Below are 122,625 nucleotides of genomic sequence, written 5' to 3'. Positions count from 1 at the left end.
TTTTACCTCTGAAATTAATACATGATACAACCCATGAAACAATTTTCTACTATAAAGTCAGTGCCACAGAATTAGCAACAGAAAAATGACTAGGTATTTCTATAGTTGAGAATATAAATTTAACTGAAGTTTGATGGCCTATACTCCCTGTATCAATTATTAATGAAAGTCTGGAAAACCATTCCTTTGCTTGGAGGATAGTGTGGAGTTCTGATGCCTGTAATGTTTGTGTTTGCATGATTACTGGCCTTTGAACATTAACAAAAGACAAAGCACTAAAATGCTGGGACTCTTAAGAGTTGATGTTAACTGTTATACTTAACACCGAGCCCAGGGATGTATCCCTCAGACTAGATGACCTGTCCTGTCATTCAGTATCAAGCATTCTCATGAAGAGTATTAAAATAAAACACACAGGCAGCATAGGGCAGAGAATCTGTTTTGCAATTATGTTAACTACAAAAATCCTATGCAAATGAGTGCAAATTTTAGTTGGTTACTAAGAATGAACTTCTTAAAGAGATGGGATTAATCTGGCTGATGTCAACAAAGACAAAGTAGACTCAGTACGTTGCTTGTGCATTTTTGAGTTATTTTGTAGAGTTTAATACTTCAAAGACAACTGAAGAAAAAATGTATACTTAGTGAAGCAAAAATAATGTTACTAGATCTCTGAGGATAGAAAAATAATTAACAAGGTATTTGTAAAGCTGTTGAGAACGCATGTAGTCATTTTTCACCCTCAAAAAAGGTATGCTTGTTGACGGTCAGCTTGAATTTTTCCAGCGTGGTATATTAAGCCAACAGAGATGCCTTTTTCAACTGGATTTAACACGTACTTACGCTGAGTATTCTTCCTTGGGTAAGCATTTATGCAGTCATGCTTAAATTTTTACTTTGGTTAGGTAAGACTATTTTGAAATTCCTTATCTGAATTATGTCATCCAGACTCACAGTTACCTAACTACTTTTTATAACTTGTCTAGTTTTCTGTACAGTGTTCCTCTTCTCTATTTGATTCCTTCTATCAATCAGTATTACCTTAGGCTATTATGAAAGAAAATAAAGGTTAAAAAAAATAACATGTACATACACACATTAAGGTTTGGGGTATTTTTGGCCTTCATTACTGAAGGGAGGAATTCTGAAATGAAGTAAAAGCAGGCCATTTAAACAGACCTACTCATGAAAACTTCACCTTGGATTCCATCTGCCACAGGATTCCTTTGAATCTATTTTTAAAACAGCTTCCTTAGAGTTCAAGAATTTCTGCCTTAGAGTACAAGAATTACTTGTAAAGGGAAAAATATAAAGGCTTGTGCAACTTCTTGCTGCTTTCTGGTGTATTAAGAATCTGGTAATGTGTACTTTTATAGAATTATAAAGAACACACAATAAGATTAACTTGAAATTCTTTTACTACAGGCACAAGTAGTCTTTAATGGAAGCTTGTGGGTTTTTTTTTTTTTTTTGGGGTGGGGGCAAGTTATTAGGTTGAACAGAATCATAGAATCATTAAGGTTGGAAAAGGCCTTCAAGATCATCTGGTCCATCGCCCTACTAGCAATGTTACGCACTAAACCATGTCCCTAAGCACCAAGTCCAACCTTTCCTTAAACACCCCCAGGGATGGTGATGCCACTACCTCTCTGGGCAACCCATTCCAATGACTTCTCTCTGAGAAGAAATGTCTCCTGATTTCCAACCTAAACTGCACCCCTGGTGCAACTTGAGGCCGTTCCCTCTAGTCCTATCACTAGTTATCTGTGAGAAGAGGCTGACCCCCAGCTCACCACACCTTCCTTTCACGTAGTTGTAGAGGGCAATAAGGTCTCCCCTGAGCCTCCTCTTCCCCAGACTAAACAACCCCAAGTTCCTTCAGCCGCTCGCTCCTCACAGGACTTGTGTCCCAGGCCCTTCACCAGCTTCAGAGCCCTTCTCTGAACACGTTCCAGGGCCTCGATGTCCTTGTAGTGAGCCCAAAACTGAACACAGCACTCAAGGTGCAGCCTCACCAGAGCAGAGTACAGGGGGATGATCACCTCCCTGCCGGCTGCACTATTCCTGATACAGGCCAGGATGCCGTTGGTCTTCTTGGCCACCTGGGCACACTGCTGGCTCGTGTTCAGGCGAGCATCAGTCTGCACCCCCAGATCCTTTTCCTCTGCACACCTTTCAAGCCACTCTGCCCAAGACTGTAATGCTACAGGGGGTTATTGCAGCCAAAGTGCAGGACCTGGCACTGAGCGATGTTGAATAGGTATGTATTTCATGAGTTATCTCAGAAATTCCTACGGGCAGATAAAGCTTCCAAAAAAAAGTCTTCTCAGGTTCTCTAGATTTAATAATGTGTCTTGGAACCTGACCCGTATTTTATCTGCATCCCACATGATGACTAAAATAATAAATAATAAAAAGTACAGATAATGGGATGAAATGTAAAAATAGACTTCTGAGGACAGGCACATAATATAAACTTGAACTCAGCATCTTACCCATGTCCCAGTAAACCGTATCTCTGTAACCAGAAACTAACAAAGATAAAAGTCATCTTCTGAAAACAACCTGATGCAGTTATTTGGAATACATGTAGGTAAAAGCAAACAACTTGCCTTTCCTGATGATTCGGTGTCAAGTTAACTGTGACTCTCCCAGAGTGAGGAAACAGTAAGGACAAAAAAAAATGTCCTCAAGATCATTGTTCTGATACTGACCAAAGCGCCTACTCCTCACTGCAGTCTGAGTGCTGTTGGGTGCACGAGCAGAAAGCCGTGAAGTGCCCATCTCTCTAGGTGTAGGACTCTACGTCTGTTGTGGTTGAGGATGTTGGAAAGGAGAGGGGCTGGGGCTCCGCACCATTCTACGTGCGGACTGTTCAAGCGTATCGGCTAATCCTGGCAGCAGCATCCCCGTAACGCAATGATGTGAAACGGTACTCGCCGCCTGCCAAGCGCCGTTTGAAATCTGCCACATCCCGCGGCGAAGGGCCCGGGCTAGCGCCGCCGCCATTCCTTCGCGGCCAGCTCACGCCCACCTGGCGCGTTCCAAACTGCCGCTAGGACCCCGCAGCCACGGCTGTCATCACGCTGCTTTTTAAACGCGCGTTTACCTCCAACTTTAGGTAACGGCTCCTGAGCTGCCGCCGCCCCGGACCGCGATTCCCGGCCCTCCCCGGGCCTCCCGGCAGCGGCGCCGGAGCCAGGCGGGGCGGCGCGGGGCACTGTGGGGCAGAGGCAGGAGGGGGAGGACGGCTTGCGCCGGGTGCATGCCGGGAGCGGGGCGGGCGGTGCTCGGAGGCCCAGCGCGGGGCGGTCGCTCGCTCGGTGTCTCGGGGCGGCGGCGACCGGTGGGCTTGGGCCGGCGGCGGCGGCTCCTGCCCGGCGGGGATGGCGGACGTGGCGGCCTCCCCCGTGGGGAAGCGGCTCCTGCTGCTGCTGGCGGCGGGGCCGGGCGAGGGCGAGGCGGCGGGGCCGGAGCCCGGGCCTGCGCTGCCCTCCCGGGCCTGGCGGAGCGGCACGGTGCGAGCCATGAGCGGGGCCGTGCCCCAGGACCTGGCGGTGAGGCCCCGGCGGCGGGCGCGGGGGTGGCGAGGAGCCGCGGGCGGGGGGCGCTGGCGGGCCGGGCCGGCCGCGCGCGGGCCGCGGCCTCCCGCCGCGGGTGCGGGCCGCTGCCGGGCAGGGCTGCGGGGCGGGCGAGGCGCCGGGGCTGCGGGGCGCGGCCTACCCGGGGGGTCGCGGCGGCGCCGCGCCGGCGACCCGCGCGCGCTGCCCCGGAGGGCGCCGCCCTGGGGGGCGCCGCTCCCCGCAGGGCCGCACGGGCTGGGGAGCGGCGGGCCCGGCCTGCGGCGAGCGCGCCGCCGGGACGGCCCCGCGAGCCGCCGGGGCGCGGGGCGGGGGGCGGGGGGCTGCCGCAGCCGGGGGGTGCGAGCTGCTGCGGCGTGCCGCTGCCGCGTGTGCGCGCGACTTCTGGATGCGGTGTTCTGGGAGGCCCTTACGGGTTCTCGAGCAGCGTCGGTGATGCTCCGTGTCTAGAGACGCCGCTCCGAGCTGGGCTTAGCGGCTTTATTGTCTTCGTTTCTGTTTTCAGCGGTAGCGATTTGTGCTGCGTGTAACGTGTTTAAACGCTTTTCTTGGTTTCATTTGGCTTATTTGTAGTAAGCACAGTGAAACTCAAGTGAAGACTTGCGGAAGAGTTCTCAAAAGACATCCATGCTGTTTCTCTTTGTGTGTGCCAGTTCTCCAAGTGTTCATTGGGAGTGAAGATGTGCTCTGGAGGTGTCTGAGAACTTTGGCTTTTAAAATGACCCGTGGTACAGGAATGCAGCTGTGTTTGTGAAGAGTTTTGTCGGCTGTCTTTATGATTAGTTTAGTTTTGTTGTCGTCGCAACAAGTTCTTTGGGTTTCTTTGCGGAGTTACAACGCTGAGAAGTTTTCTTGCCTTCTTAAAATGACGTTGCTTTCCTAGCCCTGGTTTTAGGAAAAGCGTCTCTTTCTCTCTTTTACCTAAAGGTGCCTTAGTTCATATAAGAATGAAACTGGGGAAGACTGTGTTTTTTAGCAGAGAGCAGATTAGAACAGACAACTAAAGCTTTGAGTAAGAAGTAGCATGCTGGTTTTAGCTTTGAAATTCCTGGTGGCCTGGCCTGGCACCCCCCAGCTGTGGCTGAGAATTGTGGTGATGCACTCTAGTTGATGCCTTATTTGTCTAAGGAGGAAAAAAAAAGTTTAGAAGAGGGGATCTTCAAAAGTAAATTAGGAGAGGTGTGGGAGACTCCACCTGAAGTGTGGAAACATACTGGGGCTAAGACCTGATCTGAAGAGCTACTCTTGTAGAAGACTGCATTTGACATGTATCGGTACCTTTGCATTATGGTCCCATCTGACTCAAATAGGACTATGATGTAATGAATTTTTGCTATTCCTGATCTTACAATCTTACTACTGTTTTGGTGGAAGGACCGGTGGACTGTGTGGGGTTTTGTTGGTTGGTTGGTTGTTTTTTTTTTTTTTATGGATCTCTGCCCAACAAAAAGTATTCACTTGTTTCCTGGTTAGTTGTTGCTGTTCAACCATGTGACATCTGTTAGACTGTTTTGACAAAGGAAAAATCAACTTCTGTGCTTGATAGCGTAGGAAGTAGTTTGCTTTCTTTTTGTGTGTGTGTATGTGTAAATTCATAACTTTCATGTTCCTAACCTAGTTCCTTTCATCAGTAATTTTTCAGTCAGCACTGTTTCAGTGATGCAGCTATCTCTAAACACTGTATTCTCCAAGGCTGTGAAAGAACTCTTAAATGTGAACTGAGTAAAATACTTCAGGTGGATTTTTCATAGTTCTGTAATGTGGAATATTTAGTGTTGTCGTGGAACCTTCCATACAAAATGAACACCACTTTGACAATAATTGGTACAAGGGCTGGGAGGCATGTCCTGCGAGGAGAGGCTGGGGATACCTGGGTTGTCCAGTCTGGAGAAGAGGAGGCCAAGAAGCAACCTCACTGTTCTCTACAACTTCCTGGGGAGGGCAAGTGCAGAGGGAGGTGCCGGTCTCTTCTCCCTTGTCACCAGTGACAGAACATGCATTGGAATGGCACAGAGCTGCACCAGAGGAGGCTCAGACTGGACATTAGAAAGAATTTCTTTACTGTAAGGGTGGTCAAACACTGGAACAGGCTTCCTAGAGAGGTACCTGATGCCTCTTGCCTGTCAGCGTTCAGGAGGCATTTGGATAATGCCCTCAGTAACATGCTTTAACTTTTGGTTAGCTCTGAAGGGGTCAAGCCGTTGGATTAAATCATCTATGAAGGTCCCTTCCAACTGAACTATTCTATTAAGATGTATTATCAGAAACGTTGTCTTTTTTTATAATTCATTCAGCCAGAAGTGAGGATTTGGCACCAGGCAGTCAACCACGCTTCAAGGAATTACTGTTCTAAGATAAAGTAATAATGTGGATGGGGTCTGAAGAAAGCTAGAATAAAATGTGTTCTGCTCTGAGTGACTGAAGTCTGTGTTTTCTTGCGGTGTCCTGTAAAGGTAGTTTCACTTAGTAGCCCATAGTCTCTTGTTGGCTTTTAAGAAATATAGAACAGTTTTATATCTGTGCCTTTCCAAGGCAGGAAACCAGAGAATAGGCAAAAAGTATAACATTTAAAGTGTTTCAGAAAGCTGCTAAAATAATCTTTTAATATTGGAAAAGCAGTACTACTTTAGATTACTACATGTTTTTTGTGGTGTCTTCTTCATAAGCAATTTCATGGAATAAAGCTGATATTTAAGAATTACCTGAATTGCGGAATAAGCTCAATTTACTTTGCAAGTATCAGAAATATTTGAGTTAACCACAGATATCAGGGTGACCTTATCGCTCTCTACAGGTACCTTAAAGGAGGCTGTAGCGAGGTGGGGGTTGGTCTATTCTCCCACGTGCCTGGTGACAGGACCAGGGGGAATGGGCTAAAGTTGTGCCAGGGGAGGTTTAGGTTGGATATTAGGAAGAACTTCTTTACTGAAAGGGTTGTTAGGCATTGGAATGGGCTGCCCAGGGAAGTGGTTGAGTCACCATCCCTGGAGGTCTTTAAGAGACGTTTAGATGCAGAGCTTAGTGATATGGTTTAGTGGAGGACTTGTTAGTATTAGGTAAGAGGTTGGACTGGGTGATCTTGGAGGTCTCTCCCAACCTAGACGATTCTGTGATTCTGTATTTCAACTAATTTCTCTAGGTCACTTTATGCATCCTCCAGACTGTAGATGAAAAATGCTGCAACTCTATAGGACTGGATTTAGATCTGTGTGCCTTCAAGCAGTTTTGGGATGCTACTTGAAAGTCATCTTGGCAGTAGGGAAGAATGTTGCGAAAAAGTACATATACTGCCCATATGGGGTAGGGTGTCTGTGGGTACACGTCTGCTGCAGAATTTTCATGTTACCTGATTGAGACTGAATAGGGAGCTTGTAAAGGCATTCAGATTGCAATAGATCTGGAAAGAAGAGTTTGCATGTGGGGAGTTGAAGCTGGGACACCATGCAAGTGCCAGGAAGGTTCACAACAAGCTGGGATTATATGGTATCAGTTGCTTTCTATGCCACTCTAGTCAGTGTCACTTTCTTCTGTCCTGCAGTGATCATTCTGTCAGCAAGTTACTTGCGTGAGTTTGTATGTCAGAAGGATATCTAAGGGTAATAGACTGTGGAAGGTGTTCCCGTCTTTGTCTCATTAACTGTCTCATATTGCCGCAGTTGAAAGCAGAATACTGGGATGGATGGACGTTGTTCAGGCCAGTAGGTAGGGCATATCTTTAATGCTTCTTGATTGAAGAGAGTTGTAGATAGACCAACAGGACATTGGTTTTTATTTTTTTAAATAAATTTTTACTTGCTTTGCAAGTAAAATACTGTTCTTTGAAGGAGAGCTGACAGCAAAGCAGCGGATGTACGTTTTTTCCACTCACTCTTTGATACTTTCTTGGTGGCCTAAGTACAAAGTATTATGAATGCTTTTTATGCCACGTTTTCTTCTGATGGCTGTTCTGTCTTCCAAGATGTGAAAGATAGACATCAGCACGGGAAAATCTGCATTCATCTGGTGAACAGCGTCTTTTTTGTCTCCACTGACTGCTTTTCTCAAGAATCAAGTGTCATGAGGGATTCTGTAACTACTCATTTACAGTGAAATGCAAGGAGCAGGGGTGTGACGAGGGGGGTGGAATGCCTCTGCAGTTGTAAGTTGTGCAAGTCCCTTATTCCCCACCAGCTGGATAGGGAAGAGAATAGGAAAGGTAAAATTGCAAGAACTTGTGGGTTGAAATAAAGATGGTGTAATTGGTAGAGCAAAGCTGCGTGTACGAGTAAAGCAAAGTAAGGAATTAATTCACCACTTCCCAGTGGCAGGCCAGTGTTTAGCCACCACTTCCGGGAAGGCATGACTTCATCATGCGTACTGGTTGCTTGAGAAGACAAATGCCGTAACGCTAAATATCCTCCCTTCTCCTATGTTTTCCACCCAGCTTTCATTGCTGTGCACAATGCCACGTGGTATGGGATATCCCTTTGGTCAGCCTGGGTCTCAGGTGTCCTGGCTGTCTCTCTTCCCAGCTTCTTGTGCACCCCCAGCCTCCTCACTGTCAGGGCAGCACAAGAAGCTGAAAAGTCCTTGGCTCTGTCTAAGCACTGCTCTGCAACAACTAACACATTAGTGTTTTTGTCAATGCTCTTTTCATCACAAATCCAAAACGCAGCACCATACCAGCTACTGTGAATAAAGTTAACTACCCCAGCCCAGTGCATATGTGCAGCCATGTCACGTTCTTACGGAAACATTGGGAGAAATCTTTTTCCAATAAGACTTAGCAAGTGCAGTGTAAGTTTGTGTATCCTTTTCTGTTTGGTCCTTGAATAGTCTTTTAAAATGGTCATAAAATGTGCTTGGTTATACAGTAACTTCTCTTGATAGTGTTAGAGTACTCTCTACACTTGATGCTTAACGCTTCCAGTTTTGACTGCTGATTAAAGAATCCAAACAAAATTCTGTTTTTCCTCTGCATAGTTATTGTTTCAAGGTCATTGTGCTTGTGACTTCAGTTGCACGATGCTTCATGCTTTCGCTTTCAAACCATCGTTGTCTATATCTACTAGTTTGTGCTACTTCCTTTTGATTAGATGCCCTGTCTAATCAAGGCATTGGACTTTTCTATCAGTGGCAGGATTACTTTCTTCTGTAGTTTGTACGTATGTTTTCTTTTGAAACTGTTTTTATTGTACTTACTTTTAGTTGGAAAAAGTCTTACTACTTACCTCTTGTTATCATTGATTAACTAACTGATGATGCTTTTGTGAGGTAGTGCTGCTTGGTAGCGACTGCCATGTGTTGTCAATACTTGCTGCCAGGAGTCCCTTTTTTGTGTCTCGCCTATACTAGATTATGATGCTCCTTTTGCAAAACAGAAAGATGGGAAAGTTCCCTTGTATAGTTTTCTTTTCCTTCAGTTTTTGAATGTATGTGGGTTAGGATTAAAGGGAGGACAGGGTTAGGTGAGGACAATACATTGGGGGTCTGCTCCAGGCCACCTGACCAGGTAGAACAAGCAGACGAGGCCCTTTAGAGGCAGATGGAAGCTGCCTCCCGTTTGCAGGCCCTGGTTCTCATGGGGAACTTAAACCACCCTGAGACCTGTTGGAGGGACAACACAGCAGGACATAAGCAATTCAGAAGGTTCCTGGAATGCGTTGCTGCCAACTTCCTTCTCCAAGCAGTAGAGAAACCAATGAGGAGAGGTGCTCTGCTGAGCCTTGTTCTCGCCAGTAATGCAGGGCTCGTTGGGAATATGCAGGTCAGTGGCAGCCTTGGCTGCAGTGACCATGAAATGCTGGAGTTCAAGATCTGTAGGGCAGTGAAAAGGGTGAATAGCTAGCTCACAGCCCTGGACTTTGGGAGAGCAGACTTTGGCCTCTTCCGGGGTCTGCTTGGTACAGTACCATGGGATAATACTCATCAGCCTGGAGAAGAGAAGGCATGGGGGAATCTTACAAATGTACATAAATACCTGAAGGGAGGATACAGTAAGGACAGAGTCAGGCTCTTTTCAGTGGTGCCCAGTGCCAGGACAAGAGGCCATGAGCACAAACTGGAACACAGGAGGCTCTGTCTGCACATCAGGAAGCAGTTTTCCACTGTGATGGTGATCAGACTTTGGCAGAGGTTGCCCAGAGAGGTGGTTGAGTCTTACTCTTTGGAGATACTCAGAAGTTTTGTGGACATAGACCTGGAAATTGGCTCTGGATATCTCTGCCTGAGCAGGGGGCTGGACCAGATGACCTCCAGAGGTCCCTTCTAACCTCAACTATTTTGTGATAATTATTAATCAGTATCAGCCTTTAAGCATAGTTGTTCCCTGTAGTAATTGTGGAGTTTTTGGCCATATGTTCAAATCCATTTGTTATCTGGCTCAATATAAATTATTTCAAAGGTGGATTTTTCTCCTTGATTTTTTCCGTAATTTTCCTAGTTTTGGGAATCAGCCATTCTAAAACACATAGCAAATATATATTTCAGGTAGATTTTTTTCTTCTTTGCTTGTAAGAAAAATTCAGTAATCATGCTTCAAAGTTTTTTTTTGTGCATAGGTGTAAACTTCATTGTCTGCCATAATGGATTCCAAAATAACACTTTGGATGCATTAGCTATTGGAATACTGCTGTAGTTTAATTTTTTAGATCTAATTAATGGTGGTACTAGCTGCATGAGATCTCAGATGTCTCGCAAGTTGAAATCTCAGTATCTATATCTACCTTCTTATTTCTTCTCCTACTTGTTGACAACGGAGTTCTTTTCTTTCTGCATCTTAATGAGTAAGAGGTCATGGACAAACCTGTTACCCAGTTTCACTTGGTAGTCTGCAATAGATTCCTACCAGTGCCTCCTTTCTGGGCATAAGTACTATTATTCCAATTTACAGATGGGGAAACTCAGCCAGTGAGAATAAATGGCTTGTCCAAGGTCATGCAGGAAGCCTCTGATGGAGCAGGGAATTGAACCTGGGTCTCTGGCTACTCTCTAGCAACTGATGGACCACCCTTCCTTTCAAAACTAGGTAAAATTTAAGACCATTTTAAGGGATATTTTTGAACTTGGATTTTTTTACCTCCTTTTTTTCCTAAGTATATAAAACCCTAAAATGTAAAGTTTTTCATATGTTTTTCGTAGATAGCATCTACATTAGTTCTTTGTGCAAATTATAATGCAATAACCTCCAGTAGTTCTATCAGAAATCATGTTTGGAGCCTGTGTCATGTGATGAAAAAGACCAATATCTGTGTCCTATGTATACTACATCTTTTGTTACTACTTTTGTAGTGGAACTGGTGTTAGAAAATTTGGAGAAATTCTATTTGAACCAGGCTATAGTTCTCTAGAGTGTATTAAGACCTGAGTGTTAGTGTGACAGCTACACAAAACTGTGCCTTCTAGACAAACACTTCAGGCTGTCTTTGTATATCAAATAAAGCAGAGCAACAGCTCTGCTTTCTAGCGTCACTTTTCTTGGGACAGACAGGCAAATTAATAAAAGGGGGGGAAGCTAGGAGAATAACAGGTGTTCGTGTACCCTCTGTTTTCTTGAGTTGCAATAACACTTTTTGTAGATTAAAAAAAATTACTAAAATTGTTATTCTTCATAATTAGATATTGCTTAAGGAAGGCATTTTTTGGTGTAGGAGAACTTGGGAAATCTTGCAGTCGCATGTTGTCTAAGCATCATCATTTTTTTCTTTTATGCAATACAGACATACCGGCACTAATTGCATATCTTGTTGATATCATCAATAACACTGTTCAAAAGTTTTGGTATTAGAAAAGCACAGTTGCTGTCGTTATCAGTGGGTTGTCTGAACGAGTTGTGAGCAAACGTGGAAGGGTCAGCAGATGGTAGTATATGTGACCCCACAAATTGCAGGGCCATTGATATATTGGAGAGGTAATTTATTCCAGGGTTTCCAGGGCTTTAGCATGCAGACATTTCCCTTTTGACTCAAAACTAGTGTTTTCAAATTAAACTGAGAACTTCCTTTTTTTTTTTTTTAATCTATAATGCAACAGCTTTGCTTAAAGCTTCTGAGTTTTACAACAGAGGTAGAGTATTGCTGTTTACCACTTTACATATCAAAAGTGAATATTTGTTATTCACTCTCCAGTCTGTCTAATCTGTCCTTGCTTTAGGCTTATCTTTCAGGATTCCCTTAGTAGTTTTCTCATACCCACTAAGTGTATGAGGCATCAGTTGAAGAATATGCTGTAGTTATATTCTGTAGTCATACGAAGTAATGTATATGCAGTGTGCTCTGCAAGTCAGCTTCTGCTTCTTGCATGCCCTGTACACAGAAAGCAGTTTCTATTGTAGATTCTGGAAACAGGAAGTGAAAATGTAGCTGTTTGTCTTGAGGCTTGCAGTCCTTTGGTGTGATCTTTGGGAAACTACTGGCATAATTTTTCCTAATGCGATGTGTGGTGTTGCATTGGATTGGAACAGCTGCTCTCCATATCTGTGCTGAGGAAAATACTCTACCTGGTATTGGTTTAGAATTAATAATGCCTTCCTTTGGTGGTTGTAAATCAAAGTTTGTCAGGCTGTGTGTGTGTGTATAAATAATATATATAATATGTATTTATTGCTTCTTGTATACCAAAGTGGAAGAAAACCGAGTATTGGACATAAAGTGTGTAAAACAAACTTGCCATGACTTCTCTGTTTTGCAAGGAAGAGAGATGAGCTTAATATGATAATGTTGTAAGACTTTGCTCTCTTTTTGACCCAGATTCTGGATCTGAGGTTTCAAAAAACAAAACAACAAAAAATGCAAAGTCTGTTTTCTGAGTTAAGTAACAGAACCATTGCTACTGCTGACAGTCACGGTATTTCTCACAATTTTTAGTAAGCATCTTAAAGAAATGTGGAACACCCATCTTGAAGTTCATCAAATACTATTTTTTCTAGGGCTGTGGTGAAGTTGTTCTGTGTTTTGTGTTTTAAACCAAGGAGTAACTTGTTACATTTGGAGCTAAAAGTAGAGCTTTTCCAATTTATCAATTTATAATGATTCATAGAAATGTGAGGTGTCTCATACGTTAAGACTGGAAGAAATTTTACATATAGTCTGATTTCACGTGTGTCACAAGATAAGTTGACTCAAGTCTTGTATAAAGTAGTAAATTAATAGGTATCATTATTTCTTTGGGACAGAGCAGTAAGCTTTGCTTTACTGCTTGTTTGAATTTGGCTGCCTTTATTAATCCTTGCCAACTACTTTAAGGGGTTTTGCTACCAAGAAGTGTTTTTTCTGTGTAGTTGTTTATAAAATCTCTATTCCTTTTATTCAAATTCTTAAGTATCGTAAGAAAAGACGTGTATTTCTAGCATCTAGCTAGCATCATTCCAGAAGTTCATTTTGGCCACCTTTTTCATATAACATAAGAGAATCATAAGATGATTACCTGACTAATATCATACATACAAACAAGCAATTCCGCTTTCTACTCTTAACATGATAGTCCTTCCTTAAAGTCATATTTTACTGTCATAATAGCACAGATATATTATTAAGAAAGGTACAGGCCCAGAAACAGAAAAGGTGTTTAGTCAAACTTTCTTTATTGATGTAACTTGTTGAATTTGAGGAAGGATATCTGGAAAAATACAGTTGTCTTTCTCTGCAGGGCAGCTTAGGAAGTAATGGAGATCAAGAATTCATCAGGAAAGCTGCTTCATGTTTTTTCCCTCTCTTGCTGGACAGATTTTGAGTCTGGAGGAAGGGGTGGGGAAGAGGAGAATGAGTGGTCTCCAATACCTCTATTAATGAGGATTACTGTTAAAGCAGAGAGCGGTCTGTTACCCTCAGTGATCTTGCAATTATTACAAAACTCTGTTTTGACTATCCAGATTAAGGTCTTTCTTAACTGATTAGGAATTTCTTTCTGTTCACCTGACTTATTTTTGGTTATATGCGTGTAGTATGTAAGTTCTGTATCTAAAAGATTGGAATGCAACTTCATTTTAACATTTAATAGCGCTAATTGTTAGGGCATGGAATGAGACTTGTAACTTGTTCCTGTTCTTAGCATTCTTGCAGTATAATTGCATATGGATTTGATGTTTGCCATTTGTGACAGGGAAAAATGAGGATGGTATCTGAGAACAGTGATTTAGAATTGTAGTGCAATTTATGTTGTACTTATAATGTCATTAAAAATCTAGTAAGTATTTCTAGATGCCGTCAGAAATACTTGCATTTGATTCAGGAAGTTTAATGTTCAAGGTGACACAAAACTTCTGATAGAGAGTGGTTTTCATAAACATAGGCTTTCCTGTCTGAAGGATTTGATTTGGTAAATGTCACTTACAAAGTTATCTGTACTGATACACGCCATCTGTTGAAATGCCAAGTAGGAGTCTGTAAATTCTCTAGCAATCCCAATGTACAAGAGGCTTGCTTTGGGTCACCAGTTGTATTTTGGGATAAATAAGTTTCAGATCTTTAGTTTTGCGCGGAGAAATGCAGCATTTGGAACCAGTAGTGTGTGTTTGGGGAATAAATAAATGTTCATAGTTTAGTAATTGCTGTGAATTCTAGTCCTGTTTCTTTTGAAATATGATAGTTATGCAGATGTGATGGTTCTCAGTGTTATCATTAAAATACTAATCCCAATTTTTCTGATTAAAGTTGCTGTATTCTCATCAATAGGGATTGTAAAAATTGATTTTTTTCTACTCTGTCTGAAAAGGGCTAAATTAATTTTTTTAATCAGATCTTTGTGGAATTTGATGGCTGTAACTGGAAGCAACATGCCTGGGTGAAAGTCCATGCTGAAGAAGTTATAGTGTTGTTGCTGGAAGGATCACTGGTTTGGGCACCTCGAAATGATCCAGTTATGCTTCAGGGGACTCGAGTCTCACCTACACAATGGCCTGCACTGGTGAGTATTTGACCAAAAAGTTCTTGTATCCTCAGAGATTTGCGTGGGCAGTACCATGAAACACAAGGCTTGAATAGTACACCGCTCTGCAGGTACCAAAAATTGCTTGGAGACAGGCTTTTTTGAATGGTAAATAGGAGAGAAGGTAACTGGGAGTTTTAGTGCCCTTGGAAAAGCATCTGAGAGGCACTTGCTTCTAGTTCATGCCCCAGAAATTGAATGCTGTTACCTCACAGAAATGAAGTATCTCTTACCAGCGTGTCTGAAGAAATGTGGTAGATACGTCAAAGATTATTTTTCCCTATTTTAGAACTTTGAGTGTGATAGGATTTTTTAAATTGTGAGAATAAGACTTTAGATCTCTGCTTGAGATCCTACTCTCTGCTTTTTAATAGGGTGTGGGCCCATTGAAATGTGTTTGCCAATCAAGGACCTTGTGCCTTGGTGGAATCTGAACTTGTTTTTTTAAATGGACACTTGAGCTCAAAGCAACAAGTTCAGCACTGCATCTCGCTCTGAGGGTGTTTTTACTGCAGTTGTCTTAAGTCAGAAGAAAACCAGACCGTTACAGTAGAGGTTCTGTAGGCAGTGTTTTTCCTATAGGTGAGTTTTTTCCTTTCAATGGGAGAATAAACGTGCACTGCATTTGATATTCATGCTGTCATGTACAGGAGAGTAGAGTGTGAACAAATTTGATGATCTGTTAAGGCAAAAATGTCATACGTGATTTTAACACATGATTATTTAAGTGTGAGCATGAGACAGATTACACATTTCAAAGACTCCAGTGGTTGGCATATTCATCTTCCATCAGCAAGTTATATTGTAATGTTATCATTCTGATTCTGCTAGATATTCTTCCATTAGTAATTTGTTCTACGGTTTGTACTATCAATAGCGCACCTGGTATGAACTTCATCTTTGCTCAGAACAGTAGCAAGAAATGCTCCCATTCATTAACATGCCTATGAAGTACTTGCACTTAACTTCTGTGCAGAAATGAAAACACTCCTTTCAGAAGGCTATACCTGAAATATGTAGCATAGTTTGAACTGTTAACCCAAGTTTTTTTTTAACCCGAGCATCAGAAGGTGCTTACCTATGAAAAATCAAATATCACAAAACACGTTTTCAGTTCTGCTTTAAGTTCCAATGAAGATGTGGAGCCAATTTTCTGCAATTTCTTGTATTGTATTTTATATGACACACTTGCAAGAATTATTTGCTTAGACATAATGAGTAATAGTTTGCATTAAAACTCAGGTACTAGGAAGTGCAGGTTGAGAAATGAAACTTTATTTTTTGATATTTAAATAGCATATGAAAACAACTGCTCTTGGTCTATATGTGTGCTCGGTCATTTTTCTGTTCTTTACCACAGACCTTCACTCCTCTAGTGGATAAGCTAGGTTTAGGCTCTGTGGTCCCAGTGGAGTTTCTTCTGGACAGACACTTACGTTTCCTGTCTGATGCCAGTGGATTACGTTTGTTTCAGGTATTTGAACTGTGTTCAGATTAGTGCAAATTTAACTTCATGCTCTGTGTGACAATCTTTTTCTTTTTAAACTTCTGTGCTGTTCCACTTCCATATTCTTGTCTTCCTCCACTCGCTGCCCTGTCATGTCTTTGGATTTCCTTTTCTGCTTTTCCAGGTACTTATATTAACCTCATCTGCATTCTAAAAATCCTGGTTCCTGCCTATCTTGGTCAGTTGGAGAGCTGTCTGTTAAGTGTTGTGTAGATGATAATTGCAATGGAAGTTTCACAACAGCTTTTCCATAGCTAGTCCTTTTTTTTTTTTTTCCTGGCATGTTCAGCAATGTTTCTTCTGAATTTTATTCTTGTTTTTGTTTTATTTAATGTCTGAAAGCAGTCCAAGAAGAGCTCTCCCTCAAACTCATCCCTCTTTCACCTTAAAGCACTTTACTTTTATATTAAAACTGTTTGTTGTTGGCAGATGGGAACGGAGAGTCAGAATCAGATTCTGCAGGAACAGCCTTCACTAAGAGAATCTGTTAATGCATTGTTCAGTGACCAGAAACTTCAGGAGATATTTAGTAGAGGTAATACTGTGTTTTTCTTTCTCAGAACCACTTTGACTGTTGGGGAACACTTACGTTATTCTGGGATTTGTGAAGGGGAATAGTAATAGTATCTGTTACTGTTGGTTTGGAAGATTGGTTTTCTGTGTTCTTTTGCAAGCTCTTTACAAGGAATCATTATTTTGAGATGAATGCCAGTAAGTATGCTGCTGAGATACAACTGGAAATACCTGCTGTGTATGATCACTGAAGATCTGTTTAAAGGAGGACATCATACTATTGATAATGTCCGTGTATTTACAACTTTCTTGATTTTTAATCTTCCTTGTTTTGAGTTTTTAAAGTTTTGATGCTGTTCTATGATTCTGTTCTATAATTCTGGAATTTTAGAAATGAAGTTGCTCTGTAATTGTTGATTTTTTGGACCGGAGAAATTTTCCCTTTGTTATATCAAATTCCTTCATTTTTATAATTAATGTATGAATCATTTAAGTTGCAAATACTGTGTGACCAAGGCTGTTCAGCACAGTGTAAATACCCTAGTTGTTATCTGGATTGCATATTAGGATTTAAGCCTGATTGTAGCTTTTGGTTATCCATTGGGATCTTCTAATTCAAGTGCTAAAATAATTTTTCCATCCAGAATTTGGGTTCACAGGTTAGGTGTCCACATTAGAGGTAGGCCACTGTGTTATGTTTGAAGGGGAACATAATGGGGATTTGGTGTCTGTTGGTTTAATAAAATATGTAAACTGAGTGAATTTTGCCTTTACAGTAACTTGGGCTTATTGACATCTTACAGTAGAATGAGTTGCATATGCAAAATGTATAGCAGAAGCCCTAGCATTTTAATTTTGTTCCACTTGAAAGCTGGCACTTCTGTGCACATATGATCCTTGTATGATGCTAAGCTTGTCTGGAAGATGTACTCAAAGTGCTTCTTTTCCAGTTCCTTACAGCATCCAAGGCCAAAGAGTTAAGGTTTACCAACCAGAGGATGAGAATAGCTGGCTCTGTGGTGTTGTGAGCCATCAAGACCCAATAACTCGTCTTATGGAAGTGTCTGTGACTGAGGTAAAAATATTAAGCACTGCTTTGAGAGTTCTAAAATACCATTTCTCAGTGTTTCATGGAGAATGACAGCTTCACCAAAACTTGAACTTCTGGTTCTTGGCTATTTGGTTGTTTTTATTGCGTGTGTGTGTGTTTTATTGTGTGGGCTTTATGGATTTTTTTTTTCTGTTGTGATGACTTCTCCCAATAAATGATGATACACAGCCCACTTGTATAAAAGAATCTGTAAGAACTCCTTTGGAAATGAGCTCTATGTGAAAAAATACTGACTATTGAAAAAATTTGAGCTTGTTGTTGTAGAGAAAGCTCCTTTCTGGGTCTGTAATGCTGTGGTTTTTCTATTCCATGTCTCAACTTGTATCTGACAGGTTGCAGAAGTAGTTTGAAGCAAGTGCATCATAGAAGATGAAGCCTTAGTCTAAACAGATTTGATTGGTGTAGTTTAGTTTTGGCTGTATGCCGTGTTACAATCAGCATTTGGTTTGCTTTATGTGATTCTGGAGTCTGACAGGTTGCTCAGCCTTACCAGCAGCGTGCTCCTAGCGGCTTCCTTTTTCAGGAGCAACTAGAACAGGTCTGTGGATCTGTGTGGAAATTACTATAGCAGCGTTCTTTTTTTTTTCCCCTGTAGCCTTTTCCATATGCAATAAAATACATGCAGAACAAATGCACTGAATCTGTATGCATGGGCAGTAATCTTGCACTCTGAGTACTAGATCTATTGCTAATACACAGGAAAAAATATACCATGTATGGTTAATAATTCTGGTACTTTGGAGAGACATTGAAATTCTGGAGTATATGCTTTCAACAGATACATGCCAGGAAAGAAGCCAATTTATTGTGTATGTACTGTCAGATAAAAAGGTAACCTTCATGCACAGCTACAAAGATTGGGTAGTTATTGCTCATTTTGGGGAGATACCGATGGGGATTGTTAGCATAAACTGAGGTGTTTCCTTCCAGTAGTCTTTTTTATATCTAGCAGAGTGAAGGTGCAGAGTACTAGAACAATACTAAAATGGATTTAGAGAGATGTGCTTAATGCAACGAGAGTTGCAAATAGAGTTGCTCAGTAGAACAAATACATAAGAAAACAATAGTAGGAATCAAATCTGAAAGTTTTATTGACTAGAGAAGGAGCAAAAGGACAGAAGGTAAACTGAAAGGTTGTAGTGTTGGTAAGAAAATGGACAAAAATAGGGCAGATGAGAGATGGGCTGCAGAGAGTTTAAGGTCTCTTACGTTGATATTATGTTGATGCTCTGAACTAAAAACTAACCTCTTCTCTTGTTCCTCCTACCTCCTCAATATCAATCTGCATAAAAATTAGAGTGGTGAAATAAAGTCAGTGGATCCTCGACTGATTCATGTGGTGATGGATAACACTTCTCCAAGTGAGGTACTGCAGCAGTTCAGATCTTGTGTATACAGTATGAAACTTGGTAACGATCTAGATATAAAACATCTAAACATCAGTATTCAGTTGTTCCTATGTTTATGTTCACTGCGGGCTTTTGGTAATGCAACTGAAGGAGGAAAACTTTCTTTACCCCTCTGAGAAATGGTCATACCTTCCTTTAAACAATCTTTTCTCTTAGTTTAGGCCTGTTTTACTAAGTTCAGCATGGGTATTGTAAGAGTTCAGTAATCAGAGTGGTTGTGTTCCATTTGAAGGGGTAGTTCTCTAATAAAGAATGTCCATGTGCTCAGTGCCTTCATTTAACAGGATCACCCTTTGCTTTTCCACAGACCATGTTAGGCATTTAAAAAAACAAAAAAAAGAGAAATATATCATCTGGCCTTTCTGAAGCAGACTTGTATGCTAGTGGCATTTCATTGCTTCAGTTGAGAGATTACATGATAACTTCTGGACCTGTTTTTATCCTGGTCAAAAGGGCATGTTATATCCTACAGTTAAAAATTATAGGCTTCAGGTAGTGAACAAGATGTTTGCCCCTGAAAAGAACCATCAGGATGAGACTTGTTGCACAAGTTAGTGCGCAAATATCTTTCGTGCATTAGCAAGAATTATGTTGGCCATGTTTTGTGTTCCCCAGAATCTGCTATGATACAGTATGTGCTGCAGCAAACTAGCTCAGCTAAAAAACTTACTATGTAGATCCTATCCTAGTTAAAAAAAACAATAGCAAACAAAAGCAAAAACAAACAAAAAAACAGAAGACTGTTCATGCTTGTGTTCTGTGTTCATGTCATATCTTCTAGATCTGTTTAAAAGAAATGTGTCTAAGCTTAGAGTAGCATAATTATTCCTCATTCTAACAGAGAAAATGATCTTTGAACATGTAGACTTGTTTGTTCTGTTTAGTGATTTTATGGTTTTGTCTATTGTAGGGAGGGGGCCTTAAAGCAGCTAAATCATCTAAAGGGAAAAAGAAGAAAGAAAGTTTGGAGGGAAAAGATGGACGGAGGAGAAAAAATGCTTCAGATTCTGGGTGTGATCCTGCAACAAAGAAGCTAAAGGAGAAGGGTGAGGTGGATAGCAATGGCAGTGATGGAGGTGAGGCAAGCAGAGGTCCTTGGAAAGGAGGCTCCAATAGTGAAACAGGACTGGATCCAAGGGCCAAGCAGTTGCCTTCATTCATTCCTCAAATTAATCGCAATATTCGCTTTGCCACTTACACCAAAGAGAATGGTCGAACACTAGTAGTCCAAGATGAACCAGTTGGTGGTGACACAGCATTACCCTTCACTCCATTTTCTGCTGTGGCTGGACAAGCGTTACTAGTTGGATCTGGATGTAAAGAGGCAGGAAAACCACTGGAACAGGTTAGCCAAGGCACAGTGACTTCTTCAACCACAGTTACTACAACTGCTTTGACACCAACAACTGTGAGAATCTCTGATACCAGTTTGCCAGCTGTTACTGGACAGGACAAATTGAAAACAAACCGATCACAAGCCCAGGGAGAGGTGAGTAGCTCATGATCCAGCACGTTCAAGAAAAATGCATATTTGCCAGCAAATCTTTTGAAACATGTTCCTGGTACAAAGTGTGTACGTGGAACTGTACTGAACTACTTTTTCTCTGATTAATCCCTCCTTTTCAAAGAAAATAACCTTTCTATCATCTGATCTAAGAGAGGATCCAAATGAAAATGATAATTGATAAAGAACTTGTAAGAGACAACTTTTTAGTGAACTTTTGAGCACTCTGGTTTTATTCAGCCTTAATCTGAGAAATAACTTACACAATACAACCTTAAAATGACTTGGAACGCTGTACTTAATGTAACTCATTTTGTCATGTCACATGGAAGATAACCTACTTAAAATATCTTGCCTTTATATCAACAAATGTGCATGAGAACATGAACATTTAAGTTATATGAGGCTACATTTTGAGAACCCTTTATGGATTGCCAGTTTGTCTCTTAGAACAAAGATGTGTCCATAGTAGAAAAATGAGCCAATAGCATCATATACTATCTGACACTGAAAGCAAAGAAGTAATTGAAACATCTGAGATGGGTATCTTTAGGTATTAGGAGCTCAGTAGGGAAGTGGCTCAAGGATTTTTCAGTTACATGCCCTTGTTTTCAATGGGAAAAGTAGAAGGGAAACTGCTAATTTTTAAGTAATCAAAGGAAAGCTTATAAAAACAAAAACAAAACCCCAACTCAGTAAGGAGTACAGGAAAAAAAAACAAAACAACTTTCTCTACTATATAAATAAGTGAATATAATAGAAGATGCGCTAGAGATTCCAATGAGATTTCCAGGAGTTTAAATGGGCTGCTTTCATCTGTCTTTTGTATTGGCTAATGGAACTGGGGGGAAAGCAAAATATTTACCTCAAGATAAGGATTCATAGATGGTAATGGATAAAGCAGAAATTAAGTTGCAGAAGACAGGAGGGTTGCATAATAACATTGTTAGATAACATTATGACCTTTGTTATTCATTTTCATCTCTTAATCCCTGTCCAGAGGAAAAAAAACAGTTGTGAGCAACTACAGATTGCATAAGTGAACAGTCAAAATTGTATCTGTCTTCATTGGTATTAAGGAAATACTTTAATTGTGCTGAGAAATTTTGGTACTGCTTCTCCTTTCCTTCCTTTCCCCAACCCCAAATCACTTTTAAATCATTATTAATACTCTGGCTTTATAATCTGCAGGTAGACTACTAGACCAGAAACTAAGCACCGTATCAGACAGTTGGGGAGGGAACCACACACAAAACCACCCAGAACTACTTTTTTTTTTTTTTTAACTGATGTGTTGATATTTTGTGTGTTATTCCTTTGGACTATCCACTTTATCACAGTGTGATATGGGACCTTGAGCTTAATAAGCTTGGCTTGCATTCATATTCATATGCGATTTAAAAACTGTTATGTTTAATGTGATAATTCTAAACATCAGTACAAATTATTTGTATTGAGACAGCTTCCACCCCTGCTTGCTTCTGCTTTGTGGGAGGTGGGGGGAAGGCTGGGAGGAGAAGGAAGATTCCTGTTTATGAAAACAACTTCGACTTCAAAAAGAAAAAACTGCAATTTTAATATCTGGAAGAATTGGAATGGAGGATACTAATATATTGTTAAAGTTACTAAAAAGAGGTTGATAAGGAGGAACAATCTAAACATGAGTTTGCGGCATAATAGGTGTGCAGTGACACTAATGGCCAATAATACATATTACACAGAGGCTGTAGTTTTAATTTAGCATGGCCTTGGAATAAAATAGTGTTAATCATGAGCGTTAAATGATGTAAAGAGCATACAAGACCTCTTCCTGCTGCCCAGCTCCTGGAGCACAGCGTGGTGCCCCAGGGCCAGGCCCAGGTTTTCTGCCCAGGCTGAGGGGTACAACTGCTGCTTTCTGGTTGGCACTCACACACATGCCACAGGCTCTCCATATTCTCAAATTCCACTGGTTGTACCAGAACAGAGTTGGTGTCTGAAAGATATCCTGGCACCAGCCTAAGCCCTCCTTTCTAATGGGCTGGTCCAGCTTGAAGTTTGCTGACGCTTGGGGAAGATACATGCCTGAACCAGTGTCTGGGAGTAAAAGACACCCACTCACTCCAGGAGCTGCCACCACAGGACAGGGTTATCCAGTCCCCTGATCCAGCTCTGGTAGCTGGCACCAGTTTTCACTCGCATGCATGCAGGTCTCACCAGTAGCTGTCACTTAGTCCTTACAGCACACATAGAGATAAATATTTAAGATTTAATAAGAAAACATAAGATAGGACAGACTGTAGTGATCAGGCACAGGGCTCAGCCAGACAAGTGCACTTAAAAGCTCCTCTTATACCCTTTTTCCACCTACCCCACCTCTTTGTGCCTCCTTGCTCCCCCTTTGCCTGCACACCCCTTTGTGGGTTTGTAGAGCACTACCGACTCCTACACCCTTCCCAGTTGGGGACCCCCTGGTTAACAGTCAGGTGCAAAGTGCTGCTTGATCTTCCTGCAGTTTCTAAATAGTCTGTCAGTTACTGTGAGTGGGAGGTTTGTTTCTTTTAATTGTCTATGTTTCTTTTGTTAGATCTGTGTCTTGGTGTATTTGTTTTCTGGCTTTTCCCTTTTTCCTTAATCTCCAAATTGAGGAGGCCCTTCATCAGATAACCTCACTGGAATAAGCATCTTCACACTGGCGCTCACATGCCCTTGTCAATTATTGTGACTGCCCAGGTTTTGTCATCACTGTATCACATATCATATGTTGGTCAGTCTTGTGTTCCCTTGCATTGTTGTTTATGGCTTCCTCCCTGTCTTATTATCCCTCGTTGCATTGGAAAAGGACCTTTACACTTAAAGGAGGAGACACTGTCCTTCCACATACTCTTACAATGAATATTCTCTATGACTGATGAGATTTCTAAGTTGAAATTCGACCAAAAGGAAGAGAACCAACAAGTTAGTCACAGAATGCAATCACAGTAGGATTGACTGTGAGAATTGAAAAATCTGAATAAATTGAGAACAAAAGAATATTCTGTTTCACAGTGATGGAAACTTGCAAGTAAGAAAATTTTTCAGTATTTAAAGATGATAAAAAAAATTAAGCCCTTTGTCCTTAACCTCTACTGAGCAAATCCCCTAGAGAGCACCTATTCTTAAGCATCTGTGTGCCAGTCAGCAGATGTGTGCCTGGCCTGTCATCAGGAACAGTCTATTCAGTAACTGCTAGAGGCGTTTATTTAATTAACTTTGCAAACTAAGTTAAGTATTTTAAGGGTGCTGGTTAAGTAGAAGCTTATCAGGATGGTCCTGGGGGAGGGTGAGTACTGAAACAGTGAATGATTGAAAGGACAAATTTGCTGTAGGAGAGTGAATGACTGAAAGGTACTTTCAATTATAACTCTCCAGTGATTTGAAACAAAACAGCATTTTAAATTGCTTGTTTTTCTGTGAATTAGGCAAACGTGTCTTGTGTCTCACTTTTGTTCTAAAGCACAAGTCATTTAGTGTTCATTTTTTCCATGTCTTCACTCCATAACAGACACTTAGCTCATTATTTTCAATAGCTTGTAAGTAGGAAAAATTATTCTAACAATCTTTAAAGAAGTCTGTTCATTGTAAATAGTACTTCTACTAGATTTTTTTTTTTTTTACTGTAGGTGGATAAGAAGAATGCTAGTTTTGTAATTAGACCAACCAAGGTACTGATGAATCAAATAAGAATCCTTTATTAGGCTAATGCTTTTTAATTTTGTTTCAGAATTCTCGAAATTCGCTTTTGGCTTCTTCTGGATTTGGAGTCTCTCTCCCAAGTGCTTCCCAGACCTTGGTATTTGGGGGTGGAAGAAGCCAATCAAATGGAGTGGTGACTCCAGAAAGCAAGCCTTCTGGGTTTACTTTTGGTTGTAGTACTGGACAAGAAGCTCAGAAAGATTCTGATCTTTCCAATAACTTGTTTTTTCAATGCATGTCCCAAAATCTACCTTCCAGTAACTACTTCACAGTCATTTCGGAGAGCTTGACTGAAGATGCCTCCAGTCGGGACTCATTCAAGCAGTGTACAGAGAATGTGGGTGCTGGGACCTGCAAAGGTAAAATTCTTTCGGCGGACACTAAACCAGGGGCCCAGTCTGGCAGTTCTGTGGAGCGGAAGCTGCCTGTGGAATCCATGCCCACCCTTACTCCAGCCTTTTCACGAAGCCTGTTGAATACTCGCCCCCCAGATAGTCATGAAAACTTATTTTTACAGCCCCCAAAGCTATCAAGAGAGGAACCCTCAAACCCTTTTCTGGCATTTGCTGAGAAAACAGAACTTAGTCCTTTCAGTGGCTTTGCATCTTCATCTCAGACAGGGGTTTCTACTCCATCTACACCCGTGGGTCATAAGGCTACTTCTGGCTGGCCAGAATCACTCACATCTACAGACTCTTGTCAAGCTAAGAAGAAAACCTTGTTTATAACAACTGATTCCTCAAAGATGATCTCCAGTACTCCTTGTTCAACAGTTGCTGTTGGTGTTCAGAGTCCTTCCACCGTAGGGAATGGCCGTTCCAGCTCACCAAGCAGTAACCTGACACAGCCCATTGAGATGCCCACGCTTTCCTCCAGCCCAACAGAAGAAAAACCGGCTGTTGGGCCTGGCCAGCAGGACAATCCTCTTCTGAAAACATTTTCTAATGTGTTTAGCAGACATCCACCTGGCTTTTTCTCTTCACAGTCTGAATTTCCACAGGAGAGCAAAGCCCCCTTTGAAGCTGTGAAAAGATTTTCTCTAGATGAGCGGAGCTTGACATCCAAACAGGACTCAGACTCCAGTACCAATAGTGACCTATCAGATTTGAGTGACTCTGAAGAGCAGTTGCAAGCCAAGGCTTGTATGAAGGGAATCCCAGACCACTTGATGGCAAAGCTAGGTCCCAATGCAGAACGCAATGCTGAATTGCTGCTGGGGAAAGGAAAAGGGAAACAAGCCCCAAAGGGCCGGCCTCGCACAGCTCCCCTAAAAGGTGATGGCTTGAATGTAGGTTGTCTTGGAAACAAAGGGGTGGGGTATTGTATTTCTCCTGTATGATGAACTATGTGAAATAGCCACAGGTGTAAACCTCATTTATGCTGGGTAGCTAACATACAAGATATTTGCAAGGTTAAAGCTTAATACTTCTTGTATGCAAATTAATGTGTTCACTTTGGGAATTGTTTAAGCATATATATGTCTGGACAAAACTGTTATGCTGCAGACTTGAAAACATTAGATTCTTTTTGTGTGGATTTGTTAATTTTACTGCTAACTTACATCCTAATTAAAAGTACCAACTGTTAGTCCTTGATTGATGAGAATGGGCTGTAGGTGCTGTCTAAAGCATCTGATTGTTGTGTTGGGATTGGGAGCAAAAGCTGGAATGTCTGTAAATAAATGCTGTTTGGTACTTTGTGTAGCCCAATTTAACCAGATGACCCTTCCTTTTACAAAGGCTTTTTACTTTTAAAATAACTGTGGTTCTGGTGCATGGAAGATTAATAGAAGCTTGTCTGTTGAAATGAGCAGTCTTGTTGGTTTGTCATGGGTATGAACATACAGATTTCTGAAAATACGTGTATTGGGGCCAGTATCCTTTTGCTGTTGCAGTTAACTAATGAATTTTTACTTCTACTTTGCCTCACCCAGTTGGCCAGTCGGTACTGAAAGACATGAGTAAGGTGAGGAAGCTGAAGCAGTCAGGTGAGCCTTTTCTCCAGGATGGCTCTTGCATCAATGTAGCCCCACATCTGCACAAGTGTCGGGAGTGCCGTCTGGAGCGGTACCGCAAATTTAAGGAGCAAGAGCAGGATGACTCAACTGTGGCATGTCGCTTCTTCCATTTCCGGAGGTGCTCAAATCCTTCCTTCCTTCATATGTAGTTTATGCGCAGAGTTTGGACCATGTCCAAGCACAAAGTATTTGTGTTTTACTTACTTAACTTGCTTGGGTAGAATAATGAAGATTTTGAGTATCTTGCGTTTCCCTGCATCACCTGACTGGCATTTCCTTGCTTAGGCGGAGAGGTGAGGGAAGAGCTGTTGCTGGAATGTACAGCTGTATGACAGTAGGAGAGGTGCTAAATCCAGCCTTGGGAGATTGAATTTGCTTTATTGGGTAGCAGTTTTTGTATGCAGTAGCTGTTCTCTTGCCCTGTCATAAGGAGTTCGGAACAGAGAGAAAATTTTAATTTAGTTAAGTGATGCGATATTGCCAGCATGAGACTGATGTTTGACTCAGTTTTGTAAGTTGAGTACAAAACTGATTTCTAGGAGCAGGCCGCTGCCTGTATTTTCTCTGTGTAGTGCATATGCTCCTTTGCAGTTCGTGTTTCTCTTCATCTTCCTTATCTGCCTATTGTAGCAAGCGCAAGACATCATTTGAAAAAAGATGTGTACTCACTTTTGGACATTTAAAGGACGAAGAAAATTTTTAGTATGTGCCACCCCTAAGGATTATAGCTGCTGCTCTTCCTGAACTTGTTAAAAATTAAACTAGCTTTGAGATTAAAGTCAAAATTATTTTTGCTGAAAAATAAAGTTACTTTTAATAATGGCAGGAGACATTCAGGCTTTCCTAAGTTACATTGTTATACCTTTTACTACATGAAGACTAGGAGCGTCAACTGCTACTGATAGAACAGTTGTCTCATAACAGTTGTCTCATCTCTGGGAAGAACAGTGTCAAGAAGAGTAGGTACAATAAGGATTTTTGTCTCTTCTAACGTGAACTGTTAGAGTAGTTGTTAAGTGCTAGCAGTACTAGCCAGAATTGAAATACTGGTTTCCCAAGAGTTGGGAAATAACTTTCTGCTCAGTTAAAATAGAGAACGAACCATGCACAATTTTACAAGCAGTATCATGCAGATAATTTTGTTGTTGCAGTATCATGCAGACTAATTTTAATGCCCAAATAATTTTAATTTTATCATCTCTTTCTATTAATAGTATAGAATTATACCAATCTGTAACAATCTCTCATGTGGAATTTCACACCAACACATACTGGGACCTGGGCATCCCTTTTGGTGGGTTTTGCAGCCATTGCTTTTGTGTACCTTATTCTCTGCTTTATTTGGATTTGTATAATAATTTTACTGGCTGTAAATTATTGTACTGTAATTCAAGCCTTTTTCCCCTTTCTGGATCTATATTTTGACATAGATTGCATTATAAATTAATTAAAGGTGGTTAACAAGCTTACTTTATCCTGTTTTCTGCAGGCTGATATTTACCCGGAAAGGTATTCTACGAGTAGAGGGTTTCTTGAACCCACAGCAGAGTGACCCTGATGCCATGAGTCTGTGGATTCCTTCCTCCTCCCCTGCAGAGGGGATTGATTTGGAGACTTCAAAATACATCCTGGCCAACGTTGGAGACCAGTTCTGCCAGCTTGTTATGTCAGAAAAGGAGGCAATGATGATGGTGGAGCCACATCGTAAGCTGGGTTTTTGACGTGTTTTTTATCCATCTTCTCTTTGTGACGTATACAATGCAATGGAAGAGTTAAATGAGTAACATAACTTTTTGTCAAAATGCTTCTCATTTTCTTCAAACAAGAAGGCTATATTCACTTCTTTTGGGTGTGTGTAATTGTGTAAATGTTATGTAATCCCACCAGAATTTGGGATTTTTCTTTTGGATCAGTGCAGCATTTCTACGAGGGAAGCTAACGGTAACTTTCTCAGACATCATTAGTTGATTGTTCAGTAAGCAAATGCAGAAATTAGCTGACCCATGGTCCTAAGAAAATAGAAATGAACGCTTTTCATGTTGATGAGCTTCACTTTAATGAGCATTTTTTTTTTTTTAATGCTTCAGTCCTATTATGCTCCAGGGGCATCACACAAAAGCACAGGGTTTTCTGTGTAAAGAGTAGCACGCACATTCAGTGTGCAAGTACTCAGCTAAGGAACTAGTTGACAGCATTGCCACTACAAGGGGGAGTGTGTTTGGAACAAACTTCTTCAAGGTATCCAGTTCAGCCTATCATAATGATAGTTCTGTCTGATTTTTCACTTTAGTTCCTGGAACTTATGAGGGCATCCATTTGGAGAGGACTACTACTTCAGCAGATTTCTTAGTTCAGAATCCAAAGAACTGATAGTCATCCAATTAATGAAATTAAATACTCCTTCCTTATAGTTTTATATGTTCACGTTATTTGTTCACAAAGCTAGCAGAAATTTTATAATTTTCTTGTAACTTCCATGAAATTCAGTCTCTATAGAGCTTTGTGATGTGCCCCATTTCCCTGTAGTGTGTGTGTTTTGGGTTTTAACCTTACAACCTCTTAGAAATGGGGATTTTAATAGTGTCAAAGGACTAGCAACTCAAAGAATGTCTCTGGATGTAAAAAGTATGTGTTTCTATGCTCTGCCCCCAAGTCATGTTTCTGTGAATTGCTTGTCGATGTTACTGTGGTATTCTCAAATTAGATGAGAGACATACAAAATGTCAAAGCAATGATTCCTAATGTTCCTTCTATTTTTAGAGAAAGTGGCATGGAAGCGAGCAGTACGTGGTGTGAGGGAAATGTGTGATGTGTGTGAGACAACACTCTTCAATATTCATTGGGTTTGTCGCAAGTGTGGGTTTGGGGTCTGTCTGGACTGCTACCGGCTGAGGAAGAATCGTCCACGTAGTGGTGAGTACTGTTTTTTTTTTCTTACTGTCGTCTACAAAATAGCTGGCTTTCAGTGGGGATAGTTTCTGGGAAGTTGCTTAAGCTTTTGTAGGGGAGTTGGTAAGTATCAACATGGGAGTCTGTAAGTTTGGAACTTTAGCACGGCTGCCTTATATGTTGCTGTTCCATTCTCCATTTCTTTAAATAACTGCATTTTATCTATTTGGTTAGAGTTTTTATGTTAAAATTGTAACATCAATAGGCATAGGTTGTGTACTGAGGAAGACTGCTGTCTAGTTCTATCTTTTCCTCAGATAGCAAAAGAAGAATTAAATAACACTATGCGTGGTCTGAACCATCACAAGAACCATCACAAGATGGACTAGTAAGCAGACACTACAGAGAACTACTTCCTGTACAAAGGAGGTTTTGGAATGTTTTCTTTTCTTGATTCCTTAATGCTTTTGTAATTCAGGAAAACTTCAGTAACTTCAATATCTAACAAATAGAGAATGTTTTTGCAGAAGTGTGAGTATCAGGTGCTTTTGTTTATATTTGTATTGAGACAGCTTTGGTAGTATGGATGCTGACAGTGGCCGATCTTAATAAATGTAAATCTACTAATGATAGTTACGTGACTATATGAAGCAGACATACAAAAATACTAAAGATAGTGAGTACTGCTATCTGCTCGTTACAATAAAAATTCCTGAGAGCACTGAATTATAAAAGCAATGGGTTTTAAAATTAACTAAAACTTCCCCTATTTTTGTGTAAGGGAGAAATTACTGCCAGAATACACCAGAAAACAGCATACCAGTCTATAAGATGTAGTTAACCAGGGTATAACGGAAATAATTGAAAGAAGGTAGAATAGGGTTTTTTGCATTTGGCACTGTACATGTTTGGAAAAGGCATTTGGAACTGAATATGCCACTGACAGAATGTGGTATAAAGACTTTCATGATTCAAGGGCAGTGGTCCTTTAACACCTTCTCCTCTCACATTATAAAATAATAAGCGCGTTATCCATGCTAGGTTAAAATAAAGATGTCTTGGGCACATGGGAAGTTTGTATTTGTTGGTGTATAGAGGAGGGTCAATACAGAGAAGATTGATATTTCACAGTGCCAAATAATTGTGGTGTGTGTATTGCTTATGAACAGCTTCCTGAAAACAGTATTCTAATTATGGTTTATTAGTAAGTCCGAAATTTTGGGATGGGCCAAAATGTACAACAAAGGCATTACCTTAAACACAATTACTTGCCTCAGGAGGCTTCAGAACATTGTGATGTAGAAACAACCTGTGCAGATACCAGGTCTAAAGGACCCTGAAATGAAGTTGTATATCATAGAATCATTCAGGTTGGAAAAGGCCTGTAAGATCATCCAGTCCAACGTTTAACCTAGTACTGACAAGTCCACCAGTAATATGATCCTTTTCATCTTCTACTCTCATTTTTACTGCATTTTTAAAGGAAGAGAATGGTGTGCAGTTTATGCAGTAATGTGTATGTAGGTGCAACTTGGTTTAGAATCTGAAGTAATATATATTTGTCAGGCTGCTTTTCAATCTATTTATTTGTTACTTTTTAGCTTTATTAAGCAAATATAGTTACAAGAAGGCTTAGTTTCTTCTTCCTGAAACTGATATGCAAATACTTGTGGAAAAGTTTGGGAGATGATGATGTGAAAAGTTAGAATTACTATACAACTTAGGAAAGTAATATGAGAACAACAGTGAACTTCAAAAATTAAGGCAAGAAGCAAACATTTTTGGGTGATAGAAAATAGTGAACTCCTAAAGATGAAGGGAAAATTAATGTGGTAGCTTTTTCTGGATGCAAAGAAGTTGCTGTATATCATGTTCTAATGATCTGTATTTATAGTTTATTTCTGAGATCCCCAGGTTAATCTCCTGCACTGTAAAGAATCTGAAGAAACAATATTGATGCATTGTAAAGTTCTAGTGACTTTTTTGAATAAATTTACTTTTTTGTGTGTCTTTATTCCAGAGACAGAGGAGATTGGTGATGAGGAAGTGTTCTCATGGCTGAAGTGTGCAAAGGGTCAGTCTCATGAACCAGAGAATCTCATGCCAACACAGATCATTCCTGGTACAGGTAATGCTTGAACCTGAAAATTTATAGTTAAGGCCTTGTTTTTAGATTTCTTTACATGTGATATTAAAAAACTAAACTTTATTCCAGCCCTTTATAATATTGGAGACATGGTTCATGCAGCACGAGGCAAATGGGGTATTAAAGCCAATTGTCCGTGTATTAATCGGCAGAACAAGTCAGTGTTGAGACCAGCCGTCACTAATGGAATATCACAGGTATGTAATCTTGGGCTGTAATCACTTCGTTTGACACTACATTTTAAAGACCTATTAAAATGTTAGATTGTTTAGGCTAATCTACTGTGAAACACAGACTTTATTTTCTCGGTGTGTGTTAGAAGTGTCTTGGCTAAGCAAAATTAATCCAGGATGCTTTTCAGGGGTGTATGCTGTAATTGTTATTTACCAAATGGATATCACAGAATCACAGGATAATCTAGGTTGGAAGAGACCTCCAAGATCATCTAGTCCAACATCTGACCTAACACTAACAAGTCCTTCACTAAACCATATCACTAAGCTCTGCGTCTAAACGTCTCTTAAAGACCTCCAGGGATGGTGACTCAACCACTTCCCTGGGCAGCCCATTCCAATGCCTAACAACCCTTTCAGTAAAGAAGTTCTTCCTAATATCCAACCTAAACCTCCCCTGGCACAACTTTAGCCCATTCCCCCTGGTCCTGTCACCAGGCACGTGGGAGAATAGACCAACCCCCACCTCGCTACAGCCTCCTTTAAGGTACCTGTAGAGTGTGATAAGGTCACCCCTGAGCCTTCTCTTTTCCAGGCTGAACAATCCCAGCTCCCTCGTAAGACTTGTTCTCCAGACCCCTCACCAGCTTCATTGCCCTTCTCTGGACTCGCTCAAGCACCTCGATGTCCTTTTCGTGGCGAGGGTTTGAGCTAATACTTCTTATGTATAAGTTTGAGCAGGAAGCCATTCATACTGATGCTCTATCTTAAAACACTCCAGTGTGAGTAGTTTGCAGTATGTGTACTTTGTTACAGTTCCTGAATGTTATGCTGAATCTAGAGGAGTTTTGTTACTGCTCACACAAAAATCGTCCTGTAAGAAGAAAATTTAAAAGTTTGGGCTTGCGTTAAAAAATTTGCTAAGTAGTACACGATAAAGTTCATGTCACAACGCAAGGTCTAATATACGGAGATAACAAGCTTCTGTACTCTGCTGCTACATAAGCACAAAGGAATTCTTCTGTTAGCTTGAAGCAAAGAAAGAAACAAAAACACAAAAAAAACAGTGCTTTAGATAAATAAAATGTTTTCAAGTTGAACTCTTCCCTTTGTTCAGCATTTAGCAGATGTTTGTATCTTTGTTTTAGCTTCCGACTGTAAATGCCAGTGCATCAGTCCCTGGAAGTGAGAGCACCTTTTCCACTGGAGCAGGGACAGCAGGAGCAGGGCAGCTAGAAGTGGACAGTGTACCAAAATCTGAAGCAAATGATAGTAGGACAGAAGAACCTGCAAAAACAGAGACATTATCAACCAATAACACTGCTGAAACAAAGACTAACAGACCACTTTGTCCAGAAACAACCCCATCATCAGCCTTACATTGGCTTGCAGACTTAGCAACACAAAAAGCGAAAGAAGAAACAAAAGGTGAGCAGAACACACGCATTCTGGGGTTGGAAATAAAAAATAAACATTAATGTGCTGCTTACTTGCTATTCCTTGTGAGAGTGTACATTCTTAAATAGAAAAGAATATTTTTTCTTCCTTTGCCTCTGGAAGCAGATTTTTTTTTTTAACAGGCCTTAGCAATATGGAAAACTAGGAAGATGATATTGCTAAAGATAAAAATACTGTGTTGTCACTCCTAGTTTATCTCAGTGCTGGTTCTTGTGTTTATTTTCTAAGTAATAAGCAGCTGGTATCCTGATGTAAAGTGATAGTAATTAATTTCAGATGCAGATTTGTCAGTTTATGAACTATTGAAGTAAACAAAGCTGTTCAGTGTGCAATCTGAAGAGTGCATTTCCTAAGAATATAGAGATTAGAGTCTACTTGAAGAGTCAAATGAAAGCTTAGAACTTCTTTAAATACTCGGTAGACTGAGAGTGTGATTCCCAATGTGAAAATAATTGTTTATAATATACACCTCAGAGTTGTCAAAGGTAGCATGACTAAAACAGAATTATTCCTGTCCACATGTCTAGTAGGAACTGCTTTATATGTCAGTCTTAAATGCTCTTGAATTTTTGCAGTGCCTAGCAACTGTAATATTTTGACTGTAGTTAAAATTCGAAGTATTTTATATTGAAACATTAATTCAGAATGTCAAGGAAATATTTCTGTAATTAAGCCTGTTACAAAGTTATGGCTTCTTGTACATCAAACACTGTCAGATCAGATAAACTACTGTGCTGCTCGAAACCTTAACTAACAGCATGCTAAGAGTAAAATCTGTCTGACCTGATGTCTTTGTCATTCTCTTCAAGGTGTCCATTCACTGTTGGGGTGATAATGTACCAAAAAATTATGTCAATACCATATCTAATGCAAGAAGAACTCATTTCAGAGGACTTTGTGGTCATTTGAAATTTGCCTTTTTTTTTTCCTCATTTTGATATTTTTCTTGCAGAATCAGGATCGCTGAGGTCAGTGCTTAATAAAGAATCCCACTCACCCTTTGGATTGGATTCCTTCAACTCCAGTACGAAGGTTTCCCCGCTAACCCCAAAGCTGTTTAATAGCCTGTTGTTGGGCCCAGTGACATCTAGCAACAAAGCAGAAGGCTCCAGCCTCAGAGATCTGCTACACACAGGGCCAGGAAAGCTTCCTCAGGTCCCATTAGACACAGGGATTCCCTTTCCTCCAGTCTTTTCTGCAGCTTCTACGGTAAGCAATTTTGTATTCCTTCAACAATGTCTGTTATAGGAAGGAATTTCATGACGATCTAACAATTTTAATCTAAATTTTTTTACAGTATCATATTCTCAAATGTTGAAACAAATGTATCTAGCCAGGTCCACCACCCTACAAAGTTGTAGAGAATTTTGATGTTCATTGTTAGTTTTTATTTTGGTTTGCTGATGTCATGGAGAAGCTATTCCTTCCCAGAGACCAAGAAAGTGAGTTATGTATAGCCTTTAAATTGTTTAACTGATGATCAGCATCCCTATAAAAGCTCACTTTAAATTCTGGATCTTTAAAAGCATTGCAAGAGCATACTCTCCAAAAAGGCAAAAACTTGTGAGCAAATCAGTTCCTTAAAAAGCTTAAATGCCTTTCAAGTATATGTAAGATTGTAAATGAATTTAAGATGTGTTTAGTATTTCTGGAGGCTTGTTTTGGAATAAAGATACTTTGTTTCTCTTTAATTTGTTTTGGAGGAAATAACCTTAAAAAAATAAAAACAACCAACAAATCAATGGTGCTTGAAATGCTTAAAAGCATTTAGTTCAAGAGAAGGGAAGGTCCCATGGGATTTATCAAGACTTAGGTCTTCCTAGAAGACTTACTCTAAAAGCCCAGGCAGATACAATGAGGGAAGATGATGAAATGGCTTGTCTCATAGCAGATTTTTTTTCCTACATGTCAGATTTGGGGAATGGAACCTTAAAAATTGTTGTTTGCTATTAGTAGAGGGAACTGTAACTCTAAGCGAAAATATGTCACTGCTACAGGAAAGTGAATCCAAAAATACTATTTTCTCCTCTCATCACTGAGTACAAGCTACAATGTTGTGATCACGTTTTAAAGCAAGTTATTCCTGCAAGGCATGAGCGGGCCTGTCTCAGTTTGTATCTCTGTCCTCACAACTGTATGCATTCTCTCATCACCTTTAATCAGATTTGTTGTGTGCTTTAATTTTTTTTCACTTTCTTGACCTCTGGTCTGCCAGTATAAGAGATGTAGTTAAGTTGTTGCCTGTATCAACAAGAGGCATTTAAGTTGTTTCTGTTATGACCCCCATCACTTTCTTATTACTCACATTCCTGTTCAGGAATCCTACAATCTGCTTGTAGCAGGTTATTTTAAATTTTACCATAGTAAAACAGGAGCATATCTGTTTCTGTTCTTACTGGATATATGCCTGTGTCTGTGATTTGTTTACTGCTGCGTATTTTTCTGATAGCAAAATGTTCATGACTGAAAGCTGAATGAGAGCAGATAATGTCTGCTGTTGCAAGATTAAACTTACCTCTGGGTTTACATCTTCTAGGGGGCCAAAGGTAAAGCCAGCCTGCCTAACTTTTTAGACCATATCATTGCTTCTGTGGTGGAAAATAAGAAGACATCTGATGCTGCAAAACGAGCTAGTAATTTAGCTGACACGCAAAGAGATGTGAAGGAAATGGTAATGGGCTTAAATGTTCTGGATCCACACACTTCCCACTCTTGGCTTTGTGATGGTAGGCTCCTTTGTCTTCATGATCCTAGCAACAAAAACAACTGGAAGATCTTCAGGGAGTGTTGGAAACAAGGCCAGGTGGGTGATGACAAATTGCCAACCCTTACGGCTTAAAAGTATCCTGACAGTTTAATCTGTACCTTTTTTAATGTGTCCATTCAAACTTTTGGCCAGTTGCTCCTGGGTGCATATGATGAACAAGGATTTCAACCGTAGCACTGTAAACAGGGGACACAGCAGCCCTGTCCACTGCATGCTGAACTGACTCAAGCATATGTGCTGTTCTCAGCTTGACAGCCTTTTAAGTTGTAGTGTGATTTGTGCTGAACCTGCTCTGCCACAGCCCATTAGTGAATCCATTATGATTCCTGCACGTATCTACCCCATACTTGATGCTTTATAGCCTCAGGAAAAGGTCCATTCTTTCCAGCTGCAGCATGTACAAGAATACAGGTGCTGCATGAAACAAGTTCTGCCAGAATTTTGGGGTATAGTGATGGCAGTGACTCATCCTGAGCCTGCAGCCTGTATGAACCCAAGTATTGCTTTGGATTCAGCATCTCATATGTTGAGCACTCTACTGGATTGTCTGAGTGGTCATTGACTAATGAGGTCTTCAGTCAAGAGAGAGGACTTAGACCTGCTGCCAGCATAGCCACTATTTCAGATTTTAGTCCGTAGTGCTGCAGTTCTTAGACTTCTCCAGAGAGTCATTAATATTGGCCTGGTCAGGCAAGCTAAAGCTTAAGAAATGGGTAAGTAACTGCTGCTACTCAGGAAGAATACCCGTAGCTCTGACGGATTTTGGTGTCCATCAGTGTTCAAACTGTGTTCTTAGCATTTGGTTCCACAGCTACCTTTGACACTGTTACCTTCACTGACTACTCGGAATTGAGACCATTGGTGCTAGATTGTTATGTCCCTCATCTTCTCTTCTGGGGAAGTTCTTGTTGTCAGCTGTTCTGTTGTTATTGTTCTAATATTCTTGGAACTAACATTCCTTACTTATTTTGGATTGCTCGCAAGACATACATGCTGCTGAGCTGTGACAGAGGAGCAGATCAGGCTTCACGTTCCTCTTTTGGAACTCAGAGTCCATTCCTGCCAGTGGAAGAGTACTTTCCAGTTAACTTTAGCATGTCCCATGGGACTACACATTCTTTGCATTCACTAGGCACATGTGTAACTAGCACGTACCCATGAGAACTGCAAAGAGGCTTGTGCCACCACCAACCAGTTCCTTTTGTTGATTACTCTAGTCAGCTACTAATAAGTGTTAGGGTCTACTGTACCTCCCTTGTCTGACTAGAAACGCAGCCTGCTGCTGGTATTGCCAGCTTTCCCTCTAATTGCAGTTGTCTTCTTGTCCTCCTGGATTCTTCCCAGAGTGCACAGGGACCTCATCTTTCTTGAACCTGTTGCATCTTTCTGAATTATGATTTCCGATCGGTTTTTTGCACTCCTGTGTTGTCAGTCATCTGCCTGTCTTGGCTAAGAGCTGTTAAATTTCTGGTCAGTATGCTCTGGCAATTTTCTCTATCTGTCAGCAAATAATATTCTCCCTCTGAAGAGAATCCTAAATAATTTGGCAGCTACTGACAAAACACTTGCTCATCAGTATCTGTGCAGATTAGACTGGCTTTATCACCAGGTTCAAGATGCTGCATGCTTCCATGAGGTCCTTAATTGTTAATGAATCTTGAGATTCTCCTGATGGAGTCTAGAGATGGGATTACTGATTTTCTGTCAGATGAATGTGTAACTTCCAGTGCGCATCACCTTCTAAGCTGGTGCAGACTCTGAGGCTTTGGCCACAATGGTCACGTTTATGTACTGTTTGTGAACCTCTGTTTTAGGCTTTTCCCCCAAATGTGCTAGGGATGCTTTTTGCATGATTTTATCATTCCGAGGCCCCTTTCATAGCAACAGTCCCATGCTTATTCAAGGATTCTCCAGTGATGTTGCACTCACACGAGTTTACTGCTGAAAGGCAGAAAGCAAGCTAAGAGGAACTCTCTTACTCCTGCACCAGACAGAGCAGGTGACCCAGGTGTTGCTGTTTTAGCAAGGTCATTTTAAACAGAATTTCTGAGAGCAGAGATGCTCTCAACAAAAACTATGTTTTGTCACAGTTCTCTTTCAGCTGAATCCACAGCCCAGGTGCCCCTTTGAAAGTGAAGTCAAAGAACATGAATTCCACCCCAAAAAAATCACCTTCCCTTTTCCTGTTCTGTGGGTTGAAAAAGGCTAATTGGAAAGTCTTAAATATCCCCTGGACCCATAAATGCACCCTAGGCACTAGATTTGAGCCATATGAAAATGTTAGCCATGGTAGCATCCCAAACTGGTAACAGAGAAAGTTATTTTTCCTTAATGTTTGGATAACAAATGGCACTCCTAGTGTCATTCAAGATGAGCAACATTTTTCAAATACTATGTCTTAGAAATTGTCAGAAGTAAGTTAAACTATGTCTTATCCCAGGTTTTACCGGAAGACCATAGGATTATTTCTTTTTGGAGCTGTTTTTCCAGAGTGTTTTGCTGTCCTGAATGCAGTTCTTGCTCAACTGGGGATACTGTCACATGATTCTTATCCTTATAGAAACATGTTCTTTTCTGAGTTTCTGTGCTAGGTGCTCTCTCTCCCTCCCGCCCCCTCTCTCTCTCTAAGGTGGTGTTGGAGGTTTTTGTTTTCCTCCCTGTTTTCTGAGAGCAGATCTAGCACAAAATGTCTGCCAAACAAGTCTACTGTCTTTATCTTGCAACCCTAGCAGTGTTCCTCACTAGAGAGAGAACGTTTTCTTTCTTTCATGGGAAATTCTCTGCTCAATAGCTGGAAGGGTTCTACTAGGTTAAGTAGATTTCTGTTCTTCCTGTTATTATGTTCAAGTGGTCAAGTGAATACAGCAGGGAACAAAATATGTCATTATTTGCCTGGGCTGAAGAAGACTAGCTTATCCATCAGCTTAAAGTCTACCTGGCAGGAGTTTCCACCCATCCTGTGAAAGGTACTGTGATTTCTTCCTCATCAATGATCCTTATTTTTTTTGTGGAATATGATTGAAGTCTATCCATTGCTTTAATGTTACAGTCCTTACTGTGATCAGGGAATATATTTAAATTTGGGATTAACATAATCTGCTCTGTCATTTTAGGGAAGCTTGCTACTTGTCAGGGACTTACATATTGGAAATGGTAGAACGACTGCCAAGTCTTATATGGCCCTCAGACATTTACCCCGTGCTGCTTTTCCACATAGGCACAAACAATACTTCTGGGAAGACCTGGGCAGTATCAAGAGTGAATATATGGCTCAGGGAGTATTGGTCAAAGGCATGTGGGCCAGGTGGTTCTCTCAGTCTTTCCAGTGAGAGAGAAGTACTTGAAGAAGGGTGGTGGACTGATCCTGCAAGCCAACTGTTGTTTGTGCGTCTGGTTTCAGCAACAGGGTTTTGGGGTTTTATTGTCATGGGAACCTTTTTGAGCATCAAGGACTTCTTGGAAGACCAGTGGGATAAAAGCATCTTTGCTAACAGGCTGGCCACCCTGATTAGGAGAGCTACAAACTAGGAATGACAAGTGAGGGAGAGGATAGCTTTGAGATACAAAAAGGAGTTAGCTGACTGGGTTGTCAAACAAGCTGTGTGGGGTGATGTGAACAGGAAGGCTTTCATACTCAACAAAACAGAAATGAAAGGGGGTCCACCTCGAACCTGTTCCAAATAAGGAAATGTCTATATCACAGCATTTTGAGGAAAGCTCTCGTACCATTTCTTGGAAATCAACAAGACCTTTCTGAAGTGCCTGCACACTAAATGCATGCATCGCGAGGAACAAAATAGGAAGAATTAGCATGGGGTTGCAGGGCCACAGTCTTGTTGGTATAACAGAAGTGGTGGAATAACGCAACAGAATATGGCAAGGGATAGGTACAGACTGTTCAGGAAGGACAGGAAAGAAAAGCAAGGAAGGAGTATTGCTGTTTGAGAGACCAGCTGGAATGTGTGAAACTGCATGAGAATGGATGATGAGCCAGTTGAGAGCTTATGGGTCAGGGTTAGCAGGTAGACTGGACTAACATGAGTAACATGATGATTAGTATGTGCTCTCCACCACCTGATCAAAAGGAAGTGATGAGGCCTTCTTCAGACAGTCATACCATCATCAAACAAACTGATGAAGTACAAACTAGATAGGTGGGCAGGGAGGTGGGTTTAAAACTGACTGAAGTGCCATGCTCAGAGATTCGAGATCACTAGCACAAAGTCCATCTGGAAGCCGGTCGCTAGTGGTGTACACTAAGAGGTCAGTATTGGGTTGAGTACTATTTCACGGAATCACAGAATGGGCGAGGTTGGAAGGGACCTCTGAAGATCATCTAGTCCAACCCCCCTACTGAGCAGGATCACCTAGAGCACCCTGCGCAGGATGGCATCCAGGCAGGTTTTGAATATCTCCAGAGAAGGAGACTCCACAACCTCTTTGGGCAACCTGTTCCAGTGCTCTGACACCGTCACAGTAAGGAAATGCCCCCTCATATTCAGCCGGAACTTTCTGTGCTTCAGTTTGTGCCCAATGCCTCTCGTCCTGTCACTGGACACAACTGAAAAGAGTCCGGCTCCATCCTCTCAACAGCTTCCCTTCAGAAATCTATATGCATTAATGAGGTCTCCCCTCAGTCTTCTCTTTTCCAGGCTAAACAGCCCCAGTTCTTTTAGCCTGTCCTTGTATGACAGGTGCTCCAGTCCTCTAATCGTCTTAGTAGCCCTCCTCTGAACTCACTTCAGTAGTTCTATGTCCCTTTTGTACTGGGGAGCCCAGAACTGGACAGAATACTCCAGTTGTGGCCTCACCAGGGCTGAGCAGAGGGGGAGGGTCACCTCCCTTGACCTGCTGGCAACACTGCCGAATGCAGCCCAGGATACCATTGGCCTTGGCCACAAGGGCACACTGCTGACTCATGCTCAGTGTGCTGGCCACCGGGACTCCCAGGTCTCTGTGCAGATCTGCTCTCCAGCAGGCCACCCCCTAGCCTGTACTGGTGCTTGGGGTTATCCCTCCTTAGGTGCAGGACCCTGCACTTGCCCTTGTTGAACTTCATGAGGTTCCTCTCAGCCCAACCCTCCAGCCTGTTGAGTTCCCTCTGAGGGTAGCAGCCACTCCTCTGAGTTTCACATCCTCATTAATGACCTAGACACAGGGATGGACTTCAGCAAGTTTACAGACAGTAAAAATTTGGGAGCAATGGCTGATACATGAGAAGGTTGTGCTGTTATTCAGGGAGACCTGAACGCCAGAGAACTGGACCAAGAGGAATCTCCTGACTTTCAACAAGGGGGAATACGAAGTCCTGCACCTCAGGAGGAGTAACCCCATGTAGCAGTACTTGCTGTGGGCTGACCAACTGGAAAGTAGCTTTATCTAGAGGGACTTTGTTATCCTGGTGGACGACAAGCAATGCATCCTCACAACAGAGAAGGCCAATAGCAATTTTGGGCTGCATTAGGAAGAGCTTTGTCAGTGTCAAGAGAGGTGGTCCTTCCCCTTTACTCAGCACTGGTTAGGCCACACCTGGAGCAGTGTGTCCAGTTCTGTGTTCCTAAGTGTGAAAGAGACATGGATTTACTGGAGCAAGTCCAGTGAAGGGTCACAAAGATGATTTAAGGGACTGAAGCATCTTTCAGGTGAGGAGAGGCTGACAAAGCTGGGAGTATTCAGGCTGGAGAAGAGAAGTTTTGTTGGAGTGTGTGGAAAATCTTATCAATGTGTATAAATACCTGATGGAAAGTAATGAAGAAGAGGGAACTAGACTCTTTTCAGTAGTGCACACTGACAGGACAAGATGCAATGGGCACAAATTAAAAAAAAAAGGGAAGCTCAACCTGAACACAATAAACAGTTCTTCAGTGAGTGTGCACAAATACTGGAACAGGTTGCCCAGAGTCTTCATTCTTGGAGATGTTCAAAACCCAACTGGAGATGGTCCTAGGCAACCTGCTGTGGCTGACACTGATTGAGCAGGGCAGCGGAGTTGGACTAGATAATCTCAAGAGGTCCTTTCCAGACTCTGTCGTTTTGTTGTTTGTTTGTTTGTTTGTTTTTTTCAGAAGTTGGCAGGACTGAAGTAACATGCCCTTCTTGTTTTCTTAACCTTCACTCTTCTGGAGTTGAGGTTTCATTGCCACCTTCTAGATCTTAAAGGCTACGTGACGATATATTTGAAAAACAAAGCCACTTGTGTTATTATTCCCCAAGGGTTTTTTTCTTTTTTTTTTTTTCTCCTTCATGGAGAATTTTGAATGAATAGTCATCGTCATTTAGGAAATAAAATGGATACTCATCCTGTTAGAACCCTTCACAGAACAATCCAGCTGAAGTAGTGTTTAGTTACTGGGGTGTTTTTAAACAGTGTATCTTTACAGGTGCTTGTCTCTAACTTTTTGGATATCTTTGCCTAGAACTCTGATACTACTAGAATGTCTAGGGTCATATGTGCTCCTCAGGATTGTACTTAGCTCTTTCTTCATGTAAATAAAACCAAGGTCCACCTTCAAATCATTGCTAATGTGTAAGGCACAGCTTGAAGTTGATTCAACCTTGCACAGACATGTGAACTGTCATTTGAACATAGGTAGCAGTAAACCTAAAGTTTTTCAGGTGGCATAGTCCATGTACAGTTTCATTTTTTCCCCCTCTTCTCTCTAAGTCTTGCAACTCTCTAGTGGTTGCAGTAAAGAGACTGAGACCCAAGTCGTCATAAACTTAAAAGTCTTTGGCCAGTGTTGGGAGGATTGTCTGGTATACCTTTTTCCTAGTATTGTTAGTTTAGGAAACGCCTTGAGCATTTATGGGGAGAGACTACTCAAATCTTGGTTTGGAATGTGTGTATGTGGTTAGTCTAAATATCTTAAAACTCATTTTGCAAGTAAACAGGTGCTTTTCTACCCCTTGATTTTGTACTAGAGAGTTAATGATGAACCGTCATTATACATAAAGAATGAGGGAACTAGTTTAAAAAAAAAATCATATCAGAATATGAAAATTTCATATCAGTTTGTTTTAATACAAATGCAGTTTCTAGTGGTAGTGGCATTTGTGCTTAAACAGCAGGGGTGGTGGGACTCAAGACAATTCCACAGGTAGATTGACCTAGGATTGCCGGACCTCCACCCAGCTGCTCTCTCTTCTACAACAGGACAAGAGAAAGTAAGATGTAGCAGCTTGTGGGTCAAGGATAAAGACAGGGAGATCAATTACCAGTTACAGTCACAGGCAAAACAGATGCAACTTGGGAAAAAATAATTTAATTTATTGCCAATTAGTAACAGAGTAAGGCGATGAGAAACAAAGACAAAACTAAAGCACCTTAACTGCACCCACCCCTCCTTCCTAGGCTCAACTTCACTCCTTCATTCCTGCCTTTTCTACCTCTTCCCCCCCACACTGAGTGGCACGGGGTGACAGTGAATGGAGGTGGCAGACAGTTCATAACACTTGATCTCTGATGCTCCTTTCTCCTCACCCTTTTCCTGTGCACCAGTGTGGGGTCCCTCCCCTGGGATGCAGTCCTTCATGAACTCCTCCAAAATGAGTTCTTCCCGTGGGCTGCAGTTCTTCAAGAACTTCTCCAGCATGGGTCTTTTCCACAGGGTACAGTCCTTAAGGAACAGACTGCTCCAGTGTGGGGGTTCCTTATAGCCGTAGTTCCTTGCAGGAAGTCTGTTCCTGCATGAGCTCCTCTCCATGGGGTTGCATTTCCTGCCAGGAGCTTTCCCCTGCCTGGACTCTCTATAGGCCACAGCTTCTTTCAGGCCAGATCTACTTGAATCACTGTGGGCTCCTTGACAAGCTGCATTGTGGAGATCTGCTCTACCATGGTACACTACAGGCTGCAGGGCGGCAGCCTGCTTCTACCATGGTCCCCTCCAAGGACTGCGGGGGAATTTCTGCTCCGGTGCCTGGAGCACCTCTCGTCTTCCTTCGCTGACCTTGGTGTCTTCAGGGTTGTTTCCCTAGCATTTTTTTTCTCGCTCCTTTCTCACCTCTGTATAGTGGTTTTTTTTTTTTTTTTTTTTTTACCCTTTCTTAAATACGTTATCACAGAGGTGCCACCAGCATTGCTGATGGGCTCTGTGGTGGGCCTGTCCTGGAGCTGGTCAGAACTGTCCATGTCTGGCACAGGGCAGCCCCTGGTCTCATCTCACAGAGACCACCCCTGCAGTCCCCCAGCTACCACAGTCTTGACTTGTAAACCCAAGACGCTTGCCTTAAGAAGTCTAACATAGCATTGCTTCTAAGGTAACTGCACATTGCCTGGAACTGAAGCTTGCTCTGATTTTGGCTGTATCTTTGATGAACAAAAAACAGACATGGGTGAAAATAGATTTGTGGTGTCTTTTATAAAATAGTAGTCAGGAGTCTCAGCTCCAAAGAACGTTTGGCTGCATGTGTAAGAAATTTGGTTACAGTGGAGTAAGCATGCATCTTTGTATTCTCAGCCCGTGCTGGTATCTGGTGTCCATAAGAAGTTGAAGTCAGAACTTTGGAAACCAGAAGCTTTCAGCCTGGAATTTGGAGATCAAGATGTAGATTTGGTGAACTGCAGGAACTGTGCCATAATTTCAGACGTGAAAGTGCGTGACTTCTGGGATGGCTTTGAAATAATATCTAGTAAGTAATATCTATGGCTGACGAGTTTAACTGAGCAGTCTGTCTTGCTACCTTCAACTGCCCCTTTTCCACATGTTTTCTCAAAAAAAAAAAGTTCTGGTAGTTATAAGTCTCATCCAAAGAAGCCATTGTTCCTTAGATGTTGCACACCCTAGAAATTATTTTATTGAAGATGAAGTCTGGGCTGCCAAAGAAAACTTTGACATGTTATTTTGATATGTCAAAAGGTGATCCATTTAATGGGAAACTACTTTTTTGAACTTTCCTCAGTGAAATTAATCATCACTTACCATTATGAAGACAGTAAGTGATTTGACAACCCTTGCTCTACTTCCAACTTCAACATTTATTTTAAAACTAAAGGGAACCTGCAAAGCTAAAACAAACTGAAGGTTTTGAAACTAAAACTTAGACTTGCTGGAACACACCAACTAAATAAAATACTGTAAGTTTATATAAATTATGAATAGCAACGCTGTATAAATATTTCATGTGATAACACATTACTAATGCTTGAGTTCTGCTTTGAGAAATCCTTCTGTCAAGTGTGCATGTGGAAGCTAACCAGTTAAAATTCCTGGGGATAAAACTGGTCTGTCTTCTGCTGGTCAGATTAAACAGCTTCTGAAAAGCAGGGAACACTGTTTTAGAGCATACACACCTATATCAGAGTGGTCTTATATTTGCACATCTTAGGGTTGTGACGGTTTGTTACAATGCTGTTGATTGTAGAACTGTTATCTATAAAATGATTTCCATATTTACTATGTGTACATTAGAAAAATTTTGAACTATTGGATAGCTCAATGGAATGCTTATTCAACAGCAAACAAGGTTATAGATTTTTAGAATCCCAATATTCCCTTCCCTAGTCACGTCTAGTCAAAGAATTGGCAATTTTGGGCTTTTTAAAATATGGTTCCAAGTACACAGTCTTGTATTCTGTATCGTTAAATTTCATGCTATTCCCATTATTACTCAGAAGTCAATGGCCTAGAGGGATATAATGGTATAGTCTTTCTCTGTATTAACTGTAATTGGCAAACTTCACCAACTTTTCACTTTTTTTTTTTTTTTTGCGCCAGGGTAAGTTGTGAAAGTCTATTTATCTTCAAGAAATGTTATTTCTAGTTTGTCTCTAGATAGGTTCCTTTTAGCAAAATCTACTGTTGAATTCCTTTTAGACAATGCCTTTACCACACTTTGTATGAGAAATGTTAGGGATCCAGGTTGGAAAACCTTATTATTTTTGCAAGTTTATTTTAAATACATTTTATTTATTGTTTTTCAGCCAAATGCAATCTCCAATTTAGAAGAGTATTATTTGCTGTTAGTCCAGAGTTTTCACATACTGACTTACAGAAAAATTGGGAATTATATAATGATTTTGACTTTTCTGCATTACATGAATTTTAGTTTTCTCAAATATGTAGATTTTTTTTTCATACTGTCATTCATCTATTGAAGAGATGCAGAACAGCCTCTTAATTTGGAGCTGGTACTGAGATGATCCCTTAATTATGCTATATGATAGTTTATTTTAGTTAATTTTAATCTTTTGCTTCTTACTTTTAATATCTGTGAGTTCTAAGTGGACTTCTGGCAGTTCTAACTTTGTTTGGACCATTCTTAGACCTGGCTTTCTTTGCTGATCAGATTTCTGGATTTTGTTCTGTTTCATATAATTTATCAGATCATTATATTCTCCAAGTAGCTGTTCATTCTGTCCTTTCCAGGTAGCCTTCCTACAAGTTTCTTATCCTTGCTTGGAACAAAGATCCTTGATGAATTCAAAATCTTGAATACGGGAAGTTCTGAAACATCTTTAAATTTAAGTCCTTGAGCTTTTCAGTTCACTTGCCTCTCTAAAATGCCTAGCTCGTCAAAATTTGTTTTGTTTACATCTGTCATTTTGTTTTACATATCTGCAGTTCTTCATTTTCATTTAAAACAGATCATTTTTTATATTGCAAACTAGGGCTGTTTTCTGCAGCCTGTTAATTTGTTATGCAGAAGTGATTCACAGGTCTCCAAGTCCTAATTTCTTTTTACATACTTTCTCTTCCGGTACTTCCAGTCAGCAGCTCTGCTAGCTTATGCAGTCTGATTTTTGTTTGTCTGACAATCCTTGCTATGGTAGGAAATGATAAAGAATGTTACTTTCTGGGGAACGGAGATGTGGAGGTAGCAGACTGCAGTCAGTCCTGTTTTCCATCTGATGATTTCTTGTAGAGTTGTGAAGAATCTGGTAAAGAGTGAACTCTGCTTCCTCTGTATGTTTTATGCCTAGTCTTCTAAGCTGCTACATGTATGCACTTCAGAATGCTTTCATAGCCATCCTAGCATCTGAGGCAAACAGCATTTGATGTTGAAACTAAAGTCTGTCTTCCTCAGTAACTGCCTGCTATTTAGCCTTTAAGCATGGTGTATTGTGGTTTCTTGTTTTATACTGAGGTTAGGATTGATTTCAGAGCATTAGACTTTGTTAAAGGCAGTAAGGTAAAATGCTTTGAAAAGCTTGTTTTCAGAGTTCAATAAAAACTTTTTTAAAACTTAGTAGCTGTGCAAGATCTGTTAGACTTCTGCTGTAGATAATGACACAACCACTGTCTAATTGTTAACACTGTTATTTGGTTGTATTATGATAATATTTGGGAGTGCTCCCCCAAAAATCAGGACTCATTTTGCTGTGCAATGTAAAAGGTCTTGCTACAAAAAACATATAGCTTAAACAAGGTCATGTGTTGTGTTTAAAAAATAAAAAAAATAAAAAAAATGACATGAATAAATCTTAATCTGTTTCTTACAGAGAGGCTCAGGTCAGATGATGGTCAGCCAATGGTACTAAAGTTAAAGGATTGGCCTCCAGGGGAGGACTTTAGAGATATGATGCCTACAAGGTAAGTAAACCTTAGCAGCAATGCACTAGAGATATATTGACAGTAGAGCAGAGGAAAGCATGTTTTTGTTCTCTTTGCTCTCTAGATTTGAGGACTTGATGGAAAATCTTCCTCTTCCTGAATATACCAAGAGGGATGGCAGATTGAATTTGGCTTCTAGGCTGCCAAGCTACTTTGTCCGTCCCGACTTGGGTCCCAAAATGTACAATGCCTATGGTATGTGAGAGTATTTCTGAAGATGTTGATTTTTGTGACTTTCTATTATTTTTGGGGCATATGCAAGACTGGCATTAATCAGAACTTTGAGAACTTATCCTATAGCACACTTCTGGTTTTTTTTGCATTCTTCCTGTGATCTATTCCTATGCTAGTCCTCTGATTCTTATATGTGCCTTTTTTTTGTGTTGTAGTTTCCAAACAATGTGATATAAGTTTGCAAACAATTATTATTCAATACATATAATAAGCATAATACTGAGACAGGATTCAATGAAAAGTTGATATCTTTTTGAGATCAAGTGCTACAGTTGAAAGAAAAATTAGCCAGTGGTTAAATGGGCTCAGCTTGGGCTTGAGGGAAGCCTGTCTTGGAGCTGGCTAGAACCACCGGTAGTACAGAGCAGCCCTTGGTCTCATCTGGTAGAGGCCAGCCCTGCATCACTTTGCTACCAAAACCTTGCAACGTAAACCCAGTACAGTAATTTCTTTAGTGCTCTTTCAGTATTTAAGATACAGGGATGCAGTGTTTTTTAAGATCTTGAATTCCAATTATATATATATGGCTAGAGTAACAAGTCACCTGAGGACAAGAAAGATTTATCGTTTCATATTTTTGGAATAAAATGTTTTAACTCAGTAATCAGATGTAGGTTAGACTTATGCTGCAAGCCAATGTTTTGTATTTCTGAGAATGTGTTTGTGGGGTTACTTTGCCTTTTTTTTTTTTTTAGCACAACTGTATGACCACAAATAAAGGATTTAAGAAGTGGGGGGGGGGGGGGAGATTACGAACTTAGGTAAATTGAGTGGTTTTTTACAATATTTAAAGGTGTCCAATGTTTTGGTTTATGTATTATTAGACACATAAGTTGAGTGATGAAGGCTCTACACCAAAGAGCCTACACCTAGTTAAGCAATATAAAACTAAGAGTGCAGCAAGAAGCAAAGTAATAAGTAAAGGTTAATTTTTCTTTGTATACTGCTAGTTGCTGACAGCAGCAGGAGTGGATTCATTTTGTTAAATTTATCTTGAATATCAAATTTTCTTTTCCACTGTATAAGAGTTCATGGAGGGAATGCTGATAGTATTTTTTTAGCATGGAATATAACCCTCTAGTATTTGATCCTCTTCAGATGTATAGATCTTAGTCCAAAGAGGGAAAGTATTATGCTTTATTTACTTTAAAACAGAAAGAAAATATCTAGCTAGGTCTGCCTTCAAAAAGGTTTTTGTACCTTTTTGACTTTATAGCTGCTAGGAATAGGATATATAATAATTCCTATAGGAACTAGGAATAGGAACAGTAAGTTTGCCCATGGTGAATGAGAATGTCCATGGTGAACTTTTCTAGTGTATTAAATGTATTTCAATTGTAAATATGACTTTGTTTTCTGAATGTGTGGTATAGGGAAGTTCTTAATGATGAGGTAAATTTTTTCCCGTGTTTAGCATTTTCAAGGACTATTCCAATTTTTTCCCATTAAGATGGGAAAATTGTGTTTGAAGCTTAGTTCTTAGTGATATTCAGTTACCTGAAAAAAAGATACATTTGTAGAAGTTGACCATGGAGAAATCCTAATCTATTCAACAAGTCTTGTGTGTATAGGACCCTTAAATATTGACCAATTTTTATATATAAATACCTAAACTCTTTAATGCAAAAATTGACATTGATGATGCTTTTCCCAGCATACTCTGCGTGACTTAGATCAGTAGCAAATAACTATGGGAAGAATGACCCTTCTTTCATTATAAACTATTACTTCTGGCAAAGCACAGTTTTGGGTCTGGAGGTTGTAAGAACCCTTAACTGAAGTCAGCAATTAATCTGTCTATTATGAATATGTCCAGTCTGTTTTTTGAACTTATATTATGTTTATCCATATTTGTATTTTAGTTGTGCTTTCCTAAATCCATGTTAAAACTGTCTAAATTAGTTGTTTGTGGTTGATTATGATGGGTACTGTACGGTGAGTTGAGCTACTGTTCCCAAAAACTTACATTTTAAATAAAAGAGAGATAATTGTGATGGTGATTCTGAAACACAATGGGTAGTCTCGTGGTCATAGTTCTGTTAGTGTTTGCTGATATGATGTTTTTGTAATCTGTTAAATTTCTTTCCCTTGATACTTGCTAGAGGAGATGGTAAAACAAAAAGTAGAGGGAGTGCCATTGAAGGATCAGAGGAAGAGAGAAGAATGTCTTATGTGAGAAAGTGAAAGAATTAAGCAGTAAACAGTTTTGAAGTCTCACTCTAGCCATTACTCATAGCCACTTTAGAGGAATGAGTGTAAAGGTATAAGCACTTGAGAGTCTACAGGTGTTTTCTTTACTCAATTGTAATCTGAATTGTTAACAATGATTTGGACAATAACTACTGTGAATTCAGTGGACCATGTGGATTTTACAGCTAAGTATGAAAAAATAATTAACTGCTGGAGGCGTATACTTGTGACAGTCCAATGATGTGCTATACAAAGGATGCTGCTAATACTAGTTATAGCAGATGAGGTTTCTCTTGTACCGCCAAGCAAAGGAAGTCAGTGCCAGAGAACGCATACTACCTACCTGTATTACAAAAGCAAAGTTCCTTACTGCAGATTATATAAATGACCCTCAGGGAGACAAAATTGTTGAGTACAAATTCAGTCTGTTTTTAAAATGCCTGTTTTCTCATGATGGGTTGAACTATACTTGCTGCTTCTATTTAAAAATAAAAATACTATTTTTCAGTAAACTTTTTACTTATGCCATATATGACATGAAAATTACTACAGCTGCTCCTTGACATTGGTTTCTGCTTTCATTGCTGCATAAAGGCAGCAGATTAGAGAGCTTTTTCAATAAGGTTAATTTTTTAGAAGCTTAAGTAGGATCTTATTTTATTTTACACTATTTTATAGGCTTAATCACTGCAGAAGACAGACGAGTTGGTACTACAAATCTGCATTTGGATGTGTCTGATGCTGTTAATGTCATGGTGTACGTTGGAATTCCCATTGGGGAAGGAACCCATGATGATGGTAATGTTTGAGGAAAGATGTTTTCAGTCCATTAAAAATCAACTGTATATGTGAAACTATACTTTTTATTGCTTAAGCTTACTGTAACTGAGAGACATAACCCAAATATTTTTGTTATATATTTAGTTCGCTACATCTGCAGCGTGTATTTAAAAGTGCAGTAATATTTCATTGGTTCCCGACTGTCAAAGAAGCAGAGCTTTCATAGAAATTAGACACATGTGCCTCAAGAAAGTAGGAGAAAGGTTACTTTTTCTTCTCCTTATATTTGAATAATTATAGCTAGTTCGGTTTGAATTCATGACCGAGTTTTCTTATTAGTTGTCAATTGTCACACTTCCTGAATTTTAAGGTGAAGCTTGAGGCACTTAGAAAGGGTACTCTAATGCAGCAGTTGCAGTGTGGCTGGATTTAGTGTCTCAAAAGGCTACTTCCTGTTCTGTATGTCAAAAATCAGAAGCTTCACAATCATATTGGTTTCATGTGGATTCCCCTTTCAGAAGTTTTGAAAACAATTGATGAGGGAGATGCTGATGATGTAACAAAGCAGCGAATCCATGAAGGAAGAGAAAAACCTGGAGCATTGTGGCATATCTATGCTGCCAAGGATGCTGAAAAGATAAGGGAACTTCTCCGGAAGGTATGTTTTTGACAAAGTCTAGAGCCTACATGGTATCTTGACAAGCTTAATTAGAGCGGCTGAATGCTACAAATTGCTATTGACATCAAGTGCATACATATTTTTACACTGTCTTTGAAGACATTATTTTTTTTTCCACAGGTCTTTAGCCTGGTATAGGATTTTCATGCTAATTACTAATGCATATCATGCTAGTTAAGACCTAAATGAACTTGATGAAGTAGCATCCCACTTTGAAATAGTTTAAAGATATGTTTGGTATGTGCTTTGGTACAGAGCTTTTTGTGAGACAGCAGTATCAAGGTACTGTGTCATGGTTCGTTTTCTTTTTTATCTGGTATCTTGGCCCTAGGTTGGAGAAGAGCAAGGCCAAGAAAATCCCCCAGATCATGACCCTATTCATGACCAAAGCTGGTACTTGGACCAGACCTTACGTAAGCGACTCTATGATGAGTATGGTGTACAAGGTTGGGCAATAGTGCAGTTCCTAGGAGATGCTGTGTTCATTCCTGCTGGTGCTCCCCATCAGGTAAGTATGCCAACTCTAGGCCATATTGACAAATAGAATTGAAGTAGAAGCACAGTAGAACTGTGACTTCCAAATAACTGTTAGTTATTGTTGCTGATTTAAGTTTGTTTTTCTGTGTATGCAGTTCTTACAGGATCTGTTTGAATTGAATCTTCATCATTATGTTAGTAAAAATGATAAAAATACCTGAATGAAGTGTACAATAGTGTGACAGAATTAAGAAAATAATATTTAGAATGAATGGTTGGAAAACATTTCTGCATGGTAAAACTTCAGCCTAGGGAACAGAATTCTGATGAAGTGTGGAGAACAGACAGGAAGTTATGTTTTGCAAGAGTAGCATGTGAGGGAGGACAAGGGGACATCTGAGATGTCATGTATTTTGCTCTAACATTAGAGACACAATTTTATTTGAAACCAAAATAGGTTTCAGTTCCTGTTTCTGGTAAGCAAATGCAGAAGAACCAAACATCCTGTTTTTATTTTTTGTATTGATTCTGTATGGTTTGTTCTAGGTCCATAATTTGTACAGCTGCATTAAAGTGGCAGAAGATTTTGTATCTCCAGAACATGTGAAGCACTGCTTCCGTCTGACCCAGGAGTTCAGGCATCTGTCTAATACACATACAAACCATGAGGATAAACTGCAGGTAACCATTTATGATGGTAGTCACTAAATATATCCTGTGTTTGGCCACGTTTTAGTATTAGAAACATGTAACTAATGATTTAAAAGAAACAACAACAACAAAACAACTTTACACAACATTGGAGGTTCTCATTTGATAAGTATTTCAAATAATAATTGTGTATCTATGTCTACAGTATCATATAAACAAAAATTAGTAATAAACTTCTGGCTTTCCAAAGAACTATCCCACTATTGGACTAGTGCATGTGTTAGTTTTAATTAGTGTATAAATGGCTGAATCCTGAATATCAGTGACATATAGCAGGAAAAAATCCTTACTAAAAAAGCAAAAGGCAATGCTTTGTTTTGAGGAGATATTTATTTCACTAACGACACCTATATTTGTTTCTGTATTACCTGAAAGAGAGTTGCTGTGGACTGAAAGGCTTGCTTATGTAAACTAATCCTGAAAAGGAAAATGAAGTGTGTTTTGGCTTCGAAGAAATGCAACTGCTTAAACCAGTAACTAAGCACAGAATACTATGTTCACTAAAAAGAAATAGAACATTGTATTTAAGGCAGTAAGTCATACATAGGGAAGACTGTAAGGAGGCCTTTCTTGATTTCACTGGTACATGCCTCTAAAGAGTTAATATTTGTGTAGTTTACAAATTTTGTTGTCAGCATTCTTTTTGTATTAGCAATCTCATGGGTATAAAATGAAGGTGGAGCAGAAATCTGCTGAATGGCTTTTTCTTGAAAAGATGACTACTCAATATGTAACCATTCTCCAGTATGTCACCCAAGAATGTCAGAACTTACCAAGTTGATTCTCTCAAAGAATTTGGTGAAAATTTGCCATGAGCTTCTATATGGTTTTGCATGAGATGTTAAAGTAAAGCAAAACTCTCACCTCTCACTGCACAGGATTTTAAAGTAAAGCAGAACTCTATACACACGTCGTCAGGATTCATCTTCAAACGCCGTAGCTCTTCAGCTGTAGTTATAAAGATGAGGAAGTGTGCCTATAAATGAATAGGTTGCAAAAAATGAATAATGCTCATTAGCCAAGTAAAAATTATAATAAAAAAGCTGGTTACTTACTGACAAAGTAGCCCAGTGAAAATGAATAGTGGTTACATTTAGGTTGGGTATTAGGAAACACCTCTACTCTGGGAGGGTTGTAAGGCATTGGACCAGGCTGTCCAGGGAAGTGGTTGAGTCACTATCCCTGGAGGCGTTTAAAAGATGTGCAGATGTGGTGCTTAGGGATGTGGTTTAGTGGTAGACTTGGCAGTGCTAGGTTAATGGTTGGACTTGATGATCTTGGAGGTCTTTTCCAACCTAAAGGATTCTGTGATTCTATGATTTGTGCCTCATAAGTGATCTTTGCAATGTTTACTTATTTTTCCTAATTTTCCTGTACTATAGTATTAATGTATTAAAATATTTTTATACGTATGTATGTTTCTGTGATAGATATATGTATATGGGGTAGAATAACTCAGGTCCTTTAACTGTCACACAAATGATAGAAAAGACTGAGATCATGTGTATATTGGGGAAAATATTGGCGCTTCACAGTTAGTTGAACTGGCACAGTTAAACTACTTGAAACTGAATTCATATAAATCTGAAACGAGATATAGCTTTGACTGTTAGACAGCTCAACACAGAACAGAATACTGTGGTTACTAGTGGATTTTTCACCTCTAATCTTGCTTGCCTTTCTGTAAGATGCACAAATTCCTTTTGGGCTTGATTCATATGTATTTGTAAGTGACTTGGATCAAAAGGACTTCTTCAAAGTCTTTGCATGACTTAAAAGTGTACTTCCTCATAGCTCTCATGAAGGAGAGGCTTTATCTTAAAATAACGTGAATAAATCGGTTGCTGTGTTACCAAGTTGCTGTGTGTAGGTCTCTGAAATATTTGTGTAGTCTAGCTGTGACAGTTTAAATGTGTGCTGATATACTAAAGCCGTAATAGTATATACTTTGTAAGTATATACTTACAAAGTATATATTTTATATATATATATATATATATATATATATATATATATATACACTTATATATATACAAGTATATAACTTACTAACTATCAGAAATTCAGCTGCCAGCATTGATTGCATAGGTATGTTAGACTCCTTGTTAGTCTGGAGAAGTTGACTTTTTTTTTCTTCTTTTACAGGTGAAGAACATTATCTACCACGCAGTGAAAGATGCTGTTGGCACACTGAAGGCTCATGAATCCAAACTAGCTAGATCGTAGGAACTGCTAATTCCAAATGCCCTGTGAAGTAAGCCTTTTGCTCACAGTATATACAGGGACTGCATGACTGCCTCTGCAGGAGCAGAGGCTTCTCACTAAGAGCTGGTGTGGTCAGTATTACACACACTCTTCAGCCACTGTTTTCTATGCTGCCTCAACGCTGAAGGTCTAATGGAAGGTTGCACTGTTACATGCAGAATTCCAGATTCTAATGAAAGGTGCCATGTCCCTTTCTTGTGGCCTTTTGCAAATTGGAAGAACATGGAAACCACTTGGTGTTCCTGCATATTATGAATAGAAATGGTGTAAAGAGTGTGGGTGTTTTTCCTCATGCCTAGTTAGTCTCCACAAAGTTAGAAGGAATTTGCTGGAAGTGGGTTGTCCTACTGCAGACTTAGTTGATAGCTGCTAAAGGAGTGTGACCAACAGTAGCCCAACTGCAGAAATTTAAGTAAACTTCCCATGTGAAATACAGGCCAAGGAAAAAGATAAAGCTATTCTCTGCACTCCCCTTCTTGTAGCCATTTCTCTATACACTGTAGAGTTGCAGAAATAAAGGGAGAACCCACTTTTTTTTTTTCCCCAGAAGGCTCCAGAAATAGGAGAATTGTGTATTTAGTGAAAAACTAGGTTTGTAGTGAAACAGTTAATATTTCATGAAAGTAGATATTTTTAGTATTTTTGAAGTACCACAACTGTTCTTGGATTTTCAAGGAAAGGCGCATTACATTTAGTCTTCCTTTCAATAAAATAAAGAAGTGATTTTTAGAAAGCAGTCCAAAATAGCACAAAAACAGCCAAAGGAGAGTGAATAGAAATTGACACCCCACCTCCCTTGCCCATATTCCTCACCCACCTTCTCCTCTATCCCCATGTCTCCGCTGCTTCCTCAGAAAGAGAAGTAAAAAGAACTATGAACTCTGTTCTCATGTAGAGATGTTGTACATCTCTCCCTGCACTGGTAACTGCAGGCAATAGTTCACCCCAAACCAGTGCTTGCTGAAAACATCTATCCTTTCCAAAAGTGAAGGAAATGTTAACTTTCAGAATCAATTTTGTCCAGAACTATTTTAAGTAAAACGTTTCTGCTTGATAGAACTGTATTCAGAATTTGCTAATGTCAGCATTGATGCAATGGATTTCATTGTCTGGGTACATGGGGAAATATATCTACCTTATATCCAGCTGTACTGTAGTGCCACCTGCAGGCCTGTTAATATGTTCACGGTTATTTCATTTTTTTAAAATAAAAGTCATTTACTGTAACAATCTGGGCAATTTCTTTCAGTTTTGGCCACTGATACTCCTGCTTTGAAGTTATTTCAGTTTCTGCTAGTGGTAGTGTAGGCTAGCTGATAATTTCTTGCCCTGGGCCTGGCTTGGGTATTTTAGGCCTGGGGTCCCAAATACATGCAGGCAGCATACCAAGCTGTCTCCAGACTCTTGATCAAAACTAACTCATGAGTTAATTTTGGCAGAGCATCTGTCTTGTCATAAACCACATCTCTTGTGCTGTGCTCCCTGCCTCTTGCTGTCTTTCTACCAGGCTGGGATTCAGAGCTGCCCTCTCTACTGAAGAAATAGATGGGCTTGTAAAGATTTCTTGGTTTCTGGCCTTGGAGATTGTGATGGCGGTAGCAGTTCTTTTCACTGACCCGTTGGCTGGCAGCATTTCAGGTTGATTGCTTGATCGAGTAGTTTACTCCTTGGCTTCATACCCTTGCAGCTGTCCTTCAAGTATGGGCTATGCCAGTCTTCTGCAGATTAAAAGGATTATCCCAGACCCATGAACCATTCAGCATCAGTATTATACCTGTTACACAGAGTTTCTTGTGCTCTCCTAATGGACTCTGTGCATACAAACCATTCTCAATGACTAGTTATAGTTGAGATGTTTCCCCCTTTTTGCATATGTATCAGCAATTATAAGAGTTAGATGAAGATCATAAGGACAAAGACTTAGCTGTGTGTAATACAATAGCTGGGTCATTCGCAGTGTGGTGATCTACAGAAAGAGTTCTGCATCTCATAATGAGCCTTTGTTTGGTTTGAGTCTATCAAACATTGTTTTTGACTCTTGAATTTCCTCTTTAATAATCGTAGAGTACAATTAATCTAAGGCAATATTCAAACAAAAACAGAGGAATGATTTGCACAAAAATTATAGATTAAAATTAAGAAATACATAGCAATCCAAATTTTAGATCATGTAAGACAGGAAAAAAAAATGTAAATTGATTGGTCAAATCAGCTCTGCTAACTTGTATTTGACCACTTTTATCCTTTATCTGGATTGTATAGATCAAGAGGTAGAGGCTACAGTTTCTTTTGGCAAGTTTTTCCAAGTAGGTTTTTTTTATAATAGGTACAAATTGGCATTTAGCTAGATTCAGAATCCACTTACCAGTTCTTGCTTGTTTTCTACCAAAGTAAGATTTTCAGTTGATTAAAAACTGTAATTGTCAGCTCCTAGAACTCTATTCAACTAATTAAAATATAACTGCCACTGTAGAATAATTTCAGAATTTTTGAAATAGAATTTTCATATACCATGTATCAGCAAACATACATTTTTGTATATTTAAAATATGTAGATCATAGATAAATACATATAACCATATAGAGACACATGTATATATTTTTATAAGTGTATATACGTACTTATATATGTGTCTGTTTATATATAAAATCCCAGACAACTGAGAAGTTGGTTGTTTTGGTTTTGTTTTCTTTCAAACATCCTTAGCGTTTACATGACACTTATTCTACTGAATGTGGTCTTGCTATTACTAAATGGAGCTGCATAAGACAGTGGGCAGGCAGCATTTTTTAATATTGGCTAAAACCTTGCTGTCTTGTAGTATCCTGTGGAACTATAGACAAATGAGAGAAGGGATTCAGGTTGTTACAGCTGTTTACCTGTCCAAGTGAATTTAGAGTGCATTTGCAATACAGAAGGTTGATGTGTGTTCAACCATGCAAAAGGGCATACTCAGCACTGTCATTTAGCAGTTTCACAGAGCCTTCAAAACATTACACAGGATACACTCATCTCTTTTTCTCAGTCTCAGATGAAGGGAAAGAAATGCCTTTTCAACCCAACAACTTCATCCCTTATTTGATGTTGATTAAAAATATAACAGTCCACAAAGGTTAATTTTGCAACATTTAATCATTTCTCTGTTTATAAACCGTACTGTGAGGAAACTGAACAAGGCAACATAAATGAGAAAGAAAGAAGTAATACATTGAAGGCTGTATAATTCATTTAATACCTGACAGATTCTGAGGTCACCTCTTGTAGAACCTGGGGATGTGGAATCAGGATTGTATTGGAGGGGAGTTAGGTGTTAAACAGTAAGTTGGATTTACTTGCAATACAAAGATGAAAAGTTCTCAGGCACAGATACTCTTTAAAATGTATTGCTCCTATGCATATAGGACTTTCCCTCTGTTTCCTCACTTCTTCGGTTGTGAGGTGTTGGTTGAAATTTATTATGTGCTAGTGAATTAGTCATGCATCTAGCATATCTTACAAGTATTGTTTAGGTAGAAAATGAGCATGGAACTAAACAGCATGGGAGTGAAGCATAGCATGAAAGCACCTGTGGACAACACATCTTACTGGTAAGTAAACCCTTCTGACTGTCACCTTCAGCATTTCCTTTAACTTAAGCCACGTCTGTTTGGGTTGCATAGACCTGCTTGTGGTCGCTATCTCCCATTGCATCTCAGAGTTTGAAATCAGCCCATAGCTTCCTTTCCTCTTAAGTGGCCGTGTCTCTAAGATCCCTAATCTCAACCATTGAAAAACAGCTGCATACTCCCACTAGGCTTTTGAAAAATAACCAGGTACAACTCATCTTACTTTTGTTTATATCCCTCTTCCCCCCGCCTTGGAAGAACTTTTTGTCTTTGTGCTTATATATAGACTCATACAAAAACGGTAAAGTGAGTTTCAAGATGTAGAATTAATAAAATAAAGCTGCTTCCAGTATGAAGGTCTCTTCTAAACTAAATGGCTTCCAATCACAAAGCAAAACAGGTGAAAAAAGGAAATGTTCTCAGAATAATCTTATCCAGTTCTAGGGCCTTACTTCTACAATGTCAGTTTACATTGTCAATTTACACTTTGTCTCTGTTTTCCGTAGTCCTTTCAAGGTTTGATACTCTTACATTACAAAATGCACCTTTAAATTTCAGAGACAGGGCTGCTATTGAGATCTTCCACTTCACCTTTCTTCCTAAGACCTTTATTTATTCTGCCATTTTTTTTCCAGAGCTACTGTGTTCTTCAGCACTGAGTAATTGTAGTTTCTATTCATTAGAGCAGCTTCTGCCTGAACCTCAGTTTTGGCAGGATCTCCGCATCTGACCTGGCATTGGTGTAAATGGAGCTTTGCTCAAGTTTCTCTAGTCAAGGAAGATATGATTCCCTTGCCTCATTGTTGAGGCCATAAAATGGATTGTTATTCAACTGTTTTAAACATTTGTAGAACATGCATTTGTCATCAGTTACTTCAGCAGTAGTGTATCTGGTGGTAGAAAATAGCCTTAATTCGAAAACAGTCGATGAATTGCTTTCCTGGATAAGTCTTACAATCTTAGTTATTCAACACTATGCAACATTACTAATAACTTAATAATAAATCATTCTATTTCAGTTTGACCTACAGTGGTCTTTTGTTACAAAAATAGCTTTTCAGTACCAGCAGCTTTTCCTTGTGAGAAGGTAATGAATTAATTTCTCATTCTTCTTCATGATATGGAAAGAAATTGAGCTCCTTGTTGCTAACTATAAATTGCTAGCTTAAAATACTTTTCCTGGACTTGTTCTAAAGCTTAATTTGCCACTTTATAATGGACTCTCGCTTAAGACATTCACAAGACCACCTGCTTTACTAATGTTGATGCTCATATTTTGTGGTTCTTATCACTATTTATACCTCTAATTGCAAATGTTCCTGCTATTCCTCGGCACATTAAACAGTTTAGAACACTAAGGCACATTTTCTTTGTGTGTCACATACCCATGCTGCAGTTACTCAGCACTCGCAGTCTTTTCATACATTGTACTCAACAAGTCTCTGAATTTTCTCTATTTGCATCTTTCACTCACCTGAACATGAGCACATTATTCAAGTACCAGAGCTGTTCTCTACCTGATTCCTGGCACAAAACTGGTGGGGATAGAAATGCAATTGTTCTGGTGAGGGAAGTGCAGGTTTGTGTTACTTGGATGTGTGAGGGCAGATTACGTTTATCCTATTTTGTAGGTCAATTGTGCAATCAGTGGTGTAAATTGTGCAGTCCCTTATGCAATCATTTTGTGGCCATTCATATCCAAAAGCAGACTGTGACAAAATGTTCTTTGTCACTGTCTGTAGTGACAGTTTTGTTTTCAGCTCTTGCATGTAATGGGAAGTTGCTGATGTTGTGTGTTTTTCATCATTGCTCATTACCACTGAGGCTCATGCATCCGTGAGAAAATTCTTCCCTAGCAAATCACTGTTTTTGCTCCCTTTCTTTGGTTTCTTTCATTTTCAGAAAGGCTATTTGGCAAGTAATGAGATTTTGTCATAGTACACTCCTTAGTGTTTTGATGTTTATGTTGGTGGGGGGTGGGGAGGGGGGTGTCTTTTTTTGTTAGCTAAAGAACTGCACGAGGCTTTCTAGCAAATCAATATATTTAATATTGAAATTCAGCTTCTGTAATGGTCATCTTAGTGTGATTCAAAGGTCTGTGTATTGAGCCTGATCAGTCCTTGTCTGTAGTTTCCTTAGGGGTGCAAAACATTCAACTAACTCTTGCAACGACTGGAGAGGGTGATTCTCTTAACAGTACTCTCTGCAATAACAATAACAATTTTTGCTGCTCGCTTTTCTGGCACACTGGTATGTTTAGACATACACATGAGTAATATTTACTTGCCTCCCCCTTCAGACTTGTTTGTATAGGTAAGCAATCCTCGGCCTCTCATCTGTGATTCCTAGGAGCGAGAGCACTAGGCAACACTGAGTTATCCCGGAAACTACAAAGAACAGCTTTCATCCCTTAGGTTTGATAACGACCTCTGCTGTACCTGTGAGTTAATTGTTTTACAGACAGTTTTCAGTGAAGCTGAGAGTTTTGGAAAGATTTTAAGTAGCCGATTTATTTGCGTCATTTTGACGGCTGTTGTGTTAGGCCTCCCAGAGCAGGTAACTTCTAATTTTGGAAGATGGCTTCTTCCGCCGTCTCTCTTACTGCCTCCTGAAGCGTCTGTCACCTTGACTGATCACGCTTCGGTAATTTTCTTACATTGCGCGTGTTACTCTCCTGCCGTCTCTCCAGCCGGTCCCCTTTCCTGCAGCACTACTCTCGGCCCCGTCCCCCGGGGAGCGCCGCTACCCCCGGCGCGGGAGCCGCCGCGGCTGCCCTGGCGCTGCCGCCTCCGGTCGCTTCCGGTGGGGCGGGGCGGGGCGGGGCGGCGGGGTCTCCGCGGTGGCACGGGGAGCGATGCGGCCCCTCGGCTCCGCCGCGGCGGCTCCGCCCCTGTAAGTACCGGGGCGGGGCTGCGCCTGCTGCAGGAACCTGCCCGTTAAGAGTCGCCTCCCGCCGCCGCGGAACCCGGCGCTGCCGCCATGGTCTCCTGGATCATCTCCCGCCTCGTGGTGTGAGTGCTGGGGCGGAGGGATGCGTAGGGCCCTCTCGGGGCTGGGGCGCTGCGGTGAGCCCCTGCGGGGCGCGGCCGCCGCCCCCAGTGGGGCCGCGGGTTTCGGCCCGCGGAGAAGCCCCGCGCCTCGGGGCGAGGAGGGGCCGCGGGGCGGGCGCTGCCTCGCGGTCGCCCGCGGCCGCGTCCCGGCGGGTCCGCGCTGGCTGCCGCGGCCCAAGAGCAGCGCCTTGGCAGGGGGCGGGGGAGCGGGAGCCGCCCAGGGCGGAGGCAGCCGGCGTGCGGGCCGCTGCGGTGCCGTGAGGCGCTGAGGGTTCTGCTCTTTTTGCAGGCTGATCTTCGGCACCCTCTACCCCGCGTATTCCTCCTACAAGGCCGTGAAGACGAAAAACGTGAAGGAATATGTGAGTATGGGTTCGCCGTGTCGGCGCAGTGTTCCCCCCGTCCTTCGCGGCTTCCTGCGGGCCCACGACCTGTCCCCGGCCCTGTGTCAGGGGCTGCCCGGCCCACAGCGGTGTCAGGTCGGACGGGCCGCCTGAAGAGCAGCCCCGACAGACTTTGGGGATGTTTTGAGGAAGGACACTTACCGAAACGGGAGGTTTCAAACCATAAATGTGTTTTGTTTTGTTTTGTTTTGTTTTCTTCCCCCTCCAGGAAATATTGGCTGAGGATGGGAAAATGGGAGGAAACACAGTGTGGTCTGGAAGCATATGGAAGTCCGGGGACAAGTTCTTTTCTCTAACTTTGTTCTTACTTTGTGCTTTTCTGCTTTTTCAGTACTGCTTTTGTTTTCTTCTAAAAGTCTAAATAATCTTGCATGGTTTGTATTTTCCTATCAACCTTGCTTGTGATCAGCAGTTCCTGTTGGTTAAGACTTCATTCTCATTCCATTCTGGAAACATTTCCTTCTCTCTCTTTCTGCCTACATCATTGTTGCAATTGCCATATTTAAAACACCAAATAGTTGTCAGTGATGTGGTGTGTCGGCTTCTTACAGAAGCGCTGTTCTAAGATGATTAGAGGAGATGAGCTATTTGTTTTATGGATGGGAAGAATTTCTGTCTGTTTAGAGCAGTGAATAATCAGGTAGAGAAGAGAGGTAACATGGCCGAATAGAATATAATTTGCCAATATTTCTTTGTGGTGCAGTCTGTGACTCTTCATCCAATTGGCTCTGTTTGCTGCTTACAAAATGACGTGTCAATAGTAAATGTTGCAGGATATGTCTCATGCTGCTTCAGTCCTCTAGAATTGCCTAGATGTTTCCTATGCGTCGGCTTAAAATTCAGCCCATTGGTTTTTGAAGGAGAGAGCAGCTGAGGTAGAGAGTCTATTCATAGTGGACAGCTTTAAAAACTGCATCATCTAGCTTGGCTGACTTTTTTTTTTTTTCTTCTTGCCTTCAGCAGAGAAGTCAAAATGTGAATGTTCAGTAGGCAATGATAATCAGTGCAGTGTTTTGAGTATTAGAGGTATAGTCAGGAATACTATGACTCGTAAAAAACTTAAGTTTATTAGTGATAACATTAAAAACCAAAAGGAAAGCATAAAAGAAACTGAGTAATTGCATGATCCCGTGACTTCATAATGATCTGGTAGTCTTATTACTGCTGTTTTCTCTCCTCGTTTTCTTTTAGACCAGTTGTCTGTGATCTTTGTTGCATCAAAGGCAGATTTTTACTTGGAATTTTTATTTGGCTCTTAAGTTTCTGTCATGGAACTATTGAGTTCCAGTTACAGAAGTTGTGTTAGCTTTAAGGCAGGCCCATTTTTCACAGTTTGAAAATGTGTTGAAATGTGTTGTTGAGAATTTGAGGGATTAAAAACAAAAACTCTCCTTTTTTAAAACAGCCACCACACATGGCTTGTTCTGGAGTTCAAAGGCCCAGTAAATACAGAGCCTTTGACTTTGTAGATGCTTTACTGTAAAAGCCTGCTTATTTTCTTTGGGTAGGTTGGCTATTGAGGTACAGAAATGCAACGTGTCTTGCATAATACAAACGTACTAATCTGAATTTCTGTTGGTAGATGTTACCTTAATTGCAGCAGGACTTTATTAATCTGATGATTAAAAAGAAGTGAGATCTGGTACTTGAGTATCATAAAGTTGTCGTAACATGAATGTCAGTTAGTCACCTGGTTGTAAGTCCTGCTGGGGCTGATATGGAAAAGAATGACATTTGTTTTTGGCTTTTGTTTAATACTTCATTGATACAGTTTTCTTGAAGTAAATAGTTCTGGACAGCTGCAACAGAAAATTTCCTTTTGTTTTTGTCTTCAGTGAAAATACTGGAGTTGGTTCAAGAAAATGTATTTGAATTGCTAAAACTGATCTTACATGTGAATTATTTTTCCTTAAGAGGACTACATCAGAATTAAACATGTAGATGCTGGATTCCAACTGCCCAAATCAGTAATCTTTAGACAGCTTTGTATTTCTCAACAGAAGCAGAAAGAAAGACAGGAAAAATGGCTTTGTTAAACTCAGGAAAGGGGGCCAACATCTATTCAAACTGCTTCCCATATGAAAAGTTAGTGGAACATTTGAAAGCTGTGGTGCATAGTTTCAAGCCAGCTGTGTCTGTGTACTACTACTTGTTTGTAGTGCTTAAGAGCAAACGTGAGTTGGGGAGAAAGATCTTGCAGGTGTACATATATGCTGGAGAGTGTGATGTATTGCACACTGCATTGATACGGACCACTATATTACAAGCAGTCCAGCAATGGCGTCAGAGTACAGTGCAAACACTTTTTTTGCCATGCTGTGGTATAGATTCATGTCTTTGAGCAGCCATGACAAATTGCTTCTAGCACCTTAGGCTGTTTTAAAAGTAACTGTTTTCCTTTCACATGTGGTCTGTAGCTTTGGTCAAATCTACATTTCAATAATATTTTTACGTTTACGGAGTTTATTTAGGTTCTTGGTGCAAGTTAGCTGAAATTGGTGATCAACTGCTGAGCAACAGAGACTTGACTCTTTTTTGATGGATTGAAAAACAAATACAGCATAGGATTAGTTCTGGAAGACATTAGTAATCTGTGGATAACAACAATTATAAACGGGGGAAAAAAGTGGTGCTTCCCTCTTCACCATCCCCCTTGTATTCTGCTTTTCTAGCATCTGGTAATCTGCACTTCAGGGACTTCTAGAGCTAAAAGTTGAGTCCCTCTCACTTATTTAACAACTATATTTCTTTTTTCTTTGGCTGTAGGGGGTAGGATGACGGATGGCAGAAGGAGACAGGGCAAGCCAGACCCATGCCCAGTGTTGAAGATGTGAACATATAGTACACTTAAATAGTAACATAGCAATGTTTTCTGTTCTTCTCTCTTCCTTTTCTAATACTCCTGAATATTGTGTTACTACTGAAAAACTCTGATGGGGCCGAACTTAGTTTCATCAGGCTGTCTACTGTGACCACTCAAGTGTTGTGAGCTAATTTATGTAACGAGAATATTTGTCACATTCTGACATTCTTTTCATTCTGAAAAGTGACCATTTATTTTTACACTTCATTTCCTCTCTTTGAACTAGTTCTTAATCCTCAAGTGCCTTTACCTTTTATCTTCAGCAATTTAGTTTCTTTGAATGCTTATGTAGGCTTGTTGGAAACTGTAAAAACTCCAGTACCATTTGCCAACCACTGTAGCAAGAGCTAATGGAAACAGTCAAAAACTTCTGCTACAGTTAGGAATTATTTTTTTCTCAGAAAAAAAATAATTCTTTTTTATGTTGTATATATCTATGTATTTATTGCTTGCTTTTGTTATGATTGCCTTAATTTCACATAATACGGAAGTAAGATGTATTGGTACAGAGCATCTCTGAAATCTCTCCCCCACTCGGATCCCCATTTGCCACCTTTGATTTGTCATTATTCACAATTGTTTTCATACAAGAGCTGATTTATGTTGCTGCATCAAAGAGTTAATCATTAATTTCATAGAGTTGCTTTAGAACTCAAGTCAATAACACCTGTCCTGTCTGAATTGATGATTATGGGGAGGAGGAGAGGGGAGCCATACAACACATGTTTTGCTACTTTCTGTTGTGAAAAGTTGCACAATAAAATGGAAAATATTTGAAACACTAATCACCTTTTTAAAAGCTGACTATTGTTTCAGGGTGTGAGGCAGCATTTCTTTTCCTTTTAAGACTTTTTGGAAAGTTCTGGAGAGTCTTTCAAGAGCAGATCATATTTTTTCCATCACGTACAAGTTGGGGAAACATCTGCTTTTACAACATTATTTGCTATAGTAAGACCCTCGCTTACCTGTTCATGTAACTTTAATATGAGTGTTAATGTGTGAGATTTCCCTGGTTCAAATTATTCCTTTTCTCATTCTTGATGACACTGAGAGTGTTAAGTTGCTTTTAGCAAAGGTGACCTCTTGTTTCCATTTATCTCCTACTTAATTTTATTTTTACTTCTTGATGGCACAGAAAACAGTCAATTTCATTTATGTTGACCCTATTATTATTGGAAATCTTGGGGTAGTGGTTTTTATAATTTGACCGATTCCTCTTAAATAATGATGTTGGTTGGTCTGTAGCTGGCAGACTTGCTACAGAAATGACAGAGATGGAGAGAGGGAAAGGTGGAATTACTCTTTTTCAAAGCAAACAAAACATCTACTGCTCCACAGAAGAGATGGGAGGAAGTTGGGAGACAGGGTTTAGGTATATATATGTGCCATAATAGCACAAAGTACAGTTTGTAAACTACATTCAAGAGCCTAAACAAGAAGATGAGTTTATACGATATGTTCTTTGCTTTCTTGCCTCTCTTACTGGGTTTTTCTTTAAAAAGAAAAGAGAAATGCTTAAGGAATTTCTGAGAACGATGATTAAGACTAAGAATAGCCAGGGAAGTAGTTGAGTCACCATCCCTGGAGGTCTTCAAAAAATGTGTGGATGTAGAGTTTAGTGACATGGTTTAATGGTGGACTTGGCTGTGTTAGGTTGAAGGTTGGGCTAGATGATCTTAGAGGTCTTTTCCAACCTAAATGATTCTATGATTCTAATGCACCTTAATAAGTTAGAGCAAAATACTACATCTGTAGTTCTTCTCCTGCCCCCAAGATAACATTTAAAATGAAGAAAAAGTAGGGCTACAGATGAAACTAATTAAGTGCACATGTATTTATTAACATACTCATTATATATTAAAGAACATAACTGTACGTAAAGTGAACTGCTTACTGGTTTTAGACAGTTAGTTTATTTGGGACTATAACGCTATTGTTGTGTCATGATTTTGTTACAGGACAGACATTCAGCAGTACATCTGTATCCATCCAACCCAAACCATTCTATGATTTTGAAAGGGACCTCGAAGTTCACCTAGTTCCAACCCCCTGCCATAGGCAGGGATGGCACCCACTAGATCAGGTTGCCCAGGGCCCCATCCAACCTGGCCTTGAATGCTTCCAGGGATGGGGGGCATCCACAGCTTCTCTGGGAAGCCTGTTCCCGTGCCTCACCACCCTCTAAGTGAAGACTTTCCTCCTAACACCTAATCTAAACCTACCCTCTTTTAGCTTAAAGTCGTTACCCCTTGTCCTTCCTATCACAGCACTCCCTGATAAAGAATCTTTCCTGTGGGTCCCCTTTAGGTACTGGAAGGCTGCTATAAGGTCTCCCTGTAGCCTTTTCTTCTCCAGACTGAACAACCCCAACTCCCTCAGCTTGTCTTTGTAGGAGAGGTGCTCCAGCCCCTTGATTGTTTTTGTGGCCCTTCTCTGGACCTGCTCTGACAGGTCTGTGTCCTTGTGCTGGGCGCCCCAGAGCTGAACGTGGTACTCTAGGTGGGGTCTCACAAGAGAGGGATAATTACCTCCCTCAACCTGCTGGTCATGCTTCTTTTGATGCAGCTCAGGTGGTTGGCTTTCTGGGCTGCAAGTGCACACTGCCGGCTAATACTCAGTTTTTCATCCACCAGTACCCTTAAATCCTTCTCCACAACACTGCTCTCAATTCACTCATTGTCTGGCCTGTATTCATGTTTGGGGTTGCCCTGACCCAGGTGCAGAACCTTTGCACTTGGCCTTCTTGAACTTTGTCATGTTTGCACAGGCCCACCTCTCAAGCCTGCCCAGGTCCCTCTGGATGGTGGCGCTTCCTTCCAGCATGTCGACTGCACCACTCACTGTGGTGTCATCCTTAAACTCACAGAAGGTGCACTCAATCGCACTGTTCGTGTTTGCTGACAAAGGTGTTAAATAGTACTGGTCCCAGTACAGACCCCTGAGGGATACCACTCATCACTGGTCTCCATCTGGGCATTGAGCTGATGATTGCTGTATTTATATATTTAGAGTATATTAATCTTATATATTTTCCTAAACTATAATGTAACATTTCATATGTGACCCTCTCCAATGCTGATTATCTATGCCTTCTTGCTGCCGACTTCATCTCAGTGTGTGAAAACGATGAGTCATTTTTACTGAGAAGACATTTTGCTATTTTTCTTGGTTCTGATGGATGTCTACTGAGTGACTGCTCTTTTGCAGGTGAAGTGGATGATGTACTGGATTGTGTTTGCCTTTTTCACCACTGCAGAAACACTCACAGACATTGTTCTTTCTTGGTGAGTACCGTGGTGGTGTGTGGGTTTTTTTGTTTGTTTGTTTTTTTTAATGTTTTTAAAGTAGTGTTAGGTTCCTAAGGATAAGCTCTCTCTCATTTAGGAGTTTTTATGCCCGTGAAGAGTCTACGGGTTTATAGACATTGCAGGTCTAAGCTGCTGTCTAAACTGATTCATATTCTGTGCTTTCAGACAGATACACAGGCTCTGTCAGAGGGTCTTCATCCATTCATAGCATAATATATTTTTGACAAGCTATTAGGTAAAGAGGTTTGAGAAATTATGATCTAAAAGACATTTTAAAAAGATGGTAGAAGGAAAGGACCAGAGGAGGTTCAGGCTGGATATCAGGAAAAGGTTCTTCACTGAGAGGGTGGCTGGGCACTGGAGCCAGGCTCCCCGTGGAAGTGGTCACAGCACCAAGCCTGTTGGAGATCAAGAAGTGTTTGGACAACACTCTCAGATGCATGATCTGATTCTTTATTTATTGTGTGGTCCTTTGGGGACCCAGGAGTTGGACTTTATGATTCTTGTGAGTCTCTTCCAACTCGAATATTCTATAATTCTATGACCTGTTTTGCTTTGCGAGCCTGTTGTACAATGGAGCAGATCAAATACATCTCTGCTCTGAGTGGTGTTTTGCATGATGAAAATGTCTTCAACTACTGGGCGTGAGTTGGGTTGGGGTGAAACAGGTTTTAATCCTCTCAGAACTGTGTCACACTTGGCAATAATCAAATGGAGGCCTTCAGCAATGACAAACTGTCATTGTGTCTTCAACTGTTCCATTAGAACAGGGTATCTTCAGTTTCTTCACTGCTTTAGTGTTTGTGATTTGCACACATCTCTGAAAGAATACAGTCTAGTCAGAGTTGCATCTTTTAAAGAAACATGAAATTGTTGCATGTACCTTACATAAGTGCTCAGCCATTTTGCCTCTTCCTGAAAAAAACTTTGAAGAGCCAGGATCTAAAAAGTACAAAAGCTTTGGCTCATTCACATACTTAAAAATGAACCACTGAAAACAGAAGTCTTTTAGTACTAACAGGCATCAGAAAGTTTGCATTTGCTTATTGGAGTCTCCACTGCTCTATCTTCCCAGAGACTTTACTGTGTAAGGGATAGCAATGAAAGACTTGTATGCTGCCTGCTCTTAGCCATCAGCCTTAGCAGCAACTTGAGAGCTCCCTTGAGATATTTAATTGAAAACTTTGGAAAAAGGGAGGGAAACGGCTGTAATGTTATCATCCAGTGGATAGTCTTTGAACAAACTTAAGAATGGTGAGAGTAGCTATCAGATTTTAATTTGGTGTGTTTGCAGGGCTGAGAGATGCCCTGTTTATGGAGTTTTCATGGCTATGGATGAAAGACTAAATGAGACTCAAAGAAGGTATGTTCTAGGATTCCAGAGAGGATTGTGCTATTCTCACCTGATATATTGATTCATTTATGTTTCTGAGACCTTACCTTCTCTTTACTCTTTTTGCCTGTGCTGCTCTCTAACGGTTATCTCTCTGTCTCTGTGCTGATCTTGATTCCAGTTCTCGTTCTCTTTCTCCCTCTCTCTTTCTCTCTCTCTCTCTCCCTCCTTCTCTCTTTCTCTCAGGTTTCCTTTTTATTTCGAGTTGAAAATCGCATTTGTGATTTGGCTGCTCTCCCCTTACACCAAGGGCTCCAGTGTCCTCTACAGGAAGTTTGTGCACCCAACGCTCTCCAATAAGGAGAAGGTACTCGCTAATTGTTGGAAGAGACTGATCTGTCTGGAAGTTGACTGAATTCTGATTCAGTTATGCTACAATGAAAATTAAAATGCATGAATCATGCTTGTGCTGACATTAGTGGGTATAGAATGATTATGTCTCTGACAACGAGGGCAGTGTACAGCCGACTAGAGACTGTAATGTAGCCAGTATCTTGCCTAATGCTTAGTATGTTTGCCTAACTCAGTATCTTTAGCCTTTATAGTCACTATCAGTAGTTAAGTTCTTTGAATCATGATAGTAGCAGCACGTTCTGTAGTCAGGCTGTGTTTTTCACATTCTCGATATAAGCAACTGCTTCGTTTCAGTTGTTAGAATTTGGAGAAAACATTCTTTAATTTAAGGTTGCATTTGCAAGCTTTCTCTAAGTAGCAGAGAAAACACAGCACAGCTTGTGCTGGCAGCCTGGAAAAAAGGTGTGCTGATGAGCTTTGGGTTTTAAAGGTGATAGTGGGGGAGATTTTGAGCATGTTTGTAACTAGGAGCTAAATGCTGTGTTCCACACTGCCTTTCTAGGAAATTGATGAATACATTACTCAGGCTCGTGACAAGAGCTATGAAACCATGATGCGAGTCGGCAAGAGAGGGTTAAACCTGGCTGCCAATGCAGCAGTTACTGCAGCTGCAAAGGTAATGCAACGCCTGTGCACTACAAACACAGTCTAACCTTCTGTAACATTCAGGAATTCCCCAATAGTTTAGTTCTGTGTACCAGCAATTAGTGGGTCTGTTAGGGATGCTGGTGCTTGTTCAGAATGATATACTTTTCCTTCAGTTTGTTTTGTAGTTAATCCTTTGATTTATGGAAAGTGAAGGGAGAATGGATTTTGCTCTAACCTCTTTCCTGTTGGTTTGAGAGCATGCTTTTATTTTTTCCCTTTTCTCTGTGGTGGTGTTGCTTTTTTTTTGTTTTTATTTTTTATAGAGTACCCTAGTGGGGAATGGGGCACCTTCCCTCTTCTGAATGATCCTGTGTGGGATGATCTTGGTGAGCATGAAGTGTCCTTCACCATAATTTTTATGTCCTCTTAGGGCCAAGGAGTTTTGTCTGAAAAGCTACGAAGTTTCAGCATGCAGGATCTCACTCTGATCCGGGATGAAGATACTGTGCATTTGCGAAGCCATGAGCCACAGCTGCACCCCCCTGGAGCGAGTCTCCTTGAAACCATTGAGGATTCAGGTACAGAACACCCCTGCCACTGTTTGAGGACTTGTATCGTTAACCAGCAGGCGAGGAAGGGTTCCCTGGGCTTCATGCAGGGGTCTCAAAGGACTACAAGATTGCAAATTATCTGGGAGAAGTTGTATTGTTTTCCCTAGTCCTTTCGCATTTACTAACATACGGATTTCTTGGATTATCCATAAATACTGTTGATGTCTCCCTTCTATGTGGTCCGTAAGGATGGGACATTTTAGATCTAGATGTCTTTTCAAAAGTATTTGAAAAAACTTTCTTATTCCTTAGCTTCTTGTTACTCCTCAGGAGAGGAGAGCAGTGTGGCACAGAGGTCTAATGGAACCCTGACAGAAACCAGAACAGACCCATCGGATGAAGATGCAGGAGACAAACTGCCAAAACGTACCCAGAGCCTCAAAGCTCCTAAGAAGATGACAAAAGCTGAGGTAAGCTGGTGTGTACATTATTTCCAGCACAGGTACTGATTTATGAATTTTGTCAGAAGGCTCTGGCTTCGTAGTCTGTGTTTAAAAGCTGTCTATATAAACGTTGTTGGACTGTTTACTGCTAGAGTCCTACATCAAAGGACTTGCTGTCTATACGCTATACTGGTCTCTTGCTTTTGTGTTTTTGTCTGTAAGCCTCTGTCATAAGCCATGTCCTAGCTTTGCTTTCATTTAGGTTTGTGTTGAGGCGTGGGGGCATTAGGTATTTTTAATGTCTTCTATTGACTCTACTCTCCAACCCTTTGGGTGGTTGGACCAGATGATCTTGGAGGTCCAACCTTAATGATTCTATGATTCTCCCTCTTGTCTGTTACAGCCTGAGTATATAATATTTATGTGACCTTTATCTCTGTAACAGCACTTTCCCCTCATCTAAAATTCAGCTGTTCTGTACCCTCTTAAGCCTTTCTAGTCTTTTGCATGTTAGATTTGAAGAAATTTATCTGCACGTTCTCCTTTCTTCTCCCCTGTAGGTTTTCATCATCTTGAGGTTTAGATCATAGAACCTTAGAATGGCTTGAATTGGAAGGGATCTCGAAGATCGCCCAGTTCCAAACCCCCTGCCATAGGCAGGGATGCCACCCACTAGAGCAGGTTGCCCAGGGCCTCATCCAACCTGGTCTTGAGCACCTCCAGGGATGGGGCATCCACAGCTTCTCTAGGCAACCTGTTGCAGTGCCTCACTGCCCTCTGAGTTAAGAATTTCCTCCTACCCTCTAATCTAAATCTTCCCTCTTTTAGTTTAAAACCATCCCCCCTCGTCCTGTCATTATCTGATTGAGCACAGAGTCACTCTCCATCTGTTTTATGTCCCCTTTAAGTACTGAAAGGTTGCAATGAGGTCACCCTGGAGCCTTCTCTTCTGTAGGCTGAACAGTCCCAGCTCTCTCTGCCTTTCTTGGTAGGAGAGGTGCTCCAGACATCTGATCAGCTTTGTGGCCCTCCTCTGGACCCACTCTAATAGATCAACATCATTCTTGTGCTGGGGGCTCCAGAGATAACTAGTCATTGTTGAGTTTATCCCCACCACATGACCATGTGCTGATCCAAGATATTTACAGCAATTCAGATGGTCATGAGGTGTCTGTATTCTCAATATTAAAACAAACCATACATGAAAATAAATGCCATAGTGTCCAAGAGCCATTGTAGATTAATGATCTTTTTTTCAGCTGTTGGTGTGTTTTGTAGAATATGCTTTTTGAGACAGTGCCTTCTAGTTTTTGACTCTTACTTCAACATTTCATCTGGATTGATTTATAAATGATAAAATGCTTCTCCATTTTGAGAAGTTGGGATCATCTTTTCTTGGTTCAACTTGGACTCCTGATTTTATTTACTTGTAATTTTTATTTAAAATCTTGGTGTATTAACAAATCACATTGTAGAGCTTTTCAGGCTAAACGTTAAATAATTTGGAGGAGAGTGCTTGCTCAGAGCATCATGTTAATTCATACTGTTAATCAGATTTTACAGCATCCAGGACACTTTTGTATGTGAATAGGTACTCCTTGTAACATGTATGTCTAAAGATGCATTCAAAATCAGCCTAGATCTTTTTTAAATCCCCTAAAGTTACTTCTGTATTGACCCTTCTTCTTCCTTTTCTAGCGTAGTAGACAGGGGCAGGGAGGCAAGAGGAATAAAATTTTATTCCAAGCTTCCTAGTGAGGAATTTTTTAAGTGACTCAAAAATTCTGAAAAGGCAGTAAAGACTATGCTGATTATTGTGAATACACAAATTCTGATAAAGCTGTTCGCAGGCATATTGTTTTTCATGCATGGCATGTTCTTTGATTCAAAGAACCAGTTTAAGATGTTTTTACAACTTTCAGAGAACAGGATTTGGAATGGCCATCAAGAAGCAGAAAACTTACAGCAGTGACGTTGCCACTTAGAAATGTTGCTATGTCCAATCTTTTATCAAGGTAGCTGACTTCAATTTTGCTATCACATTTCCTGGTTTTAAATGTCTTCCTCTCACGGTTGTGTGCTGGTTTAGCTCAGGTGTGCAGCTGAGCTCCACCACAGCCGCTCTCTCACTCCCCCTCCTCAAAGGGAAAGGGGGAGAAAATATGATGCAAAGGGCTTAAGGGTTGAGAGACTCAGAGTAGGGAGATAGTAAAATTTATTGCCTATTACTAGCAAGCTTGAGAAGTGAGAAACCAAGGAAAGAAACCAAAAACACCTTCCCTCCATCCACCCTCTTCCACCTCCTCTCCCTGAGCAGCACAGGGGAACGGGGGAAGGAGGATTGTGGTCAGTCTATAGCACTTTGTCTCCGCCACTCCTTCACGTTCACTCTCTTCCCCTGCTCCAACATGGGGTCTCCCACGGGATGCAGTCGTTCCTGAACTGATTCTGAATGGGCTTCCCTCAGGCAGCGGCTCTTCAAAAACTGCTCCAAATATGGGTCTGTACCACGGGGTCCATCCCTCAGGAGCAAACTGCTCCAACCTGGGTCCCCCATGGGTGGCAGCTCCTGCCAGGTCACCTGCTCCTGCGTGGGCTGCTCTCCACGGGCTACAGGTCCAGCCTAGAAACGGCTCCGGCAGGGGTCCTCTACAGGCCACAGCCTCCTTCAGGGCAGATCCACCTGCTCCACCGTGGTTTCCTCCATGGGCTTCAGCATGGAAATCTGCTCCACCATGGTACACCATGGGCTGCAGGGGGACAGCCTGCTCCACCATGGTCCTCTCCCCAGGCTGCAGGGGAACTTCTGCTCCGGCGCCTGGAGGACCTCCTGCCCTCTTTCTTCACTGACCTTGGTGTCTGTAAGGCTGTTTCTCATTCCTCTCTCTCCCAGCTGCTGTTGAACAGCAGTTTTTTTTTCCCCCTTTCTTAAATATGCTCTCAAAGAGGCACAAACAACATCGCTTATTGGCTTGGCTCTGGCCAGTGGCGGGGCTCTTATCTAACGTGGGGCAGCTTCTGGATTCCTCTCACAGAAGCCACCCCTATGGCCCCCCCACTACCAAAACCTTGCCACGTAAACCCACTACAGGTTGCTGTTTGAAGGATATGCTCAGTGTGATTTGTTTGTTAACTAAAAACAAATGGAATATTTAAATAGCCTCTTTGAAACAACGTGACACAAATAGGGTCATCATGTTGTAGTTGTTTTGTCCTATTTTCGCTTTGCATCCTTATCTCTTTCTGTTTGACGTTTAGGTGCTACAGTAAACTAATATGAAATACCTCTATTTCTTTCTCCTCAGCTTCCAGTAAAAAGTGTGAAAGCCCGCCCTAGGAAGAAAGCTGCAGGCTCTCTAGCTTCTGGCGAGTCATCCTAAGGAGACCTCCCCTCCCCAGCACCTATCTCTGTCCTAGGATTTGCCTGTCACTTTCGAGTGGAAACTCTTCCAAAGGAAGGGAGCTGAGATTGATGTACATAACACAGATGCTGTTTAGTAGAGCTCATTCCAAGGCAAGGGGGAGGCTGGGATTCAGAACATGGAACAGAGGATACAGATCCTCAGGAATTTTCTCCTTTTCATCCCTCTCTTGGAGGGAACACTAATATGTCTGTACATAACCTGTTGCTTTGGAATTCCCTCTGTATAATCCTAGTTGGGAAGAATCTTTACTGGGAGAACAGGCTAGGGTTAGAGACACCTGTTGAACAGAAGCTGGAAAAATAATCAGACACTGGAGTTCCACAGAGGTGGGTGGTTCCCTGGAATATCTTATCTTGCTCTGGGTATCCGTCTGCAGCTCTGTGTTGTTAGAAGTGCCCACAACAATTCACCCTCTTTAAAAATGGACCATAGCTGTTATGTCCTTCCCCTTTCAGAAGGTGACTGTTCAGTGCTTTTGAACGTAAAGGACTGGCTCATGGGAGGAGTGTGCCAGATTCTAGTTCCTAGTAATGGAAAATGAAGAGATTGGGTTTTATTTTTTTCTGGAAGGTTAAGTGAGGAAATTGAAAAGCTGAGTTATGAAGAAAATGTGCTGTTATATGCACATGTGAAAGAGTAGATACAGATATCCAGAGGAGGTAACTATTGAGAAGGAAAGTTGGTCATCCATAAGATTTTGGTTGCATCTGAAGCTGCTTTTTATTTCAGGTTCTGTTGTTTACTTTGATTCCTGTAAGAGCACAACAGTGAGAGGAGTCCCATGTAGTGGGTAAAGGCAGGGAGAGCATTACTTTGCTATTTAATTGTTTAACTCCATGTCATCATGGTGCTTTTTAATACAGACAAATTCTTTCATTCTAGAAGATTTCTGGGGAAAATCTGGCTCATTAGTCTGCAAGCATACTTGAGAATTTCAGAAGCCCTTGTCTCTTAGCTTTAGGAGATCCATTCCTCAGGGCACGAGAACTGACAAATAGCTGATGTATGAAGTTCTTCTCTAGTTCTAGGATTCCATTTATGGATTATAAATTGCAGGGACCAGTGAACGCTATTGTACTTTATCAATCTTCTTGCTTTGTCCTACTCCAGCCCTTGCACAAATTTTCTCTGTGTGACCATTAGCCTTGTTTATCAATGCCCTGAGACCTGAGCAGTATGCAACATTTGGGATAGAAGCACATTGTATGTGGAATATGTATTGTGGGAGTGAAACTGCAGAGGAAATTTGCATGCATGCCATAGATTCTAATCCATTGAGTACTGGTAAGGGGAGATCCCCTGTACACATACCCATGGGAAACAAGTAGAGTTCCTGTTGTTGAAACTTATAGTGCGGGAGTACCCTTATGGACATGACTGTCTGAATGAGTACTTGATGGTCTTAATCGTTACTGAAACTACAACTCTAGCTGCAGACACTCATGTTTTCTCATGTCTCTTGCTGTCACATTTCTGAAATTGCAGTGGGTTTTTCACAAAGCTGAATATTTTGTTGACAATGTATAGAAGCCCTACTTGCAAGTAAGATTTCACAAATATTTCTGTCCTAAAGAGTCGTCCTTCAAAAGTTTATAATGTTTAAGACTGGGACTGAATTTTTTGTTGTTTCCCATTGTCTTGGTGGCAAACTTATGAATTATTTCATTTTTGGGGGGAAACAAATTAAGTTGTTCTTACTTTCATTTGTAGCTTTTAAAATTTTAAATCTTGACCAACCACATCAGAAATACTTGTCCTGAAGCATCCACAAATCCTTACCCAGGATCCAGAAGAAAACCTTTGGTCTGACTTTGAGATATGTGTTTTAAAAAAAAAAAAAAAAGTTTTATTAGCAATCATTGTATACATGCCTCGCTAGTACATGCAAAGACATGTACCAAAGCAAGAATTATTTCTGTTTCCAATGGAAATTCCTCTCTCCACGAGGAACAAAAATCTTTGCTGAATATGTGAAAGATTCAGTTGTGAGAAATTGTTTACTAGGTTTACTGTGTTGAACAAGACGAAACCATTATTCTTTATACACTAAGTACTTCTGTGACCACATTTCTGGACTTTTGTTTGTATGCTTTTTAAACTAAAAATCTCTGTAGCAAATTCATTATATAAATCATTGTGAGGGACTTGATTTGGAGGCCAAGGATGGGTTAGTCTGTCCTTATACTGATCTTCCTGCCCTTTCCTTGTGCATGTACTGTGATAGTCTTGGATTACTCAGTTTTCATACAGTGACTTTCCAGAATGCTTTCTAGAATCAGTTCATTTGCAGGAACTCCTCCTGCTTTGAAGCATAAGAAGAATTTCTGAAGACTCAATTTTGGGATTTGGATTTGCCTTTGTTCTCCTGAACTAGACCCTGTACTAAGTATCTTTTACTCAGCATTGATGCTTGATGTCATTAGCCTGTGGGTAAGAATGGATCAGTCTTGCCCTGACTTCTTGTACAGGGAAATTAAATGACTCTTGTTATAAGAGAGTCTGGAGTAGTCATGGACTCCGTTGAGGGTGATATGAAGCTGATGACATCAGGCAGCAGAACTTACCTAGAGCAAGAAAATGTCTTAGTATGGACATTATTTTCTTCTAGTACAAATGTGACCATTACATTTTGCTCTGCTTGATCAAAGCCTCTGCAAATCTGCCACCACCCATGTGATCTTTCAGTGAGTTCCTAGATGTTCTGCTTTGGATGGCATGGTCTTGCATAGAAATTCTCTTGTTAATGAGAATGCTGAATGTGCTGTTTTGGTAAAATGCTTCTATCAGCTGTTCTGTGTTTTCAGCAGGAAATGCTGGAATGTAGTTTCCATCTAGTATTTTCTATGAGCTTGATTGTGCAGTGAAGCAAATGGTTAAATCCATATCTAGCAGTAGAACCCACTGTGTTCAGTAAGCATTTATACCCCTTTCCTAATATGCCCAGGCACAAATAGAAACACAGAAAGATTTCTACAGAACCCTGAATTTCCAGAAATCGATAGTTTTGAGTTTTATTTCTTCTTTGCCATCTTAATCAGCAGGAGATATGTGCCTTAGGAGGAAAGTGGGATGATTATAGAACACACTGCTGGTTCTCTGGCTGCACAGAGCATTGTATCAAGGAGACTTGTTTGTTACCTGTGAAGTGGCAAGGTATGCTTGAGAACAGCTGTTGAATTGAGCTGTTTTCCTATCTGTCTTCCAAACTTGCATGCAATGCTGGAAACTATGGGTTATTGTCTAAGACACAAATCCGGAAAAAGGGGGAAAAAAAATGCCCTTCTTTCTGATGGGGACATTGTATTGCAACATGACTCTGCAACTTCCTGGGGAGATGCTGAATCACATTGCTCTTTGTAACTGTTCGGTATTATAGGCTTTCTTGCTTGACCCATTACGAATTTGTAACTTGCCACGAGGCTGAATCATCTTGTGCTGCTCTCTGAGTTGCCCTGTGAAGTCAGATGTGTGGAAAAATATTCTGAAGCTATGTGATTTCATAGAATGTTTGAGGTTGGAAGAGGATCTCTGGAGCTCATCTGGTCCCACTGTTCTACTCAAGCAGGGCTACGTAGAGCTGGTTGCCCAGGGGTTCCTGTTATATGTGGTCTGGAGCCTATTGAATGTAATGTTTAAGACCTGATATATATATAAATACATACACTGTACTGTATGGGGCTGTGCTTTAGTGTTAACTGAGGAGAAAGGATTCCTGGTTACCTTTCATCTTGAATTTGGCACTATTAGAAGATGCTGTAAACATAACTCAGTTTTATGTTATTTCTAGGTTTTGTTTTGAAGCCTCTAGGCCTCAGAAGAGAAGAAATCTAAAGAGGCGTGCAGAGTAACTTTTGAGAACAATTGCTTTGAATGGTAAATGAAGACAGTAAATTTCCACAGGAGCTAAGAACCTGTCCTGTGAGACAGGGTAGGGTGGAAAACGGGCTATGTACAGTACAAAGATGTCCAGGAAATAATCCTGACTTTTTCTGAGCCTCAAGCTATACTTGAACTCTGCATCCTACAGATTGGAGCTTGGTTGTTCTCTTACGGAACTTCTGTCTCTGTCTTACCTTTCTAAACTGGGCTTGACCTACATGCACTTATTCTTGAACCTTTCATCACTTCAGAACAATAAAGTTTGAATTTTTCCTCAGTGGTCAGCTGATCTGTGTGGAGGATCTGATGAATTAAGCATCTCACAGCATTTTCTAGTAGATGTGTTATGCTGAGGAAGCACCAGCAGGGAGCTCCAGAGGACAGATAAAATCTGTGAAATTGAATGCACGCACAAAGCCTGCATTTTTGGATGAACTAAATGCTGGGCTTTGTTACACTCATATGCCAGCTATCTGTAGAATCCCAAAGCTCAATGCCAGAACTGCTAGTGCAAGGAATCAAAATAATATGAAATGAAGGGAAACAATGGCAAACACTCTTTTTTCTGCAATGTTGCAGGTAAATTTAGGTTTTAGGTGCTGCTTCTCCTAAAAATTTTTCTATAACCCCCTTGCAAGTAAACCATTACCTCCTTGCTCTGTTTCTCAACTCCTATCCTTTCATAATCTTGCTATATTTCTTATGTTTTCTTTTATTAAGCAGAGGACTACCTCCATTTTGCCTACTATGGAGACATAAAAAAAAAAAAAAAAAGCTTTATTTTTAAGAGCAACTATTAGCAGTAGCATAGTGTGGTGCATTTGCCTTCTCTTGCCGCACATTCTCACTTTAAATAGGCTTACTGCACTGCACACCCTTTGGACAAGAGCATTCTGCATTTAACCAAATAACATTAGAGGTAACATTAGTGGAGGGCTGCAAAAATGAATGTACTCCTAATGACCGAGCCTGAGTCTTCTATAATGTGCAACTGCCTGAGACTGTATCAAAAATATCTGCAGCAACAGTCAAAATGCATTGCTATACTGACTCATCAAAGATGGGAAATTTAGTCATTGTCTTTGCAGGAGGCCAGGGAAGAGAGCTGAGCTGAATGACAAGCATATAACCATAGGCAGTACTGTCAGAGTATGATTCATTGCAGTATTGTAGGAATAATTGCTTGGGTTCACATAAGTTAGTACCAGCATGAAGTAGTCAACCTGCAGCAAAATTCAACCTGCTGATTTACCTTGTTTCTTGTCCAAGAAGATTAGCCTGATGCTTCCATGCAAATAAGCCGTGTATAGGTATCTACACTATATGGGTTCAAACAAGATGGGCAATTTCAGTATCTCTAAAGAAATATTTTATTCCCCTCCACATATTCAGCCAACCAACCAAAAACCAACAACAGTCTTTCTACATATTTTTATTGCTTTGGGGACAGTAGGGGGGGAAGATGAGCTTTCTGCTTATTATCCAGAGTTTGGACAAAATATTGTACTGCCACACAGGAGATGGATCTAAAGCATGCCTATACTGTCAGGGGTGGGAGGTGAGTATTTCTCTTGGAGCTTTGTTGGAAATTCCCCTTTGGCACACAAATTGTGTGTGTGTATCTAAAATGCATTGAAAAATGTACCGAAATAGAGAGTAAAAAGAACTTTTGCTTGTGTAGTTTTTTTATCTTATTTGCTTGTAACTTGCACAACGTAATGAGGATTTTTGCCTCGCCATGTAGAAGAATTGACAAGTGTAACTGGTTTGTAGTATCTATATTCCTGTTAGTGGGTATCAGAAATGCATAAATGAGCATTTTTTGCTACCTAGGTGACACACTTCAGAAGAGGTAAGTTAGACTGAAGGATGCACATCTTAATTCTATGTTAAAACTTTCTAGAGAGAGCTGTCAGGACTGTAAGAACAGAATGATTACTCTCTATCAAATTACTGGCTTTCACGTGTGAATGAAAGCTAGTACAACCACCTCTTTCAAATAGATGTTGTTTAGTTATTTAACAATATCTTGCCAGCTGAAGTTACTATTTTACCGAATATCATCTTTTTGCATAGTGTCTTGCCTGTACATGCACTTGACTTCTAAGTGTGTGAATATTGTAGATCAGTTTTCATTAGAGTGCAAGTGCTTTTAACTCTAAATTTTCAAAAATTCCCAGTGCAAGCAGAGCAAAAATGTCAAAAACGGATCAAATTTTCTCGAACACCAGAGGAGTCTAGCCAAAAGGAGATCAGAGAGGACTTAGTTGAGAGAATAGTTTTAATTTCTTGCACTCACTAGTTGATTCCAAGTGATTCTTAGAGCTTTCAGGAGCAGGGTGTAGGCAACGCTGCAGAGTGCTGTAAGGCAAACTTCTGTTCACAGTGCAGGTCAGCACCCACGATGCTGTGCCGCTAAGCCTTACCGGGAATCTAGAGTTAATGCTGGTCACTACATCCAGTAGGAAAGCATAGGAATAGGGGATTCTATTGGAAGATTACGAAGTCAGAAAAGTGATTGTGTGAAGATAAAACTAAAGAGAACTGCAGCAGGTTACCTTGAAGAATGATGACAAAAATCTGCAAGGATTTTCAACAGGGAGTTAAACTAGTGGGTTTACAATCAGTAAAACAACAAAAAAAATAGCAGGATTCAGTTAATAAATGGAAAACTTGTCAGCGAGGTATGTATTGTCTTTCTTTGGTAGCCTATACTACAATTGCTTCACTTAGTTCCAGATTTTACAGGTTATGTAAAAGTTTTATATTTAAGGAAACTAAGTTTTTATCTTAAGTGATGCTTAGTGACTTACCAAAAAGAAAGCAAGTTGAAATTTTCTGATGACTTTCTAAAATTAGAACTAAAGTGTACAGATCCTCAAATCTAACTTTGTATTCATGCTGCTGTCTTTTGGGGAAAGCACTCAGCTGATGGACTCCTCACTTGTGATTCCTCTGTTTATATTATTTCTGAAATGTAGTGAATGTCACAGAGGTAAATTAAACTTCTGTTTTGAATTCACATCTAAATTCAAGCATGCTGAGCTATGTATGAGCTAATGTTGGTTGAATGGGAGAAAATGGAGAAGCTGAGTCAGATCTAGCCAGGCAAAGGTGGCTGAAAGACCTTCCTTGAAGTGCACAAACTAAAGACTACATAATAATGCTTGTTTCTGATTCAACATTTTCATGACGAAGTTCCAGTTAGCATAGTGCTGATCTAAAGGCACTTAATTCACAGTTGTGAATTGCTTTTTGTCCACCAGAGGGTATAATACAACATAAAAATCACTGAAAGTGAGAGAGCAGAGACTCGCCTGATAATAGCTGAATTGTGACTGGTTGAATGTTTATATTTCCTCTGAGAGTGAACATCCTACTTAGACAGAGAGAGAGGAGGGAAAACTTCAAAAACAAACACACACCAACAAATGGGGTTCTAGTGGAGAAATATGAAGTATTACTGCAGTTAGCCCCTATTCAAAAAGGCCATTTAAGCATACTGGTCTTTTCAATTTAAATATTTTCTAGTGTGGCTTATGGAGCCAATACCATTAGAGAATAACTGCCTTCAAATCTTCTCAAAGTCCATCCAAACAATTTTCTAGCTGCATGAAGCAGCCCTGTGAATGGTAGTGTTTGTGGCTAATTTTGCTGCTTTTGCAATTAAACAATTTTTGTGTGTGCGTGTATTTCAGTAGTGTTGCCTTAAATTGTACTTTGAAATCTGTAGTATTTCCTGTAGAACTTCCTGGTAAGAATGCATAGTTTCTATCAATTGGATCTACGTTCTGTGAAAATAGAACTAACTTTAATCTAAAAATACAGATGAATCTAATGGTTACTATGGTAACTTGTGACCATGGCAACAGAGAGAGGTAGTACTCTGAAGAATTGATAGATTTTCTTCTTTTAAGTAGAAAAGTACAAGTGCAAGTATTTTAGGGAAAATATTGATTTTTTTATTTGTTAACCATATAGGATCATATGAATACAAGGGATTTTGGCAGTGTCTCCCTTAAGATCCTCATAGAAAAGCTGATGTACAATGAGCTGGATCAGCAGATGGCGAGGTGGATTGAAAACTGGCTGAATGACCAAGCCCAGAAGGTGGCGATCAGTACAAAATCTAATTGGAGGCCAGTAACAAGTGGAGTATCCTGGGGACAATACTGAGTCCAGTTCTAATAATTTCCTCATTAATGATCTGGATGATGGGGCAGAGTGTACCCTCAGCAAGTGTTTGCAGATGCCACAAAACTGCTCCCAATGGCTGATACACCAGTGGGTTGTACAGGAAGCGGCAGGAGGTATATAGGATGTTTGATATTCCATCTCAAAATATATAGAAATCTTAGGTGCATAGCAAGACCGCCTGCAATTCCTTGTGATATTAAGAGGTCTCATCTGCTGAAGAAAGGTCAAAGACATCAGGAAGTTACTGTAGGAAAGAGGAAAAGGTTAGAACATGGTTAAAGACTTTTTGTTGTCAAACATGTAACATAGATTTGGTATGTTTCTGTTCCATTTTTCCACCATAGGATCAGAGTTAAATGATGTAGTGCCTTCAGGCCAGTGCTAAGTTTCAGCTATGTATTATGAATTGCCTTGAGGCAGTGCAGACCCCAAGAGCCTGTATAGCATTAGAGGAAGCTGTAACCATTTAAAGACTGTTTACAATAAATATTAATATATTATTGAAGGAAGTGGGAATGGGCTCTCATGACTAAATCTTGTATGTAGCGAGTGGCTTTCTATGCCAGCATAGAGATAATGTAAATACTCTATACTAGCAACATTCAGTGTAACTTTTATAGGAAAATGTGCTGGATATGAGTTTAGTCAAAGCCAAATCAGAGTTTTTCAAGCGTTCTCTTTTTCCTAGGTATTGTTGGGGAATCTGGAAACTGAATGGAAATTACAACATTGCAGTTACCACTTGCTAATTGTGAAGAACTTGAAATAAATAGAATCCAAGTTTAATTTAAAAGCCAACTTTTGTAAAAGTCAGCTGTTGTTACTTCTGTATTTGCCCCAGGAATACTGTAGCTAATCAGCAGAGTCACTATGGTGATCTAAGGCCATTACTCCGGAAAAGGGCGGGGGGGAGCGGAGATGCCAGGCCAGACTGAATTGGTTCTGCTAGTCCAGTCTTCTGCCTCTGGTATTGCTCATTCCATGTGATGGCCAGCGGGCAGTGTGGAAATGACACATGTTGGAAAAACCTGTTCCTGACACTGTCGTCTTTTTACCTGTGCTTTAAAGCATCGTGGTGTTTAATGACTGGGTTCTTGGTTTTGGGGAGAGGAGTTGTTGTTTGAATTCCATCATTAATTTTTTTGTAAAGTTGTAAAAAGTTTGCTTACATGTTGCAGTACAATGACTTAAATGTAGAAACTCGAAGGCATCACAATCTTGCGTTGTGCTTGCTCTGTCACCTGGACTCTTTCAAGTTTTTTTCTTTTTTAAGAAATTCTCTGTTGTTTAAAAAAAAATAAAGAAAAGCATCTATTATATTTTCGATATCTTGCTCTTTTGCTTTCACTTACTTTCTCCTATTTCACAGGACCTGTTGTTTTCTTTCCTTCTCACAGAGCATAGTACAAGTTTTTTCGTTGTAGATGTGCTTTCATTCCACGGGGTGGCAGCTAGTTGACGATTTGGTTATTCCAATAGAAGCAGCTTTCCCAGCCAAGTCCCCCCTCTCTGGCATAAGGGTCATGAATCTGTCAACTCAGCACTTCTGTTGGGGTTCAGAACAGCTGAACCCCTTCTGTTGAGCCTTCACAACAGCTCATTATATTGTATTTGTTCAGGCTGTATCAATTTACTGGGGACTGTTGTAGCTGACAATACAAAAAGGCATAATCAAAGGCTAAATTTTGAATCTTGCTTATTGATATTGGTGTTCCGAGCATAACTGAGTACAAGTATATGGTGTCGTTGCTAGACAAATGTTGTTTTAATAAATGTTTTGGGAAATATTAATTGAAATCTCTGCCTGTTATTAGAATAGGTTATAGATTTATAGATTTATGAATTGCAGGTATGACATTTTGTTCTTTGCTACTGCGCTTATGTAGTTTCTTTTTTCTCTACCCCTGGTTTCTTCTTCTTATGCTTGTGGATATTTTCTTTAAAAGGCTTATGTTTTTTTATGTTCTCAAACTGTTGCCCTAAATTGTTTTAATTTATCTCCGTGCCCTTCATATGTGTTTAGTTTTCTGCCTTCTCCATTGTTGAATGAAGATATGAAAATTGATACAAAGCCCTACTATTTCTGCCATCTAAAAATCAAGGCAATTCTTAACAATCTGGTTTGTCTTGGCTTTGTTTCCTCATTTATAAGTTGCCTGTGAATAATTAAGTTGTGTCCACTTTCCACCTGTTAACTGAGGACTTGGGTTCAAAACACAACTATATATGTTGAGTGGCCTTTTTGCTCACAGTAGAATCAAGTACTATTATTGATACAGGGCTAAGAGACCTACCTACGTTGCAACTGCAAATAACTTCAGGAGGGACTTGGGGGGGATTCTTATGTACGAAGTTAGAGGGTGGTGAATATTATGTGAAGAGCCTGTGCAGAAACATGAATTATTAGTCAAACACTACATAGCTTGAACACCTACATGTGAAATATTAGACTGGTGAGGAAGTTGCAGTCCTACGGTACAGGTGGCAAGAACTCAACCAACTTACTGAAATGCCTGTGGTGCTAAAAAAAACAGGCACAGAAGGTATGTGAAATGAATGGGTAGGGGGTGCAGAAGGATCATGGGAATAACTTCCTGTGGTTGTCATCAAAAGTTAGTCCTCTACCAGCTGTGCTAGTGTGTAAAGTGGGCAGACAGGGCTAGCAGTTATAGTGACTGGGATAAGAGAGGAATTCAGTTAGCAGGGTTCTACTGGCATCTTTCTACTTGATGCTTTGAGTAGTACTGAGGTTTTGAGCTGAGGGACTGTGGTCTGCAGCTGGAACTTAATAACAGCAGTAACCAAGTCTCATTTTCAGCTGAAATTCAGCCCGCCTGCTCCCCCACACCTCCAACACACACACACACGTTTTCTTTGGGACTGTGTGTAAGTGGATCCTTTCCCTTCTTGCTGTTATTTTTTCCTTAACTGTGTTATGAACGTCAGATCTACTAGCCTTCTGCTTGCATGGATATCTTCATGAAGGAGGCAAATTTGCTGCTTATTCTGTTTTAGTCAGCTCAGAGTTGACATTCCCAACCCTATCATCAAGAAGCTGAAATGTGTATGTAATAAGTAGGTAGTGTTTGCCTCTATTTCCAGGCATATGCAAAATTGTGTGTTTATTTTGCTCTTTGTGTCTGTGACATTTCTTATCCCGACTTTTCCCAGAGAACAAGTGGATTATTCATGTATTCATTGTACACTCAAATACGGTATAACACCATGACCTATACACAATGATTACAGATGCAGTTAATGAGCTGCACTGATTTGGATTCTGAATTGCATTCCTTCTACTGTATTTGTTAGAACACTGGTAGCTCTCGAATTTCAATGTTCTCTTCTGGGCTTGTGGGCTCAAATGTAAAGTACTACTGAACTTCGGAGTTGTAGGTAACAGTTTAGAGATGGTTGGAAGGCATCTTATTCTGCTAGGACAGAAATGGAAATAATCTTTGTGGATCCCAGAGATTATTATCTGGTCAGGAACATTCGTCCTGGTGAGAGTACTAATACCTGTCCTGAGCAGGCATACTCTTTTCTACTGGATGGAGAGGGGATAATCTGTCTTCTTACAAGTATCTAGAAACTATTAGAATTTTCTGAATCATTAATGTCACTTGGCTATGCAAGAGATCGATGTGAAAATAAAGACACAAATAAATGAAGGGAATTGAGTGTGATGTACTTGTGCTTCTGCCATTTGATTTGACATGTAAAACCAGACCTTTGTACTGGACCATGCTACAGGTGATGACAAATGAAACACTAAGTTTCATTTTAGAAGTTCTTAATCCACTGGTTGTAAGTGGTATTATCAGGGGTATAACAGTATATACGTGTTCTCTTTTCAGCCTTAAATGTATATATTCAATGTATTGTTATGTTTCATATAATTGTGTCCAGCCATTTGGCTGCTTTTTCTGATCTGTTTTGGTTTGGTTGTGTGTGCTTCATGAGAAGGTTTTCTTGGATGGCATTAAGTGGGTAAAGGCCCTTTTGAAATGGGTACATATAAAGAAAAGAATCAGAGATTCTGCAGAAGAGATGAAGAATTGTTTCAGGGAATACCTGTTTAAACCATCCAAGCAGTTCTTGTGCATGTTTGTGTGTTAGTGAAATGAAGGTGAAGGAGGTCAAAACTTCCAGTTACTTGGCATCAAAGAAATACTGTTCTAAGCTCCAATAAAGCTGGAACAGTGAAATCTGAAACAAACAGAGCTTTTTAGTTAAAACTTTCTCTTAATGAGAATAAATCCTTTGGTACATAAATAACTGTGATTATACATATTAAAATGCTTTTTTCTGATAGACAGTAGAGGAACAATATGATTCCTGTAGGAATGCAAACATGTTGTTGCTATGGAGCTTCTGCCATCATCATAGTTAACAACACTGCAAAAGCTGCCAGTACTCAGCTTGCAGGAGAGAAAAAAAAATAAATCATAACTTTAATTTATTTCTACAGAATTCATTAAAAATATGTTCTAGCAGTGAAGTAGGAGAAACTGTCCCATCGATGTCATTCAGTTCATTTTCAAAAAGTGAGCTAACTTGTATGCCAGGGTTTATGGTAAATTTCCATGCAGCAAAAGAGCAAAAGCCAGAAGCAGGGAAAGATGTTACCAATCAGCATGTAGGTGAAATCAAGTAAATGATTAAGAGGAACAAACATTAGTTGAGGAAAGTCATTGCACACACACATTCATGTCTGTGGTAGAAGAAAACACCCACCCTGAAGAAGCAACTCAAAGGAAGTTAAGCACAAACAGAAGCTATGAAAAACAAACAAGTAACAAAAACAAACAAACAATAACTGGCCTGTTTAGAACTACTCAAAGTAGAAGAAGAAAGAAATAATTGAATATATAGGTTAGATTAAATATTCATTTAATCCTAGATTGACGCTCTTATTCTTGTAGTGCTGGGGAGCCATGCATCTCAGATGGATTTGTGGATATAGAAGATGGTATTTTACTAAACTTTATATAACTAGTCCTTTAAATGTCTTCTCATAAAATCTCATTTGAATTTTGGGCATTCTGCCTGAATCCTTTTTTGTGCAGAACTGTTCAGTAACAAACACAGTCTCCTTAAAAGTAAATGCCCATTTCCTTGTGTGTGAGATTATGCGAAGGAAAACCACATACAGTGATCTTTTGTTGCTGCTGTGATGCATGTCAAATATGGATTTAACAGTTTTTTTTCTGTTCTTTCCATGTCATTAAAAACATGATTTCTTCTAGTAAGAACAGTACTTTCAACTTGTTTCTTTCTTTTTGCTTGTTATAATTCAATTCTTGCCTTGATTTTCCTTTAGCTCTCTGATGGTGTGATCCTGCATGCCTGAAATCAAAATGAATTTAGCTGTTAGATATAGTAGATTCCCTTGGTTTTTGTATCCATGTTCAACAGCTTTTACACTGCACCTCAACCCGCATTATTTGTGGATTTGATATATGGTTCACTAATGACTCAGGTTTTTAAGGTATTCTACTCGATAACTTTTCAACAACACTTCTCTTGTATTCGTCGGTCTTTCTCAACGTAAGTGCTATATCCAGATTTTTAATTTTCTGAGATACAATTAAATGTGATAAAAGTTCTCAATAAAAATAAGTATTGCTTTGTTACTTTCCTTTTGAAATTGACTGTGAGGGATCTTAAAGTATATAATTCCATGTCATATCAAGTATGCATAAAATGCATTTATCCCAGTATTTCCAGAAATTTTACTTTAATGTGGTAGGTGCTTGCTCTGTGACTATAAAATTTAAACAAAAGTACCATGTCTTCCACAGTCTCTTTGAGGATACTGCTGGTCTTTTCCCTGCAGTAGATGCTGTCGGTTTCTTCTCTGCATTCAACACAGGCAAATGACTTTAACTCCCCTCCACTCTAGTTACTTTAATAAATATGTTTATATCTGTTGTTTAAAAAAAAAAAAAACTCATTAGGGAAGTATGTTTTTATGGTCTTTGACTGCTGCTTACCGAGAGATCCCATTATTTCTTTTTTCTTTGTCCCTATTCTGTTTTGCTGTTAATTGGAAGATGACTTGTAGCAGAATCATATATGCACAGAACAGGTTAGTGGGGACAGTTTCTGGATTTTGAGAGGTATGATGAGACGTTTCTTGTTGGTCTTTTCCATTGAATACCACTTACTTTGTGGTGATTGACTCAGGCTAGTTTCCCAAATCCTGCAGTATTTTTGAAAAACTAAATTAATCTGTGTTCTTATAGTCCTAATGAGACTTCCAGTTCTTTCATATGTGTTTTACCTGTTACTAGCCCTGTTTTAAATACAGTCTTTCCTTGATCTCTGTTCTTTCATAGGATTATCAGAAGGAACAAATCTCATCAAACTGACCTTGCAGAGATCTTAATTACATGCTCCTTTAGCTTGGGTGTTACTCATCAGAATTTGTAAAGATTGCAACTACTTTAAAATTATTTTTTTATAACTGTAGGAAAAAAAAATACATTAACCACGGGTGATACATTTCATGCTGCCCTTTGAAAATGCAGTTTCCACTTTCTAGTGAGCTGCACAGCACATGCTGTGCTGCAAAATTTTCATCCTTCCCCTTATTATTGCACACAAAGTAATTATTTTTAGTTTAGCTTGACAGACTGGTGAAAGGAGACCATTTGAGAAGTGAGGCAGGCTGAAGTTTTGTAGAATTTCCCAGCAGCTCTGCACTGAATCATCAAGTCCCAAGAGCACAGAGGCATTCCATAGAAATGTCACGCAGGCCTTCTGGCATATTAATCAGGAAGCAGCAATGAGCTCCCGCTTTCAGACAGGTTGATTCTAGAGGTCTTGCTCAGCTTGGGATCAAAACTGTTAGCATCCAGTGGTAGGACTGTTGAAGCAAACCCAGGATTAAGATAAGAATACAATCCAGACTTAGGTTATTTCAGCCATGGGGAGGAGAGAAGCCTTGCCTCTGGTGATTTGTTTGTAGTGTGTTTTAGTTGTATTACAACCACACTTCTTTCTTCAGCTTTTACAAGCTGGACTCAGTAAAACATGTAAGTCTACCACTATTCTCACATCTGTAAGACCTGTTCTATACAGACGCTGATTTTTAACTTACTGTAGATTTAGGCATTGGTTTCGCTTTTAATATCCAAAGGTCATTTTTGCCTTCAGACTTTCTTTGAAACAAGACCTATGTTTTATTTTGAAATTTTCAGCATAGATCAATCTTGAGAAATAAAAGGAAAATAATATACATTCATGAGCAATAACCTGCTAAAAGGAAGAGATGGAGATCAGGTAGCTAAACTGTCTATAACATTAAATTTTCAAAGCACTTAAAATGTTATTGAAAGCAAAATAACAATAATAAAAATGCTGTTTATATGCTATTAAAAACAAAATAAGTTGAATAGCTAGAAATAAGTCTTGGGAAATACAAATGTGAAAATTAACAGAGTGAACGCTGTAGAGCCACATTACATTTCATCCTGTGCTATTACTTTAAAAGTACAAAGGGAGATGCTGTTAAACTCTTATATAATATGCAAATGAATTCCTCTTTACTCTGGGAATAAGAAAAAGCGAATTTAGCTCCTTTTGTTGCAACAACCAAAGGTTGTTCCTAAAACATTGCAGTTTTAAAATGTTATAATTGCTAACCTATGGAATTAATTACTGAAAAACATCTAAAATTGAAGGGGTTTTCAGATTTCAATTTAAATATTTGATTGGTTTTATGGCATACATGAATAATCATAAGTGAAAAAATATGGTTAATAATAAAGTAAAAAAAATCCCAGGAAAAGCAGTCACTCCTCTTCGCTCCCTTCCCTACTCACCTGCAAATTACAGGAGTTCAAGAAGCAATATTACCTAGTTGTTGCAGTCTGAGAAAAAGCAGGCCCAGTGAGCATTTAGGACTCCACAGAGGCATAACCAACATACACATACCTGCATAACCTTCATGCTCCACAAGTACATAATGCAGCATTTGTCCAAAGCACTTAAAGATTCAAGCAAGAGCAAGTACAAGAGAACTATGAGGTCACCACAAGTGACAGTAGTCTGGCTGTTTCCTGGAGATTATGGCAGAGAGCAGAATACTGTTTTCTGTCCCACACCCCATCAGGAACCAGAAATGGCAGAGTGTTAACTGAGGTGAGTGGGAAATTTCAGGACAAATATTCAATATAGTTTTTGATACAGTGTAGCTACAGTGTCCTATGCTATGAATTTTTCTTGCCTCAGACAATAACAACTTGTAAATCAAAAGCATCAGAAGGACATCTCTAGCAGTTTTTTCCGTAATGGCAAAGTGCCTTGAATCTTTCTTTCACCAGCTTTATAATTACAATGGACAATTACAATTGTCTGGGTTTCAAAAATTAAACTCTTTATTGCTTGCTTTCCAAACTGCACAGATACAGCTTCGCTATTGCTTCAGTGGCTGGAGCTCTGGATTGTCTGACTTCAACTTGGTCCTGATATAGTGGTAAACAATGCTACTCCTATTGCAGTTGGGAAAAGACAAAGTGGAAACTGTAAAGGTATGGGGCTAATCTACATATGCTAAAATAAGGAAAAATGTTATTTTGGTTGACTTCAACCTTTGGAAAGAGACCAAGGCAACAATGGCAAGAAAGAAAAGATAATGACCCTTTTCATGGGTCATTAATGACTCACAAGAGCAGAGGAGAGAGGGATAATCACCTCCCCCAATCGCTGGTCATGCTTCTTTTGATGCAGCTCAGGTGGTTGGCTTTCTGGGCTGCAAGTGCACACTGCCAGCTCATACTCAGTTTTTCATCCACCAGTACCCTTAAATCCTTCTCCACAGCGTTGCTTTGTCTTTAGTGAAGCTATGTTGGCTTCATGTCACCAATCATCTCTCTGTTCTCTGTGTGCTTTAGCACAGTTTCCAGGAAGATCTGTTCCATGATTTTGCCAGGCACAGTGATGAGAATGACTGGCCTGTAGTTCCCCTGATATTTTTATCCTTTTTTAAAAAAACTGGGGGGGGGAGTCAGGCAGGTCAATCAATCCTTTTGTCCATACTGTGCTCTGTATACGCAATATGAAATAAGGATTTATTTATTTATTTTTAACTGCAAGACTAATATTAATCTAAAACACTCTTACACTATTATAATAAATTCCCTATGCTGCTGAAAAATATAGATGTACTATTTCAGTACAGCTTAAATTTAGCACTAGGCAACACTAACCGTGTCATTATGTATTGTAGACGGATGTTTTATCCAGTATTCTCTGAAGGTTACCCAAAGCAGTTCACAGATGAAATTGAAAGTCTTGTGCTATCAAAGAGTAATATGTTGCTGTCTGAAGAGACAAAAACTTACATGAAACCATACTGAATGTAAAGGGAAGCATGTTTTATTAGCAGAAACAGCTTTGGGGAATATTTAGCAAATTATTTTTTATAAAGTAAAATATCTGGAGAATTTAGAATATGTTAAAATCAAGAGGTAATGATTGCCTCTGTTAACTAAGAATAGCATTTCAGACTGCTACAGGTTCAAATTTAACTCGAAGTAGCTGTGCTTGAAAGTAGTTAACCTGCTTTTTGGTTTTGAGACTAGATCTAGAGCTAACTGACCAAGTGTTTACATTGCCAAGTGCAAATATGCAAAGACAGGTATATTTTAAAGACTTGCAAGACAATGAGCTTGAAAATAAATGTCAGTTAAATGTCACATATAATTAAATGTATGATCACATACGAGTACAATATAAAAACCTGTGCTAGAGATATTTTTAAATCTTTCTAAAAGATAGGAAAACATTTATATTTCCCACAAATATGTGGCACAGTTTGTATTAATTGTGTTCCTGCACTATATTATTCTCTTTTTTTTTTTTTTTAATTTTCCTGAATCTTCACAAGACAAAACTTTGACAAATTTAAAAACAGCAGCCTAGAAAAAACAGAAATGGCAGGGCAGGGACCTGATTCCTTCCCTATAATAGGGGAGGAGAAATGTGCTGCATTTCCAGAGCTTAAGATGCCGACTATTGACACACTTCTATTTTCTGTAAACCCTTTCATTTAAATACTTTTCTCAACAAGAAAACTGAAATGGAAACTACTAATTTTCAGTTGATTGCTTTATGATCACAGTTCATTTTGTGAAATAATGGTTTGAGGGTAAACTTTTCAATCTGATGAAAGAAGGCACGTACTAGCATATATATTCTGAAACACTCATTGTATACTAACCTTCATTAGTAAGGAAATCCAAGGATTTATCCCAAAATTGACAACTTTCATTGGATTACTAGCTATATCCCTAACAAAAGTGTTATAAGAAACCAGACCTATTCTGTATTTCTCTTTTTTAAGGACTACAGAAGTCCTCCTCACCTTCCCTTTCTTCAATGCATTAAACTCTTGAAGTTGCCTTTCAAAAAAAAAAAAAAAAAAGACATAAAAGCAGAAACAAAGATTTTGTGCTTTGTAGACCGGAATATGTGATTTTTGTCACTTCAGTGGCTTTTGCTGGAGTTGTGTAGTGTGGAAAACATGTTTACAAGCAGAAGAAAATTGGCAGCATTCCTTTGTGCTTTAGGGGAATTTGGAATCAGCTTGAGCCCTTTCTATACCGAAGGTCCCAAAGAATTTTTTTTTAAACATGCAAAATACTGAAAATATAGATGTTTCCTCAGAAAAGGAGGATGAATACGAGACTAAGAAATGCCCACCAAAATAACACTTGATTTGGCAAAACACGGGGGAATGGGAGTGGAGGGGAAACAGAGACACAGTAACACTGAGATTTAGGTTAGATCAGTGCCCAAGGAATCATCGCTGCTCCTGTCCCTTTTCAGATGCTGTTCTCTTTGATATTACAACTGCTATTTTGCTTTACAGCACTGTAAATATATAGAGAAATAAGCTCGTGGGGTGGGGAGGGAAGGGAAGCTCTCCGCAATGATATAGAAAAAATCTTACGTAGCTTTGGTAGACCTGTGGCATTACACTTTGCTACACCAAAATATTTCCAAGCAAAAGCAAATTATTTACTGAGGTGTCTAGCTAGCGTTTTAGCAGTGCTAAAAGGTTGTAGAAAAGCAAAAAAATGGAAGCCTATAGAGGCAAAAAAGGAGGAGGCAGGTTGAAGCATGAAGATTGTTTATAAAACATCTGAGAGCCAGAAGGAACTTCAATGATAATGTTATCTGACCTACCTGATAAATACAGGTAAATAGAGCACCTGAACTGGAACTAGCTCATAGTTTTTAGAGAAACAATCTATTTGTTGCTCTTAAGAGCAACAGAGAAAGGCAAATGAACGTAGAAATAAGAAGGGGTTATGCCAATACCTGATTTACATACAAGAAGTGTAATTTCTTGTAGGAAACAAGTCAGAATGCTACTCGTAGCATGCAGTAGCAACAGAAATTTCTTATTGGCATTTCGGATTTGAAGATATTGGTTTGAAATTTCTGTTATAATGGAGAAAGATTGTCTTTTTGCTTCTTCTTAAAGCCCCCATATAAAAAATGGGGCTGGGAGATTGTAGCCGAATTGTCAATGACACAGAAGAGTGGTTAATCACAGATGGGATCCCCAGTCTTGGTGGTAATTAACAATACAACACAATGTGTAATTTTTAACTCTATCTTGAAGGGAAAACTATTTTCCCTTAAAACACTGGTCCTTGTGATCTAAGATAATGATTATAATCACAATGCCTGTGGAGCAAAGCTGCTTCTCTAATGCAAGCAATATTTCTTGTCTTTCGTTCACTGAGAGGAACAGGCATTGGCTGATTACAGTAGGTCTGTGGACTTTCACATCAAAGAGAACCCAGCAATGTTCACTGGTCATGATAGGTCAGAAGTTCTTAGTGAAAGCATCTGCATTTTTGTCCAGGTTTGTCACTTCCAAACCCCCACATGTTTGAGAGAATGATGTTCAGGTTGTTTGTGTATGCCTGCCTGTACACTTAACATATGTTCACCTCTTAGTTATGCCTTTTCTATCAGAGGAAACGAGGAAATAGGAAACTGTACAAGCGAAGTGTACTTTAAGCTATTTAGCATTTCTTTCTGAGCCTGCCATTCTGCCGTGAAAATTCTAGGCTTACCTTAAATTGCTGGAGAGGCTTCCATAAACTGTAAATTTGATTACAAGTTTTCTTTGATCTAAAGGATTTTTGGGAAAAAAAAAAAAAAAAAAAAAGCCTCTTGATTCTCAATTTCTGTATTCCATAACTCCATAATGAATTATTCAGGCTTTTTCCTTTTTCTGTCCCCCCAAACTAACCCTGGTTCCACCTTGCTGATAATGACCTTGCTCTACAGGACTACCAACTAAAGGAGCTCTACAGATGCAAGACTGATATCCTTCAGGTCCTAAATGTGGCTGTACAGTTTTCTTCAGAGAGGAGCTGTGAAGATGAGGTTTCTAGGCTCAGAAAATTCTTTTCTCAATGGCTTTGAGGAACTTTGAAGTTTCTATCCATGGTGGGGAAAAGGTCAAATGAATTGATTGCAACCAGCATTTATTTCAGCTATTAAAAAAAAGTTCATTAAATTAAGAAATGCAGAATTATGAATATTGTTAGTGAGGGGAATTGTACAGAATGTATACTGCTTTCAACTCCAATATGATATGTAGTTGAGCATAACATATTCAAAAAGTCTCTGAAAGTCATGTGCATGCAATTAGTATTAAAATTTACTCTTATCAAAAGAGTAAAGGGAATTACAGTCTTTTAATTTTTGTGGCAGATGACAGCGTTGACTTCAGCACCCATATTGAAGACATCATTATGGTGAATTGGTTCTATACAAATAAACAGCACTTGATACTAAATTTATTCTGTAAGTGCAATGTACCCACAGTCACTACAAGCAGGGAGTCTAGATCAAATGCACAAAAAAAAATCTTCCTTTAAAATTTCTTTCTTTTACCAGGTCTCTTTTTCTTTTTTATTGGATCACATGAGCATTGTCCTTTGCTGTCCTTTTCCAGCTCTGTAACATGCATCCTGTGTATTGGATGTACATCTTTGTGTAAGAGGGCAACACAGCATGGGTCTATCCTTGGATCTAACCAAGGACTGTATGGTCAGTCTATAATATCCCTGCCATATTTCTTGCAATGATGTTACTTGGGCAGTGCACATATGTGTGATGGACTATATCTCAGTAGCATGAACTAGAGGTGGAGAAGGGCTCTGTATACTGGCCAATGTAACAAATTGCCCTTTTCTAAGTTTTACCTGTGAGCCAATAGTCTCCAAACAAAACTCTTCCCCTGGGTACAGGGCAGTAAACATCAGCTCAAGCAGCTTAACTTGCATTTAATGAGATTCAGTTCCTCAGGTAGCAGTGAGATCCTTTGCTGACATCATGATAGGGTTGTCATGGTTACGAAAAGAGCAGCTGCTAAATACAAAGTATCAGAAAGATGAAAATGGGGAAAATCAATGTCTGAGAAGAAAAGTAGGGTAGAAAAGATGATTTGGAGGCTAGGGAGAAATAAAGGGAGTAGGGACAACGATTAGGGAAATAAGCAGGAAATAAAAGAAAAGAAAGTTCAAAGGTAGATGCCTAGGGATGAATGATCCAGGAACAAAGCAATTGGAAACATGACATACTCATGTTTGTAATTAATGAAAAAACCTCCAAATAAAAGTCTAGAAACAATACTCCCTAACATAAGTCCATCTTCGTCTTTTCTCTTGGTAGCTTTGCACATTATCATTCTAGGACAGAATCAACTGTTGTAGAGGTAGGTATGTCCTGATACTGAAGGGTGGCAACTTTTTCCCTGAGTTAGTACCAGCTGGTGGCATAGGTGAAAAACAGTGCTTAATGCACAAAATGGGAAGGAATTTTGCATAGAGCACTGCCAACTGTGACATCTCCTGTTGTCAACACTGTGGCCAAGGTCCTTTCAAAATCACTATTTTCCAAGATGAAAACACATAGCCTCTATGCAGTGTACCCCATTTTGAGAAGGTAAAAGAGTTAGATGGCCCTTTGTTGTTTAAGGTGGTGAAAGCAAATTCAACCTTTTGTTCTGATATAAAGTAATGAAAAGATTATTTGAGATAATAAAGGGATTGTGATGTGAATTAATATCATGGTGATTCCCTGAACAAGTGGTTGGGATCTTCAATTAATTCCTGCAGCAGGATGGGAGAGCAGGTTTCCATGGATACTAAGCCAGAAGCAGCTTTGACACTCATAGGAAATGTAAGCTTAGTTTTGCTACAGCTTGCTTCCTAAGGAGGGTTTTGTTATTATTTTGTTAGAGTTTGTTTGCTGTTGTTTGTTTGTTTGTTTGTTTTTGTCTTCACAGTGTTCTATTCTGTATTTTTTTAAAGGTGCAAACAGACATTTGAGGAATGGGTTGCAAATAAAGTATGATCCCCTTATCTAGAAAACTGAGTAAAATAAATGCAAGAGACTTGCGCATTTCTAAGTTACAATTAGGAATAAAACAAACTATATTGAAACTAGGGGAGAGAAGAGTCTGTAGCTTACTGAGTTTCTGACAGTTACTTACGATGACAGTAGGACCCCTAGAAGTACAGAGTTGTACTTAAGGATGTATCTATTCTAGTGCAGAGCTATAGGTAGTTTCAGTATAGCTATTAGTCACCCAGGTGACTGCAGCAATGCATACATTAGCACTTAACAAACTGGGTGGCAGCAGTGGAAATATATCTGCCAATTAAAGATATAATACAGAAAAGCCAAATTCTATTTCTTCCTTAAAAGTTAACATAGGGACAGGTGGTGAACTCTCATTAAAAGCATTTAAGATATATGAGAGAGAAAGATATTTTCTATACTGGAATATTTGGGTCAACCCACCTCTCCAGCCTGTTAAGATACGTCTAGATAATCAACTACTCCCCACTGTTTTGTGTCATTTGCAAATTAGCTAAGGGTACACAATGCCAAATAATCTACATCATTAATGAAGATGTTAAATGGCACCATCATTAAATAGCATCAAGTCTACTACTGATTGTTACAGAACCACTCCAGGAAGATCTAGATCATTATGACAGAATCACAGAATGGTGGAGGTCAGAAGGGCCTCTGGAGGTCTTCTGGTCCAATGCTGTCCTTGCTCAAGCAGGGCCACCCAAAGCAGTTTGTCCAGGACCATGTCCAGACAGATTCTCAGTCTCCCATGCTCCACGGAGGGAGATGCCACAACCACGCTGGGCAATGTGTGCCGTTGCTCTGTCACCTGCACTGTAAAGAAGTGCTTCCTGATGTTCAGGCAGAGCTTCCTGTGTTTCCTTTTTGTGCCCTTGGCATCTTGTCCTGTCACTGGGCACTACTGAAAAGAACCTGGCTCCATCCTTCTCTCAACCTCTGATCAGGTGTTTACGTACATTGATGAGATCCCCTGAGCCTTCTCTCCTCCAGGCTTAACAGTCCTGGCTCTCTCAGCCTGTATCATGATCAAGCAAAGATTATCAAGAGTGGCTTCACAATGACATCTACCAGTTCCCTCAGCACTCCCATCAGGGCCTATGGACTTATGTATGTACACGTTGCTTGCATTAATATCGTATTATTGTTAACTGTACTTTGAAGTCACATTAAAAAAATATAAAAATAAAAAAATTGTTTGTCAAAACTCAATTTCAGCTAAATCCTGCTGACTGGTATTCATTGTATTTCCAGCATTTCATTTTTTACTAAATGAAATGATCTTTTGCGTTACCTTGCTGAGGTTTTATGATGTACTAGCTGGGTCATCTTGCTCGTCCTTTGCTAATACTGAGTGACATTGTTGTATATCCTGGCTGGGATTTCTCTTATATTCTAAAATGTGTCAGCATTTAGACAGAAAAATGTGTCTAAAATGTATCAGCAGATGCGTTAGCCATTTGTTTTAAGAGTCTTGCATGTAAGGTGCCTGTGACAGTTTGCTTAAAAAAAAAAGTATTCATAATACCTGTTTCCTATCAACTTTCCTTCTTCCTAATAGCCTAGAAAGCACTGCATCATGCTTTGAGAAACAAGTACTTCAACACGCTTCTTTATAAATTCACAGCAAACATATTCATTGTATTAATAATTTATTAACTCCAGCTACTGTTGGAGCTATACCATGATCGGGATATCTTTTACACTGGTATATTTAAAATTGTCTTGCTATTTTGCTCCTCCAGCCATAGTGTTGGTAATAGAAGATGAAGTATACAATATTGCCGAATATGTGTTACATTTGCGATGTGCTGTTCCGGGGCTGCGCTTGGAAGATACAAAATATATGTGCAAGGATAGCATGAGAGAATGCACCGATCCATGATGAGGAGTAAGGAGGACTAAAAGAATGCTCAATTTGCAAGACATCTAGATAACTGGGGCCTCTCGGACCCCAGGAACTGGATCAAACCAACCTTGCAGTTTGGACTGAGACCAAGGGCTCAGAGAGCATGCGTAAGAAGAAAAGGTTAAAAAGTTCAACTCTGATGAAGACATCTTACTTCATCCGGACGACCACCAGAGAGTAATACACAAGCGCAGAAGGATTGATAAGGTAATTAGCATACAAAGCAGGGCTAGGCGGAGCTAGGAAATGAATATGCATAGATGAGTTGTGAAACCTAATGCATATGTAATATTTTAGGAGATAAAAGAGAACTAAGTGAACAAATCGGACGAAGTTAGATTTGGGCAGGCATGCCCCTAACTTCCGGCGCCTAATAAAGCACCTTCATATAATCGCTTTGTGGATTATGTGTCTTCATGAATGCTAACAATAGAATTTATTTACTTAGCTGCGTTTTTTTCTTCTGACAGAAATATGTCACTATGCTTTAACAAAAATCTATTTCTTTTCTCTTTTTATTATTATTCTTAACAGTGATTTCATTTCATTTCTTAAGTGGGATGAGCTTTTAGCCACAGTAGTCCTTTTGTATTATTGATTACTTTTTTCTATCTGGTAAACATTTTTGAAATAACTTTTCATTTTCATGCTTCTGTGTGTGTGTGTGTGTGTGTTTAAACTTTGCCTCCTCATAAATTTTACAAGCTAATTTATTTATTGCCAGGAAGTTATTCCTGCTTTTTGAAACTCCAGCTATATTGCCGAATATCTCTGATTTCTGCTTGCTCGTACCAACTAAAATCAGTCATAATCCCTAAGTAGCCATGGAAGTCCAGCTCCTACAGGTAAACTACTTGTTTCCCCTTGGCACAACAAGGCCCTTCATCTGCACAACAGGACTCTTCACCTATAGGGTACATTACCTTATGTCTTTAAAAATAATAATTAAATAAATAAATAAACCTTTATAGTTTGATAGTTTTAATACTGGCAATATGAACCATGAGCCAGTGGTTGTGATAGTACTGTGGCTCAGTGATTGATAGTACCTGATGTTGATTTAACAGAGGGACCAAACAAACTGTGACCTTCCTGTCTACAAGCACTACATGAAACAAAATGTCCATTGCAATATGATGCACAGCACCTGCATGACTGCACAGCCCCATGTTCATATCACAGCAGTACCTGTCCATGAACACAGTTTTCCACTCTGCAGATATGAGATCGGAAAATATTTTGTTCCTTTGATTGTTTGTTTGCTTGACAGAGTAGTTTTTTATCAGATGTTGCATACTCTTGCTACCTTGTTGTTATATAGTCTTTACTGTCTACTACACTAATCCACAGTCGTTCAAGTTCAGCAATAAGTAGTACTACTTCCTTTGATAGTCTGAACACTTTGGGATCTAGCTCTTTTATCTACATTGCCCTTTCTGAGTGGTAGATGTGAATTTAGCATTCTTAAGATATAGGAAGGATAAGTTAGGAACAAAATTACAATTCAGTAGTGTCCTGAACATGGTTTCTAGGACTCAGCACTTTAACAGGCATTTGCATATGGCTCATCCAACAGTCCATGCCTCCTGCCCCAATAGACAGACCATCTGCAATTCAGTTAATTTTTATATTGCAGCTCAAAATCACATATAAATTTTATTTCTTATGTAAACAGTGGATTAATATCTCTGGCCACTGGTAAACACAGGGTCTGATTATATAATCAGACCAGTCTGTCCAACCTGGCTTTGAAATTAACTTCTTAAATTAACTTCTTTTTTAAAAAAAATGCGTTGATCGTTTTTTCCTCAGTAAATCAAACTACAGAGGCAAGATTAGTTCAGAAAGTAACGTACTGTCTCTGAAATTAAGTTAATTATAGTCCTACTGAGTAATCAAACCCTCATGGATTTTACTCTCATGTAAATAGCAATTCCACACACGTTTTTTTCAGGGTGCTTTGCTACAGATGTTGATGGTCTTGCTAGGTCAAAGCTGTCTTCAGCTAGACAATACCTCCTTATATTTTTATATATATATTCATTTAAAAGGAAATGGTCGTCTGCTTTCAGAAACCCTCCTTTCTTTAGTATACAAAGTCTGCCTGGCATCCTAAACAACCCTTCATCTCTACAGATAAATGCATATGCAGTAGATGGCATCAGTGATTTTTGTCCTGAAGAAGAATAGGAACATATGAAATTGTAGGAAATAGTAGCAGTGAAATCCCAGCACTTGTAGAAGCATCTGCCTTCTTCATTTGTGTTGAATCTTACCATGTTCACAACTGTTGTCTGCTTTGCCTTTCTTCATCTACTTAACTCTACTTTTGGTAATATTTTTCATGTAATAATTCTGCAGAGATCATAGAAGAGAGACTTATATATGGCTAATACTCTTACTCATCCTGATACCATAGGAGACCTAATACTATTTGTATCAGCGTTAACAGTGAACAAAGGTAAGCATCATCTCTTAGCAACCGCAGCCAAATTATCGAAATTGGAGATGAGAATTTACCAGAGCAGAGATACCCTTGGGGGGAGGGGGGGGGGGGTGTTACTTAAGTAGTGTATAGCAACTCTTTTTTTGCAATGATTCAGGCTTTATAGGCTTTTGAAGTCCACTAAGTCATGCATCCCAAATTAACTATTTTTAAGGATTTGTTTAAATTAAAGCATCAAAGCTTGGGGGAAAAAACGCTCAGACTTCTTAGATTTCTGAGAAAAAAATATGTGCTGTCACCTTTATGCTCATATATAATATCTGAGATCAAAGGATGGATAAATAAATAAATAAAACAAGCAAGTAAACTGTTTCTTACAAAACCATTTCTTTAGGTGATCTGGTAGACCACGCCCAGCTCCTGAAACAATCACAGGGAAGAGTTCCCTCTTGTGGTTAGATAATACCACTACAAAGGATGTGTGTAATGAATTTCAGGCCTGTTTACAAAACGAAGGAGAGTCACGTGCCGGAACAGGGTAGGAATTTTGCAGCAAATACAAGGACGTCCACCTCAGTCCCTAGAGCAAAGCCATGCATTCAAAAAGTGCTGATAAAATCTGTATCTCGCTGTTCATAGGACTGGAAAGGATGCTTAAATGTAAGTATTTTTAGATTTTAAATTACAAGTACATTTATATTCCTTCCCTCTGGGCCTCCATCTCAAAGCAATAGACTTTGTAGTGAAATTAAGTGCACAGAAAGAAAAAATAATGTTAAATAAAATCAAAGTATTTGTAAAAGATCCTACAGCGCAATACATAAAAATATAGCAGATTTTTAAATCAGATAGCTTGCTTCTAGAGACTAGGAAGGGAGAAACAACTCTACAGCATTTGTTTACAAAGCTGGAATTCTCCCTCCTGTTTCTAACTCTTCAAGCATATAGTATAATACAACATGATAAATAGAGAATAATAACATTAGAGACTAATAAAACTTTTTAAAGGGAATATCTATATAAACTTGTTTTACAGTCTGGACTATTAAAAACAGTGCAGGGAGAAATAGAAGAGGGAACAGGATGAGGTATTTGGAGGGTTGGGGTAAAGAAAATCAAGGCATGTGTATTTGAACAACTAGTGAAAGATCCTGAGAAATTATGATCACTGTTGTTATTATTAGATATTCGGGAAAAATAAGATCTCTTAAAGAAAATGAATGAATTTTGCCAAAAGTGCATGTGCATTCCACACAAAAACTATGTTTCTGGGTAAAGTGAAATGTGCATCTAATTAAAAGAAAATGTATGTTAGAACACTAGGCAAGTTTCAAATGTAGGAAAGTTTGTTAACACTTTTTGGCACTGGAAGTCAAACTCAGCTATAGACAGTGCAATCAGAAACAGCTGCCACTTTACCTTTAGTCATAGCACAAGTTGGCAAGACCTGGAAGTAACTAGTTATATAGAAACGTTTTAAAGGGACTGTGATGCTTTTCTAGCACAACAGTATAACAAATGACTTTGATATAAATAAATAAAATATTGAAAGTTACACAACAGCTGAAAATAAGTCTGTATGAACTTCTACTAAGCAAGCAAGCAAACTGAAACCCAAGATTCATATCAACTGATTTGTATCCACCAAAAAGATTATATATCTATATTAAAAAAATAAAAATATGCAGAAATATCAGACGCTATCACAGTTAGGAGGTCTTATATTGCCAGTACTTAAAAGAATGGAAAACTGTGTTCATGGACAGGTACTGCTGTGATATGAACTGTGTAATCATATAAACTGCTGTGCAGTCATGCAGGTGCTGTGCATCATATAGCAATGGACATTTTGTTTCATGTAGCGCTTGTAGACAGGAAGATCACAGTTTGTTTGGTCTCTCTGTTAAATCAACATCGGGTACTATCACTGAGCCACAGTACTATCACAACCACTGGCTCATGATTCATATTGCCAGTATTAAAACTACCAAATTATAAAGGTTTAATTTAAAATATATATATATATTTTTAAAGACATAAGGTAATGCACCCCATAGGTGAAGAGTCCTGTTGTGCAGCTGAAGGGCCTTGTGCCAAGGGGAGACAAGTAATTTACCTGCAGGAACTAGTAGATGTCATTGTGAAGCCACTCTTGATAATCTTTGCTTGATCATGATACAGGCTGAGAGAGCCAGGACTGTTAAGCCTGGAGGAGAGAAGGCTCAGGGGATCTCATCAATGTACGTAAACACCTGATCAGAGGTTGAGAGAAGGATGGAGCCAGGTTCTTTTCAGCAGTGCCCAGTGGCAGGACAAGATGCCAAGGGCACAAAAAGGAAACACAGGAAGCTCTGCCTGAACATCAGGAAGCACTTCTTTACAGTGCAGGTGACAGAGCAACGGCACACATTGCCCAGCGTGGTTGTGGCATCTCCTTCCGTGGAGGTACTCAGAATCTGTCTGGACATGGTCCTGGACAACCTGCTTTGGGTGGATTATTGTAACTAGATTACAATATGCAAGACATTTTAATTGGGAAAAAAAAAAAAAAAAAGAGTAGTTCTGACAGGTTCTTTCTGACACAAAATGAAAGATCAGAAAAATTAAAGATTATATCTAAAGATGGACTATGTAAGCTAGGGAATCAATTTCTTTTTTGTTACTTTGTTTTGATTCTTATTGGAATTCTTAAACTAGAATTGCATTGATAAAAAAGGCTGTTGAGATAAGGTAGAAAAGAAAGCACTAGATTTCCCATCTCTTCAAGATTTCAGATTTTAGATAAAAAGATGATTTTCTGAGTGATGTACTTCAGCTAAAATGGAATATTGGGCCTAACGTATGCCAGGTTTTTGAGTGAAATTCTGTAACTGGGAATCAGACAGTAGTTGAAATACAGTTTCTTCTGGTCTTGAAAGAGATGGGAAAAAAGAAAAGAGGGAAAGAAGGAAAGAGTATTCTGCAATATTAGCAAAATGTTGAGGAGCCAAACCAAACCATGGTATTTGAAGAAAAGCTTAAGTTCTACTACTCATTGTGATAGAAATGAACAGAAGAGAGAAAAAGTGTTTGAACAAGTATGTAGAAATAACTTGAACCTTTCAGTAAATTTTGTTATTAAGCGGAGATTTGTAACCTGTCAAACTGACTGATGCTACTACCACAGGAGTATTTGTATATGTATATTACCAACAATTTCTGTCCAATTGCAGAAAAGAAATGAAGCTGAAGAAAAAAATACCTATGATTCAGAAAACAGAAAGTAACACTAGTATTACAATATCAGATTAAAAAAAAAAAGAGAGAGAGAGAGAGAGAAATCTGTTAGTTTAGGTTCTGTAAACTTGTTCTATGATGTTCTATAAACTTGAAGCAGAGACTGCCTATTCTGGTGAATTGAGATGAATGACTTATTCATGACACTTAATATCCCATTCCCTCTTCTCGTTTCCTCACCCCATTGCATTCCTCCCTCACTCTGGAATAGCACGTCTGTTGTGGAAATACATCAAGAGACAGCAAGCACATTTAATGATGGTGGACTCTCAAGGATACTCAGAGTATTGCATGTGTTTATTCATTAGAAAATTGCAACCAAAATTATTAAATTCTCAAATAAAATTGTGACTGAGTGATAAAATCATACACTTTTGTGCTTCTACTAATGTTAAGCAAGTTGTTAAGAATTTATTAAAATAGTGCCTTTTTTTTTTAAATACACTGTTTAAAATACTGATTTGTAGTAACAAATTATTTAGAAGTATTATAATTATTCAAGTGATGGTACCTAGAAAAAGAAGTGCAGATATTATCTTATTCTAATAGATAATGGTTCTGCTTACTACAACAGCTTTCATTCACAGCTTCTAATCAGTCTCACCACAACATTCCTCACTCTAATGAGTGGCTGACTGGGCTGAACTAAACAGATCTTTTTGTTCAGTTGTAAATATCTAACTTCCTTAATACAGTTCCTACAGACCTGCTTTTTTTTTATTATTACTGAGAAAAAGAAAATGGAACACAGAATATTGTGTTAGCAAATATTGCAAATATAGCAAAAATAGCAAATATTGTCTGTCCCAGTGTGTGAAAGTCAACAAGTGATTTCCTAGCTCAGTATACACACTTGAGGTCATACATTTATATCCCAGTAATTGGCCAAAATGTAGCTGCCTTTCCAGTACTTCAGTGAATCCAAGAAGCCTCACCAGAATGGTAGGGGACATGTTGCAAAATGGTCTTTATTACTATAATTTATGTGCAGCTCAAGCTAGTTACACCACTCTGCAGCTCTGAAGCAGGTCTCTTCCCCAGAACAAGACAGATATGGACATACTGGAGCAAGTTCAGCAAAGGGCCTTTAACAGTTGTATAACTGGAGCAATTATAGGACTGTCATATAGGAGAAATTGAGAGACCTAGGGCATTTTAGCCTGGAAGAGAGAACGCTCAGGGGAGGCTGTCATCAACGTGCATAAATATCCTACAAGAAGGTGTAAAGAAGATGGATCCAGACTCTTCTCAGTAGTATCTAGTGACAATAGGAAGTGGGCACAAACCAAAAGAAATTCCTTTTAAACATAAGAAAAATGTTTTCTTCCTTCCTTCCCTCCCTCCCTCCCTCCCTCCCTTTCTTCCTTTCTAATTTCTTAATTTCTTTTCTTTCTTCTGTAAGGGTGACTGAACACTTGAACAGGTTACCTAGAGCAGTTATGGAGATTACATCTTTGGAGATATTTAAAATCCAATTGGACAACGTCCTGGGCAGCCTGCTCAAGGTGATCCTGTTTTGAGGGGACTAGTTGAACTACGTGATCTACAGATGTCCCTTCCAACCTCAGTGATTTCTGGATTCTATAGCAGGCCTATAGCATTAGAACGATCCTTCCTAACAGGGCTCCAAACTGCAATAGGCTGGCAGAAAACAGAGACCAGCTGTAATCATTATGTATAGGAGTAATCAAAACCTGCAGCAGATATTTGAATTTATTCAAAAAAGGAGAATCAATAAATCAGATGTTTAAGTTAGAAGTTTGGTCTAGTGCACTGACATTTGAAAAACAATGTGATTTCTCTCCCTAGAGAGTCAGTAACAAACGCATATTAGCTAACATTGAGTAACAGAGGCTGCAGATGAGAAGGAGCTTTCCACATCTTTCCTGGAGGCACTGTGTAACTGCAACCCGTAGCTGATTCGGGGGTGGAAATGCACCCGTGCAGGAAGTACTGCACACTGTTACTGACAAGACATGACCCAAAATACAGCAACTCGGTTAAAACAGTACATGAGGGAGGTGTGAAGTTTCTATGAAAACGGGCAGACAGAGCCCTGCTGTTGCTCGCAGCTTGAATGCAGCAGCGCCTAGCGCTGTGATTTACACGAGCGCCTTCCCGTGGCAACGGCTCCCGAAGTGCGTGGCTCAGCTTCGCGCCGGGCGGGCAGCTGCCCCAACGCAGCGCTGGTGGGGGCTGCGGGCAGCGCGGCGCGCTCCCGCCGTACGCGGGCTGTGCCCCGAGCGAGCGCTCGCGCATGGGAGCGGCCGGGAGTCCGCGCCGCGAACGGGCACCGCGGCACCCGCCGTTCCCCTCCACCTCTGCGGCAAAGCGAGCGCCGTCCGCGGCGAGAGAGCGGAGCCACGGACGGCAGCGAGGCGGCGCTCCGGAGAGCTCCCCGCCGCAGCCGGGCAGGGGCGGCCAACGCTGGCGGCATCCCAGACCCGGCGCAGGCGGAGCACGGGGCTGCAGAGGCCGTGCCGGGACGCCCCGCTGCCCCCGGGCACAAAGCCGCGCACTGCGGGGAAACCCCCGGCGCGGCGGCGGCCACGGCCACGGCCACGGCCACGGCCACGGCCACGCACGCGCACTGCGGCCGCACTGCGTCGCCGCTGCCGCCTGGCCCAGCGCCAGGGGAGCCCCGCGCCGCGGCGCGCTGGCGGCAGGGCGGGGCGGAGCGGCGGCCGTGTCGAGCGCCTATTTATAGCGCGGGAGGCTCCCCGCCGCCCGGGGAAGTCGTCTGCGGTGTTACCGCGCTGTATGTGCCGCCTCGGGCGGGGAGACGGAGCTCTCGGCCCCTCCGTAGACGGCCGGCGGTCCCGCGCGGAGTCGGCGTGAGAGTAGCCCGCGGGGCAAGAAGGAGCTGCGACCGCGCTAAGGGGCAACCCTCAGGGTGCGAGAGCAGAGTCCCGAGCAGTGTCACTTTCCATCGCGGCCGAGTCAGCGGGGGCTGCGGCCGCGCGGTGCCCGGGGGCTCTGGTTTTAGCAGTGCCCCGCACTCTGTCGCGTGCGGGCGGCGCAGAGCGCCTGGGTCTGCCACGGTCTGGTGCGGTGGGTAGAGCTCCTCCGCTCTCGGCGGGAGCGGGCGGAGCAAGACGCTCCCGGCAGAGCTCCGGAGTCCCAGAGATTCCCTTTTCCGGGAGCAGGCAGCCCCCGCCCGGGGCGCGCTGCCAGCGCCCGGGAAACTCCCCCGCATCGCGGCTGCGGAGCTGCCGGCACGCGGCCCCTCCGCGGGCACGGGGGGGAGGCGGGTAGCGCGAGCGGGGGGGGCGTTCTGCCCGCGATGCCGCCGCCGCCGGCGGGGCCGGAGCCACCCCGGTGTTCCCCGACATCTCGGTGCCGCCCGCCCGGCGACGAAGCCGCGCGCTCTCGCGGCCCGGGGGCGGGCGGGCGCGCGCGCGTCCTGGCGGCAACCTGGGCCCCTCGTCCGGGCTCCCCGAGCCCGCCCCTCCGATTCCCGCAGCCGGGGCCGGAATCGCCAAATAAGGAGCGGGATGCCTCCGCCGGAACCGAGACTTATAAGGCTGTTTCCTAATATGGAAGGCGCAGCGGAGGCTTCCGGCGGGCTGGCCAAGGCGGGCGGGGGCCGGACACCGCTCGCCCCTGGGCCGGAGACGCTGCGGCGGCGCTGCCCGCGGCGGGGGACAGGGTCGGGGCGGGCGCGGGGCTCCCAGGCCGGGGCGGGCGGGGCCCCCGCTGCCCGGCTTTCCCCGGTGCCAGGCGCTGACGCTAGGCGGGGTCCTCCGGCCCGCATCCATATTAGGGCTTCCTGCTTTCCATATATGGCCATGTACGTCAGGGCCGGGGCGGGCCGCGGCCGGTGGGACCCGATATATAGAGGAGGCTCCGGGGCGGGCGGGGAGCCGGGCGCTTCCAGCGGGCAGAGCCGGGGGGAGCCCCGGGCGGGCGGGCGGGGAGTCGAGCGCTTCCAGCGGGCAGCGCCGGGGCGACCGCGGCGCAGGGCAGGCAGCAGGCAACGGCCGCCTCGCCGCAGCCGGCCCGTCCGCCGGGCCCGCGGCGGCGGCGCCACCCGTCAGAGCCCGAGCCCGGCGCCCTCATGGCCGCGGCCAAGGCAGAGATGCAGCTCCTGCCCCCGCTGCAGATTTCCGAGCCCTTCGGCGCCTTCCCGCACTCGCCCCCCGCCATGGACAGTCACTACCCCAAGCTGGAGGAGATGATGCTGCTCAGTGGTGGGGGCCCGCAGTTCCTCGCGCCCCCCGGGGCGCCCGAGAGCGCGGGCTTCGGCGCGGCCGGGGAGCCCGGAGAGCAACACTTCGAGCATCTCGCGGCAGGTAAGAGCGCTGACCTCGCCGGGGCGGGGGGGGGGCGGTCCCGGTCAGCCGCGGGGGCAGCAGCGCCCGCGGGGGCTCCGCGATGGAGCGGCGCCCCGGTCCCGGCGGCTGCGCGGGGGGATTCTCCCGTGTGCGTCAGCGGCTCTGGGCTCGTTGCTGCTGGAGACCTGCCAGCGGCGCTGCAATATGTTGCACTCAATTATTAATTAACCAGAAGCAAGGATCTGGGGCTGCACTGCGTGGGGATGGCTTGCAAAGCGCTCGCAACAGCTCCGGAGCTGCAGTGGCTGCTGGAAGTAATCGCCACCCTTCTCTTTTCAGACACTTTTCCTGAGATCTCCCTGAACAATGAGAAAACCCTGCCAGAAACCAGTTATCCCAACCAAACAACGCGGCTGCCACCAATAACCTACACGGGGCGCTTCTCCCTAGAGCCAGCACCCAACAGCAGCAACACCTTATGGCCAGAACCTCTCTTCAGCCTTGTCAGTGGGCTGGTGGGCATGGCCAACGCACCTCCCACCTCAACACCGTCTTCATCATCACCCTCCTCCTCCTCGCAGAGCCCCCCTCTGAGCTGTTCTGTCCAAGCCAGCGAGAACAGTCCAATTTATTCAGCTGCACCAACTTTTCCCAATTCTAGCTCTGACATTTTTCCTGAACCGCAGACCCAGTCCTTTCCCAACCCCTCTGGAGCTCCCATGCAGTATCCACCTCCAGCTTATCCAGCTGCTAAAACCAACTTTCAGGTGCCAATGATTCCGGATTACCTGTTCCCTCAGCAACAGGGTGAGCTCAGCCTTATCCCAGCTGATCAGAAGCCCTTTCCAGCCCTTGAGAACAGAGCACAGCAGCCTTCCCTCACGCCGCTGTCCACTATCAAGGCATTTGCCACACAGACTGGCTCCCAAGAGTTGAAGACCCTCAACACTAATTATCAGTCCCAGCTGATCAAGCCCAGCAGAATGAGGAAATACCCCAACCGCCCCAGCAAGACACCTCCTCATGAACGGCCCTATGCCTGCCCAGTGGAGTCCTGTGACAGAAGGTTTTCACGGTCTGATGAGCTAACTCGTCATATTCGCATCCACACAGGACAGAAACCTTTCCAGTGCCGCATTTGCATGCGGAACTTCAGCAGGAGCGATCACTTGACCACTCACATCCGCACGCACACAGGAGAGAAGCCATTTGCCTGTGACATTTGTGGCAGAAAGTTTGCCAGAAGTGATGAGAGGAAGAGACACACTAAAATCCACCTTAGGCAGAAGGACAAGAAAGCAGAAAAGGCAGCTCCGGTCTCAACTACTTCTCCGGTTGCTGCCTACTCATCCTCTGTGGCTACATCCTACCCTTCCTCCATTGCCACCACTTACCCCTCACCAGTGCGCACAGTGTATTCTTCCCCTGCCCCATCTTCATATCCCTCCCCTGCACACACGACATTCCCATCTCCGTCTATAGCAACCACTTACCCCTCTGGCACTGTCACTTTTCAGACCCAAGTGGCCACTTCCTTCCCATCTCCAGGGATCACCAATAATTTCAGCTCTCAGGTGACATCAGCACTTTCAGACATGACATCAACCTTTTCTCCAAGGACAATTGAGATTTGCTGAGATCACCTTCTGGAGCAGGAGCGTTTACCTCTTCCATTGGTACTATGAGACATGGAGTCTCCAATTACTCCTCCAACACCATATGTTGCAAGGCTGTCTACCGTTTCTTCAAACTTCAGCTGCCTGAAACAACTGCTGTTTAAGTTTTCCACCTCTGTTGAATGACTTAATTTGCATGGACTGTCAATATAAGTTCAGTATAATTTTCCCCGTAAACAATAGTATTTTATTAGGAAGAAAGGACCTTTGATTAAGTACATAGCTGATGTAAATTGTACATGTGCCATGGTTTTGCTTTCCTTTAGGTACTATTGATGTGAAAAATCTTTGCATATCCATATTGTATTATTTGGAGTTTGCAGGGCCATATTTTGTAAATGTTAACTCTATTTTAGTGACAATGCTGTAACGAGTTTAAAACTTCTTTGGGAACAGCACTTACTGTATTTGAGCATGTAAGAGTGATGCTATGTAAAAATCACCTGATGAGACACTCACCTGTGGCAGAAGTTTTGTTTTTAGAGTTACAAGTCTTGGTGCCTTTTTGTGAAGCCTTGCTGACATCATGCATTTGTGTGAATGGATGCTTTGCATCTTGCCTTAAAGTGAAAGGGATGCTACACAAAGAATGTAAGGGAGAGCAGGGAATGGGTGGGGAGGGCTGCACGAGAATGCCCTGGGAGAGAGAATGTAAGGGGGAAAAAAAAAAAAACTCTCAAAGTCTATTTTTGTTACAAGAATGTAAATTTATAAATATATATATATTCAGGAGTTGGAATGTTGTAGTTACCTACTGAGTAGGCAGCATCTTTTGTATGTTATGAACATGTGGTTCATTATTTTGTGTTTTATTTTTACTTTGTAATTGTGTTTGTTAAAATGAAAGTGACTGTTTGGCTTCTAAACACATTGAATGCGCTTTCCTGCCAATGGGATATTTGGTGTACAATACCCTTCAGAAAAAAAAATAAATAAATATCAAATCATGGAAGCTTTCATGTTTTCCTTTAAGCTGCTATACAGGAAGACTGTGCTGCAGCAACCAGCTGCTTGAGTTGCTGGGAAGTAACAGCTGCTTTTCTTCTCTTAGAGAATCTTCTCTTAGAGAAGTACCTGCTTGAAGAAAGGAGGGGAGATCAATCATTTCTGAGTCCAGTAGTTGGCAATGGCATGGATGTAGCACATGTCCCTTTATTAGATGCATCACCTGCTGTTTTGAAGACATCACAATTCCTATTTTTTTCTGTCTCCAGGCTCCTCCAGAAGCATGTGAGCTAATCCTAGAAAGAAAAACAATTTTCCCAGTGCTGAAGCTGAGGTTTGAAATTTAGAATCTCAACTATGTGCTCATAGGTAGTCAGAAAGCCTTCTGGGTGCCAAGAGAGGAAAGGCAAGGTAATAAAGTAGTTTCTCTATTGAAAATAAGATCAGTCCAAATGGCTAGCAATGTGAGGTAGCTCTGAACAGCTGAGGACTGTTATAAGTTCCTCACATAAGTTACACAACATAGTATGTAAAAGTACACTTGCTGGATATCCTTTAGTACAAACGTTTTAGCATTTACAGGCCTCCTTACTTAGTGGTTTAAAATACATTTCAGAGTGTGTGTGAACTCTCTATGTAGTGAATTCAAAGGAGTTTGGTGTCGTGAGAAGTGGCAGTTCAGGTACAAAAGAGGGTTCCAGTGCTAGTCTTTCCTGGTGAGTTCTCTACAAACTACTAATATTTAGAGTTGTGAGGAGCTGCAATGCAAATACAGGCCTTGATGAACATACCGGACACAATGTGAACTGGTAAGCAGTCTCTGTAGGAGATTTCATGCCCTACTGTTTGCCAAAATTCAGTCTACTGATTAGGAAGGGCAACCTGATGAAGCCCCTTCACCTAGTTCTTCTTTTTGGAGGATACAGACCACCCCTGGCAAATGGAAGCAGCTCTTGAAGCTACCTGAAAGCAGAATAGTTGGTATATCCCAGTCTGTCTTCTCTCAGGTATGACTCTCCTTAGCGGGTCAGAACAAGCTGTGAGGAAGGGCCTGTGCTGCTCTGTCTCTGTGTCGGTTTGTGCCTGCAGTGCTGGGGGCAGGCTGGGAGCTGCTAACAGTGACCTTGCAGCTGGCCCTCTGGTTTGTGTGATTTTCTGTGCCTTTTCAGAGAAAAGCATTAGCTCTTTTCAATTCAAGAGGCTCCTGCCTAGGCTGACGGACTGGGGAGAATGTGGGGCTTCACATGGTCTGAGCATGTAACCCACGTCAGAGGTTAGAGAAACCCATTTATAGGAGATGAGGCAGTGAAGAAGTGCTTTTGAATGTGATGCTTCTAAGAAGGAAGAAAATATTATATAAATCTCACTACAAAACTTTCTCCCAACTCCAATTCCCAAACAGTTGAAGCTAGCCCTTTTGATCCACGGGCACAGCTTGGCTCTGATGTTGCCGTTTTGTTTAATCTAGTTTATGTTAACTCCTGATCTAGCCTGCTGGAATTATGATTGTGCTAAAAAACTGACCAGGCATGCTCTCAAGCAGTGCCCGATGAGCCTGAGTGTGACTCAGGTTCTCCAGAGCACTTCATTCAGAAATGGGCACTGATGGTAATCAACAAGCCGAAAAAGGCAGCAAAGAAGATAGCGGCTCTTTGGTGTGTTTTATGCAAAGTGCCTTGAGTCAGGCAGTGTTGCAAGGTTATGAAAGCCAAAAGAACCCCTCTAGCAGCAGACCATGACCATGACATCCTGCTGGACACCTCTACAAGCAGGAATAGCTTGCAGGTGCCAAGGCAGTGGTGCAAGGGAGAAGGAGGGGTCTGCAAGTCTCCTCTCTAGTTAAAATAAATCTTAGTCCCCCTTGACCCACGCTTTCTCCACTTTGTTATGGTAGATCCTTTCAACTTGACGACACCTCCAGAAATCTGCCCCAATCTGCTGTGTCATCCCCTCCTTCCCCCTCAGCATTCTCTTGAGGGTGCTGCAGGCATCCCTTAGCTGGAAGAACTCTGGCCTCCCACAGCTGTGGGCACTAACCACAGCCACTAACCCCATATAGCAGTGTCCAGCCACAGGGATGGGATGAGAGGCACTCAGAGGCACTGAACAGGGTATGTAAGGTTACCATTGGCCTCATGCAAACCCTAACTCAGAAAGCAGTATAGTCAAGTGGTGCAAGCCAGCAGTGTCCTGAGGGAACAGTAAACATGCTCTGTATCCTGCCTGTGAACTGGCAGATGACACTTCCCGTCTAATTGGGGAGTCACTTGTCTGAATTGCATCTAATTGCAGGAAGCTCCCTGGTACAACGGCATCTCTGTTTTAGAAAACAACAACAACAAAACACTTTATTTTGTAAAAAAGCCAAAACATTGACATATGCCAACTAGGGTCTCTTTCATGCTGATACCCTTTGGTGTAACTGCTTAGAAAGTGCTCATAATTTAAGCTCTGGCATTTGGTCTAAATTGCTGCAACTTTTGCTTTACATTGGCCATCCATATGTATAACATAAAGGGAAGAATATGCATAGTCTTTTGCTCCGGCTCTTTTTGGGGCCTTTATCCCACAACATGAAAGCAGATTTCAGAGTTTCTGTACGTTTTCTGTGAGGTCTTACTGATTTATGGTGCTCTGAAAAAGACAGTATTTCTGATTCTTAAGAAGTGTGCTCCATCTGCTAATTAGGAGCAGGAGAAGCTTCCTTCGAGGAGGCCACCGCAGTGCTCAAGGAGGTTGGACATCAGGAAACGGCAGGTGTTGCCAGTGGCTGGGGAAACCCCCCCCCCGACGCTGATAAAGCCCAGAGCTGTGCATGAAGCACACTGGGGACAACAAACGCCCTCTTGCTTTTCCAGTTGCTGGCAGAAAATCCATTTGGCTGATTTAAACCTCAGCTGTTTGCGATTTACAGTACAGCTTCAGATCTGACCCCCACCGACAGGAAAAGACGTGCGTCACTGCTGGCAGCAGCCCAGCTGGTCTCGGATGGCACCGCGGGGACCCTCCGCGGCTGCTCGCGGAGCGTCGCCCGTGCTGCCGCGCCGCTGGGGCCGGGCCGGGCCGAGCCGGGCCGGGCCGGGCCGGGCCGGGGGGCGGAGCCGCAGGGCCGGGAGCGCGCCGGCGGCGGGTTGGGCTGTGTCACGCGGCCGCGAGGCTGCCAAGGCCGAACGGAAACACCGCTCTCGCGGCGGCCGGAACCGGGCTACCATATTTGGCGTTTCCTCCGGGCCTTTTAAGGCCCTTCCGAGGGCCAAAAAAGGCTTTTCCTGCTTACGCCCTCTTGGGGCCGCACCGCGGGGCTTCCGGGGGCCGCAGCGCCGCCTCGGAACGGCCCGGCCCCGCCCCCACCCCGCCCCGCCCCTGGGGCGCCCCGGCGGGCCTCTCGCTCGGGCAGGGCCCCGCCCGGCCCTTGCCGCGGGCCGCTCGTCTCGCGGCTGCGGGCCCGGGCAGCGGCTGCTCCATGCGGGCTCCTGTGGCGGGCCCGGGGCCCTCAGAACGCACTGCGGACGCCCGCTCGCGGCGCGGCCCAAGGGAGCTGCGGCTGTGCGCTGCCGTCTGAATGGCTGTGCTCCCGGCGACCTTTGGAGGGCAGGCCTCTGGCCTTCCCTCGCTGTCGGCTGCTGCTACGGTTTCTTTAATAGGGAGTGAGTCGCTTTGCCTGTACGTCTCAGAAATAGGTAGGATGCAGTTTAACCCGGGGAATGCGGAAGAGTCCTGTGCCCGTGCTTGCCCAAGTTTTTCGTCCATAGAGCTTTTCCATAAGCTGCTCTTCACTTGGGGAAGTGCAGGCAATCCTTGCCCACATGGTTGTTTTGCTCTTTAATTACACTACTCGGCCCTGGAATGTTTCTGGAAGGAAATCTGATCCATTCTGTTTCCTTCTAGAAATAAAGGGATGAAAATCAGCTATGGCAGTTTTAAAGAACCCAGCTCCCTCCTGTGATATGCTGTGTGCCCTGTTGTGTCCTGAGAATGTTACTAGGGAATCACTTGGTAAAATACGACTGTTAAAGCTGTTTCTGTTGCAGCTGTGAGTTGCTCTTAACCATGGGCCTTGGCTGACAGAAGAGATGAGACTTAGCAGGAAGAATAGAGAGCTACAAGTAGAGATTTTGGAGCGAAGAGCGATGTGATCATGGGCCATTCTTTCCTCAGCAGCTTTCACTGGTCCGTGTCTGGACCATGGAGGATCTGAGAAAGAGCTTAAGTAACCCCCAAGAAAAATAACTTTTTAGACCCTAACCTGACATTCATGGAGTGAAGTGATCTGAACTGCAGAAGGCACCCTTAGGAGAGCTGACCACAAGTACACCTTCACCATTGTTGAGTTTGACTGAAGACAGGTGAAGTGGTCGAAGGCTGGCTCATGAAGAACTGTAACTGAGGGCTGTAAGGCTATGTTTGTTGACTTTTGATATAAGTATCTGTTTCTTTCAAAAGTTTTCTATTTGTGGCCCAGTGGACTAGAATTCTCAAAGAGTTATGTGTGGAGGTAAAAAATACTTAGGAAGAGGGTTTAGATGTGTCATTCTTGAGCTATACGTTGCATGTTTTTACATGTGTACATTTTCTGCGTGTAGCCTTACTGCTGGTTACACCTAGAGGGAAGGCTGTATGTTTTAAAGTACTCTGAGGCTCTAGGATGATATATGAGCTGTAGCTAATGAACAAGAACTTTTTCAATAGTTAAGTTGTTCTGCTATAATCAAAATGTCTTTGTTTTTAAAAACCCAGGCTTGACTTACAGGCTAATGATTTATGATCTTGACTTGACTAAAGAAACTTACTCCTGTTAAAGAACAGAAGACAACGTATATGCATAGTGTCTAGTGTTCTTTGGGCTTTGATTTCTGATTGTTCTTTGACACTGCCGTAATGAAAATGACAGATGGTTAGGCAGTATTATTCTCAACATTCACATTTCACTTCCTTGACTACAAAAAGTATTAATAAAGCATGCTTCTGGATTTTTTTTTAATTAATATATAGGCTTTTTTTTTTCTTTTTTTTTTTTTTTTTGTAATCTTCTGATTACAGTTCTGATTACATTTGTCCTTGGAATACCTGGAAGAACATTGGAGCATAAGGAGATAAAGGGACAGGCTCAGTGAGTAAATCTTTCTAAAAATTTCCTAGAATGAAATGTCAGCAGTAGTTTGTAGAATAGATTCTGAGAGTTTTCTTACTTAATTAGCTGGAGAACTGGACATGGAAGTATATTTATATATATGGAAATCTGACAAATCTTAAGAAAATGCACAGCGGCAGCATTTTGATCTGAAGGTTCTAGTGATTAAAGGCCTTTGCCATGATTCTTAAGTTCTTTTTGTGTAAATAAACTTGAGGATTATAAGAAACTCCATGTGTATTCAAAAGGCTAGAAAGCAGCTATGAGGTATTGAATTTAAAGGCAAAAGCTGTCTGCATACCCGGCATTTTGCCTTAAGGAGAAGGGCATTTTGTGGACAAAATCAGGCTACCTGAGAAGTTGCAACTGTAGTTTTAACATGCCAGAGATCATGACATAAAATGAACACATGCTGATTTTTATTTTGTAATTTTATTCTTTATTTATTATGTTAAAAAATGCATCTGAATTAAAATACAGTAGTTAAGAAGTAAGCAAATGTTGGTGACATTTACTAAGAAGACTGTTGCACTTGATCAAAAGAAATCCAGTCTCTGGTCCATTGTAAGACGTAGTCTTGGAGTACTCTTCCAGCAGTTGTGACCTGTGGGTAATACGTTTCATGAGCCCATGTCTTTGCACATCTACCTCTGTCCATGTGATTTGTGAAGCTAGACAAAATTATAACATTCACAATGTTTGGTGGGAAAGTGAATTTTAGTGTATCCATGTGCTGCATGAAGAGAGATTTGTGTGTATGTGTGTGTGTGTTTAAACTTGCTATTTTGTAACTCAATTTGATGGCTATTAAGACTTTTATTGTAGATGATGGTGAATAATACCATTTCCACGATAGCTACAGAACTGTCTCTCCTTCCCTTCTTTGCACTCTTTGTGGTTGAAGAAGCAGTATCTGTTTTGTACAGCAGGTGGTTTGTAGCTCATATCATCCATCGTTTTCTGTACCTTGTGTTATTCTCCTTTGTTGTTTCTGAGGAGTAGAGGCCTGCACTATCCACCGTATTCAAAATGTTCCCTGCCTGAGCAGGGGTTTGTACCAGATGACCTCCAGAGGAGCCTTCTAACCTCAACCACTCTGATTATGTGATTCCGCGATGCAGGATGAATGTAGATTAATTGTGGTATATTTTTTTTCTCCTATTGTTCTTCATTACTTGCCAAATATTTCCAAACGTTGTGTCTGGCTTTTGAGCAGTGAGCTGACCTTTTAGTCTTACTTATTGTTAAGATCTTTTTTGGGTGATAACAGTTCTCTTGGAGACCATCATATGATGTATAATATTAAAAATTTGCACCCCCAACCCCTGACTTGTTTGTTTGTTGCATTATGTACACTGAAAATCATCTACAGCCTTATTGTCTGTTCCCACAACATTGTTATCTCTTGCAGGTACTCTGTGGGGACATTATTATTATTATTATTTTTAACTACCCAGAACAAAGGCATTGTCAGAAATCTGCCATCTCAGTATTCATCTGGCTTTTTCAAATATTCTGTAAGTATTGGTTCTCAGGGCTGGACAGAGATCTCTGTTGGTGATTTTTGTGTAACTGAAACTGAACATTTATTACTGTTCTTTCAGCCTTTTAGTAAGTTGCTTCTCTGGAGGAGAGTTGTTCCTATCATCTCATGCAACATCTATTAAGGGCCTTTGGAAAGGTCTGTACAGAACAGTTTATGGAAATCCAGATACAGTACATCAGGTGAATTTCACATGTCCACATGCCCATTGATTCTTCCAAATAATTATAAAGCATTTGTCAGACATAAATTTGTCACACATATACGCACTAATTTTGACCTTCAGAATTGCTTCTACTAGCATACGTGGAATAGAAGTAGGACTGATGCTTTCTGAAACATGTATAGAAATTTGTGTTATGTATGTTAACTTGCAGTCCCCTAGTACTGAGGTAAAACGTCGCAGCTATTATGCTTTTTCAATTGCACATTTGAGGGGTTATCATATGGTCTAGTGATTTATTGTTATTCATTTCGTTGACTTAATTCCTTCTTTAATTATCCTACAGAAACTTTGGTTTATGGGAGTTGTATTACAGAATATTTTAAAGGTAATTTTTTGGCACAGGAACTTTTCCAAGTTTGTCTGAAATAAAATGAGTACAAAAATAACTTTTGATCCCCTCCTTTTGTTTTAAACATCAGCTGCTCTTACAAATTCTGACAGTCTCACAGTTCCTGATATGGCTGAGTGTCCTGGTTTCAGCTAGGACAGAGTTAATTTTCCTCCTAGTAGCTGGTAGGGTGCTATGTTTTGGATTAGGATGAGAAGAGTGCTGATAACATGCTGATGTTTTAATTGTTGCAGAGCAGTGCTTACACTAAGCCAAGGACTTTTCAGCTTCTTGCTCTGTCCTGCCAGCAGGCAGGCTGGGGGTGCAGCAGGAGCTGGGAGGGGGCAGACCCAGGACAGCTGGCTCAAACTGGCCAAAGGGGTATTCCATACCATCTGGCGTCATGCTAAACAATATATAGGGGTGGCTAGCTGGGGTGGGGGGGCCGGCTGCTCGGGGATAGGCTGGGCATTGGTCAGCGGGTGGTGAGCAATTGCATTGTGCATCACTTGTTTTGTACGCATTATTATTAGTAGCACTATTATTAGTAGTAATACTATTATTATTAATTTCCTGTCTTAATAAACTGTCTCTATTTCAACCCACAGGCTTCACTTTCCTGTTTCTCTCCCCCATCCCAGAGAGGGAGGGGGGAGGGTGAGCGAACGGCTGTGTGGTGCTTAGCTGCTGGCCGGGTTAAACCACAACACTGAGAAAGGAGTTTCGGTTCTCTTGCTATCTGCAAGTTGTTTTCCCCAGGCTGTATTTCTGGCCTGCTTTATTGTGTTTTAATATGACAGTTTGTGACTTCTTCCATTTTATGCTTTTCAGCATAACTTCTGCTTTTTGAGTGATATCATCCCTTCAAAGCATAATCCAAATATTTATTTTTGATCTGTTCTTAGTCTTTCCTAACCGGCAATAAAACACGGTATCTGATGTGACATCTTTAAATAGTTTTCCTGTCAATAGAAAATGTTTTTACTTTTCTAGCTGTACCATTACTTCGTCTTTATGTAAAGGTAAGGAAGTTTAACTCTCTTTTTGAGCTATGACCCACTGTAGTAGATATGTTGTTTGTTTGTTTGTTTGGGGGGGTTCTGTTGCAAGGCTCTTAAGCTGTTCTTGTGCTTTGAATGCAGTTCTATGCTTTACTTAGGAAAATATAAAGGCTTTACATCTTTATCCTTGAGGTATGCATTACCCCACACCATGAGGTTGTTGGTTTTTCTGCAATTTTTAGGTTAAATTCTCCTTTAAAAAAAAAAATCAGCAGTTTCATTGTGTGTGGTCTATTATAAAGGGTATCCCTATGGTAGAGGATCCTTCTATTTTTAAAGATGCCTGTAGTTTCTAGTGATTTTAAATCCTTCTACCTTGTACCATTTTTTCTAGCTATGCATGGTCACCCTGCTTCAGTGTTCCTTTGTGTGGCAGTGGGAACATTAAAAAAAATAACTGTCATGGAGGCTTTGGTCTAACTATAAAATTGAAGACTAAGTGATCCCTGACTTTTTTTTTTTTTTTTAAGTGCAAGCTTCCTTTCCAGAGACTTTTTTTTTTTCTTCTGTGTCCTTCATATCCCCACAAATGTACCCTGTGCCTCTTTCCTTGCATTTCTAGAAAGTCTGCCCAACTCTTCCTTGGTTCCTATTTTCTGCACTTGGTTGTCAAGTCATAATCCTAGGGAGTCACATTGCTGATGAACGTGTTGCAAATCACTAGAGCCTACATCTGTCTCCCTTAGGATAGCATCCCTCCTCAGGTGTTATCCTCAGTGACAAAGCCTTTACCTTCTGAGGAGGATCTGCCCCAGAATTGTTCCCTGTCATAAGCCTTGCATTTTTTTGCCTGTGGACTTTTCCCTTTTTCACAGCACAGGTGTTGCCAGCTCAAGTTGATACTGAAGGTGTCATTGAAGAGTCTTCCTGAGTTCCTTGGCCTCAAGACACAGACTTTTTCCTGGGAAACCTGCACTGCCTGTGTTTAGTTCCCTCTGGGGTTTGTAATCCAACAGCCCTTGGTACAATAGATTGGGAATCCCTCTGCCAGCTAGTGGTGATGGGGATGATATTGAGAGTCGTAATAAATTATTTTGCTGTTGCACACGTGTCTGTCTGTCTTGCATCATAGTCATTTAGATTATTAAGCTATGATAATGGAAGTTTGTCAATACAGCTAAGGTTTTGCCCATAAGTCTTAGAGAAAGTGGGTGGTTTATAAAATAGTGCTTAAGAAAGAATATGCTACAGAGAAGAGGGCTGGTCACGAAACTAGTTCTACTGAGAATGAGTAAAGTAAATTAGAAGAGGTATTTAAAACTGAATGTCTCCTTCTTTTAGCTAGCTACACATTTTACTAGTTTGCTATTATGCATCTTGATCTACCTGAGGATGTTCTTTTGCTTAAGCAGAATTTGGCATAGTGTAAGTGTATATAGGTTCCATTAGAAATACAGTGTTCTTGCAAGGTGGGTTTTATAAAATCCTCTGTCTGAAGGAGACATGCTCAGAAGCAGGGAAAATGTTTCATTTTCTGAAGAACGAATGCTAGACAGAAAAAGTCATTTTTTATGCCTCTTGTAGCAGGGAGTATTGTGATACTAAGCAGAGAAGAAGGAAAGTTATACTAATGTGTGCCATCAGTTCATGGACTTGAAAGGCTGGCTACCTGTCTGCAATGACTGGAAAGTAAATGCCACACATCTCTCGCATTTTGCTGTGGCAGGAGAGGAAGTGGCAGGGATTTTGTGTTTTCCTTCTAGGAAGATGGTAGCTTATGATTGCTCTTGAAGATAGGCTTAGTCAAGTGGTATTAGATGAAAGAATTATGCTCAAAGTTCTTTTGTACAAGCTTTAGAGATTTCTGATATAATTTCTCAGCTTTAGAGAGAGTGGTTGTCTAACAGCTGTTCAGCTTTCTTTGTGGTGATGCTAATGGGCTTCAGATACTAGTGTCCCTATGCTGCCACCTTCTGTTTAGAAGCAGAAGCAACTTGGATGTTCTTATTAGGAAATACCTATGTTAACGATTCTTAGGTGACCTTGTAACTGTAGCCCTAGTCTTGAGCATGAATACAATCATATCTAGTTATGCAGTTAGGGTTCCTTCACTTTACTACTTTACTTTAGGAAACTGAGACTAAGGCTCTTGGATTAATATATATATATATATATATTTACTATTTTTAATTTTGAGTATTTTACTTCTTCCAAATTCCTGTCTGAATTTGCAATGGGTAGTAAGCTGTTTTATTTCCTAGCTAAGCCGGAGGTGCTTGGCCAGGTTAAAGACAAGAAGGGCTTCTGTAAGTTCATCGGTTAAAAAAGGAAGACAAAAAAAAAAAAGGGGGGGGGGGGAGAAAATGGGGGGCCCACTGCTGAATGAGATGGGGGACCAAATGACACAGAAAATGGAAAAGGCTGAAATACTGAACTCCTTCTTTGCCTTAACCTTTACCAACAAGAGTGGCCGTCAGGAATCTCAGGTCCCAGACAGGGACCAGGAGGCAGTGTGGAGCAAGGACTTTTCTTTGGTGAAGGAAGATCCGGTCAAGGAATACTTAAGCAAACTGGACACATGGGCCCTGATGGAACGCACACGCAAGTGCTGAGGGAGATGGCATCGTGAGGCCATTCTTGACAAGGAGACTAGAAGTGCCCAGACACTGGAGGAAAGCAAATGTCACTTCTATCTTCAAGAAGTTTTTTAGGAGTCAAGCTAGCTTCTGATATTTGAGAAAGGCACAAAGCAACACTAAATAACCTTAACTGTACCTTGGAGCCTGGGATGCACATCCCTCTCCAGTGAAGCTAGATA

The 122,625-nt window shown here is 40.9% G+C and overlaps 3 protein-coding genes across 12 annotated transcripts; all 3 read left to right on the top strand.

The window, feature by feature from the left end:
* The first annotated feature begins 3,276 nt into the window (after positions 1-3,276).
* Positions 3,277-56,314, top strand: KDM3B (lysine demethylase 3B). The gene is made up of 24 exons (XM_035560802.2): positions 3,277-3,557; positions 14,295-14,462; positions 15,844-15,957; positions 16,420-16,525; positions 17,454-17,578; positions 18,912-18,980; positions 19,934-20,512; positions 24,270-25,515; positions 26,175-26,376; positions 27,748-27,962; positions 29,019-29,171; positions 31,168-31,275; positions 31,363-31,490; positions 32,615-32,894; positions 33,877-34,133; positions 35,461-35,727; positions 44,148-44,319; positions 47,129-47,219; positions 47,305-47,435; positions 50,343-50,462; positions 50,963-51,102; positions 51,455-51,631; positions 52,147-52,281; positions 54,457-56,314. The coding sequence occupies exons 1-24, from the start codon at positions 3,387-3,389 to the stop codon at positions 54,535-54,537; spliced, it is 5,235 nt and encodes a 1,744-aa protein (XP_035416695.1). The 5' UTR covers positions 3,277-3,386; the 3' UTR covers positions 54,538-56,314.
* Positions 56,315-60,998: 4,684 nt separating this feature from the next.
* Positions 60,999-105,137, top strand: REEP2 (receptor accessory protein 2). 10 transcript variants are annotated; one of them, XR_004780779.2, is made up of 13 exons: positions 61,063-61,193; positions 61,522-61,594; positions 67,707-67,783; positions 69,102-69,170; positions 69,387-69,507; positions 70,057-70,170; positions 70,573-70,720; positions 71,006-71,163; positions 98,798-99,168; positions 99,686-99,806; positions 101,323-101,422; positions 101,802-102,067; positions 103,589-105,137. XR_004780779.2 is itself a non-coding variant. In XM_035560557.2 (9 exons), the coding sequence occupies exons 1-9, from the start codon at positions 61,162-61,164 to the stop codon at positions 74,514-74,516; spliced, it is 867 nt and encodes a 288-aa protein (XP_035416450.1). In that variant the 5' UTR covers positions 60,999-61,161; the 3' UTR covers positions 74,517-91,008. The 10 variants fall into 10 exon arrangements, 2 of the variants coding, with proteins under 2 accessions (XP_035416450.1, XP_035416451.1); XR_007708836.1 differs by lacking the exons at positions 98,798-99,168; positions 99,686-99,806; positions 101,323-101,422; positions 101,802-102,067; positions 103,589-105,137 and adding exons at positions 74,442-90,785; positions 91,049-91,173 and having other exon boundaries at positions 60,999-61,193; XR_004780778.2 differs by lacking the exons at positions 98,798-99,168; positions 99,686-99,806; positions 101,323-101,422; positions 101,802-102,067; positions 103,589-105,137 and adding exons at positions 91,049-91,174; positions 94,953-98,750 and having other exon boundaries at positions 61,056-61,193.
* A 3,583-nt stretch (positions 105,138-108,720) lies between these two features.
* EGR1 (early growth response 1) lies at positions 108,721-111,627 on the top strand. Its single transcript, XM_035560653.2, has 2 exons — positions 108,721-108,975; positions 109,297-111,627. Exons 1-2 carry the CDS (start codon positions 108,741-108,743, stop codon positions 110,592-110,594), a joined length of 1,533 nt encoding a protein of 510 aa, XP_035416546.1. The 5' UTR covers positions 108,721-108,740; the 3' UTR covers positions 110,595-111,627.
* Positions 111,628-122,625: the final 10,998 nt, after the last annotated feature.

Source organism: Cygnus atratus, chromosome 14 (genome assembly GCF_013377495.2).
Source record: "Cygnus atratus isolate AKBS03 ecotype Queensland, Australia chromosome 14, CAtr_DNAZoo_HiC_assembly, whole genome shotgun sequence".
In the NCBI taxonomy this organism is placed as follows: Eukaryota; Metazoa; Chordata; class Aves; order Anseriformes; family Anatidae; genus Cygnus; species Cygnus atratus.
The sequence above is the reverse complement of the archived record's forward strand: the minus strand, read 5'-3'. Positions and strand labels throughout refer to the sequence as shown.

Bases quoted from the DNA above. Each gene is read 5' to 3' on its own strand.
- KDM3B (XM_035560802.2), top strand. From the start codon at position 3,387: ATGGCGGACGTGGCGGCCTCCCCCGTGGGGAAGCGGCTCCTGCTGCTG. The intron at 15,958-16,419 runs GTATTTGAACTG...TGTTGTTGGCAG, and splicing joins GTGGATTACGTTTGTTTCAG to ATGGGAACGGAGAGTCAGAA. The intron at 25,516-26,174 runs GTGATGGCTTGA...TGCCTCACCCAG, and splicing joins TCGCACAGCTCCCCTAAAAG to TTGGCCAGTCGGTACTGAAA.
- REEP2 (XM_035560557.2), top strand. From the start codon at position 61,162: ATGGTCTCCTGGATCATCTCCCGCCTCGTGGT. The intron at 70,721-71,005 runs GTACAGAACACC...CTTATTCCTTAG, and splicing joins TGAAACCATTGAGGATTCAG to CTTCTTGTTACTCCTCAGGA. The intron at 71,164-74,441 runs GTAAGCTGGTGT...CTTTCTCCTCAG, and splicing joins AGAAGATGACAAAAGCTGAG to CTTCCAGTAAAAAGTGTGAA.
- EGR1 (XM_035560653.2), top strand. From the start codon at position 108,741: ATGGCCGCGGCCAAGGCAGAGATGCAGCTCCTGCCCCCGCTGCAGATT. The intron at 108,976-109,296 runs GTAAGAGCGCTG...TTCTCTTTTCAG, and splicing joins CTTCGAGCATCTCGCGGCAG to ACACTTTTCCTGAGATCTCC.